Source organism: Schistocerca piceifrons, chromosome 4 (genome assembly GCF_021461385.2).
Source record: "Schistocerca piceifrons isolate TAMUIC-IGC-003096 chromosome 4, iqSchPice1.1, whole genome shotgun sequence".
In the NCBI taxonomy this organism is placed as follows: Eukaryota; Metazoa; Arthropoda; class Insecta; order Orthoptera; family Acrididae; genus Schistocerca; species Schistocerca piceifrons.
In genome coordinates, this window is record NC_060141.1 from 576,099,113 (window position 1) to 576,243,291 (window position 144,179).

A 144,179-nucleotide genomic window follows, 5' to 3' on the forward strand; every position below is an offset into this window, starting at 1 on the left:
TCGCTGTATCCTTTGAATAGAAACCATCTCGACATTTGCCTTTAACGATCTGGGGAAATCCTGGATAACCTAAATCTGCGAGGCCGAATGGAGATTTGAAACACGCTCTTCCTGAATGCGAGTTCAGTGTGTTAGCACTACGTCACCTCGCTTGGTCACACGCAACTAGAAAAAAAATCACGGAAGCAGTTCTTTCGTTACATGCTGCAGCAATAAGTGGTTCTCGCTATGTAAGTCTCAACCGCCATAAACATAGACATCAAAAGAGAAAGAAACAGAAAAAGTAACATTAAAAAATAGCTGTCTCCTAAACGCTGTTAATCTGCTTATAACTTTGACAGTTTTTGTGCACTTTCAGAGAAAGTCCTCCTTATCTACAGTCCGCAAATAGGGGAAAAATGATCCAGGTTAGTCGTAACAAAAGCACGCAAGGATATCAGTATAGCGCAGTCCGAGATGACGACGAGCAATCTCCTGAAGCAATCAGACTTGCTAATTATACTGCCGGCTCTCACGACAGTCGCCCTCGTGCTATTTGTAGGCATGGCGACTGTAAAGCGATGCCGCGTAGCTCACACAATAACAGTCACCCAAGAAATCTCCTTTCTCTTCCCACGCCCACAGCGAGCAGTGGAAAATATTAGTTGCCCTAAAGCACAAATCACAGTAACAACGTTTGAAGACGATAAATAAATAAACTTCAAAGAATGAAAACCAGCACTTCATGTTAATTTCAAACTGATGTCTATTTTATATTTCACCCGTCTAGTTCCATAGGACCAAAGTGAGGAGCAAATCACCATGTTCATGGGATGAGTCAGTACATAAAATTAACATAGAAAAAATTAATAATAGACCAAACAAAATTTACACAAATTCTATTCATACGACAAGCTGATAAGTACATATTAGCACAATCAACATTATAACTCAGGAACTAGTTTTCTTTATCCGCATCTTCGCGACAGCTTAACAGGAATGAGCCACCAGGAAATTTTTTAGTCAAAGCCGATAATTCTTGTGAATAAGCTGACATTGTTAACAACAAACGACATAACATGTGAAAATAAAGCAAATATTGAGAGGCCAATGCCAGATTTTCCAGGCTCCTAAAAAGGGTTCGTCAGGAGGCTCGTTGCGTTACACCACATGTTGCTCGAGCAGCCCGTTTCTGAGTCAAAAACACCCTTTGAGACAGGGGGCAGTTACCCCAAAAAACAATGCCGGATGTCACAAGCAAAGAAGACTAATTTTCGTGTTGGGCTGTCACTTACTACAAATATTGTTCTAATGGCAAATACAGCAGCATTCCGTTTGTTAACAAGATCCTGAACATGAGCTTTCCATGACCTTTACCATCTTTCTGAAACTTAGGAATTAGGATTGTTCAGACTCACTAATCATATGCCCCTTCTGTGTAATCAAAACGTCAGTTTTAGTTGAATTATGTGTTATAAATTGTAAAAACTCAATCTTATTGTGATTTAGAATCAATTTACTTACTACAAATCATGAAATTATGTTTTTAACTGAATTATTTGATACGTTTCCTATGCTGCAGTCAAAATCCTTGACAATCAAGCTAGTGTCATCAGCAAATAGAAATATTTTAGAATCGTCTGTCATATTAAAAAGACGATTCTAAAATATTTCTGTTTGCTGAAGACAGAAATTTGTTCAGAAAGGACGAGGAACAGTGAAAGATGTCCTACAGAATCTCTCCTCAAGTGGGAACGTTTGCAATATTATGTGCAGAGCCCTCCAACCAACTCGGGATTCTGATGATCTGACTCGCCAATTGGACGGAGTTTAGCGCGATATCGCTCAGGAGGACATCCAACAGTTCTTCCAATCAGTGCCAGGCCGAATAACTGCATGCATAAGGGCCAGAAGTGGACCACCGCGTTGTTGACAAACAAATGATTACCATTTCAAAAAAAAACAAATGGATGACTTGTTCAAGACAAGGAGCTTTACAAATAGAGTAAGTTAACGGAAGATGAGCAGGAAAATTACAAATTATTTCCCTTAATAATGTACGGAAAGTACTGATTCAAAATTACGTATTATTATGGAATAAAGGGGGAAGCGCTAAGTCTTCGATAGACACACAAACAAAAGTTACAGAGGTTGTATAGCTTTCGTAATGCATTTCCTTGTTTCTAGTTGTAGGAGAAACATGCACACAAACATACTCACATTCACCCACCTGCACTTGAAGTACTATATCCATAATTTACGTAGTGCCTGGATGGTAACATGATAATAGGGAGACGTATCTGTCTCCACCATTTTGTAAGCAAGAATTATAGCAAAAAATGTGTTTTAAAAATTCTTCCTATTGGCACCAGCCAGAAGCAATGGATTCTTGTAAACCAGGAATTGTTGTTGTTGTTGTTGTGGACTTCAGTCCAGAGACTGGTTTGATGCAGCTCTCCATGCTACCCTATCCTGTGCAAGCTTCTTCATCTCCCAGTACCTAATGCAACCTACATCCCTCTGAATCTGCTTAGTGTACTCATCTCTTGGTCTCCCTCTACGATTTTTACCCTCCACGCTGCCCTCCAGTACTAAACTGGTGATCCCTTGATGCCTCAGAACATGCCCTACCAAATGATCCCTTCTTCTAGTCAAGTTATGCCACAAATTTCTCTTCTCCCCAATTCTGTTCAATACCTCCTCATTAGTTATGTGATCTACCCATCTAATCTTCAGCATTCTTCTGTAGCACCACATTTCGAAAGTTTCTATTCTCTTCTTGTCCAAACTATTTATCGTCCATGTTTCACTTCCATACAAGGCTACACTCCATACAAATACTTTCAGAAATGACTTCCTGACACTGAAATCAATACTCGATGTTAACAAATTTCTCTTCTTCAGAAACGCTTTCCTTGCCATTGCCAGTCTACATTTTATATCCTCTCTACTTCGACCATCATCAGTTATTTTGCTCCCCTAATTCCCTCAGCATCACCCGAGTTAACTCGACTACATTCCACTATCCTCGTTTTGCTTTTTTTTATGTCCATCTTACATCCTCCTTTCAAGACACTGTCCATTCCGTTCAACTGCTCTTCCAAGTCCTTTGCTGTCTCTGACAGAATTACAATGTCTTAAGCGAACCTTTAAAGCCGGCCGCGGTGGTCTTGCGGTTCTAGGCGCTGCAGTCCGGAACCGCGGGACTGCTACGGTCGCAGGTTCGAATCCTGCCTCGGGAATGGATGTGTGTGATGTCCTTAGGTTAGTTAGGTTTAAGTAGTTCTAAGTTCTAGGGGACTGATGACCTAAGATGTTAAGTCCCACAGTGCTCAGAGCCATTTTTTGAACCTTAAAGTTTTTATTTCTTCTCCATGGATTTTAATACCTACTCTGAACTTTTCTTTTGTTTCCTTTACTGTTTGCTCAATATACAGATTGAAAAACATTGGGGATAGGCTACAACCCTGTCTCACTCCCTTCCCAACCACTGCTTCCCTTTCATGCCCCGCGACTCTTATAACTGCAATCTGGTTTCTGTACAAATTGTAAATAGCCTTTCGCTCCCTGCATTTTACCCCTGCCACCTTTAGAGTTTGAAAGAGAGTATTCCAGTCAACATTGTCAAAAGCGTTCTCTAAGTCTACAAATGTTAGAAACGTAGGTTTGCTTTTCTTTAATCTATCTTCTAAGATAAGTCGTAAGGTCAGTATTGCCTCACGTGTTACAATATTTCTACGGAATCCAAACTGATCTTCCCCGAGGTCGGCTTGTACCAGTTTTTCCATTCGTCTGTAAAGAATTCGCGTTAGTATTTTGCAGCCGTGACTTATTAAACTGATAACATGTGTCAACAGGTGCTTTCTTTGGGATTAAATGACAGAAAACTGAAAAATTTTGGTGTCAGTCCAGTGGGCTTAATTCAGTCACATTTGTTACACTGCATACTAATATGGACCAGAGCAACAAATACACAAGTATAAACAGGCCATAAAAGCTTCAGAAGAAATCTGTTAGATGCCTTGGATGGTTGTTACCCAGACAGTCTTGCAAGAGTAATTTCAGTGAATACTGAATACTAACGGGTCCCCACATGTACCTACATGGAAGAACAACGTTTTTAAAAGTAAAAGAAGGGCACAGTTATCACACAAGAGACAAAAATAATTATTATATCAGCATTTCAGGACACAAACTTGCTGATGAAGATGCCACAAGGGTATTACGCTGATTATTCAACAGTCTACCTAAGAGTATGAAGTATGTGGGAGCCCTACCAATCTTCAAAAGAAAACTTTGAGAGTACATTAACACCACAGTTTCCTTCATTGTGGAGAAATATTTGGAGGCGAATCCAAAAGAATTAGAACAACAATTGTAGCTCTAAACCAGTTGGAGTAAGATTTTTGTTTATAGTGTTGATTACAAACTAGCAGATTTTGTATGAAGCTTATATTGTATTAATTTTAAACATACAACTGTAGAACCTTCAAAGTGCTCCAATTTTGACTTACCTTTTTTCACAACTATTTTGATGTATCTGGTTTCACTCTAGACAGTGGTCAGAAGATATGTTATTTGTTTGGAATATGTTCGCCAATCAGTAACAACACAATGAACACATTGCACACTTGAAGGATACCTGTAGGAAACCTTGTCTCACCTCATAAGTCGGAAGATGAATCACTGTTACTTAACTTTTTTCAATTAGACCCTTGTGGTCTTTGAAGTATAGTACTCCTTCTAGACGACACATTTGTGAGTGTGTCACACAGAGCTGGTCTGCAAAGTGATAAACTGATGCACACAGATCAAAAAATTACCATAATAGATTGGAGCATATAGTACAACTGTCAAGTATAGCAGTTTTTCATCAAACATTCGAAAGTCAACTGATACAGCTGGTAATATGTACAATTGATTCAACTGAAAATTATGTTAAAACATTTCAAGGTAACTGAAATGCGGTGATGGGTATGTCACCTTGAAGTATAAAATCCAGACTAAAATTTAAAATAATGCATACAGGGTAGTGCCTTTGTGATACATATATCATGATGATGTGCCTGGCAGATCTGTCTCTACACCACTCACAATTCTTGCTAAAGAAGTTTTTTTGATGTACAAGTATATGGAGTTCCCTCAAGTACTTACAGCAAGCAGAAACATTATTATTTTATAATAAACTTCTCTAAGAAATCAGAGGTGAAGTTGCTGTTGCAATGCAATTTTTATCACAGTATCTGAAGGTCAAAGAAAGTATCAAAGTACTATTGCTGATTTGTCTTAGAATTATTCATGGTAAACAGTATTAAGATGCCTATATTGTCTAGTAACCAAACATAGCACATTCACAAAAATAAACACACAAATAAACATATACATACATAAATTAGATAATTATCCTCAAACGCATAAATAAATAAACATAGTCAAAAAATCAAAGACACTGAATTTTGAGCAAAAATATGATTGTAGTTCTCTGTGCAACAAATTCAAGAAACATTTTCTTGTAAGGAAGCAACAGGTAATATTTAGTGGACTAAACAAAATACAATCAATTACAAATTCAGTGCACATTGTCGAGAGAAGCACAAAGCCAACTGTGATTTTACTGTTTCATTCTCAGTAGATCTGAGGTACCTATTCTATGGTTTAGAAATATCATTTTCGATACTTTTTCACTTGAAAGACGGGATCTTCTGTCTGTTATTGTTTCCTCTGCTTCGAAAACATACGCTCATATGGAACAGAGATGACCATAGTGCAAAGACGTCGTTCCATTATTTCAAACAGCATAGGAAACAACGCATCATTTTCTTTCCACCACAGCAATGGATCTTGTGAGCTGTGTATCAGTGGTATCTTCATAATGTATCAAGCTCGACTATACTTGTAGCACGCACTGTCTCCGCTTTGGGTCGACCCTACTACAGCTTGGTCAAAATATTGCCAGATGTTACCACTGCTAAGGTTCAATGTACTCACCATAACTAGTTGGGCTGTTGGTGGGTTGTGTGAAAACAGTGAGTGGGTTTCTGTCGTATGGCTCAGCACTTGTTAATTATGGCAGATTTTGTTTCTTTCAATCGATGCCCAGTTTTTGGAAATCCACACTCCCTGAAGCGAGGATCCAATGATGTTGCTTCCCAAGCAACTGCTTTATCTGCAGACTTTTGAACGAGGCGGGTGCAGACTCTATCCTCAAGTTTAGCAATTGCTGTATTAATGGCTTCATTGCTGTAATCGGAGTTTTTCAATCTCAGACAATGACCTTGTGAACATTTGCTTAATAAGACTTCTGATAAGGTTACATTTCTTTCGCTGCTAATTTTTGTTTTCAGTTGCTCAAAAGCAGATAGTATTTCACAAGATTTTTCAATAAGTGACCAGTCTTCATTGGACAGTACTGTTTGTGAATCCACACTAAGGATGGCGAGAGCACTTTGTAAAGAGTCCTTGATTTTCAAAAACCTGTCAAACATTTCATACGTGGAATTACATCTCGTATTGCAGTCGTGTTTCGGTGTTAAAATAGAGAAGGGCATTTGCTTCTGAATGTTGTGTAACTTCTCAAGATCCTGAGAACTTCTTTTGAAAAATTCCACTACTGACTTCACTTTTGCCCTTGTGTCTGTAATTGGTTCAAGACTTGCTTGCACAGTTAAATTCTGTGTATGTGCAAATCAAAGTACATGCTACCATATGCACACCATCACTGTCTTCACCATATTAGGTGCATTATCTATAGTGCAAGCTACAATTTTGTTGGTAATGCCCCAAGCTGAAGTCACATTTTGTAATTCGGTGGAATTGAAAACTTGATAATAAATATAGTTTCAGATTGCAGTTTTCATCAATGAAGTGTGCAGTCACTGCAATATAATTCTCATTTTTCACAGACACAGTGTAGATGTAGAATGCAGCTTGAATTGCAGATCTTACTTGCACTAGGGACGTTGTCGAACACTTTAGAGAGTAAACTGTTGGAGAGCGTTTTTGTACTGGAAGGTTGTAACGTTGTTGCTTTATTTTGTGGTGCAGGCGGTGCTGCTAGACAATAGAAGCGGTTTAAAAGCTGTGTGCTGTCTGGGGAAGTTAACCTTGCATTATTGAGCAACTGTTTCACCAGGTATCCAGTCTAGCTTACGAAATTCCCAACCAGACTAACATCAATTATAATCTTTTAATAGTCATACGACAACTGGTGATATATATATATATAAGAGAATTTAAATAAAAAGAAATAAATCAGTTTATATTTGGAAATTTATTTTAACATTGATCATTGAAATTTCAGCATATTAAACTTGATTTCTAACTAAACTGGTGCCTTATTTAGGATTGTGAAAATGTGAGATTGTAATCTTACGGAACATATCAAATATGGAGCCATGATTGGGAGACTGCATACATCACTGCATTCATAAAACAACACACAAAGAACGTTGAAACATATGCAACAGAAAATTAACCACTACCAACCGATTCAATTTTCACCCAAAGAAGTTACGTTCGTAGCACAATCCTGTCCGTCATGTAATTACCACACACTGGTATACTAAATTCATATTAACTCTTTGTGAAATCTTCCCGAAAAGAATAGCTGAGGGCTACTTTGATGATTACACCACATGCTTCACGTGGTCAACTTGGTTTACACAAAGAGTGTAACTCCACAATAATTTTGATAATTAAAATAAATTAGATCGAAAAGCAATTTACAAAAGAAAGACCTCGAACTGGTTACTATCGTCTTACTATTAACCTGATGGGTCAAACAATTGTATAAGCACGTGGTACTGGTTTCACAAAGTACACCCCACGTGGGTTGAACATAAAGAAAAGTTGCTATATTGAAAATTATTGTCAAGACGAGACGTTATAATCTCACGCACATTCGCATTTAAGATTGATGAACTTAGAGTTACTGATCAACACGTGGTTCCACTTTACTCACAAAGTAGTGACAAAGCAACTACCGGAATATATTCTGAACTTCACACGAGAATTACACTGCGCTGCAATTTAAGATAACATTAGATATTTTAGAGCTAAACCTGAAATAAAAGTGATTAAATTTTCAGTTAGGCTGAACTTAAGAAATCCATTGTCCTACGGACGTAGCAGACACGCGCTTAGCCGGAGATCTTACCACTTCAGACGTTCGCCACGGACAGACTGCCCTGGTCCCTTTCTGAGGGTGGCTCACGAATACAAACGGAAGTGGCCAGAGGGGCAGCTTCCTATACCAACATGACAAGAGACGGACAGGACCATACTAAGGATAGAAACCTCTTTGCGTTTAGAAAGTGTAGCTACCTGTTCCGACGTTGGTCCTACTGTTCCCTAGCAGACAGGCTTGTCTGCTACCCTCAAGCATGCAACTAGAAATACATTTGCTCATTCATCCTCTCACACAGAAGGGAAGGGGGATGACAGTATCTTATCATATACAGTATATAAAAGAAAGCGGATGTAGGTTCCGTATGAGACTGTGTGACATGAATTACATATAAACGGTGTTTTAAAGTGTAGTAGTGTGACAGATCGTTCTTGTTTATGTGTAAAAGTAACACGTTCCACTACTCAGTCTCCTCCCAGATAGTCAGAAACGCCACAGTAAATTTAGAAGAGGAATTTATGCCGTAAATGACAACAGATATAAGAAATTAAACATGAAAGGAATCCAACAGAGACCTTTCATAACCCCAACGCTCTGGGAAAAGAGTGTGCAGGGAATTTTCTGGCCATGCTAGGACATTCCCAAGCAGGCTTCTCACACCCTACTTAAACCAGAAGTCTAAAGAAAAGGCAAAAGGTCACCAGCTACTTGCTAAAACACAATAATTTCAACAAATCTTTAAAATCTACTAATTTCAAATAGAAAAAATAACACAATCTGTGACACCTATTTAAAAGATAGTGTAGACCTAATTCGGTCAGCAAGTAAAAACAATGGTTCCTGTGTCATTAATATGAAAACAATTTCTGGTTGTTACCCTTATGGAGTTCACCAGTATTTGCTCATTGCAAGAGCCAACTGATCACAGGAAAATTTATGACTGTTTATTAACAAGCAAAATTTATGAAAATAGCAAAGGTGCCACAGCAATTAAAAAAGAACATGAAATAACATCAGTATTATAAAGCAGAACATTACAATGCACAATCCGCAAAAGCAAAAAAATGATAAGAGAAAAAACATGTTTTACAAAGTGGTTATCGCAAAAAAAATCTATATCTTATAAAACTAATAATTTGTAGAATTAAAATAACTTTGTGGCACTAATTTAATCACTCTACTATATTGCAGTTAGTTAGCAAACAATGAGCACTGTGTCATTATACTGAAACTACAATAATTATGTGATTGTTACCCTTAAGGGGTTCCTCACAATAAATATGCCCCATGCAAAGGCTAATCGATCAAAGTCCAATGAGAATGAATAGCTATCTGACTGATAAACGAAGCAATGCCACTTGAATGAATTTACGAAACAAAATATCACAAATCTAATACATCACACAATTGATAAATAAAACAGTACAATAGTCAACATCTAAAAAAAAACACCAATAAATAAAACACCTGCAAAATACAAGAGTCAAAGTCTAAAAAAAAAAAACAATAAATAGAACACCTGCAAAATACAAGAGTCAGTCTAATAAACACCAATAAATCGAACCCCTGCAAAACACACGAATCAAAGTTTCTGTGACAGAAACACACGTATATGCATTGAACTAAGAACCGTATAATCACTGTTCACTGACACACTCAGTAGTTCCACTGTTCCGAGGCACAATATAAGGGGCAGGGGGGGGGGGGGGTTCGTCGCCGCAGCTGTCAGTAGGGATTTTTGTCCATCTCTTGCGTGCAATCCCGCCGTCTTTGCCCTCTCATGAAGTTTCTCTTGGTGGCCCGTGTCACGTACATCTCGATTTGGTTCCATGTTTGTGTTGTCAAATTCGTGCGGCATCCTCGATTGACACGCCAGCTTGATATTCCTGGGCAAGGATGACACTTAATGGCTCTTCTTTGTGCCACCCTTAGCGACCAGAGAACATCGAACCATGATTTACTGTCGCTTGACAGTGGGCATCTGTCAGGAAATGTTGATAGGCGTCGTTGAAGTCTATCAATTTCTCTGGACAGTGCGTGTCAAAAGGCTCCACGCTCCTTGTGTCGTTACATTCTTGAGTTATCCTCAAATGGCTCGCCGGTTTGATATTCCTGGGCAAGGATGACACTTAATGGCTCTTCTTTGTGCCACCCTTAGCGACCAGAGAACACCGAACCATGACATTGTCGCTTGACAATGGGCTTCTGCCAAGAAATGTTGATAGTTGTCGTTGACGTCTGCAAGTTTCTCTGGACAGTACCTGTCAAAGGGCTCCACGCCCCTTTATCCCCTGTCCTCTGTCGTTTCACCGCGGCCGTCTCGTCATGGTCGTGTGCGTCTGGTGCGTTGCCAGCAGATGGATTTCCGCGCGGTGGACCGCTCGCCCATCTCAGGTCATCGCCTCCAGGACGGCCGCCCATTAGCTCCAGGTGCAAGGGAAAGTGTTTGTCGCGTGCCCTTCTTTTGTTGTCGACCGCGCTCCCGAAGTGGCCCGGTTGACAGCGTGTCCTGCTGGGAAACCCGCCAGTTTACAACTAGCCCTCCTCCTTGCTGCTCCCGCTGTCTCGTAAGAGTTTAGCCGGTTCGCTTTCACGTTCTCAACTTCATTCACAGAAATTCTTCATCATACTTATGTGATTACAAAATGTCATACATAATACCACTTCGTATTGTCTTTCACAATTTTTAAGAACGAAAGTGAGACTTAATTTTTTTTAATAAAAAAAGTTACATGAATCGACAATATAAAAATAAAAGTTAAATGACTTGACAATATAAAAAAATAAAAGTGAAATGACTTGACAGTATAAAAATTAAATTTAAATGAACTGACAATATAATATTTAAATCCACATCACTAATGTGGTTCACTTGCGTTTTAATAAATCAAATGCTACTTATTAATTCACTAAAATGAATAGGATTATGCCTTGTGCAAGTATAGGTCAGGACAGCATAGGGTTCACATGTTATTTACACACACACATGCACACCTGTTGTCTATTCTACAAACTAACTACCCATAAACATGCATTACTCAAAATTTTACTTCAATCCACTACTAGTTAAGCCAACAAGCTACTTCAATGCTATTTCAACACCGTGTATATACCACTACAACATTGTTCTAATTTGTCCTCTTCTTGACGCTCACGGCATACGTCTTGTCACATGATAAACATGGAAAAACGTTCCTTAAACATACAAAGTAGAAAGAACAATGGTTATTTGTAAATCAAAACATTTATACCAGTTCACACACCTGATAAGAGACTCGCAATTATACATTTATCATACTCATATGTTCACACATAAAACAGTAAGACAATTTCATCTAAAATTACATTATCACATGAGTTAATCACGCAGATGACTCTGAGAAGGTAATTTTTTTTTTTACATTTTCTTACCCATTTTGCTCCAATTTCGTTCCTTCTTTAAGTTACCTTTCGCTTTCAAATCAGTTATTTCGCCTGAGGTGGTTATTCTGGATTCATTTCTCATGAATGGCAAAATTGTGGTCTCCTCTATTCTGTAAAACAGTTTCATCTTAACATATTGAGCTTACAACAGACACAAAAGATCCGAATCCTCCTGTAGTTTAAATGACAAATGTTTTGCTTCATCCTTATTATATTAAACCAAGCTTTCCTTCGGTCACATAATCAAAATTATTTAATCTTCCTCTACCTTCAAGAGGGAAATTTCCTCAGTACAAATCATATAGGCTGCAGTGCATCCCGCACCAGCGAAAACAGTAAGCTGTAATGCTCACAGCATCAGCAAAACACATAAACGTCTCTTTTCTAGGACAAGTATTAACGCAGAATAATTTTTCAGGCTCTGGCTCAACATCAATCAAGACTACAGAAAGGATCCATATTTCTGTTCCATTCTCCATTTGCTGAAAAACTGCTCGTATTTGACTACCACAATAATATTTCAGGGCCACGTAAATTACACAAACCACAATTCTTCTTTCACCTTGAAGGGAAACAATATACTGACGAAATCCACAGACAGCACTTTACATACTCAGCTATAAAGAACAAAAAAGACATACATCATCAATATTAACATATCATCGCATATTGGGAAGCCATTGGTTAAACAATCGTATTATCACATCCTGTTTTCAAGATTCCAAACTTACTCATTCCTTTCTCAGAGTTCTCCTATCTTAAAATATTCATACAGTACGCATACTATAGTAAGAGATCCTCATTTATACTGACAGATATAGAATAGTAATAGATAGATAGTAGCACTGAAAGCAGAAAATCGGAAACAAGGCTACTAACAGCTGGGGACCTGGGTTTGCCAGACCCATAATACCCACAGATCGGATATTCCCCTGAGTTTTGCATTAATTCAACACAGATCTTGCTTCCCTCAGGAGCGACTCTTTTCAATTTACACAAAAAAAACATAAACAGCATTTCACTCGTTCACAAAGAAACCTTTTATCTTCACGTTTGAACCAACCTAAATCCTAATTGCACAAGGAAAGAAAAAAAATTAAAAACATCATTTCAATCAATCACATAGAAACATCTTTATCATTATTTTTACCAACATATTATTCAAAATGCATTTATCACAAATGTAAACTAATCAATTGTTTCTCTTCACCGTCCTCTCTACCCCTCACTGTCCTTTCTACTCATTTGCCATGTCGCTCATTTGTTCCGATTGGGTGCCTTCTGCGCTGATCGTTTGTCATTGCCGGTTTTGTTCATTTCCATTTGCTGGATTATGTCTAGGGTTAGCCGGCCGAACTTCAACATCATGAGGTGCTCCGCCTACAGTCCTATTCCCACCGTATTCATCGTAGTATCGATTCTGGTTGCCGTACCTGTAGCGTTCACGATCTTGTCCATGTCCTCGATCATTTCCGTTGTTCCACCTGTGTTCGCGACTGTTACCTCAGTTTCTATACGGCCGGTCCCGATTATTGTTCCGTTCGCGTCGCGACAAGTCACGCCGTTGATTAGTACTACGGCCACGATTGCGTTCGCACTGCTGCGCCCCGTAATAACTTTGTGCCTGATTAGGCGGGCATTCTGCTGTATTGTATTCCAACTCTTGGAGAAGTGTCTTAAACGTTTCCACGTCCTCTTTGCATCGTCCCGCAAGAATGACGTAGCGCAAGTGCATCGGCAATTTGGTGACGCATATCCTAATTAGTTCCGCAGGCCCGTATGGATCGTATAAAAATTGATTTGCCTGCAGCATCTGGTCGAATAGGCGTGCTGGGCTGCCGAAACCACACTGGTTCAAATTTGGCAGCATAATTATGCCATGTTTGACCCTATCTTGTGCTGCTTCCGACCAATAGGCGGACAGAAAGGCTTGTCGAAACTCCCGAGTGGAGTTGCAGTGACGTGCTGCCAACCTCATGCGAATCGCCGGTTCGCCTTCCAAATAGCCACACATATATTCTATCTTATGTGAACTTGCCCAGTCAGGGGGAAGACAGAACTCAAATTGCTCGAGCCATGCTCGTGGATGTATTCCTTTCTGCGAATTTCGAAATATCTCAAACTTTCTCACCGTAAGGAAATGTTTGAAATCAAATCCCTGCATTTCCTACCGGCGAGGCACTTGAATGTTTCTATTTTCCTGATGCCTGCCCCTCAAAATACATTCTTCCCTGTCGTCAAAATCTCCCTCGTGGCCGGAGTCCCTCTCTGCACTGTGCGTACGGCTATTTTTAGTGCTATTGGCGAGTTCAGAATCACACCCCATGTGGCTTTCCAGATGCGCCACGCGTTCTTGTAATTCCCCTGTTACAGCTTTGTGCCGCCTGTTCACTTCGAACTGTCCCTTCTGAAATCTAAGAAGCGAACGCACTTCTTCGATCTCTGCGACCGCTACCTGTGTAGTATTGTTATCGCTTTCCGTCACCTTCATCGTGCCTACGATGTCCGCTAATGCCGCAATCTTATCATGTATTTGTCTGTTGTCCTCCGCCCCAGTCTGCTTCAATTGTTCTACTTGCTGTTCGAGAGCGTGAATCGCTTGACTGTTGTCCACTACTGTGTTGCTAATGGACGCTGGACAATGCGTTTCCGCCTCCTGGACCCTCGAGAGTACCTGCTGGTGTTCTCTTCGGCATTATTCTCTCAGCGCTTGGAAATTCCTAAGTAGCTGTTCTTCGCTCTCTTTCGATTCCGCATCGCAACTTCGCTTGCCCTGTTCTAAGGCTTGCAGACGATCATCGATTTGTTCAAATGTACGGCCTAATTCTTTCATAATATCACTTTTTATTTCACTTGCCAGACTGTTTATTCTTTGTGAGATATCATCGGACACTCTCTGCATCGATTTGTCAACTTTATTTGTCTGCTGGATTAGTTTTTCGTCTATTTGTTCGCCTAGCTCGCGGATCGATTTTTCGGATGATTCTTTTTGTTCTCGGAACGATTTTGCTGCTTTCTGCGTCATTTGTTCGCCTAGCTCTCGGATCGATTTTTTCAGATTTCTCTGCGTTTTCTTTATTTTGTTGCAATAAGGCTTTCATGAGTTCTGCCAAATCAATTTGGTTAGTTGGAGGCAAATTAATTTCTGGCTCTGATGTGAGCGCGTTCGTCCTGTTTTGCATTTCCTCTGAAGTATTCCCCAATGCATTTTCGGAACCGTCTGACGTGTTAGTATTCGAAATCAAATTACCCCCTTGGTCCATGTTGCTTAAGTTGTTGAACCGCCTACTTTTAGCTTGGTTACGTGTCTGTATTCGTTCAATTTATACCCAGTACGCAACACACTAATCACAATAAATGTATCCCACAAAAATTACGACAGTCACACGAAAGATACCCAACCTAGTACGCACTTTTTCACAAGAAAACAAACTTATACCTTGGATCGAAGTCAATGCAATTAACAAGCGAGAAAAACAACACACACATATAAAACACACAAATATAGAAAACAAAACAAGACAAACAACACAACGCCGCTCAACAACGCCGTGAATCTTTTGAAAGTCTGCTCAGAAACAACGCAGAAGTTGTTTGAGCGCTGCAGGGAAAAAAAAATTTAAATTATATAACACTCGCAATCTTACGTTTCAGAGATTCCAGAGTCTAGCGGAATCACAGAACAGGGTCGCCATATGTAACGTTGTTGCTTTATTTTGTGGTGTAAGCGGTGCTGCTAGACAATAAAAGCGGTTTAAAAGCTGTGAGCTGTCTGGGGAAGTTAACCTTGCATTATTGAGCAACTGTTTCACCAGGTATCCAGTCTAGCTTACGAAATTCCCAACCAGACTAACATCAATTTGATATATATATATATATATATATATATATATATATATATATATATATAAGAGAATTTAAATAAAAAGAAATAAATCAGTTTATATTTGGAAATTTATTTTAACATTGATCATTGAAATTTCAGCATATTAAACTTGATTTCTAACTAAACTGGTGCCTTATTTAGGATTGTGAAAATGTGAGATTGTAATCTTACGGAACACATCAAATATGGAGCCATGATTGGGAGACTGCATACAACACTGCATTCATAAAACAACACACAAAGAACGTTGAAACATATGCAACAGAAAATTAACCACTACCAACCGATTCAATTTTCACCCAAAGAAGCTACGTTCGTAGCACAATCCTGTCCGTCATGTAATTACCACACACTGGTATACTAAATTCATATTAACTCTTTGTGAAATCTTCCCGAAAAGAATAGCTGAGGGCTACTTTGATGATTACACCACATGCTTCACGTGGTCAACTTGGTTTACACAAAGAGTGTAACTCCACAATAATTTTGATAATTAAAATAAATTAGATCGAAAAGCAATTTACAAAAGAAAGACCTCGAACTGGTTACTATCGTCTTACTATTAACCTGATGGGTCAAACAATTGTATAAGCACGTGGTACTAGTTTCACAAAGTACACCCCACGTGGGTTGAACATAAAGAAAAGTTGCTATATTGAAAATTATTGTCAAGACGAGACGTTATAATCTCACGCACATTCGCATTTAAGATTGATGAACTTAGAGTTACTGATCAACACGTGGTTCCACTTTACTCACAAAGTAGTGACAAAGCAACTACCGGAATATATTCTGAACTTCACACGAGAATTACACTGCGCTGCAATTTAAGATAACATTAGATATTTTAGAGCTAAACCTGAAATAAAAGTGATTAAATTTTCAGTTAGGCTGAACTTAAGAAATCCATTGTCCTACGGACGTAGCAGACACGCGCTTAGCCGGAGATCTTACCACTTCAGACGTTCGCCACGGACAGACTGCCCTGGTCCCTTTCTGAGGGTGGCTCACGAACACAAACGGAAGTGGCCAGAGGGGCAGCTTCCTATACCAACATGACAAGAGACGGACAGGACCATACTAAGGATAGAAACCACTTTGCTTTTAGAAAGTGTAGCTACCTGTTCCGACGTTGGTCCTACTGTTCCCTAGCAGACAGGCTTGTCTGCTACCCTCAAGCATGCAACTAGAAATACATTTGCTCATTCATCCTCTCACACAGAAGGGAAGGGGGATGACAGTATCTTATCATATACAGTATATAAAAGAAAGCGGATGTAGGTTCCGTATGAGACTGTGTGACATGAATTACATATAAACGGTATTTTAAAGTGTAGTAGTGTGACAGATCGTTCTTGTTTATGTGTAAAAGTAACACGTTCCACTACTCAGTCTCCTCCCAGATAGTCAGAAACGCCACAGTAAATTTAGAAGAGGAATTTATGCCGTAAATGACAACAGATTTAAGAAATTAAACATGAAAGGAATCCAACAGAGACCTTTCAAGGTACATAGTTTCACTTAATAAATAAGTCATTTTTATAAACACTACACTCTCAGCTACATTAAACTGAAAATATTCTTTGACAACAAGTCTTAAAATCTGTTCGTCTGTTTTGGCTCGTTTGGATGAAGATACTGGTCTTGATGCAAATCCTGTAATCTTTGTTTGTCTACCACATTCACCCAGAACTGAACTGGTAGAAGTGCTGGGTATTCCGAGCATAGATTGTTCATCTTGACGCACAGGCACTGAAATGGCAGATTCCTGAACACTTCTGTGGAAGTTGAACTGGCTTCTTCACTGCCCAGATTCATGAAAATTGGTTTCGAGCTATTTTTACTTACATTAACTGTTGGATGCTTATGTCAAACAGTCTGTTTAAGCAAGAGGTGGAACTACTTATAAACGACAACACTGCCGAGCACAAATTACACTTAAATTTCTCAAGAGTTATCTTCAAGAAACACTCCCACACTGAACCTCGTAACGCCATACCTGAAGACAGAGAACCAACACTAACGAAACTGGAGGCTGGAACAAATTGCACTAACAACAGATACGCTACTGGGAGCCCCCCCCCCCCCCCCATTCCGTTAGTATTAGTAATACACCAACGAGGAATCATGAATGCTAATTTCCATGCATACAAAAGGAATTATTGTGGATAATAGGCATATTCACAATAGAGTCACAAATAACGCCACGTAATTCCAATAAATAACAAAATATGAGAGGAAAATGTTTGTCCCCCCATTTTGTTTGGAACCACCAATACATACTCATCATCTTTCCCAGCCTTCACGTTGACCGTTGCACCACCAGCGAGCCACCAACCGGAGTACTTGCAATTACACTTCCATCCATTTTACCTATATTTCTCAGAACTGTCACTCCACGCCTTTTTTAAATCATTTTCTAAGATGATTACCGTCTATGAACAAAGCTGCGTGTGATGCAATAGATGTGTAATTTAACCAAATATTTTTCACACTTTTGTTATTTTTAATGTGAATAGTGTGCGTTATTTTACTGTTTGTCACCGTTTATAAAGCCGATATTACGCCATTTCGGAATAGGGCAGTCACTTAGAAACGAATCTTTGCTGTCGGTAATCTTAAGCTTCATGAAGTTGTGTGTCAAAAAGATTTCAACACTCTTGAAACTGTTTCATGAAGTGTGCCGAGCTCGAATCACGTCCGAGACAAAGGAGAATGAAACATCACTGTTTCGATACACACAGTCTGCTCCAGGAACACGTGGACTGAAACGCAGATACAGTGGTCAAGTGTAGAAACAATTAAAGAAATCACCGGGTCCATCGCCTTATCCAGTTGAAAGCTGCCATCACGATTAATAAAAAAAAAAAAAAGTGGAAATGAGCGATTGCCGTCATTGGGCGGGAGGCCTCTTACGGGGCAGGTCCGGCCGCCCTGGCGCTGGTCTTATTACATTCGACGCCACATGGGCGACCTGCGCTCCGGATGGGGATGATATGATGAAGAAGACAGCACAACACCCAATCCCTGAGCGGAGAAAATCCCCAACCCAGCCGGGAAACGAACCTATGCCCGTAGGACGGCAATCCGTCACGCTGACCACTCAGCTATCGGGGCGGACACGATTAAGAAGATCTTGCGCTAAACGTGTTTCCACCGATTCGTTAATAATTGAATCCGAGAAGGATCTCGTAGAGCCAAAGATTTTTGTGGCACAGTAATCCATCGAACATCCTGTGGAGATAAAATGCTCGGCTATGGCTGGCTTACTGGACTGAGACCGAAATGTGAGTGTGGCGATCGTGCCCTGTGCATCTTTGACACACTTGCGCGTTATCTGAAAAACATAGACTTTGCCACACTGGCAAGGTATTCTACAGATTCGAGCCTTCCGCAATCCCAGCTCGTCCTTCGCCGAACCGAAAAGAGCACAAGTCTATGTGGGTGAGCGAAAGGTTACTTTGACATGATGTTTCCTTAAGATTCTGCCTAATTTCGACGACATATTGCTGAAGTACGGGAGGAGGGCCCTGGTCTTGAAACGCTCCTTCTCCTCTTGATCTTCTTCATTAAAACTGAGCTGTTGTGATGTGGGGAATATCCGTTATCTGTGAACACCGATTGTGGATATTCCAGCTCTTTTGGAAGGGTGTCTCCATCAGACACAACATGCACCCGGTGCATCAAAGTTCGGTGGGCGCACACAGTTTGTGATTGGGGGGGGGGGGGGGGGGGGAGGGGCTGCTACACGCCTGTAAAAGTGTGGACTTACCGTAAACGGAATGCCCCAATAATCCATCCACTTCCGACTGGCCAAGACGTCCTGAAATGGCAGATAGCTGCCCTTCTACACTTCCATAGTAAATTTGATATTATCGTCGATGGAATTCAGATACTGCAAGACGGGTGACAGTTCTTCTTCACCGCGGGGCCACACTACAATTTTTTTTCTTTTTGGGTCGTTAGTCTTCTGGCTGGTTTGATGCCGCCCGCCAGAATTCCTCTCCTGTGCTAACCTCTTCATCTCAGAGTAGCACTTGCAACCTACGTCCTCTATTATTTGCTGGATGTATTCCAATCTCTGTCTTCCTCTACAGTTTTCGCCCTCTACAGCTCCCTCTAGTACCATGGAAGTCATTCCCTCATGTCTTAACAGATGTCCTATCATCCTGCCCTTCTCGTTATTAGTGTTTTCCACATATTCCTTTCCTCTCCTATTCTGCACAGAACCTCTTCATTCCTTACCTTGTCAGTCTACCTAATTTTCAACATTCGTCTATAGCACCACATCTCAAATGCTTTGATTCTCTTCTGTTCCGGTTTTCTCACAGTCCATGTTTCACTACCATACAATCCTGTACTCCAGACGTATATTCTCAGAAATTTCTTCCTCAAGTCAAGGCCGATATATGATATTAGCAGACTTCTCTTGGCCAGGAATGCCCTTTTTACCATTGCTAGTCTGCTTTTGATGTCCTTCTTGCTCAGTCCGTTACTCGTTATTTCACTTTCTGGGTAGCAGAATTCCTTAACTTCATCTACTTCGTGTCCATCGAACCTAATATTATGTTTCTCGCTGTTCTCAATTGTACTACTTTTCATTACCTTCGTCTTTCTTCTATTTACTCTCAATCGATAATCTGTGCTCATTAGACTGTTCATTCCGGTCAACAAAACACGTAATTCTTCTTCACTTTCACTCAGGATAGCAATGTCATCACGAATCTTATCATCGTTATTCTTTCACCTTGAATTTTAATTCCAATCCTGAACCTTTCTTTTACTTTTATCATTGCTTTCTCGATCTACAGGTTAAACAGTAGGGGCGAAAGACTACATCCTTCTCTTACACTATTTTTAATACGAGCACTTCGTTATTGTTCCTCCACTCTTATTATTCCCTCTTGGTTGTTGTACATATTGTATATCACCCGTCTCTCCCTATAGCTTACCCCTATTTTTATCAGAGTTTCGAACATCTTGCACCGTTTTACATTGTCGAACACTTTTTCCAGGTCGACAAATCCTATGAACGTGTCTTGATTTTTCTTTAGTCTTGCTTCCATTATTAACCACAACGTCAGAATTGTCTCTCTCGTTGTAAGACGTCGTGGTCTCCTGACCTTAATTGCTTACATACTCCGCCCTCACAATCATATTCCGCACATCAAGACGCTTCATTCGAGCCCAAACTCGATAAGATAAAGTTAATGTTGTATGAATTCATGTAAGCGATATGCAAATAACAAGTAAGCGCACCGTGGTTGAAATAATCGAGGTTGGCGTACACACACGCATTCCAGACACAACGCTCACAGCAGCTTTTAGTTCGGAAGAGCAACCGCACTCCAGCCCCGTGTTCAGCTTAAAAGCAAATTCCGCTACATTGTGTGGGAGCGCCCAGCCTACGCATTCTTTACAAATATAGCACGCAGTTTCAGAGATTTTCACAGGGAGACAGCAAACGCCAAACGCCAATGCTACAGATTTCCGGATTGGTCGCCTTAAACGAAACGTCATTCTCCCGTTTTAGAAGAGCAATGCTGATTGGCAGACGATATTTCTGATGCCTTGAGCTGAAGGAGTAATGGAAGAGACTGAAAGATATACCCCTTCACGTCTGGCGTGGGGAGGGGCGTTCCGTTGTCGCTCTTGGAGCGAGAACACGTAACAACAGCGTGTGCGCTCGTACGTGTACTCAAAGAGTGAGGAACAAGTCTCTCCTCAGTACTTCACTGGGAGAGCACCTCTGTCGAGAGCGAATCGAAGTGCGACTCTATATTGAGTCGCGATTAAGCGTTGTTCACTTTGTTGGCCCCCACACTTATTGTGAGGTGTAAATGGACAGAGTTACAGTTACACGCCTGCGAGTGAATTTTTGAGTGGCATCGCGGTGGACTGGTTATCTGACCATTGTACCACGCCAATAGTTACACTAGGGGCAAATAGGAGTCCTTGACTTCATCATTGAGTAGGGAGAGTTTGATTTGGCGAAGGTCAATCCAGATAGAACGAGAATTACCTTATTTGTCAGCAGTGAGCGGCACAGACAGCAGTCCTCGCAGCTTACGGTATTGTGCGCTACAGCTCTTGCGAGCCCCATATTTCCTCCACAACAGTACACTTCAATGCATTTCACACGCAACAGCCTCGACTGTACCTAGTAACATTCTAACGGAAAATTATTCAAATTGAGTAGGCGCGGCTCTCAGCCATTCCGCCAAGTCAATAACAATCTTAAACTTTGTATAGAAATTTCATTAGCGTATCTTATCCTTAAGAGGTAACTTCACATTCCGAAAAGAACCCGGAAATAACGTGTTCGGTTCATAATTAAATGTGCCATTGTGATTTTCTCAGAATTTTTGCAAAATAAATAACAATTTTCGTTAGTTTCATGTTTTTCTTACACTAACTAGCACTACTCCAGTACCCAAGTATCCCACTAGTTACGTAAGAAATTTTGTGAATTTTTGTGTCATTTCCTTACAGCGGAGGACTCCAGAAGATATTTATTGCTGAAAGTTTTTCAGGCATTTCTCTTTAGAACGTTAGGAGCGTCTGTCTGACTTCTGTAGTAGTGTGGGGGTGGAAATTGCATCTTGCAGGAGCCTCAGGGAAAAGGGTACATCTCAGATTAATCCGTTGCGCAAAATGACAGAATAGTACCCACACGCTCACATCGTGGCTTTACCTCTCCTAAAGCCAAACTGATCGTCATCTAGCGCATCCTCAATTTTCTTTTCCATTTTTCTGTAAATTATTCTTGTCAGCAACTTAGATGGATGAACTGTTAAGCTGATTGTGCGGTAATTCTCGCACTTGTCAGCTCTTGCCGTCTTCGGAATGGTGTGGATGATGCTTTTCCGAAAGTCAGATGGTATGTCGCCAGACTCATACATTCTACACACCAACGTGAATAGGCATTTTGTTGCCACTTCCCCAACGATTTTAGAAATTCTGATAGAATGTTATCCATCCCTTCGCCTTATTTGATCTCAATTCCTCCAAAGGTCTTTTAAATTCTTATTCTAATACCGGGTCCCCTATCTCTTCTAAATCGACTCCTGTTTTTCCTTCTATCACATCATACAAATCTTCCCCCTCGTAGAGGCTTTCAATGTATTCTTTCCACCTATCCGCTATCTTGTTTGCACTTAACAGTGGAATTCCCGTTGCACTCTTAATGTTATCACTCTTACTTTTAATGGCACCGAAGGTTGTTTTTACTTTCCTGTATGCTGAGTCTGTCCTTCCGACAATCATTTCTTTTTCGATGTCTTCACATTTTTCCTGCAGCCATTTCGTCTTAGCTTCCCTGCACTCCCTATTTATTTCATTCCTCAGCGACTTGTATTTCTGTATTCCTGAGTCTCCTGGAACATTTTTGTACTTCCTCCTTTCATCGATCAATTGAAGTATCTCTTCTGTTACCCATGGTTTCTTCGCAGTTACCTTCTTTGTACCTATGTTTTCCTTCCCAACTTCTGTTATCTCCCTTTTTAGGGATGGCCATACCTCTTCAACTGTACTGCCTACTGAGCTATTCCTTATTGCTGTATTTATAGCGTTAGACAACTTCAAGCGTATCTCTTCACTCCTTAGTACTTCCGTTTCCCACTTCTTTGTGTATTGTTTCTCCCTGACTAATATCTTAAACTTCGGTCTACTCTTCATCACTACTAAGTTGTGATCTGAGTCTATATCTGCTCCTGGGTACGCCTTAAATCCAGTATCTGATTTTGGAATCTCTGTCTGACCATGATGTAATCTAACTGAAATCTTCCTGTATCACCCGGCCTTGTCCAAGTATACCTTTTCCTCCTGTGATTCTTGAAAAGAGTATACCCTATTACTAGCTGAAGTTATTACAGAATTCAATGAATCTTTCTCCTCTCTCATTCTTTGTCCCAAGCCCATATACTCCTGTAACCCTTTCTTCTACACATAGCCCTACAACTACATTCCAGTCCATCATGACTATTCGATTTTCATCTCCCTTTACATACTGCATTACCCTTTGAATATACTCATGCACTTTCTCTATCTCGTCATCTCCAGTTTGCGACGTCGGTATGTATACCTGAACTATCGTTGCGGCGTTGGTTTGCTGTCGATTCTAATAAGAATAACCGTATCACTGAACTGTTCACAATAACACACTCTCTGCCCTACCTTCTTATTCATAACGAATCCTACTTCCGTTATACCATTTTGTGCTGCTGTTGATAATACCCTACACTTACCTGACCAGAAATGCTTGTCTTGGTTCAAATGGCTCTGAGCACTATGGGACTTAACATCTGTGGTCATCAGTCCCCTAGAACTTAGAACTACTTAAACCTAACTAACCTAAGGACATCACATACATCCATGCCCGAGGCAGGATTCGAACCTGCGACCGTAGCAGTCGCGCGGTTCCGGACTGAGTGCCTAGAACCGCTAGACCACCATGGCCGGCAATGCTTGTCTTATTTCCACTTTTTTTCACTGACCCCTACTATATCCAGATTGAGCCTTTGCATTTCCCTTTCCAGATTTTCTAATTTCCCTACCACGTTCAAGCTTCAGACATTCCACTCCCCGACTCGTAGAATTTTATTATTTCGTTGATTATTCAATTTTTTTTTCATGGTCACCTCCCCCTTGGCAGTCCCCTCCCGGAGATCCGAATCTGGGACTGTTCCGGAATCTTTTGCCAGTGGAGAGATCATCATGTCACTTCTTCAATTACAGGCCATATGTCCTGTGGATACACGTTACATGTCTTTAATGCAGTGTTTTCCATTGCCTTCTGCATCCTCATGCCGTTAATCTTTGTTGATTCTTCCGCCTACAGGGGCAGTTTCCCACCCCTAGGATAAGAGAGTACCCTGAACCTCTATCCGCTCCTCCGCCCTCTTTGACAAGGCCGTTGGCAGAATAAGGCTGACTTCTTATGCCGGAAGTCTTCGGCCGCTAATACTGATTATTAATCAAAATTTAAGCAGCGTCGGGATTCGAACCCGAAGACGTTTCGATTATGATTCAAAGACGCTACCCCAATACCACGATTAGGTATGAACTGCAGATCGCCAGAAAACTTTCAGTTTAAGTTCTGCCGACTCAAGTGCCCTCCTATCGAAGTCTTCACGGAATACTCTTTACGCCTCGAAAGTTTCAAGAATCACAATGTTAGTTCATAATTAACAAACAAGGCATTTTCTATCGGAGTTTCTGAGACCTTGCAATACACAGGCTGAAGTACTGTTTTCGATCAGCGCTGAGGTAGACGCATTGAAAATTTATTAAGAAGGAAAGGAAATTTGCATTCCTGAGTTTAGAGCCGATGGCTGGTTTCTTTGCTGTTGTTCTTACAAAGGGGAACAGCAGTTCTTAAACTCCGCTTTGTCAGGAAATCTGTCGGTAAACGGCAGCTGAGCCGGCGATTGAAATTGACTCAAATGGAGAGCGCAGGGAGGGCCGCGTCGGCGGACTCCACACGTTATCGCGCGGCTCTTGCTGCAGTCCACTTTTGTGCATTTCACAGTGGGCCACAGTACCTGCGTCCGCTCGCCTCATTTTCTACTTTGAAATCTCGACCAAAGCGATATTGCTTGATGTGGGACAAAATTTCGTGTTATTTGCGTGAGAGAAGTCCGGTAGAAGTCGTTTTAGGATTTACGGGCAATTCGAGGAATCTTTTTGGCTTATGTCACCGGAATACGCAGATCATTTGGATACCACTTACCGCGTTCTGGAATGACCTTACCATAAGCGTTCAGGAAGGAAAGCACTGAATTTCTTATCAAATATTTGTCAGAGGAGTTCGTAGTGAACATTTCGGACACAAAGGTCGTGATTACTTGCAATTTCGTGCTGCCCACTTTAGACACGCTAACTTAACGAAATTTACTCCAATACGTCTCTTACTTCGAGAGTATTTCATAAATGACCTAAATTCTTCTTCAATCACCATTGTCAGATACTTACTGCCTTCACGAACCATTTCAGGTGTGTGCCTTTTATATCTTGCACTTGTGTTATTGAGACACGGGCGAAATCAACACTATCGTTCTATTGCTAAATGGGATAGTGTGGCGTTAGTAACAGACGATAAATTCCCATAAGATAATCTGTAATTTACAACCTTTTTGTGAGAAAACTGATAATGTATGACCCAAGACAGATATGAAGATCGATCGTATTACACCTACAATGACAGCCGATATAAGAAAAATTTTCCCATTGTAGTACACTGTTTACACAGGGTGATTCACCTGTCCGTACTGCTATCTTTTTGTGCAATCCGCAATGTTATATCCAGCCTTCTTAAAATGCACACGAGATTTTCATATTCCCGACCTTGGCACGCGCAAACTATTGATTCTACAGAAAAAAGATCAAACGAACCTTTTTGTAGGAAATTTTGTGGTGTCACTGCCAGACACCACACTTGCTAGGTGGTAGCCTTTAAATCGGCCGCGGTCCGTTAGTATACGTCGGACCCGCGTGTCGCCACTATCAGTGATTGCAGACCGAGCGCCGCCACACGGCAGGTCTAGTCTAGAGAGACTCCCTAGCACTCGCCCCAGTTGTACAGCCGACTTTGCTAGCGATGTTTCACTGACTACATGCGCTCTCATTTGCAGAGACGACAGTTTGGCATAGCCTTCAGCTACGTCATATGCTACGACCTAGCAAGGCGCCATATTCAGTTACTAACAGATAATATCGTAAATCATGTACCGTCAAGAGCGACGTTCATCATTAATGGATTAAAGTTAAGTATCAAACTACTTACGTCCGCTTTCTGAATTCTAACTCCTTGTCATGTTCCAGATCTCACGTCAGTATAGTTCTTCCCTCCTCACGCCAGCCTGCGTGAGCTAAAACGCTTGCATTTCGGCCTCCTCTAGTAACACGGTGTGGATCTTGAGCCAATACAACAAATTTAATGTAGTTAAATTTTGCACCGGGATGAGCTTTCGTTAGAGGCAGTAGTTTTCGAGTTATTGAAGAAAAACGTACAAAAGTGACCTTCAAACGTAACCCTTTTCCCACTCTCGGCTCCCCCCGCACCTCCACCCACCCGGTCAGGATTTTTTGTACGTTGATCATGACAGTCTGTCTTACCGCTGTACAAATATCTGCGACTGCGCAAATTATTTCCCACATTTTGGTCTTCCTCGACAGTTCTTATTACGCCACCGGCTTAGTCAAGCACTTGCAAATTGTAAAATTGACGTTTGTCTAAATTTTACCTAACAGTTTTCTGAATTTTTACTGCATAAAATAGACAACTTCGTCGTCGTATTCGTCAGGCCCTCTGAGTACGAATCTGCCGTGCTCATAAAGGGTTAAGTTCGCATCGAATTCAGAACGTAATTAGTTTTTGTGTAAGGTTTACAAAAGTAATTTTTCGTCCATTACCCACACAGGCAGGTTCAAATTAATAAATTAACGAAGTATCCGACTGTGCTGGAGGCGTATTAGCACAGTCAGCAGAGACCAACCGAGGTCCAATATCGGGAATAGTTCGTATAGTCGGAAATTTTTGCGCAGTGGTAGGAGGGAGTGCCCGAACAACATATTAGAAATCCTGACTGGTGAGGAATGAGCGTAGGGTGGAAGTGCATTTGAAGGTCATTTTTGTACGTTTTTCTTGAATAACTAGAAAACCGTGGCCTCCACTGAAAACGTTCCCAGTACGAAATTTAACTAATCATACAATGTAGGCTTTCACGGTCAGCGTCTTCTTCAGTTAAAATTTCCGGGCCAGACGTGGTAGAGGTACAAAACTGCTTCCTAACGTTTCGTCTCCAATTGTGGGAGACACCTTCCTAGATAAAGCAGTTACTGCCACTATGGCTTGAGGGCTGTCGCTTTTATAGAGTACATAGAGGGCACCACGATACGTGATGCCGACTGTATGACTATCTCTGGATGGCGTTGTCATTCACGACTAAAAATAATCGATGCTCATTCTGTTGGCGCAAAGTCGACATTCATATTTTATCTAACTTCAAATCTCCTTCTTTCCTATTAAAATGATAATGGTGTTTATGAATCTCAATTGCTTTTCTATACATGGTTGCATGATAATGCGATGTCGTTGTTAAAACGATCGTCTCACTGAAGTTTACTTCACGATTCCCATCTGGCCGGCCGAAGTGGCCAAGCGGTTCTAGGCGCTGCAGTCTGGAACCGCGCGACCGCTACGGTCGCAGGTTCGAATTCTGCCTCGGGCATGGACGTGTGTGTTGTCCTTGGGTTAGTTAAGTTTAAGTAGTTCTAAGTTCTAGGGGATTGATGACCACAGAAGTTAAGTCCCATAGAGCTCAGAGCCATTTGAACCATTTTTGATTCCCATCTCGAAAAACATGACCTGCTCCGGGCGATTTTTCGGTATGTCCCAGTCGACAGTTCCTTCTGTGTTCGGCTATGCGAGTGTTGACACTTTTTTTCGTAGATGCAATACACACTTGTCGGCAACTGCACAGAACATTTTATACTACAGTTGGTAGCCATGGGGTACCATACATCTTTAGACCCACCAAGGAGATTAATAAATATTTAAGAACGGCAAAAGATTCAGTGAGATGAGCTTTATAACTCAGACATCGTATTAGCATGCATTCATGTATAGAGACGCAATTGTTTGTGGGTCAGTTAGTAAATATGATATTGGTACCACAAGACTGTCCTAGTCTGCAGTCCGCCCCGATAGCTAAGTGGGAGGTCAGCGTGATGGATTGCCGTCCTACGGACCCGGGTCCGATTCCAGGCTGGGTCGGAGATTTTCTTCGCTCAGGAACTGGGTGTTGTGTTGTCTTCATCATCATTTCATCCCCATCCGGAGCGCAGGTCGCCCAATGTGGCGTTGAATGAAGTAAGACCTGCACCAAAGCGGCCGTACCTGCCCCGCAAGGGGCCTCCCGGCCAATGACGCCAAACGCTCATTTCCATTTTCCTAGTCTGCAGAGGAACGTATTATCCGTGGAGGATGATCTGTTACGATGTTGCTATACTTGATCGCGTTCAATGTTCCGCCTTTGATAACGGCCCTGTGAGCTGATGTTTCACTATCCTACACCACACGTTTACACTCCATGGACACTGACGTTGCATCTAACAGTGCCAACGGGGATTGTCAATAGACCAATAGTGCGTGTTTCGGCGGTTTATCTGGCCATGATTGGTAAATGTGGCTGCAACAAGATACATGGTACATCTGGAGTATCCTGTCTTAATGCCAACGTACAGAAGTTAACAAGATCTCAAAATAGTTTCTATGCAGGTCTTCATGGAGATAGATGTGATGGGGATGGATCCTGCTCGATGTAGAATGCGTAGGACACTTGCCTGACTCATGCCACTTTTGTGCTGTTGCCTTGGAGTTGTAAAGGAACTTAATATTTTTTTCTTATTGATAAATAGATAGATAGTTATTCGACTCTCATACCAAAGATTAATGTGAAAAGTATTTAATACTGATGGACAAAAGAAGCTTTACGCTCTTCGTTTATTAATTTTACCATAGTATTAGTGACCTTTCATTGTTCTTCTGTCCTGGTGCTAAGACTTGTTGCGTAATTTTAAAGTAAAATGGTGTTATACAATGAAAGCAATTCTTGGTCAATATGATTTTCTGATTTACTATACCACGAATCCCAGCTCCTGTAACTCTGGGAGAATATTATTAGTATAATTTCATATGGAGAATTTAGATGGAGGTGACGATATTCACGACGGCGCTGTTCAACAATAGAGGTACGTGAATGTGTTCATCTCTTTCCCATCGTGGCCGTCAATGTCAATTTCGGTGTATTTGCCGCGACATTAAGAACCTGCAGTCTTTCTTTTCATTTAATTTGGAAGTCCGATAATTTTCCTTCTTAGATGAATAAGTGCAATTTAATCGCAATTCTTTTTATCTAGGCCACGGGGAATTTTAGAACGTACGTGCCTCTATCACGATCGTACGTTCGCGTAAAACTGAGTGTGTACCGGCGGAACTATGTTTATGACCCATTTCCTTTACGGTATTAATTCTTATTTTGAACCACTCACCCGCGAATGTACGTGCCCTCTTATTTTGTGGAGTCAGTCGGGCGTATTCTGTAACAACGTTACTTGTAATATCCATTGGCTTAGTTTCCACAACTGACCTTTGCCTGTGTCGCAACGACCACCATAACAATTCTCATTTCAAAATTACGACACCGGATGACTAAGCTTCCAACAATTTAACAGGGCGATTACAGAGCTAAGGTGCGAATCAATTGCAACAGCAGCGAGACTATTAATTTCCCCCTCCTCTGCCGGCCGCGGTGGCCGAGCGGTTCTACGCGCTTCAGTCCGGAACCGCGCGACTGCTACGGTCGCAGGTTCGAATCCTGCCTCGGGCATGGATGTGTCTGATGCCCTTAGGTTAGACCGCAGATGTTAAGCCTCATAGTGCTCAGAGCGATTTGAACCATTTTGAGCCTCCTCCTCTGTCGTCACTTGTTTCTCTCTGTTAAATTGTATAGTTGTTACACTACCACTTTCAAGGAGCTGAAGAAGTTGATAAATAACTGCTGAGATGGATGACGTTTATTGAGATATCTTGCCGCATGCACCGTGCAAGAGCGAACTGCATGCTTCTTCCAGCCGGCCAGAGTGGACGAGCGGTTCTAGGCGCTTCAGTCTGGAACGGCGAGACCGCTACGGTCGCAGGTTCGAATCCTGCCTCGGGCATGGATGTGTGTGATGTCATTAGGTTGTATTGTATTGTATTGTATGTTAACTGGGGACCTAGAAACGACGAAGAGGCTCTGTCCCCGCCGCAGCCGCAGTGGTCCACAACCCTACGACGACTACCGCAGTCCACTTCACCCCCCGCCGCCCCACACCGAACACCGAACCCAGTGTTATTGTGCGGTCCGGCCCTCGGTGGACCCCCCCCCCCCCCTCCCTCCCCGGGGGAACGTCTCACACCAGACGAGTGTAACCCTTATGTTTGCGTGGTACAGTAATTGTGGTGTACACGTACGTGGAGAACTTGTTTGCGCAGCAATCGTCGACATAGTGTAACTGAGGCGGAATAAGGGGAACCAGCCCGCATTCGCCAAGGCAGATGGAAAACCGCCTAAAAACCATCCCCAGACTGGCCGGTTCACCAGACCTCGACACAAATCCGCCGGGCGGATTCGTGCCGGGGACCAAGCGCTCCTTCCCGCCCGGAATGTCCATCGGTTAGTTAGGTTTAAGTAGTTCTGAGTTCTAGGGGACTGATGACCTCAGATGTTAAGCCCCTTAGTGCTCAGAGCCATTTGAACCATTTGCGTCTTACACTCTCCATACTCGATGAGCATGTCTGCTTTTTCTGCATTGGTAAATCCCATCGTCCACTCACGACCTACTGGTTGGACTGTCAAGCACTAACTGACTAGCAGGTCGCAATGGATTCACGAGACACACAAGCACTCTTAAGCAAACATACACATGTGCCGGTGTGGAAACTTTTCAAAATACGATATCTCGTAAACAACTCACACGAGAAACCTGCAACAAAGACCACTGACATATAATTTAACTTACTTTTAGTTTGTTAATGTCAATAGGTATTGTTCAATTTAATACGCACAAAAAATACACTTTCCAAGTATTATTACAATCTGCTGATTTTTTTTTTTGGGGGGGGGGGGGCTAAACAGCCCCTGATTACCAATCCATTTTACAGTATTTGAAATGTTGGAGACGTCGCCACTAAGTAGGACATGCCCACGATCAGTTTTAGTGGACCCACCCCAGCAGAAGCCGTGTGAACCGTTCAGACTGCCCACATGGTACGTGTTTCCGGGCGGCTGCGCCTCCTACGTACCTAAGCGCCATGGCGCTGGTTCCGCTAATCGCGCCTCATTATGCCGATGAACGTTCGCCCGCAAACTGCTCATTAGCCAAAACGGCAAGGGATGTGTGCCGACGCTGTTGCTGGCTCATTTCCCATAATGATCGCGGTCTTCCGCTGCGCCGCCGCCACCGCAGCAGACGCAGACGTTGACGACATTGAGGCACCGCCCTTCGTACAGCTCTGCTCCTACCCCGTCTCGAGAAGACACCGACACCGCGATACCGTGCTGGCGGGGAAGTAATAGAGTGACAGTCGTTACAGATTTGTCATGTCTACAGTTAACGAGTTACTGTCTGTTCATCAGTCTCTGGCCTGCTCTGTCAGGGACAGATCATATACCAGATTTATTTTCTCACAAAAAATAAAAAAATTGACTACAGTCAAGCAAGATTTTAAATGGCCATAGCACAAAACGAACTAATTTTACATTTTAACAAAATTCTTTGCATTATGTTACCTCACTATTAGGTCTAATGAAAGTAAAGCAGTCCTTTTTTTTTACCTTGCTGTATGTCATTCAAGGAAAATGTACGAAAGTGACCTTCAGACGCATTTTTCTTGAATAACTCCAAAACTGTGGCCTCCAGCGAAAACGCATCCCAGTACAAAGTTTAACTACATTAAATTTCCTACAAGAATGTCAGGTTAATTTTTTCTGCGAGTAGCGAGCAAGAGAATATGAATATCTCATGCGTGCTTTTTCAAGGCACTGCAGGTTCCATAAAACCAACAGGTAGGGGCAGCTGAATCACGCTTTATAGATTAGGAACAGCGGAGGGCCTATAGCAATTCCTCAGGGAACGCCGGATGTCATTTCTGTTTTACTCGGTGACTTTCCGACGAATACCACGACAGGAAATCGCTAATCTAGTTGCATAACTGAGATGACAATCCATAGGCGCCCTATTTGTTAGAAGTTTCTTGTGAGGAAACATGTAGAAATATGGAATCAGTTTGAGATCCCTTGTCAATAGCAGTTATTACTTTGTGCGAATAAAGAGCTAGTTGTTTTTCAGGAAACTGTCTCAATGTATGTTGACTATGTGTCAATTGGCCATTTTCTTCGAGGTATTTCATCAAGTTAGAACACATTATATGTTCCAAAGTTCTGCTGCAAACTGGCGTCAGTGATATGTATCTGTAATTCATCGGATTACTCCTATTTCCTTTCTCGAGTACTGATGTGACCTGGACAGGAAGACTTGCCTTTATTAAGTGATTTAAGCTCGTTCATTATACTAGGGATGTCTACTTCTAAGTTACTTAACTTGGCAGTTGTTCTTGATTCGAATTCGGAAACAGTTACTTTGTCTTCTCTGGTGAAGGCATTTCGGGAAATTGTGTTTAATAACTCCGCTTTACTGGTGCTATCATCGGTATTATTACCATTCGTATCATTTGCAGTGCGGGTATTGATTGTGTCTTGACGCTGATGCAATTTAAGTACGACCAGGATCTCTTTGGATTTTCTGCCAGATTTCATTAAAAACTAATTGCAGGTAAGGGATATGCCGTATTGAGATTCATCCCCAGGAAGTGTAGTCCTCTCACGAAGGAGGTAGCTTACAAAACCTTCGTTCGACTGAATATTGAAACCTAACACAGTGATCATAACTTTCATATTTCGCCTTCTATTCTAAATAAGTCCTTTTGTGTTAAAGAAAATCTGAAAAATACGAAAAGGAAATCAATAATGCTACCCCAGTCTTGGTATCGATTCTTTTGTTCTGCTATTAATATCGATAGCAAATATAATATAAGATATTCGAAAGTAATTACTTATGATGACTCCGTAGCTTCCTTAAAACCGTATTTGGGAGTCCAATTGCAGTAAGGTGAGTAAACGTCCCGTATTGGCCGTAAGGTCTGTTCTTTTGAGTCTCTGTCCCGTCTTGTTTTAAGGTAGAACGGGACGCCAAAATGTCCCTTTTTTGTGGCAATGACTTATCTGCGTAATGGGTCATTAACTATAGCTCTCAAGAATTCAAATGTCCTGTTTTCCATCACTTTGATGAAAAATTTAAAGATACTAACAACTAACAAAAGAAAGTGCTGTTTATACTGTGGGGCTACAATAAATACACATCTGAAACGGTGTGGTGACTTTGCTGGAAAAGTACAGTTGCGGACGAGAGTTGGACTGTGACTACCTGTGCTATAAGCTGACAGATCGTGATCACTTGTGTCTGATGTGAATGCTGCCACCAATATCGAAAACTGTAAAAGCATATGCTTCAGCGTCAGTCAAAACAAATTCATTACAGTTGTGACTTTGATAGAAGACTGAACTGTGTTCTATTTTTGTAAAATAAAAATATAAAGTGAACTTTTGTTAACTGCGGGCGCTAAAACACTTCAAATTGATAATGCGCCACTTCCGAAAAGAATGTGGTTTTTGACAGTGAGCCCTACTTTCTTCACAACCAAGCATCAACTTTTCACACTGCAGTTCAAAAAGTGGAGAGTGAAACAATTATAGTTGTTGAAGTAATTTCTATGTAAAATTATTTAAAATCTAATTTAGTCTCCAAGCGTGAAGATCGTTTCATAACATCAGCTGTCAGATTAATTCATGTTAGATTGGAAAATGACGGTTTATCACCATATATTGCAAAATTTGAAAAGTGTGTCCATATACTTTATCATAGTACAGCTGAATATTGAAGTAAGTGACTTCAACCCATTGAGAATTTGTGGGACTGCAGCTGGGTAACACTTCAAGGCAGGAGTATCCCAACGAAAGGATAAACAAAAAAACTGACTGCTTCATTCGTGAATTGGCTTCTAATGATCTTTAGGATGAGCATGTGTACATTAAACAATATATATCACCGAAAATATCAGAAAAATGGAAACATCATCTAGCGATAGTTGCGCAGAAATTATTTCACATTGTAATATTTACTGTGCCTTATACCAACTTTCTTAAAATAGTATAATTTCTTGTTTTTTTACCTGAACTCTGCCAGAGAACGAGTCTTTCCTCATATGAATGGTTTGCGTGCGAATGGCAAGAACGTTTTTTCAGTACGAACTTTAATCACACACGCGCAGATTTTTACAAAGTGTTGTGTAGTAATGTGGACTTACTAAAGAAGATCCATTCATCAGAAAAATGTCAATGAGAGCTGAATCCTGCACTAATAATTCTACCCGATTGTTTGCGTGAAGTGAATTCAGAGGTATGTCTAGGTTACACGTTACTTATTTATTTATTATTAGTTTCGAAGCCTTCGTATTTATGACGAAACAATTTTACGCGTTTTCTTTTGTCCCTTGTTTCATTGAGAAAAATTTTCTTTTTCCAGACATATGATCACCCTAAACAGCAGACAGGAACAAACTCGCCAACATGCCCTGAAAGAAAGTTCGCGTCTTGTCCTCGAATAGACCACTTTCCACATATTGTGGCAGTTTCTGTCTATGACAACTATAAAATATAATAAACAAAGTGAAAAATTATAAAATGAGTGAAATGTAACTCATGTTAGGTGTTTTACGATCGCTTACCTACGATTGTTGTTGTAGCGTCGTTTAAGTTACTTATTATTTTCCACATTCGGTACGTCAGGAGTGTGTATTTCAAATGTCACTTTTCACAGATACTTGTAGAGCTTTTATCCACGCTCTCTTTGATCTTCTAGTTCGTCCTTGCCTACCGAGGCCTCCTAATTTTTTTCTGTTGTCCATTTCCGTCCTTTTTTCTTCTGAGATGACTATCGCGTTTTCATACAACTGTATTTCTTCTTATACGACTGTGTTGTGTGCATAGGATAATGTTTACGCACGTGAGTGAGCACTCGTCACGAGCGACTCTAACTTTTCCAGATTCCACTTCTAGGCAAACTTTTTCAGTGACTACGTTAGCTTCGACCAGAACCCTCGGGAAAGGCGTTCCGACACCTACCAGGGATTTTTTTTTAACTCAGTGAAACCAGTCGGCACCGGGAACTTAAAGCAGGACACGTCTATTAAATGGTGACGTAACTATATTTTGTCGCTGCGCTGGCACCAGTGAACGTGACAATGGCGACGTATTATAGTGACGTACGTGTTCAGATCTGTTGCGTATTTATGGTAATGAACATGCACTTAGATCATCCAGTTGAAACACAACTCAATCAGTAGAAGGTAGATGGCATTTAAAACGTCTACTAAACATCTAACACTGTGTCCCATGTCAACTCTTCGGGAAGACGTAATTGCCGGCGACTCCGATGGGCTAGGAATATCTCCATCGTTATTCATCCCCAAATGTAATATTAATTAATAGTGGTCTATAGGCGCCCGAAAAAATTTTTCACAGAGGGGAGGGGGGGAGGGGTAAGACTCGACAATATCCATTTTTTGTATAAATTGCTTGATCACTTTTGAGAGGTGTCATGCCGTAAGAACTAAATTTTGTAGCTAACACAAAAAATTTATTATATTCCAAAGGGTTGATGGTTATCTACTCAGTATTTATGTTTGTTACAGATGAATTACTTTGACACTTAAAAGGTAAACATGACTTGTGATTACGTTCGAAGTAAACCTTTTTACGGTTCCGTGCCTCCATCTGTAAAAACAGAACCCTTGTAGTATCACTTCGTTGTCCATCTCTCTATCTGTTTGTCAGACTGTTAAGAATCATTTTTCTCAGGAACTGGCAGAAGTATGAGGTTTAAATTTATATCACGGCATATAAAGATCTATGGTCCCTTCTTGGTGTAAAAATTGTAAGCTTTTAAGTCACTTAAATCAGAAGATACGGCCATTTACGTCACATATTTTGGTACGCGAAAACTCACTCACCAAAACCTGTGGGTGTTTCTCGATGACGTAGGATCATGAAATTAGGGAAGAAGAAAAGTTTTACAGTATAAGGAAAAAACCCAAAAATTAATTTGTAATTATATAACACGAGAAAATATTTTTTGTTATTTTTTATCCGTCTGTGAGTCTTTTAAGAACCATTTTTCTCTGCATCAGGTTGTCGTATCAAGCTCAAATTTATGTGACATACTAAAGTTTATGGTCCCTTGGAGATGTTAAAGATTTAATCTTCTAATATAATGCAATCAAAATATTCTGTCATTAATGTCACATATTTTGATATTCGCAAACTCATTCATGAAAACTTATAAAGGAACTTTCCGTTGACCTAGAATCATGAAATTCGGCAAGAAGCAAGGACTCACAGAACATGCAACGTAAAAAGTCTGAAACTTATTAAACTATAATTATATCACAACAAAAATAATCTTTTGCCATACGGAGATACATTGCTTTCATCGTTCGTCAAAATCGTAATAGACGAACATTACTGCATGCAAATCATAAAATGTAAGCTGTAGTCCTGGTTAATAAAGTAAATAAAAATGTTCCAATCAATATTCTCCCTCTACGTACATAAACAATATCCTGCTCACTTCTTTTAGTATGTCCGGGTTAGTCTGAGGAACTACAGTAGAGATTTTGATACAGCCTTGGAATTCCCGGGACTTATATCTGGCCAGTATCGATATCGATAACAGGCAAAACCGGTTGAGATTCTCGATTCCCAAGATGGATGAACTATATGTAATTAAGTTTGTACGGAACCCTTAGTGCGCGTGTACGATTAAAATGAGTATGAATGTCACACATTTTTAAGTTACAATCTAAAATTAAATACTTTTACGATTATATTTGCCATGTATCCGACAAAATAATCAATAATAATCAGTAATAATCTGGAAAACAATATCAGTTTTGTCAGAAAATATGATTGTCTTGGGCGGTTATGTTGTTCACATAGCTGGACATGTCTGGAATTAATGTTAATCTGTTCTATAATTATGGAACATGTTTTATGATCACGTATTAAGAGCTTTTTAACGAATGAAAATCTCTTCTAAATGAATCGACATGGAATCTTACGAAACTGTGCCCGCTCTGTTCGTTCTTCAGATCCAGAGCATCGAAGATAAAGTCGCCCAGGTTGATGCCGTGTTCCCTGTACAGTCATATAATATACAAACTAAGCGCTCACCGAATATCAGGACAGACTTCTGATTGGACTCAGGGACTTCTAACAGACAAGACTCAACACGAAATTTTTAACAGAACGGAGCTGACTGACGTAAAAGTAACTCGGGGATATCCGAGAGAATGTAGTAGAGCCGTCACTGATCGCGGTGGAAACTTCGTGAGGCTGTTTTCAATAGGGAAAAAAAACTGTTGCGAAATTCAGCACTGCACAAATACAAAACCGTTACATCCCGACAATCTACATCTGCACTAATTTTTCCGAGTTTTAGTCATAATCTCAGCTAGATGCAACGCGTGGAACTTCATTGATGTTGGTAATGGCGCAGGCTTTTGGTGCTCTGGGGTGCTTCGTCGTACCAGCTGCAGCATCTTTGCCATACAGTTATCCTTTCCTTCTACATTCGCTTCTTCCTCTTTCATTCTATCCTGTGAATGTGAAAGTATAGGCCATTGCCGAGTGTAGATACAGCACTATATTGGAAAAAAAATCATATCGCCATGTTGTTACGATTAAGTAAACAATCACTTATTCGATAGTGAAGGATGTGTTAGCATATTACACCGTATTATAAAGGCAGTCGGGTTCAAAAATTACTAAAAACAAACATAAATCAGACTTATTTCTCGAAGCCATGCTGACATCGAGAAAAACTACTTTCTTTAAGCAAACATTGCCACCTATTGAGAAACGAAAGCAAGTGATGCACAGAAAGGGCGTAGTGTAAAGTACATGCTACAGCCAGGCACAGTAAATGTAGTCCATTCCCTCAGATAGAAAAAAATAAACGTTGGATGTGACATATATGCTACAAAATGCTACACAAGGACTGAGGATGTTAAGGAAATGTGATTCATTTGCGAAGGAAATGGCTTACAAGCACTCGTCCGGCCCACTTTTGAATACTGCTTGTCAGCAGTTTTGGAGCCGAGGTTTGATTAATAGAAGATATTGTTACCATGCGGTGTCACATTTTATCTTTTTAATGTGACTTTCATACTGATTTTCTGAGTAGATTTAGTTAGCTCTTCTTTTCGTCTGGGAGGATGTGTTGCTGATCCTGGCATTTACCCAGTTGCCGAGAGAAACCTCCCTACAACCTCAGAAATGATCTCTCAGCTCTGGTCTTGTTTGTATCCTGTTTTAGGTAAATTTCTTCATCTTGTGTGTTATTCTGTGTTTCATCCTATTTTGTACTTTGCTAATTATTTCTAGTTATTTACGTCACCTTTTGTTTCATTTTCAAGTAGGTGTTTTGTATTGTCCTCGCCTACGTCTACGTCTGTGGCATTTATCGTGGCTGTAGTCTTTCATGCAGGTTTTGATGATTTTGTGATAAGGATATTTAGCTTTAGGGTACCTAAATTTTGTATATTGCCACTCGAGTGGTTTAATTATGACTGTCTTTCTGTGGCATCTAGTGTCTCCCATTTTCGCTGTTAATTCCAGTCATTTTGTCATATTCTAAGACGGGACAGAGAAATGTTTTTTAGGTGTACACAATCGTGACTTTATTTGCCCTTTTATTCTGTATCTTAGCATTCGAAGCAGATTTAGTCTTTGGTGTGCTGATTCCAAGACACATGGTTGTCTAAGATGACCGCCAGGTATTTCGTAGTGTCTTTTGCAGTGACTTTCTGACATAGTTTTTGCTTAGCGCCTTCTGGTTTCTGTATCATATTTCGTGATATTTCGTGTTCAAACATTGTTAACTGCGTTTCAGCTGCACTAGGCTCAACTTCCCATTAGCTGAATTATTGTTCAAGTTCGTTCAAGTAATCCTGAGTCTGCTTGTTGGTTTCATGTGCCACTGATGCGTCGCACCAATAAGGCATGTTCTTAGTGTAAAGTGTTAGTCGTCATCCCACTTATTTGGGTGTGGAACGTTTGACATGTAAAGGCTATAAAGCATGATAAGCCTATGTGGTACCCCTCGTTCTAATATGAATGGTTTAAATCCGGCCTCATTAAAGACTCTTCTGGAGGGGCGGTTGTCTACTATATTCGACAATAGTGTTGTAAGTTGTGATGGAACGTCTACTTTAAGTACTTTGTAATACTGTCCCTCATCCCCCATATTGTCGAACCCTCTTTCTCTGCTTGAACACAGTGCAGAATCGCCGTCCTGAATGTTGAGACCTCCAATGACACTGCTACATAACTGCACAATGGGGTCGATAGCGGAGCGGTGCTTTCAGAAATCCGCTTGGCAGTCTGGCATGATGTTAGTTTTTCGGCGAATGTAATGAACCTGTTGTTGATGATTGTCTCAAAGTATTTCCCTATAACAGGGAGCAGGGCGAAGGGCTGATATTATCGTGGGCCATTAGGTGGCTGGTTATGATAGCATTACAATTTTAGCCTGCTTCCATTGTGCTGTGACTTTGCTTAATGTCATGGCTGCGTTGTATAGTGTTTCAACGCTTGTGATCATTTTTTCTTGGGTTCTAGGTGGACTGGGTTTCGATTTATACTGTCTGTTCAAATGGCTCTGAGCACTATGGGACTTAACATCTGTGGTCATCAGTCCCCTAGAACTTAGAACTACTTAAACCTAACTAACCTAAGGACATCACACACATCCATGCCCGAGGCAGGATTCGAACCTGCGACCGTAGCAGTCCCTCGGTTCCGGACTGAACGCCTAGAACCGCTAGACCACCGCGGCCGGCTATACTGTCTTTTCCTGGTGCACTTTTCTTCTCTTTCAGTATGGCTTGTACTGTTTCTGCATTTGTTATTTGAGCTACAAGAGCTGATGCCGTTCCTGTGGAAGTGACAATTGTCCGTTGGATTATTTTAAGTTCTTGTTACAAATATGCTATCCATCTCCAATGTCAAACACTACAAAAGAGGTGTTTTGCATCAGGGAGAGGTTTGTTGTTGAAATTCCAAGAGACTATGTTCCAAGAAGAGATGAGCAACATATTACTTCCTTCACTATGCATACTGCGAAGTGACCACGACGGGGGAATCAGAGGAACTGGCGTTCATACGGAGGCTTACTGAGACTTCTCTCTATGCATTATTCACGATAGGGCAGAAAGGGGGGAATTTCCGGTATGCTGGCCCGATGTGGTCGAAAGCTCGCCAGAACGCGTGGACCAAGAGGACAGTCGCTAGGCGGCTCTCATATTTGCGAGCGTTGCTGTCGCCACTTCAGCGCTAGAAGCGGGACATGCCCCACACGCCAGCCTATAGGCGCCCGAGGCCGTTCTATGAAGCTCTCAGTGAAGGGACCTGGTCTTCAGCGTTACACAAGCGTGACAGATACTGGTGAAGCCCTGCAGCATAGCAAAATTAACTGGCACTGCCAGGTGTATACTAGCCGACCAACCGGCAACGCAGGGAAGCCGTACTGCACACTAGAGGCAAACAAACACAACCAAAACCCTTACACAGCAACCGATTTATGACCAATCGACCACTTATATGACAATCTTGGCATGTAACAGTTACAGACGCTGCAGCTGGCCCAAGAGTCTTCGCAGGTGTCCACCTAAGGAGTACCTCTCCTTGAAAGGACTGGCATTCTTTATGACGACCTATGATAACGGTAGCGACCATTGCGCGATATTCAAAACTAACAACCACCCTACCCTTGCATAATCTTTCCAGAACGCAAGAAAACCGCTACTGCTCCTACTACTCGACCGGACTATCGCAGTTTTTTTTCCCCCTTGGGTCTTGCCTTGGTATTCGCTCCCCCCCCCCCTCCCACCCCCTTCTGCCCTTGAAACCGCTACCCTTCGTTCGCTTTTCATCCACTACCTTCTCGATGCAACCGTGTTAGTGCGTAGTCCTACCCAGATGCGCGGATAATATCACGGTCCCATGCCCCGTAAAAGTCCTCGAGTAGGAACTAACAAATTCGGAGGTGACAGTAGATCTTTTGAGATGGTCACAGTGTCGGTGTGGGCGTGGAGGGGTTCCACCCTTTTTTAAAAAAACTGGACTACAGTGTACCGACTACGCTCTCGTTTGTTCATTATACGCAGCGTTGTTCGGTTCTTGATACTGCTACGTCTAAGGCTCCCGATTTGGTTTCCACTCCGGACTTGTCATTCTGTCGTGTTGTCTTATCCTTCGCCCATTGCTGTTGTTGCCTTTCTTGCTTTTCGACGACTCACTATCGACACCCTCGATCGGTCACCCGTGACACAATTCCGGTTACTATAGAAATGGTGGTGATTCCAAACGTGTAAGGTGGATTGTGGAGTACAGAAGTAGATGTATTTCGGAAATGCAACTCTCCGAGGGGAAGAGGACGCCCAGACAAATAGTGAGAGGGAATCGCAAGTGTATTTGTTCTAATGAAGCATAGGTCTTAGAGGAGCGATTAAAGGCTGCCAGACTGCTGTCTGGTGCTGAGTATTTAATGCTACCAGCTGGGGGAGAAACAAACTAAGGGACCAGGATGTGTTCGCTGGACAGCCGTAGTATCACGGACGGTAGAGATTAGTCGTGGGGCAAGATAAAGGAAGGAATATTAGGGTTCAATGTCCCATTGACACTGAGGTCATTAGAGAAGGAAGAAAAACTCGAAATGTTTCAAGGATGTGGATGGACATCGACCGTCTCCTTTCAAGGAACCATCTAGGCATTTGCCTGAATCGAAATCATGGAAAACCTAAATCAATATGTCCTGACCCGGATTTGAACCACTGGCCTCTCGAATGCGAGTCCAGTGTGGTAACCACTGCACCACATAGCTCGGTCTGGAACAAGAGTCGGATCGGAAGAACTTATACCACTTTTATACGAACTACTTAGTCTCAGTCGAGTGCTCTTGGTAAGTGAGTCTACTGCAGCGCACTTAGCGTATTATGAATATTGCTGTATTCATTCTCGCCTTTTACTTGTGGTCGGTTTTGTTTACACAACAGCAACAAAATTGTGTGTGTTCTGAGAGCTGTCTGCTGTATAGGATGACGGTAAAATTGTGGTTATGAAGGACTACCCTTTTTCGAAAAAATCAAAATGTAGTTACCGAGTGATGATAATGTTTATGAACGACCAAAGCAAAATTTCTAGTCAGTTTCCTCATACGGATAATTCCCCAAATTCTTCAGAAAGGAAAAAAATAGAAAAAATTTCCTCCAAACATTTCTACGCAATTAAATTTATTTCCTCGAGAAAATATATGCTTACAAACAAATCATCAGTATTTAGAACGCAGTAAATAGCGAAATAACATCTTAATTTATTTTTCTCTATCAATAGGTCTGACTTATTCACTGCTGAAACAATTTTTGTTAAACAATGATTATTTTTACACTTTTTTGTTTGTTTGTTTGTTTATGCATAGTGTACATTTTTCTTTGTACAGGCATTATAAAACGTCATTACCCTTTTGCTTTCAGATATTCCGCCTCTTGTGTGGGAAAACAGTATTAGTAAAAATGTCAGCCTCCCAGGAAATGTTTACAATGCGTCACGAAACAAAGGAAACTACGAAAAAAAGACGATACAAAACACGAAATCCTTTACTAAAAGCACTGAACTCGGCGAAAATATGTTAACTTCTTGTGTTAACAGACGAGACGTGACAGTCCCCTTTTACTCATGCATAACCTGCAAGCATACTTAACATTTTAGAGCTCCACACTCGGCACAGTCAACTGACCATCGACGTCACCGATCCACTCGCGGCATAGTTTTTGACTGATTTACACGCGCACTCACAACGAGAGGCCTATTTTAACCAGATAGTTACTCGTCTAAAACAGAAGTTCGAGGCAGTTTTTCGAGAAAGGCTCAATTCGCCAAAGGACTGAAGAATCAAATAAACGAGCATTAACGTCGAGCACCTTTTTGTAACCTGAATCTTTATGCAGATGATGCAGTTATCAATCAAGCCATCTGTGTAGATATATTCTGTCAAGTCTCGATAATCCTGGTGCAAGGATTGGCAAATTCTCTAAAATTTACAGACATGTAAAACTGTATACTTCAGAAACCGCAGAAAAGTTACATCCGACAGCTGCAATATCAATGACTCACAACTGGAAGCAGTCAACACACGCAAATACCTGCGTGTAACAGTCTGTGAGGGCACGGAATGGAACCATCACCTTTCAGTTGTGGGTTCACTGGTTGGAGAATGCAATCAACCTGCAAAAAAGACTACTTACAAAACATTTGTGTGTCCTATCGGGGAGTATTACTTAAGCATTGGGAACCAATGCTACACAGGACTAACAGTGATTACTAAACACATTCGATTAAGGACAACACGAATGGACACATTTGTCCGACTCACATGAGAATGTCGCTGAAAAGCGGAAAAACTTGAAGTGGCAAGAACCTGAATACAGGCACCCACGAAAACCTAATTACAAAAATTGAAAAACCTGTATTAAGGGAGAATTCTTGGAATATATTACAACTTCCTCATTAGTTACATCACTCACAGAGTTATTCTTCACGTGAAAGGTAACCGAATGGAATTGAGAGAGTTCACTTCGATAGAAAGGAAACAGCAATAAACCTAAAAAGTGCATTAGGCGCACAATACTCATTAATGAAAACAATTTCAACAGCAACAGCAAAAACAATCTCCAATTTTACAAAACGGTTAAAACAAATAATGTCGGTTGCGTGCTTTATATCGATGTACGCTGCCCCTATACACATTACAAAATCCCTAGACTATCCAAAACAAAACATTATAAATAATTTTAAATTTTGCATTGTTTATTAAAAACTGAACAACGTATAATGACCTAAAAATGAAGATCGTCGCACAAAAGATTCACTCCATGCATGAAAATCTTTACAACAAACTGCACACGACAACCAACGTACCAATTCACCAACCATCCACATATTATATCTGATATGTCTCGTCCCAACGGAAATATCACACAGAAATGCAACACACACATCATTAAAAAATTTTATTGTAAACAAAGAATATGTCACACCGATAATGCCACTGGCGCTATTGTAACACAATCAGTAACTTCCAAGGAAACAAACTTGGGTCTTCTTGAACTGAGTGAACAACAACAAAAACATTGCGGTATATTAATAATTTTTACTTATGGACCGTCTGACAGCAACTGAATAAAACACAAACAAAATAGCATATAAGCCTGGGCAAATCCTTCAATCACACCTAAGCCAGCCAGCTACCAAGAGAGACAAATTCCAACAATCAGGAATATATAAACTTGAATGTCTAAGTTGTGATGCAGTATACATAGGAATGCAGGAATTTTCAAACAAGATACAAAGAACATATCAGATGTTGGAAGTATGAAACAAACCATTCCACATTTGCAGAGCTTTTAAAACACTACAACCATCATCCTACAAACATGGAACAAGAAATGAAAATAATGAGAATAAGCAACCATGACAAACATCTTATACAAATGCAAGAAAACTTCCACATCCAGAAAGCCATAGCAGAAAACAAACATGTGATAAATGGACAAACACACATCAGCACAGGCTCCCTACTACACTTAGTAAAGGAAATGATAACATAAAAAAAATAATAAAAAAAAAGAAAACTCTTCCCCACATCATCTGGAGACACAGACATACACACACACACACACACACACACACAGACAGCAATATATAAACACCAAAATACACACACACACAGCACAAAAAATATATACCACACAAAACACACACACACACACACACACACACACACACACACATACACATACACAAACGCACACACAAATGCATACACGAACAGACCACAGATACTTCAATAGTTACACTCATAAGTTTGGCAATAACATTCGATCTTTGGCAAAAACATTTGACAGTCAGCAACAGAAACCAAAACATTGCTTTAAAACAAGCGTTCAGTGCATAGTGTTGTGGAATGGGGAAAAAACCGCAAATTGGCGTTCGTACGAAGAAGAACAACACCAAAAATGCAACAGGAGCGTAATATGTAGGAAATTGTCTACGCAACCTGTAAGTACAGTTCAAAACATTACTACTTAATAGGAAATACCAACCACCAGAACTGTTTATAACCTATAGATACAATGACAAAAACGTAAATAAAATAGCTAACATATGTACATATTCCAGGCCACTGATGATGCCTTGCAGAAAATAAAGGCGAAACGCGTATGGCACTAAAATTGTGTTTTATTCAGTTGCTGTCAGACGGTCCATACGTAAAAATTATTAATATACTGTAATATTACACGCAACTGAGGAAGACAGGACTATAAAAGTTGAAGATGTCAACAACAAAAACAGTTTCAGAATTCCACACAGTTAAAGTTTATAAGATTGATCAAATTAAATTCTGAAGTGTAATGTAAAGTTACTTGAACAATGTTAAGTTCTGAGGTAGGAACCAAAAGTTTAAGTCCTGGCCTCTTAGACAGACGTTAGAGTACAAAAAATGTAATGGGATCACAACAACGGCAATTTTTTGGCGACGCACTTGACTGTCCTGACAAGAGGACCAGAGAAAATGTGTAAGGCTACGCAAATATTGCCAGCACTGAGTCCGGCGTTGTCAAGGCGGTGAAGAAGTAGAGTATATCCAGGCATCCTAGCACACCACCATTACATTGACGAAGTGCGGTCCCTCGGTGATGTGCAGACTGGATAGCGTCTGCGTTGTAGTGAATGATGTCCTGGTGAAGTCTTTTTGGGGCTGCTCGCTGCCCTAGAACTCACTTCTGGAGCCGGTGTTAGAGCCTAAATACACTGTAGGAGAAAAGTTAGTACCACCTTTTAGAAGTTTCCAATTCACTCAAGATTTATTCCTGCAAAAGCGCATATGGAATACGCGAAATGGTTGCATTTGCAGATCAGTAGCACAAGCGATTCTGAAGTACCAGGTATAGACACACGCTGAAATATCAATATTAGCAGGTGGTGTAGCCTCCATAGGCGGCGGCAATATAGACGTTGTTTCTGGCATCCAATCGATCTTACAGATGGCGATGCATTATGCCACGCCTGCTCCACCTGTTCACGTAGTTCTGTAAGAACTTTTGGTTGATGAGTCATTTCTTGTCCCGTCATATCCCACACATGCTCGACTGGAGAAAATTTTGGAATCATGCTGGTCATGGATGTTGCTACACATCTTGCAGGGCACGTTGAATTTCACGGCAGTGTGTGGGTGAGTATATGAGAACATATCACCTTCCTGTTGCAAAAACGCCAAAAGAACGGATCTAACAACGTTCTCCATCTATCATGCGCTGGTTAGCGTCCACTCCAGAAACACGAAAGCTGAACGAGAGTTGTAGCTTGTCCCATACCAGACCTTAAGGCTTGCGGCGGGGCCATTGTGTCTTCGACGAATGCACCCTCCGAGACAGCACTCACCATGTCTACGTCGTACGCACAAACGACCATCACTAGCATGTAGGAAGAATGTGCTTTCATTGCTGAAGCCCACGGCGCGCCGTTCCATCTTTCAAGTGATTCTCTGACGTCACCATTCGAGCCGTGCACATCGATGTTGTGGCGTGAGTGGGAGATGGGCTAGAGATGTGTGTGTGTCCATAGTTCCACTGTTAATAACCAGTTCGAAACAGCTTGTGTTGATAGGGCTCACAGGCCCTCTTATCTGTGCTATGGTAGCTGTAGAATCTGCCCTGCACTCGATAGTGACCCACACGTTTTTAATCAGGATAAGATTAGGCAAATTTGTTGGCTGAGACATCAACATTAGCTCACTATCAAGTTCCTCAAACCACTGTAGCGTGATTCTGGCCTTGTCATACAGACTGTTATACTACTGGATCGCTATCGGAAAATCCATTCAGACACATAAGGATGTAGATGGTCCGCAATAATGTCCACATAGTCCACAGCTGTGATGGTCCTTTGATTACTTCCACAGGTCCCATGAAAGTTCGGGTGAATGTCTCCCATAGAACAATACTGCTCCCACAGATCTGAGTCCATGGCGTGTTTCGTGTATTGAGCAGTGCTTCACCTGGATAGCTGATTATCCAGACACAACGATCGACCTGATGTTCCAAGAGACATGGTTCATCCTACCAGATGACACATTTCCATTGATCTTTGGTCCAATCTCGATTATCCCACACCCATTGCAACTGTGACTGACGATGTTGCGAGGTCAATATCGGAATAGGTAGGGGTCGTTTGCTGTGGCAGCCCATGTTCAACATTGTGCGCTAAACGGTGTGTTCTGAAGCACTGCTGCTTGCTCCAGCACTGCGTTATGTCGTCATATCTACCACAGATCGCCACCTATCCTGCTTTAAAGAGCTCTACTTTCTTTGATCAGACATGGATGAACAACATCAATTTCACCTAATCATGGCTTCACTGTCCTTCAACCACTTACCACAGATGCTCACTACATTAGCGAATAATATTAAAGGATTCCTAGCCCCACTGAAATCCATGTGTGATAACGTAAATAACATAACTCAATCATAATTTGGTCCTACATAAGGATTATCTAAAGATTCTCCTTAGTTCGTTCACTGGACACTCGTATGACAGCAGGAAACTTTTGCGACTTGCACTTAGTCGTATAGACTGAGTACCAACAGAAAGAATTTGCAGTTTAGTCTAAATGGAATGTTTACCTCCATTTCACTAAACCTATAGTAAACACAATCTTTTGAGTGAAATATATATGACTCTTTGTTTGGTCTTACTATCTTCTCCCTCAAAGTAGGCTCATCGTTCCTCGACCACACTCACCAGTCCTGGGTCCAATATTTTGTCGATCGTTACCCTTGCGAGAGGCCTTAGAGCCAGTGCAGTCACTGCATGAATATTAGTAGTAGAACTAGGCCAGTTCTGAATTGTTGTCAGATTTCCTCTCTCCCCATTCCCCATGACAGTATCAAGGACATCGGGTATTTTTGTCAAATTGCCACCCCCGCCCTTATGACTGCTGTGTGTCCAAAAACACAACATTTAAAATACTCCATTTGTGCTATATAGATTTTCCCCACTCCTGTGATGTCACTGTCAAAGTAAGGTGGTCATCTAAGTGTAAAGGCGCGGGAAATTAAAAAATTAATAGTGCTATTTGTGTGAAATTCAAAAAAATCGAAGATGGTGACACAATATGGAGCACAGGGAAATATGTCTACAACTGTATGCTGTCATAATCGAAGGTGGTGATCCAAGATGGAAGACCTGTGAATAAGGGCGTAGCCGCAATGTTCGTCAACTTTTCCACCCCTGTGACATCAGATTCCAATGTTATGGACTTGAAGGATGCAGGGCTGCAGAGTTACCCGTTCCATTGTGTTAACGTCGTTTAAAATATGAATCACTTACCCTAAGTTTAAAATGTAGCTATCCCAGCTGTCCAAAGTTTAAAAGGTTTCCTTTCAGACATCACGGTTTAAATAATTTCCCATCTCACATCACAGTTTAATCGATTCTCACGCTAAATTTCGAACCCAAGAGCTGACTTGCCCTAAGTTATCGAACTATGTGGAATAGTACATGAACGTTTATGTCTTCACATAAACAAATACCACACCACAGGTGGCTACCAAACTGACACAAAAAGCTGTGTCCAATCACTCAACTGTACTGATGTCACCACCAGAAGGTTAGAGCCTCAGGCACAGAGTCTCATTCACCCGGGAGTCACAGCCTGTGACAGCTCTGTGTATTGGGGCAGAGAAAGCCTACTGTCGACTCGAGCACCTAATGCGAAGTTCAAGATGATAATTCTGATTCTCAGCACTAGTATGCTTTTTGCAAAGGTGTTGCACTCACCGCTACAAACCATTTGACAGCACCTTCGCTTTGACCAGAGTTAAAATGTCGAGGAAATTTTAAAATGCAAGCAGCACACATATGCTTTATCTCATGCAAAAAAATCGTAGGAAATTAAAATGACCAGTAACTCACAAATAAATTCTCCAGGGAAATTCAAAAATTCACGGATATACATGCATTCTCTTGTAAGGGTTCGTGCATTAGTTGTGGAGCCAAAAAAGATTCAAGTACGATGTTTTAAAATTCACCATAAAGAATTAGTATGTGGTATGAACTGCAGCTACTGAACAACCTGTCTGGTGCATAGACAACCATCCCAGTTTCTCCAAAATCGTCTCAAATTATAAACACCAAACAAGTATCAAGCACAGTTTGAGCATGTCATCCTTATATGATGTGACAAGCAGATCTTAACCGTCAAAAAATGCAGCAGATGCATGGCACAGAAACAACATCATGTTATGGGAGTAATGGTCACTATTCTAGTAGAGCAGTACATTTTGGAATGAAAATTAACAGCAGCTGTAAACGTTACACCCTAGTGCCTCCTAGGGAAGGGGAGACGAACAATGCAGACGAGAGTGCCAGAAAGGCCTGTTCCGTCTACACATGCGGTTGAATTCTTTAGCAATTTATCAATTCGGCATGGGGCGCCACCTCATCCTGTCAGCAGTTGGCGGTAATTCCAAGTGTTGCACCACATGAGCTCATCGTGGGGGTCACCCAACGCATTACACACACACACACACACACACACACACATACACACACACACAAAATACACACATAGCAATGTGATGACAATACTCACAATCTCTCTAGACGTTGTGTTATTACTTATGCAGTTGGCAACACTCCCTGAAAATGTATAGTAGCTATGACCCTTGTAAAATTTTACACCACTACAGGAATGTAACAGCTTTTTAATGTTTTTGTAATGATAATTTTCGGAAAATGACTAAAATGTAACGATGAAGACAACAATTTCTACGTCTACTGCAATGTAAATACAGTTTCATGGGCTTTGTAAAGAGACTATAGGACGAAAGGAAGACATCAAAGCTATTTAGAGGTCTGAGATAATCGGACAAAAAGAAGTCATCGAAGCAACTCAGAGGCACGTGTATTTTCATTTTGCGAAATATTATTGTAAAAGTTTACAGAACATACAGTTACAACAGGCAGCAGAATGATTTACAACCACAATCGTATATCCCACCTAAAGACCTCAAACACACGAAAAATCAGGACTCGTACACACTCGTTGTCCCTCACTAAAGTATCGTTACTTGATTTTTTGATACTTTTCCACACAAAGTGTGCCGCAAGTTCCACTTGCACCCATACCACAGATATGCATCCACAAAAATTCCATATGCTGATGCGCTCTCTATGCTTGTCAGATTCACTTCTCCTCTTGGGTTTGCCCACAACGTCAAAGTGGAAGTAGGTCACATGTGCTATGTCTGCAATCCAAAATGGTCACTATGTTTAACATCCAAGATGGTGGTCCTATGATATCACAATCCAAGACGCCAATCCAGGATGTCATTGATGGCAATTTAAGATGATGGACCTGGGGATTCGAGGCAGCCCATAATACTTCGTCCAATTTTTGGGGCACTGTAGTTGCTTATCCCCTACCACTCCCCTGCACCATCCACTCATAAGGTGAACTTGGTAGACAAGGTCAGTACACTTTAGTGAAAGTTTGATCATGAATCATATGCATTACAGGATGGATTCTACGTATATATTTTTTTCAAATTCGAGATACATGGTTATTGTCAGAATCATTCTTGTCTTTTGTAGCATAGAATCGTCACTGCCATGTATACTGATAGGTTACTCAGCAACCATTACTTTTTTCAAGAACTGACAGTAAATCTCATATGTTTTCAGTTTTCAGTATAAAAGATGAAGTGCTCTGGCCAATGGTCTCAGTTCTCATCCCTCCTCCTAGCACAGTTGTTGTCTAACTATGGCCTGCATTGGATTTTTAATTTCTCACGATTTTTGTGCAATTTTATAAATAGAGTAACTTGCGAATGAGCAAACAGGAATGGGGGAGGAAACCCAGCAACAATGTGTAGTGTCAAAATTGATGTCATAATGGGAGGGGAGAAAATTCTGGCAACAGTGCAGCCTGTGCTTGAACTAGCCTGGACCTACTGGTGGTATACCTGTAGACTTCCTGACGGTGTACACTTGTAGTCGCCCCTGTATTGGCAGCAACACTTCAAGTCTACACAGTACTTGTTGATGCTCCGTCTCAAAGTACCATAGACCTGCTTCAGTAGGTGATGTCCTAATGGAGTGTCAACCATTCCTCCTGGACGAAATGTGGTTAAAAAGACGAAAGTCTAACAAAGATTCCCAAACTAAGGCTAGCAAGACCCAACTACACTACCACTATATTATGAACTACCAACCAAGATTTGGTGCTGCCTAAGTAGGAGCCAAACAGGCCATGCCAGAACTAGGGATAAGATACACCTTAGGTGATCGAGAGCCATTAATGTGACCACAGTGTAGACCACAGACCTCACTTTCCACAATGCTTCAAGAGACGATACTAATAGATATGTAATGACACCCTGGAAGCTAATGCTCGGCTGTTAAATGGATCTCTAATACTGATGTAGATTTGTGAAAGTCATATGTTGCATCTAAGTTATCACTTTTACTCTAGAATTTGTCGTCACTAATTTTTTGTAGAATTTTGTAGCTTGTATTGTTTTGTAGATATTGTGGTTTTTGTTTATTTGGTAGACTTTGTGGTTTGTAGCTTTCCTAGAAATTGTGAGTAGTGAGTTTTTGTAGAATTTGTGCTTATTAATTCTTTGGATAGAATCTGTAGTTTGTAATTTTTGTAAAAATTCTGAGCCGGCCTGAGTGGCCGAGCGGTTGTAGGCGCTACAGTCTGGAGCCGCGCGACCGCTACGGTCGCAGGTTCGAATCCTGCCTCGGGCATGGATGTGTGTGTTGTCATTAGGTTAGTTAGTTTTAAGTAGTTCTAGGTTCTAGGGGACTAATGACCTCAGCAGTTAAGTCCCATAGTGCTCAGAGCCATTTGAACCATTTTTTTTTAAATTCTGAGTTACAATTTTGTAGACTTTGCATTTAGTAATTCGTTTCTCATTAACAAAATATGTAATGTGAACTTGTCAGTCATAGTAGGCCATATGACGAAGTCCTCAGTCCATTCAGCTCAGCATCAACAGCAGTTTCACCTCACGCCACAGAGCTCTCTCCTCGAACTGCCGATTTGTTACATGCTCGAAACGTCTGCTGAAAACTCTTTTCCACTTTTCCACAACTGTAAAACAACACTTTGTATTTCATTTCTCTCTCCACTGGTCGTTCTCGGACGACTAATATCAGTCCCGGCTGGCGAGGAGCTTTGTCAATATAATATTTATTTTGTCTTGAATGTAAATTTACACAGGATGACCGGTATCTAAAAGAGACAGAAAGAAGCATTGTAAGTGAACATTCTAGTTACTTCAAACACGTACTGTTCATAAAAATTTGTGGAGACATACTACTGAAACCTCGTTACAAGGAGTAACACGTCAAACGCGATGTAAGAACGTACTACGTCATTAAAACTGCTGTGCGTTCTGTGATGCTACTTTTTTAAAGCAGAAACAAACGTCCATCTAACAGAAGCCTATCCGGTAGAGGGTGCAGAGGCGTGTTAGTACGTACTTCAGTTTGTAACATTAAAGAAAATAAAAATAACATACAAAAAAGAATGTTAAAAACTAGCTGAAGACGATAGAAGAAACAACTACTGAATCATCATAAAATAGGAGGAATAACTGAGGAGGTAGATGACATATTGTAAATGAGCAGGATGGCATTTGATATTGACAGCATAATTAAAGAGGTGTATCAGTGAACTGAGAAATTACTTCAGAAAATAAAATATAAAAGATTTAAGATGCAAGATGAAAAACGCAGGGGAAGCTTTGGAGTGTCAACGAGTTCTTTTTCATTAAAAGGTACCGAGTTTCAGTGCAATGACCATCGTTAGTGCCCTTCTTAAAATCCAAAGGGCTCAAAAGCATAATATCAACGTAAAAGATATGGAAGCATTACGAAATGTCAGAGATCTGTCGATACTGCTACGACTACGATTTTAAATTATTACTGGCGTCTATAATTTGGGACCCACATTCTACGTCTTTGACTGTAACAACTGTAACTGTAGTTACAACAGTTGGCACATTGCTGATTATTTTTTCTAATTTCTATGGTGCTAATAAGGATTTCATACGTTCTGCAAAGGTTTGTGCGCATTGTACAGTACTGTAAGATTGCCTATGAGTATTACATTAACTAATGTGTGTGGAAGAGTCTTCCCATTGACTTCGTAAGGCACCACGGAGATTAGATTAGATTACATTCAGTTTTAGTTCCATAAATCCAAATATGAGATGATTCTCGTGGATGTTGAACAAGTCAGAAAGTATAACATAAAATGTTTGAAGCCGGCCGCGGTGGTCTAGCGTACACCATAATTACTCTACCACGGCCGGCCGGTGTGGCCGAGCGGTTCTAGGCGCTCAGTCCGGAACCGCGCAACTGCTACGGTCGCAGGTTCGAATCCTGCCTCGGGCATGGATGTGTGTGATGTCCTTAGGTTAGTTAGGTTTAAGTAGTTCTAAGTTGTAGAGGACTGATGACCACAGATGTTAAGACCCATAGTGCTCAGAGCCATTTGAACCATTTTGAAATGTTTGAATATATTGCTCACTACCCTGTTCATTTGCGAGGAGAGTGTCAAAATACACTCCTGGAAATTGAAATAAGAACACCGTGAATTCATTGTCCCAGGAAGGGGAAACTTTATTGACACATTCCTGGGGTCAGATACATCACATGATCACACCGACAGAACCACAGGCACATAGACACAGGCAACAGAGCATGCACAATGTCGGCACTAGTACAGTGTATATCCACCTTTCGCAGCAATGCAGGCTGCTATTCTCCCATGGAGACGATCGTAGAGATGCTGGATGTAGTCCTGTGGAACGGCTTGCCATGCCATTTCCACCTGGCGCCTCAGTTGGACCAGCGTTCGTGCTGGACGTGCAGACCGCGTGAGACGACGCTTCATCCAGTCCCAAACATGCTCAATGGGGGACAGATCCGGAGATCTTGCTGGCCAGGGTGGTTGACTTACACCTTCTAGAGCACGTTGGGTGGCACGGGATACATGCGGACGTGCATTGTCCTGTTGGAACAGCAAGTTCCCTTGCCGGTCTAGGAATGGTAGAACGATGGGTTCGATGACGGTTTGGATGTACCGTGCACTATTCAGTGTCCCCTCGACGATCACCAGTGGTGTACGGCCAGTGTAGGAGATCGCTCCCCACACCATGATGCCGGGTGTTGGCCCTGTGTGCCTCGGTCGTATGCAGTCCTGATTGTGGCGCTCACCTGCACGGCGCCAAACACGCTTACGACCATCATTGGCACCAAGGCAGAAGCGACTCTCATCGCTGAAGACGACACGTCTCCATTCGTCCCTCCATTCACGCCTGTCGCGACACCACTGGAGGCGGGCTGCACAATGTTGGGGCGTGAGCGGAAGACGGCCTAACGGTGTGCGGGACCGTAGCCCAGCTTCATGGAGACGGTTGCGAATGGTCCTCGCCGATACCCCAGGAGCAACAGTGTCCCTAATTTGCTGGGAAGTGGCGGTGCGGTCCCCTACGGCACTGCGTAGGATCCTACGGTCTTGGCGTGCATCCGTGCGTCGCTGCGGTCCGGTCCCAGGTCGACGGGCACGTGCACCTTCCGCCGACCACTGGCGACGACATCGATGTACTGTGGAGACCTCACGCCCCACGTGTTGAGCAATTCGGCGGTACGTCCACCCGGCCTCCCGCATGCCCACTATTCGCCCTCGCTCAAAGTCCGTCAACTGCACATGCGGTTCACGTCCACGCTGTCGCGGCATGCTACCAGTGTTAAAGACTGCGATGGAGCTCCGTATGCCACGGCAAACTGGTTGACACTGACGGCGGCGGTGCACAAATGCTGCGCAGCTAGCGCCATTCGACGGCCAACACCGCGGTTCCTGGTGTGTCCGCTGTGCCGTGCGTGTGATCATTGCTTGTGCAGTCCTCTCGCAGTGTCCGGATCAAGTATGGTGGGTCTGACACACCGGTGTCAATGTGTTCTTTTTTCCATTTCCAGGAGTGTAGGTGAATACATTACAGTTAAGTGGAACTACTAATATTTACAGAATTAATACACTGTCAGAGTGAAACATAGTAAAGCATTTTTAATAAATTTATCATACACAAAATACCTAATCTTGACTGTTGTGACAAAGTGTTCTCAAATCTGAAATCTAAGGCCATTCTTACTTAAGTTGGTCTAATAGTCTCTGTTAAGATATTTTTCTATAGGGTTGCCTGACAAAAAGCCTTTCAGATTCTGTTTAAACTGAAATTAAGTTTTTAATGGTCGCTGGCAATTAATTGAAAATTTGTGTTCCTGAACATTGGACCCCTTTTTGGACCAAGGTAAGTGATTTTAGGTCTTTATGTAGATTGTTCTTATTCCTAATATTGAAACTATCTATTGAGCTACTAGTTGGAAACAGAGATATATTACTTGCAACAAATATCATGAAGGAATAAACACACGGAGAAGCAGTGGTTAGACTAGAAAGTTCCTTGAACAGGTTTCTATGTGATGTTACTGAAAATACAGCACAAATGGGTCTTATCACTCGCTTTTGCACACTAGAAACTGTTTCTCAGTTTGATGAGTTACCTCACAATTCTATCCTGTATGACGTAACAGAATGAAAATAAACAAAGTATGCATGTTTTTTTTTAAATATTAATATCTGCTACATCTGTCATCATTCTCAGTACAAATACAGACTTATTTAGGCACATCAACAATTCTGCGGTATTCCCTTCCGAATTGAATTCATCATCAAGTGGTAATCCCATAAATTTAACACTGTCATCCTCTTCGATCTGCATGACTTCATATGCTATACACATGCTGGAAGAAATCTCTTATAGATTCTGAACTGCATATATAGGGTTTTTCAAAGTTTAATTATTATATACTAGCTTTAAATCATTCATTAATATCAGTGAAAATTTGATTAGAGCCCTTTCTAAATCTGTACTTACTACTTATTGCAATCTTTGTATCATCTATAAAAAAAAGAACCTTACCACCTGCAGTGGAACAGATGAAAGGTCATTATTACACAAAAGGAAAAACAACGGATCCGAGATGAAACCTTGAGGAACACCACATGTTAATTCCCAATAAGATGACGACTGACTACTTACTGCACAGGTATTATACAACAACACTCTTTGTTTCCTGTTAGTTAGGTAAGACTTCAACTATTTCACAGCACTGCCAGTGACTACATAATATTCTAATATACTTAAGAGAATGCTGTGATTCACACACTCAAATGCCTTTGACAGGACACACAAAATGCCAGTAGTCTCTAATTTGTTATATAACGAAATAAGTACATTCTCATTCTATGTGTAAATAGTTATCTCTGTGTGCATTGGAACTCTTGTTGTTGTTGTTGTGGTCTTCAGTCCTGAGACTGGTTTGATGCAGCTCTCCATGCTACTCTATCCTGTGCAAGCTTCTTCGTCTCCCAGTAACTACTGCAACCTACATCCTTCTGAATCTGCTTAGTGTATTCATCTCTTGGTCTCCCTCTACGATTTTTACCCTCCACGCCGCCCTCCAATACTAAATTGGTGATCCCTTGATGCCTCAGAACATGTCCTACCAACCGATCCCTTAAGGAATGCAAACTGTGACTTGGACAATATATTATTTGCAGTTGGATGCTTAAGATATTTTGATATATTTTCAGATATTTTTGAAAAAGCTGGCAAAAATGAAATTGATCGATTGATGGTATCTCTTTATCCCCCTTCTTTTAAAGAGGCTTAACTTCAGCGGCTGAAAGCAAGGGGAAACTACGGCCGTAATTTTTCCCGAGGGCATGCAGCTTTACTGTATGGTTAAATGATGATGGCATCCTCTTGGGTAAAATATTCCGGAGGTAAAATAGTCCCCCATTCGGATCTCCGGGCGGGGACTACTCAGGAGGATGTCATTATCAGGAGAAAGAAAACTGGCGTTTTACGGATCGGAGCGTGGAATGTCAGATCCCTTAATAGAGCAGGTAGGTTAGAAAATTTAACAAGGGAAATGGATAGGTTAAAGTTAGATATAGTGGGAATTAGTGAAGTTCGGTGGCGGGAGGAACAAGACTTCTGGTCAGGCGACTACAGGGTTATAAACACAAAATCAAATAGGGGTAATGCAGTGAGGCGTTACTTTCGTTTTGCCTCAGGTTACAGTAGGAAGTAATTATTTTTTTCTATACCGAGATATAAGTTTTTCTTTGATTGCTAGCAGCTTCAATACTTCGCTGGGTGAAAGGAATATTTGACGCATTTGTTTATTTCTTTTCATCATTTCACAAAGAGGTCACACGCCGTTTATATGTATACTCCTTGTTCCATCCTGTATGAGTGTGCATGGGTATGAATGGAAGTCAAATGTAGCGGGAGCATGGACCAGAGGGAACAGTTTAAGGAAATAGCAGTCATTGTCAACATTACAAGAATAACGGCAGGTAGGCCAGAGCAGCAAGCAAAGATGAACACAGGCACGAGTGTAGGTTACAAAATTGGTGCGGGGGTGAGATGAGTCTCCCCACCACCGCGTTTGAATAGGAACGTTGGTCGGATTTTGGCACGTGGAGAGCACTGTGGGGCCAGCCATGAGACGGGCCGGACGCGGGAGCACAGCAGCTCGCAGATTTGGTGAGATAGAAATGAGGTAATATGGCTAAAATTCACGACAGGGTATGCTCATAGCACGCATTCAACATACCTTCATCGGTACAGGTTACGGTTTTAATTTATTTGCAATAGTTTTCTCTGAAATGTGTTTGTGAAATTTTGCTTTGTGGTAATGAGCATGCAACAGGAACCATCAGTTCATGTAGCTATTTCCCCAGTTACAAGCTTCACTTTTATCTCAATGAGTGCAGATTGCGTATCGGATTGTAGATCGAGAAATTTCTGTCTCGAAATTTAATTATTTTTGATACTTTCTTTGTGAGTTCAGTTCGCACTTCATTTTGGCGCCGATAGTACATCATTTTGCCCAGAATCTTTTCTCTGATAGAGGTTATCTACCTTCAGCAGTGGCCTACCTTAAATTTCTAGTGGTGTAATCCATGCATGAGGATAAGTGAGTCTTAAAGAATGAATGACGATTTTCCCGCTAAAGACGGTGTGGCCCATTTATGAATTTTTTGTTTTATTATGAAATTATGTGTCATATATTTTTTGTGTTATTATGTAATTATGTATCATATATGAAATTATTCGTGTAGCCTTTTCGTTTTGTCATTGTCCTACCCATGAGAGGTAACGCTGAAGTTTTGTAACTAAAGAAAAATTTTAATGTGTCGGCTTCTAAAATTTTCATCAAAGTAGAAAATAAATCTATTAAATGAGAGTCAGCATTTCAGTTAACAAATAGTCCCCCAGTCACCTGACACATGAAATGGGTAGGATGTATCTTATTCAGTCCGATTTTCTAAAGTTAATGAAAGACAGAAATAATCTGAAATGTGAATTTAGATAGGCTACCAGCTGCTATAGGACGGCTTTGAGCTCAACCACCCAAGAACGTGTTATCTTAGAGAAACTCGCACCAGTTTCCATTGCGCATATTTCAAAAATAATTAATTTGTTTATCAAGTTAACAAATAAGGGTCACAATATAGACACCATTTCTTATGGACCTGGTATATTAGCAGCCAGGACTCAAAGTCGGGTACAATTCTCTAAGGTAACGCGGGGAGATGGTCACACAGGTTCAATATAAACTAAAAATATACAAAGAACCAGCATACAGCAACGAACAGTCACATAGAAGCAGGAGTAGGTTTAATAATGAATAGGAAAATAGGAATGCGGGTAAGCTACTACAAACAGCATAGTGAACGCATTATTGTGGCCAAGATAGATACGAAGCCCACGCCTACCACAGTAGTACAAGTTTATATGCCAACTAGCTCTTCAGATCACGAAGAAATTGAAGAAATGTATGATGAAATAAAAGTAATTATTCAGATAGTGAAGGGTGACGAAAATTTAATAGTCATTGGTGACTGGAATTCGGTAGTAGAAAAGGGAGAGAAGGAAACGTAGTAGGTGAATATGGATTGGGGCTAAGAAATGAAAGAGGAAGCCGCCTGGCAGAATTTTGCACAGAGCACAACTTAATCATAGCTAACACTTGGTTCAAGAATCATAAAAGAAGGCTGTATACATGGAAGAAGCCTGGAGATACAGACAGGTTTCAGATATATTATATAATGGTAAGACAGAGATTTAGGAACCAGGTTTTAAATTGTAAGACATTTCCAGGGGCAGATGTGGACTCTGACCACAATCTATTGGTTATGACCTGTAGATTAAAACTGAAGAAACTGCAAAAAGGTGGGAATTTAAGGAGATGGGACCTGGATAAACTAAAAGAACCAGAGGTTGTACAGAGATTCAGGGAGAGCATAAGGGAGCAATTGACAGGAATGGGGGAAATAAATACAGTAGAAGAAGAATGGGTAGCTTTGAGGGATGAAGTAGTGAAGGCAGCAGAGGATCATTGAATTTAATTGATGAAAGGAGAAAATATAAAAATGCAGTAAATGAAGCAGGCAAAAAGAAATACAAACGACTCAAAAATGAGATCGACAGGAAGTGCAAAATGGCTAAGCAGGGATGGCTAGAGGACGAATGTAGGGATGTAGAAGCTTATCTCACTAGGGGTAAGATAGATACTGCCTACAAGAAAATTAAAGAGACCTTTGGAGGTAAGAGAACCACTTGCATGAACATCAAGAGCTCATATGGAAACCCAGTTCTAAGCAAAGAAGGGAGAGCAGAAAGGTGGAAGGAGTTTATAGAGGGTCTATACAAGGACGATGTACTTGAGGACAATATTATGGAAATGGAAGAGGATGTAGATGAAGATGAAATGGGAGATACGATACTGCGTGAAGAGTTTGACAGAGCACTGAAAGACCTGAGTCGAAACAAGTGCCCCGGAGTAGACAAGATTCCATTAGAACTACTGACGGCCTTGGGAGAGCCGGTCCTGACAAAACTCTACCATCTTGTGAGCAAGATGTATGAGACAGGCGAAATACCCTCAGACTTCAAGAAGAATATAATAATTCCAATCCCAAAGAAGCAGGTGTTGACAGATGTGAAAATTACCGAACTATCAGTTTAATAAGTCACAGCTGCAAAATATTAACGCTAATTCTTTACAGACGAATGGAAAAACTGGTAGAAGCCGACCTCGGGGAAGATCAGTTTGGATTCCGTAGAAATATTGGAACACGTGAGGCAATACTGACCCTACGACTTATCTTAGAAGCTAGATTAAGGAAGGGCAAACCTACGTTTCTAGCATTTGTAGACTTAGAGAAAGCTTTGACAATGTTGACTGGAATACTCTCTTTCAAATTCTGAAGGTGGCAGGGGTAAAATACAGGGAGCGAAAGGCTATTTACAATTTGTACAGAAACCAGATGGCAGTTATAAGAGTCGAGGGACATGAAAGGGAAGCAGTGGTTGGGAAGGGAGTGAGACAGGGTTGTAGTCTCTCTCCGATGTTATTCAATCTGTATATTGAGCAAGCATTGCAAGCATTGAAGGAAACAAAAGAAAAATTCGGAGTAGGTATTAAAATCCATGGAGAAGAAATAAAAACTTTGAGGTTCGCCGATGACATTGTAATTCTGTCAGAGACTGCAAAGGAGTTGGAATAGCAGTTGAACGGAATGGATAGTGTCTTGAAAGGATGATATAAGATGAACATCAACAAAAGCAAAACGAGGATAATGGAATGTAGTCGAATTAAGTCGGGTGATGCTGAGGGAATTAGATTAGGAAATGAGACACTCAAAGTAGTAAAGGAGTTTTACTATTTGGGGAGCAAAATAACTGATGATGCTCGAAGTAGAGAGGATATAAAATGTGGACTGACAATGACAAGGAAAGCGTTTCGGAAGAAGAGAAATTTGTTAACATCGAGTATAGATTTAAGTGTCAGGAAGTCATTTTTGAAAGTATTTGTATGGAGTGTAGCCATGTATGGAAGTGAAACATGGACGATAAATAGTTTGGACAAGAAGAGAATAGAAGATTTTAAAATGTGGTGCTACAGAAGAATGCTGAAGATTAGATGGGTAGATCACATAACTAATGAAGAAGTATTGAATAGGATTGGGGAGAAGAGAGGTTTGTGGCACAACTTGACCAGAAGAAGGGATCGGTTGGTAGGACATGTTCTGAGACATCAAGGGATCACCAATTTAGTATTGGAGGGCAGCGTGGAGGGTAAAAATCGTAGAGGGAGACCAAGAGAAGAATTCACTAAGCAGATTCAGAAGGATGTAGGTTGCAGTAGGTACTGGGAGATGAAGAAGCTTTAACAGGATAGAGTAGCATGGAGAGCTGCATCAAACCAGTCTCAGGACTGAAGACCACAACAACAAACAACTTCAGCATATTTTATCCAGTCTGGAAATGTTTTTACTGGTGAGAGATTGATTACACAAATAACTTGAAATGTAGCTTGACTCACATGAGCACTCTTTGATTAACTTTATTGACATGTTATTACAACCACTAGGATACAAATATTTTAAGGATTTTGTGAAAGATGCTACTTCTTTGGGAAACGTTAGCGTCATTTCCATTTTACTAAAGTTATTTGTGAAGACTGGTCACACATACTCCATTGCACTGTTTACAGAAACTGATAACGCTAAACTGTCAGTAATAGAAACAAAGTACTTGTTTAAGAGGTTTACAACACTACATGCACTTGTTACCAATGCCTGATTTATTTTTAGAGCTATCTGCTCCTCTTCCTTTTTGGCCCCATCTGTCTGTGTCTTCACTATATTTCGCATAGTTTTTATTTTGTTGTCTGAGGTAATTGTCTTTTTCTCATAATAAAGGTGCTTAGATTTCTGGATTACTTGCTTCGATATTTTGCAGTATTCCTTGTAATGCATTGCAATCCTAAAATCGGAGCTGCTCCTAGATATGTGTAGTTGATACAGTTTCCTTTTTGTCCCACATGATACCTTTATTCCTTGTGTAATCCATAATTTATTTCTAGACTTCCGTTTGATTTGAGTTACTTGTAGGGAAAACAATTTTCAAAAGAGGAAATTAGTTTATTAATGAATGCTTTGCATTTTCCATTTGAGAAAAAAGTGTTGTAAACATCTATCAAGTTCATGTCTTTGAACAATCTCTGAAAATTCTCTATTTTTACTGATTTATTACCCTCCTATACTCAGATTTAATAGATTTTTTTATCCTGACAAGTTTCAATTATTAACACAAGATGCTGCATGTCATGATCAGATAACACATTTACTATTGGTTTTCTGATATGACTTTTTTCTACATTTGTCTACAAAGATATTATCAATAAGCAGTCTCAGAGAATTTACATATCCTAGTTGCAAAGTTCGTAGTAGGCATCAGACTGAATAAATCCTCGTTAAAATCACTGGAAACCACTATTTCCTGCCTTTTTACTGTGAGATGGGAGCTTCCATATGTTTTGTGAAGTTTCTTGAAGGTATTCTATATATTTCTTACATATTTCTTACTATTATAAAGGACTTATTATTAAATACTACTTCTGTTGCACAAGCTTCTAAGTGCTGCTCTGAGCAAAATTTATTAATATCAATATTCTGTATATCAAAACAGTTTCTGACAGCTAACTTGAACCCTGTAACGTTTAACATATCTATACTAGTGGTCACATGATGTTCAGTGAGGCAGATTATATCGAATGGTTTGCTCAACTCTAGTTCCTGCACACAAATAAATAACTCATTAAACTTACCCCTTATTCCTCAGATATTATCATGCAATGTGGTTAAGTGATTTTGTGCACTGTCTGTATCACAACTGGATGAATAAGTTTTTAAATATCTCCACTTTCAGTCAAAGGTTGTTTGCATGAATTGTGTACATTAAAATCTGCTTTGTGGCTGCCTATTTTATCAATGTGATTGTCATTTTCAGCCTATCTCTGACTATATTTTGTGTCTGCCCTCCTTACCTTAAAAAACTGCTGTTCTGTCACATGTAACCACTGGTACTTTACCACTTGTGATAGTGCCCCCCATAAGTTATTTGCTGTTGTCCCAGAAAGTTTTCCCTTCCCTTAGAGTCAACAGGATCCTCACCGATATGAGACCCCATAACTGATCCAAGCAGCCATTCCACCTTTAAGTTAACTCTCCTAAGAGAAGAGTTTAAATGAGTACGGTCATTGCGCCTCAGAACAGATTCAAGCCCAACAGCAGTTTGTCTTGTTGCTGAAACTGTCTTTACAAGGTCATTCTCAACTGAATAAACAGGGTCCTTGTCTATGCTGTTGCCCACCGCACCCACTTAACATGATAACATAAACAACAACTAGTCCAAAATTTGTCCCTATGTAATGTTTTCTTTTTCTGAAAAATTCGCAAATAAATGTGAAACCTTCAATTGATGGCTTACAATAGGTATTAGTTTACTTATTTATCATATAATATCTCTTTAATTAATTGTTAGTATACATTTATCTTTAAGTGAAGTCTGAATGTACATGATCTGTCAACCAAAGATTCGTGGAGCTTAAGGCTTTTTGATGCTTAATGCCAGCAGTTCACTAGTGCCCTCAGTAGACACTGGCATAATGTGACAAGTACTTATTATGTATTAACACTGCAAACAGTGGTTGTGACGTACTGACGGCAGCATCCATTTTTACCTACGCAGATCTTTGACATTTCTGACATGCTACCATATCTCTTACGATGTTATTTTGTTAAAGAACTCTTAGGATTTTGAATAAGAGTTCTGATATTGTCAACGTACCATAATCAGCACTCTGCCGATATCTGTATCTTTCACTGTAAGAGTAAGATGATTGGTAAATCCTAAAATTAACTGGTGAAACCTAAGACTTACCATCATGGTTTAGTAAATTTCCGAAATTTCTTATTATATGTATAGATTTCGAACTTTGACCAGGAGACGTTGGGAAATCTTAGGATGTACCCATACCAACTGGTAAAACCATAGTCATTAAAAAAATCAGCTTAGCTATTTATTGAAATAGTATTTATTTATTGTAAATTTATGTATTTTAAACATTCTTGCATTCCAATGTGATTATAATGAGCAATAATAATGAGCAATACTCCATATTAGTGAAAAATATTGTGAAAAATGTTACCCTGTGAACAATAATTTGTGTTACAACAAGACTGACTATTGTGGCATTTAGAATTACGTAATATGGGAGACGATTTACACAAGCATTTTTCAGTTGACACTTTTTTAAGCAATTGCACTTTTTGAACCCTTGTAAAACCAATAAAAGATTGTTTGGCAACTTCTTCCCATAGACTAATTTCTTCTCTTGCTACTTCTAAAATCTACTTGATAAAATTTTCCTTGCACAATGTAAATTGGTTCCTAGTGTACAATGACTTCAGTGTACCAACTTTGGTACCAAGTTGATCAAATTCGTTATCCTGAATATTTATCAGTACTGCTATTATAAATTTTGCGTCAATTTTTGCCCCGTATACATTCGGTCTTCTGTCGAACTGAAGGTTTTGGAATTTTGTTGCATGAGGCTGCTTTCATTTTCTTTGCCTGCAATTCAAGGCCTTCTAGGGCAGCTTCTCAGACCCGTTTCACTTTATTAACACTTTTGGAAGTTGTCAGCGTCTCGTCACAACCATCAGCTGGTGCCGGTGTCTCATTGTTAACTGTCATCAAATCCTGTGTCTCTGGTACTTCCTCACCTGCTGCAGCCGCAATTTCTACCTCCGTTCCTTCTGTTCCAGTACTGGGTTCACTGGCATCAATTCCTTGGCTGTCATTTTCAATTTCCTGTGAGTCAGTTTAAGTGGTGTATAGCTTTGTTTCCAGGTCTTCTTCAGTGTTTGTATTTTTTTTTTAAATCACATGGAACAACTGAGGTCGTAATGCCCATTTTCATTGGAACCCCAAACATGGCTTCATATGGTGAACATCTGATCCCTCCATGATAAGCTCTATTATTCATTGCTTGCACAAACCTCAGCCCTTCAGACGATTTTGAAGTTTCATTTGTTTCCATCCAATTTGATAACATATTCTCGATATCTTGACTTACTCACTCGACTGATACCTGAGACTGGCTGTGCCTCGGCTTCCCGTGGACTATCTTTATATTTCTCCACAACCAACATGAACTTTGAATGACTTGGCTACAAAACCACTATCAGAATGAGGGATACTTGGGGTACGAAAGGTGGTAAAAATGTCCAAAAGATGATATGCTACTTCATCAGCCCTTTTCGAAGTTAGTGCGCGGAGGATAACAAATTTTGTTAAATGGTCTTGGTATACAAGTATTAACTTCGTCTTACCGTCTGGGTTTGCCTGCCTGTCGATTAAGTAAATTTGATATCGTGAATTCATTTTACTGTGTATGATAGGTTTCACTACAACACTCCTTTTCAATGTTTTTTACTTTCTCCGACATGGTTCACAGTATCTCAAATAAGTAACGATTGATTCAATAGTCACATTCTTGTGCTTACGATTCAGATCCACATCATCCGTGTTCGGCCGCCATGGCCTATAGCAACGTGGGGCTCATGCAGTACGTTAAACAGTTCATCAAAACGAATATAATAACGAATTTCTTCTTTTCCAGCAGACGCCAATGCTATGAGTTTATCTTCATCTCTGATGTTGAGAACATCATACCGCTTCAAACGTCTGTAGTGAACAGGTTTTTTATTGCAAAAGATTCTTGTATTTTCACTTCACTTAACAGAATATTATATTGCTCAGCAGCTACATAAAAATTGTTGTCATTCTTCTTACTCAATGATTCGCCACTAAAACGAGTCGCACGATGTTCGACACTGACTGAAACTACTAGCGGTGAGCAGACTGAGAACTCATAATTGCCAATAAGGAAACTTATCTGAACACAAAATTGGCAACAATGAAACTTGTATGAACTTGCACGACGGAGGCAGGAGCCTTCGATCCAGCTTTTACCAGTTTACATTGGTAAATCCTAAGATTATGAATGTCTCTTGGTGAAAGTTCGAAATCTATGCATATAATGAGAAATTTCGGCCTTTTACCACACAACGTTGGTAAACCTTATGTTTCACCGTTTAATTCTAGGATTTGCCAATTATCTTACATTTCCAGTGACATATATAAAATTGAACTATTTCTTAAATAAGAAATAAAAAAGATAAATACGCGTATAATACTTTTGGCAGGAAGGTGCGTATAACACATCCTAACACATCTAGCCGAGAGTTCCCTTCCGGGGTGTTCAGCTGCAGCGAACAAGTATTTTTAATGACACCTCATTCAGTGTCAAGCGGAGGAAACGTCCGACCCGGTCGGGACTCGAACCGTGGGCATACTGACCGGAAGTCAGTAACACTAACCACAAGACCACCAGCTGCTGACAACGAAGTAAAAGTACTCCAACTTACTGGTACTGCCGGCCGGAGTGGCCGAGCGGTTCTAGGCGCTTCAGTCTGGAACCGCGTGGCCGCTACGGTGGCAGGTTCGAATCCTGCCTCGGGCATGGATGTCTGTGATGTCCTTAGGTTAATTAGGTTTAAGTAGTTCTAAGTTCTAGGGGACTGATGACATCAGATGTTAAGTCCCATAGTGCTCAGAGCCATTTCAACCATTTACTGGTACTGCACAAACATTATCCTGTATTTGTAATTGTGTTTTCTTGCGAGAAACGTTGCCTGAATCCATCAATGACACATCTACATATATACTCCACTAGCCGCCTCACGGTGTGTGGTGGAGGGTACTTCTTGCATCGTTATCACGTCCCCATTTTCCTGTTTCAGTCGCGAACGATTCGCAGGAAATTTGGAAATTTGTGGTACGTTCTTATGGGACCAAACTTCCGAGGTCATCGGTCCCTAAGCATACACACTACTTAATCTAACTTAACTAAGGAGAAGACACACACCCATGCCAGAGGAAGGACTCGAACCTTCGCCGGGGGAAGCCGCGTGAACCGTGACAAGACGCCTCCCACAGAGAGGCTATCCCGTGCGGCTGATTCTCAGGAAGAACGATAGCTGGTAAGCCTACGCGTGGGCTCGAATCTCTCTGATTTTATCTTTAAGGCCTTTTCGCGAGGCGTAGGCCTACGTAGGAGGAAACGATATGTTAGTTGACAGTTCTAGAAATGTATGCTCTCAGAACGTCAAGACGCAGTGATGCAGAACGCCTCTCCTGTACTGTCTGCCACTGGAGTTGGCTGAGCATCTCGCTAACTAAATGAACCTGTTACGAAACGCGTTCCTCTTCTTTGGATCTTCTCTATTTACTCCATCAACGATATCTGGTACGGATCCCAGACTGACGAGCAATATTAGAGTACTGTTCGAATGAGTGTTTTATAAGGTACCTCCTTTATTGACGGACTATATTTACTGACTGTTCCTCCAATTAATTTCAGTCTGGCATCTGCCATAACCGCGATTAATTTGATGTGGGCGTTCAACATTAAATCACTCCGTACACAGTCTCGTGGATGTTTTACGGGAGTAACTGCTTCCAGTGATTGATCAATCGTGCAATCATACAATTCTGTCTATGTATACGCAATATGTTGCATTTGTTTACGTTGAGGGTCAGTTGCCACTCGTACCAAGCGTCAATCCTGTTCAGATTTTCCTTCATTCCGATGGTGAATGGAGATGTTTGTATGGGCGCACGACATACTGCATCCCACTACAATTTTCTTGCGTTGCAACTTCTCTGTATACAGTCTGATTCAAAAGTAAGTGTACACCACGTTTCTAATGTATGGATCAAAATAAGAGTAAAATGTTAAATATTGTCTGAGACTGCTTATTTCAGAGTCGTGATGCATAATGTCTCTTGTGGTAGTCATTACATTATGGGCCAGTACAGGCTTTTGGCGTATCGTTTTCTCCTGCGTATCGACTAATGTTACTTATTCGAAGGTGTCCTGCAAGTTTCAATCGGGAGGCAAGAGGGCATCTCAAAGCTGCTTACCGCTATAAGTGAACAGACCGTGCAGGGTCAGTTGCTTGGCCCGCCAAGTCTACGGATCATAAACCCTGATCTCAGGGATCTCGTGTATGGAATTACAATTGAGAAAGTAGCACAACCACAGCAGAAAATTGAAAATAGCTGCGCAGAAGGGGATGAACGGAGCTCGCAAAACTTCGAGAGCGGTAAGGAGTCGAACAGGTCACTGTCTTCGTCTACAAGGACATCATTCTGAACATATATGAAGATGGTATCTGTTCTTTCGGACATGTCCGAAAGAATAGACACCATCTTCATATAGTTAAGGCTAATCGGCCATTGGCTTTCTTCTTCTGGATGCACGCGCATTGCCCGAACTCTTGCGGGACTCGGTAAGATGGTCTGCCGCGAGTAATGAGTGTAATTGGCAGGGGCACAACGAATGTAGTGTGTAGACGTTAAGTTGGGAATGTGAGTCTGATGGGGAGCGTGCAGGGGATAAATCCCTGCAGTCGCACTATCCTCTGTGCCTTCGGTGGCTCAGATGGACCGATCTGCAATTAAAAAAAACTGAGTAAAGGAATCAACGATCAACTTGACATCCGCCCAGACCAAATGCAACGAACAATACCGAACAAAATGAAAAAAAACGGTGGATAGAGCGTCTGCCATGTAAGCAGGGAATCCCGTGTTCGAGTCCCGGACGGGGCACAGATTTTCAACGCCTGTTGACAGGTTAGGGTCTTGATTTAATTATCATTTCATTTTTAACATGTCCTGGGGTAAACGTACAGTAGTCTACGTAGATAAGTTCAATTACCAGTCCCTTCGTCTCGTTGCTTTCTGAGAAGTGTTAATTATGAATCAGTTATGTGTTGTTTGTGTTGCACTTGAGATCCCTACTCTATAGCATAACTCTGAAATAAATCAATTTCAGACAAAATTTTATTTAACGTTTTACGCTTATTTTTATGCTTACATTACACCCACGAACTGTGTACAGACACTTTTGAATCACCCTGTACAACTACATCAACCGCGGAAAGTCTCATGGAACTTCCGACGTCATCTGCTAGATCATTTACATATTTTTTTTGGAAGGAAGTTGTCCTATAAAAGTCCCTTGCGGCACACCCGAAGTTGGTTTTACGTCCGAAGACTTCTCTGGGCTGAGAATGACGTGCTGTGTTCTTAAAATTTGTATTTGTGGAGATCTACAACCTCCAGATGCTTAATAAATGTAACATGGTCCGCAGTAGACTGTAATACGATGTTTACTTAATCGTGTGATTAGCTAATTTCGACTAAGCATCATTGTCAAGCACATTAGTACCATCCGTATTTCATGTCATTTTTAAATCACTCTTAATTACAAATAGGAAGGCTACTTTCCGTCATTTTACGGAAGGATCCACGTTACAGTGACACGTTTTGAGATCGTATTCTCAACTTCGCTCTATGTAGAACCACATGATACTTCATCTGTATCTCGATAAATATTAGGTCTACATAAACTCCCTTATGTGGGTCTCCTTAGAGCACGGAGTCTGTGTGTGTAGTATGGACCACTTCAGTCCAAGGGCCTGGGAGGTGTTCTCACACATACATAGATACACTCAGCTTTATATACAGTATGTACTAGCTTTCTCCCTGTGGCTTTGCCTGAAGACATGTATGTTCTCCCCTCTCTCTTTCTCTGTCCATCTCCTCTACCATCATTCTCTCTCCATTTTCCTTCTCCCCCTCCTTCTTTGTACATCCCTTCTTCTCCCCTCTCTCCATGCACATTCCTTCCTGCCATCCCTCTCCCTATCAGTCGCCACCTGCTCTCTCTCTCTCTCTCTCTCTCTCTCTCTCTCTCTCTCTCTCTCCCTCTATCCATCTAAATCTTCCCCCAGGCATTGCCGTCTGCAAGTGTAGCCCCTGCAGAGAGGTCGACAAGGCAGGCTGCTACTACTCCCACAACATGCCTCACATGCATCACAGTCTATATGCCAAGGGATTGGAAACCCTTATTTTCCCAAGACATGTAGACTGTGGGCCAATACTGCTCCAACAAAACACACCTGTTGTACTGGGCAGCCTACACAACCAGGACAGGAAAACTGTTTCCTGCTCCTGATATGTAGGCTGCCCTCCAAAGCTCATGGATAAGACGAGTCAATAGTATTCACACATAAGAACCCTGTCATACAGGACAGGCTTAAAAAATAAGCATATTAGAACTAGAGTGTTATTAACCCCCTGATTGGTCCTCTAAGGGCAAGGAGTTGGTGGGTCAAATTTCATTCACTCCATTCCATGGACCTAGGTGGAATTCTTACACATTCACACGTACACTCAGCTTTACATGCACTATGTGATGAAAAGTATCCGGAAACCTGGCTGAAAATGACTTACAAGTTCGTGGCGCCCTCCAGCGGTAATGATGGAATTCAGTATGGTGTTGACCCACCCTTAGTCTTGATGACAGCATCCACTCGCACAGACATGCGTTCAGCCAGCCACTGGAAGGTTTCTTGGGGAATGGCAGCCCATTCTTCACGGAGTGCTGCACTGAGAAGAGGTATCGATGTCGGTCGGTGTGGGCTGGCATGACGTCGGCGTTCCAAAACATCCCAAAGGTGTTCTGTAGCATTCAGGTCAGGACTCTGTGCAGGCCAGTCCAATACAGGGATATTATTGTCGTGTAACCACTCCGCTACAGACCGTGAATTATGGACACGTTGTTAAAAGATGCAATCACCATTCCCAGTAGTGGGAAGCAATAAGGTGCTTAAAACATCAATGTAGGCCTTTGCTGTGATGGTGCCATGCAAAACAATAAGGGACGCAAACCCCCTCCATGAAAAATACGACCACACCATTACACCACCGACTCCGAATTTTACTCTTGGCACCACACGCGTTGGCAGATGACGTTCACCGGGCATTCGCCATACCTACACCCTGCCACTGGATCGCCACATTGTGTACTGTGATTCGTCACTACACACGACGTTTTTCCACTGTTCAATCGTCCAATGTTTACGCTCCTTACACCAAGCGAGGCGTCGTTTGGCATTTACTGGCTTATGAACAGCCGCTCGACAATGAAAGACAAGTTTTCTCACCTCCTACCTGTCATAGTACTTGCAGTGGACGCAGTTTGGAATTCCTGCGGATAGATTTCTGCCTATTACGCATTACGACCCACTTCAACTGTCGGCAGTCTCTGGCAGTCAACAGAAAAAGTTGGCCTGTACGTTTTTCTGCTGTATGTGTTCCTCGATGTTTCCACTTCACTATCACATTGGAGACAGTGGATCTAGGGACGTTTATGAGGATGGCAGTCTCGCGTACAGACGTATGGCAACTGGCACCCAATCACCTGACCGTATTCGAAGTCTGTGAGTTCCGTGGAGTGCCCCACTCTGCTCTCTCACGATGTCTAATGACTAGGCCTACTGAGGTCGCCGATATCGAGCACCTGGCAGTAGGTGGCAGCACAATGCACCTAATATGAAAAACGTGTGTTTCTGGGGCTGTCTGGACACTTTTGATGACATATTGTATAATACAACCACATACGGCCCAAAGGGACCTAACATGCAGCCTGCCCTGCATAGAAGGTCGATAATGCTGTTCGATACTATCCCCACACAACACACCTGTCGTGCAGGGCAGCATAAATATCGAGGGCTGAAGAACCGTTTCTTGATCCTGAGATGTAGGCTGCCCTGCAAGAAGGGCATTAAAGCAGGTCAATTCTATTCTCACATAACACACCTGTTTGCAGAGTATGTACACTGCTGGCCAGGAAGAAGATGCTGTGATATGCAAATTATTAGCTTTTCAGAGCATTCACACAAGGTTGGCGCCGGTGGCGACACCTACAACGTGCTGACATGAGGAAAGTTTCCAACCGATTTCTCATACACAAACAGCAGTTGACCGGCGTTGCCTGGTGAAACGTTGTTGTAATGCCTCGTGTAAGGAGGAAAAATGCGTACCATCACGTTTCCGACTTCGATAAAGGTCGGATTGTAGCCTATCGCGATTGCGATTTATCGTATCGCGACAGTGCTGGATCCCAACGATCTCGTATCAGTAGCAGTCGAGATGACAGGCATCTTACCCGCATGGCTGTAACGGATCGTGCAGTCACGTCTCGATCCCTGAGTCAACAGATGGGGACACTTGCAAGACAACAACCATCTGCACGAACAGTTCGACGACGTTTGCAGCAGCATGGACTATCAGCTCCGGGACCATGGCTGCGGTTACCCTTGACGCTGCATCACAGACAGGAGCGCCTGCGATGGTGTACGACGAACCTGGGTGCACGAATGGAAAAACGTCATTTTTTCGGATGAATCCAGGTTCTGCTTACAGCATCATGATGGTCGCATCCGTATTTGGTGACATCGCGTTGAACGCACATTGGAAGCATGTATTCGTCATCGCCATACTGGTGTATCATCCGGCGTGATGGTATGGGGTGCCATTGGTTACACGTCTCGGTCACCTCTTGTTCGCATTGACGGCACTTTGAACAGTGGACGTTACATTTCAGATGTGTTACGACCCGTGGTTCTACCCTGCATTCGATCTCTGTGAAACCCTACATTTCAGCAGGATGATGCACGACCGCATGTTGCAGGTCCTGTAAGGGCCTTTCTGGATACAGAAAATGTTCGACTGCTGTCCTGGCCACCACATTCTCCAGATCTCTCACCAATCGAAAACGTCTGGTCAATGGTGGCCGAGCAACTGGCTCGTCACAATACGCCAGTCACTACTCTTGATTAACTGTGGTATCTTGTTGAAGCTGCATCGGCAGCTGTACCTCTACACGCCATCCGAGCTCTGTTTGACTCAATGCCCAGGCGTATCAAAGCCGTTATTAAGGCCAGAGGTGGTTGTTTTGGGTACTGATATCTCAGGATCTATACACCCAAATTGCGTGAAAATGTAATCACATGTCAGTTCTAGTATAATATATTTGTCCAATCAATACCCGTTTATCATCTGCATTTCTTCTTGGTGTAGCAATTTTAATGGCTATTAGTGTATATTAACTAGCATTTTCTTTGCAGTTTCACCCACTTATGTAGGCTAGTCAATACACATATCAAACATACCTCCTCCTGCCCCTCTCTGTGTCCACCTCTTCCTCCTTCTGTGCCGGTCTTTGTGGCAGAGCGGTTCTAGGCGCTTCGGCCCGGAGCCGCGCGACTGCTACGGTCGCAGGTTCGAATCCTGCCTCGGGTATGGATGTGTGTGATGTCCTTAGGTTAGTTAGGTTTAAGTAGTTCTAAGTTCTAGGGGACTGATGTCCTCAGATGTTAAGTCCCACAGTGCTCAGAGCCATTTGAACCATTTGAACCTCCTTCTGTCTGTGTCTCATCCTCCCACCTCTGCCTACCTCCTCCTCCTGACTGTCTCTGCCTCTTCATCTCCTCCTCCGTCTCTCTTTGTCCATTTCCCCCATCCCCTATCTTTACATCTTCCTCCCCCTCCTCTGAGCATATCCTCCTAGACCTCACTCTTTCCACCTCCCCCTCATCCTCTCCAACCAGTACACTGCTGCTCTCTACTTCCCATCTGCCCCACAAATTTCTCCCTCCTCCCCTTTCTCTGGCCATTCCTCCTCCCCCTCACTCTTGCTCCTCCTCTATTCATCTTGACCTGTCCCCAGCCATGCTCGTCAGCACTTGTAGCTCCTGCAATACAGTTCACTAAAAAAGGCTGATACCACTCCCACAACATGCCTGTCATGCAATGCAGGCTACACATAACGGGTTTGAAAATTATTTATTTGGTCCTGACGCATAGACCGCCATGCAAAGCAGGTTTATGAATCAGGCCAGTTCTACTCCAGTACCGTATGTCTGTCATGGAAGGTAACCTACATGCAGAACCTGGAAACCTGTTTCTTGATCCTGACATGTAGTCTACCCTACAAAGCAGGTTGTATGGCAGCCCAATAATTACAGTAACATATATGCTGTTATGCGTTGGAAGAGTTTCCGGTACAGAAAATGAATCACTAAAGCTGGGACTGCAGTCGAAAAATACATCTGCTGCCAGAGAGTAATGATGATTACGCAGAATACTCCTGTGCAACTGAGCCGACACTTCGATAGAGGACAGCTTTATGCTGTTGTAATTGCGATGGTAGCCAAAACGTTTTTAAGTTTGGATAAAGGAAACTTTTCAAAAACATTTTAGCTGTATTTGGTTCTGGTGCAAAATAATAGTTTATTCGGAAAGCTAAGCGGAAGATACATTAGCCGAACCATTATTGTTGGTGAAACGCCTGCGTAATTGTGCGTTCGAAAATGACTTTAAAGAAACTTACTGGTTACCGAAAATCGTCACTAATTCAGAATTCGCGGTAAATCGGACCGGTTTTTTATCGCATAGTGGAACGCTGCCGTACGCTATCTGACACAATGCGCGCCGAGATCATCTAATGCAAAGTGTAGAACGCATCCCTACCCTTGCCATTCACTTCGCCCGTGCTAACTTACACACACACGCATACACATACACACACACACACACACACACACACACACACACACACACACACACACACACACACACACACACACACGAATTAATGGAAAAAAATGTAGTTTCACACGTTGAGAACGCTCTAAACCTGCACGAAAACGAACGAACACTGAAATACTGCGCAAAGTGGGAAACACACATAATTTCAATTATATTTACAAAGGTGAAGTGTAAAAAACCAAAATGCAGCGCAAAAAATACTGCAAAATGACAAAAACTGCCAAGTGTATATGTGAAACCAAGTCTTTCGACATCAACCGCTGCTAGCAGGGAGGGAAGAAGCAATGGTTTCGAGAATATGTAGAGAAACACCGTAAGTAACTTGCACTCCAAGTTTACAAACAAAATGTTGTTTTTTATGTAAAACAACCAAAAATGTACGAACATTTCCAGTTTGCAGAATAACTACAGAAGATGTTTTGTAAATAAAAGCGAAACGCATTTGCTGTAAAATTCTGGTTAGTTAAATTACAGTAAGCTCAAGACGGAAAAAATAATAACAACTGACAAATCGTTACGTTTGGAAGATGACGTGCAAACCTGGCTACAATCGAAGCCGGTGCTTCTGCTTATTACGACCGAGTTAGGGATTCCCAAGTCGACTTTTTACATTTGGGAAAAAAACGCAATAAAACTTCGGCCTTGGTAATAAAACAAGTCGAATTAGGTGGGAGATGGATACAACTGAAACAAAACAGACCGTCGTTGATGTTATTGTGTACGTACACCTGGCAGAAACAACAACGGCCTGTCGGAGTTTCTGAAAGAGGTGTCGAACTAGAGACTGCAGTGGAAAGATTTGTAGTTAAATGATGCTGAACAGGGTTTATGGCTAGTATTGGATGACTGTGCAGACTATCTTTAACAGAAAAGTGTGTGGGGAACGTTTAATTTGGGACGTTGCAAGTTTGGATACTTTTGTAAAGAATTAAAGACTGTTATACAAGAGGAAAATTTGTCTTCGCCACAGATATAAAATACAGATGAAACTTGCTTGTTTCAGAAGACCAACCTAGCAACGTAGAGGCTAACAGGAAACGTTAGTTCAAAATCTGGACGTAATGTGAGTAAGAAACGAATCACTGATCTTTTCTGTGCTAAAGCATAATGTTAGAGTTCGTGTAGTTTTTAAGCTATAGATATGCCGGAGGCTACACTCGTAACTAACTGACAAACCCGGCATTACGCAGGTGTTAATTCTGCAAATTTTCTATTAGAACCGAAAACAAAAAACAAACTCTATAGTCTATAAAAAATTCCATTTCCATGTATTCCTGAAAACACTTTTTAAATTATGAAACAGTCGTACAAAGAAATATACATAATCTACAAATGTACCAGTACAGTATCCAAATTAAGAAACATGATCCAGAATAGTTTCTGAACGCTGGGCTCAGCTGCTTCGCGTCTCTACAACGCAATTTTACATACTTCTCTGTGGCTACATATTTTCGTAGCTCTATATATATATAGCTTTCGTTGGCACTTCGCAAGTGAAAAGCTGTCAAAAGCGCTGCCGCGTGTCAGGGATTTCCTTGGTTTGACTCGACTGTACGAGTGTTGCCAGTAAAGGATAAATGTATTAAAACTTCATACATGATGTGGCATATTTACACGTATCTCGGTGTTTATGATGCCAATCTCTTGAGCTATGTGGCATATGGATACCAAGTTCGGCTGAAACCGGTCCAGTGGTTTAGCAGGAGGTGTGGAACATACACATAGGCATACACACATTTTTATAATATGTGTCGATTATAGCATCAGAGAAATATTTTAGTTATTCGGGCTTTCAGTAATTCAAACTGTTATTCAAGCTTTTTAACCAGTGTCATTCCAATTTCTTAATGAATTTTAGGATTTTCGAAGATGCGGGCGGCCTACGATACCACAGAGGACAGATAAATGTGGTTCCACCGTGATGACGATAAGAAGCCGGGTGTACCAGCATGCCAACCGGTAACTGTCGGACCGCCTATTAGAGCGGCAGCTGCTGCGGATAAAGGGGAGGGGTGCTCGTTATGCGTCAATTTAGCGTCCGTTGGAAGTGTCCTCTCGTACCACGCGTAGCGTTCGAATCACACGAAACGCGGACCGTTGGGCGTAACGGCGCGGCATGATTTAGCAGCGTCCGGCAAAGCCCTCGCTCCGCAGGTCTCATCCGGGAGGAACAGCGGCGGCGGCGGCGGCACGCGTCCTCGCGAGGCGGCCGCCGACCGACCCAATGAGGCGAGGGCCCGAGTTCCGCCCACCAATAGCCGCACGCGATGCCTTACCGCCGACTGCGCGCGCACGCCACGGGCGCTTCAATTGGCTGGTGGTAAGCCACGCCTCCCGCGGCCCAGTACCCGACTGCCGACGAGCTATAGCCGGTCAGACGCCGTCGGAGCCGCGGCGCGAGCGGATGGTGCCCGAGGCACTGAGTCGCCGCTCAGCGTCCGCGGGCATGCCGCGCGGCTTCCTGGTACGCAGGCACGACCACGGCCAGCTGCAGCCGCAGAGGCCGTCGGCCATGGATGACGTCGCCGTGTACGGCTTCTCGCCGCTCAGTTCGTTGGTGGAGCGGCTCGGCTTCGAGCACCGGCCGCCGCCCTACTACCTGGCCGCCTACTCGGAGCCGCTGGTCGTGACGCCGACGCCGCTCGACCTCTCGCTCAAGCCGGCGCCGACGCCAATCACGCCGCCGTCCACGCCGTCGCCTAGCTCGCCAGTGCGCAAGAGGCTACACTCGGACGACGCGCCGAAACAGCAGCAGTCGACGCCGAGCAAGGCCAAGACCGCGCCGGCTACGCCGAAGAAGACTAAGGCGGTGCGCCGGCTCACCTTCGACGAGGACAAGACGTCGCCCGTGTCGGGCACCATCATCCGCGAGCTGCGCGACGACGAGGCGCCGTTGGTGGTGCGCAAGGGCGACATCGACCCCGCCTTCAACGTGGTCGAGATCACCGAGGAGGCCAAGGCGGAGCTGGCCAAGATCGAGAACCGCATCGGCGACTACATCTGCCGGCTGTGCCGCGAGATGTACGAAGACGCGTTCGGGCTGGCACAGCACCGCTGCTCGCGCATCGTGCACGTCGAGTACCGCTGTCCCGAGTGCGACAAGGTGTTCAATTGCCCCGCCAACCTGGCGTCGCACCGCCGCTGGCACAAGCCGCGGCCGGCGGGCGGCGCCCTCGACCTGGTGGTCAAGAAGCCGGCGCCCGGCCCCGCCTCCTCGGAGGACGCCGGTGAGGACGGGGGCGACGTCTTCCCGTGCCCCGCTTGCCAGAAGCGCTTCCGCCGCCAGGCCTACCTGCGCAAACACCTCGCCACGCACGAGCAGACGGCGTCCGCCCCCGCGCCACCTCCGCCCCCGCCGCCGGCCGCTTCGGCCTTCGGCGAGCCCGCCACGTCGCCTCTGCCGCCCCCGCCGCCTCCGCCGCCGCCGGCGGCCGCCTCGCCCCCGGCGGCCTCGGGGGCGGGCTTCCTGCTGCCGCCGCCGCCGCCGCTGCCGCTGCCTCCGCCTCCGCAGCCGCCCCCGTTCGCGGTCAACTGACAGCCGCTGTTGCTGGCGGCCGCCTGGCCGTACCGCCAGCACCCGCCGCCCCCGCGACCCGTGCCGCTGCCGCCGCCGCCGCCCTTCTGGAGGCTGCACATGATGTAGGTGAGCCACCGCGTCTTCCTCATGCGGCCGTGTCGCAACGAACTCTGCTTCAGATGACCCCGAACTCTGCCTTGCTCGCAACCGATCTAGTCATGCACCTTCTAGTCTTATCTCATAGTCTTTTACGCGAAAAGAATTTATCCCGAAATCTTTATTTCTATAACTTATCCTCAGCTGTGTTTCTTCTAGTCATTAGATACCTTTTACGTTAGTAAGCGCACTGAAAACATTAACTGTTTGATATCTCATGTTTCCTAGACTTGACAGATTCATGGTGTCCTTTCGGGTGTTCAGTCAAGTTGTTGATTCCATTGTGTGCATAAAATTGAATACGCGAAAGGTAACCATTTATACGCAAACTGTGGATGTACGAAATTCGTTTCTAACACCCTTACAAAGTCGTTCACCAACTTTCTGTCACCCTTCATGACGATAGTCATTGTTGCAATGTCTCTGTAAACCGAAACTGCTTCACAAATCCAGAACATCCACATTTTGTTTTCTGCCAAGCAGAATCTGTTAAGGTAATAATTTTTTCTCTAGTCAACAAACTCAGCGACATTCGTAACCGGTCTAGTCACGCATGTTCTAGTCTTATCCATATGGTCTTATGTACTAATAGAATATATCCTGCGAACTTTGTTCCTACGGCTCATACTTGCTATATTATATTCTAGTCATTAGATGCCTATTATTTTAGTCAGTAGGCCCAATGTTTAATTATTAACATTACTATGATCAATAAAAGCGCAAACTGTGGATGTACGAAACCTGTATGTAATACCATCATAATCTCGTTCACCAGCTTCCTATCGCCTTTCATGACGATAATTATTATTGAAATTACTCTGAAAACCAATCACTGTTTCACAAACTCTAGAACATCCACATTTTGTGTCCAGTCACGCAGAATTTGCTAATATAGTAACTTTGTCTCTAGTCAACAAACTTAGTATCATGGAGCTTCCAAACCTAGCCTATGTTTTGTATTAATCTAGTCACTTTACGAACTTCATTCTAGTCATTGTAGCCAAAAGTGTAACAGTCACTTTCATATCTAGTCAGTAAGGTTAGCTCCAGGGCTGCCGAAAATGCTTCTTGTCTCATTATAGTTTGCGCTGGACTTTAGCCATCTTCCATAATGTAATCAGAACAGCCACTAGTGAAAACTGTCATGTTTTACTTCTAGTCAGTGAGACCAACTTCAAGACCTGCTCGAGTCATTTCCCATCAGTTCTCACTTTCCGCTGTATTTAACTACATAGTCGTATTACATATTTCGATCTAGTCAGTACCATAATAATATTGTTACTCGTGTCATTGACGAAGGATCAAGAATGCAGGAAATATTTCCAACCCTGTCTTTCTCTTAGTTTTTACTGTCCTTTGTTCTAGTCATTCAGTGTATTTCTTTCTAGTCAGTAATACCAGCAGTAACGTCAGTTACTCAGGAACTGTATAATGATCTCAGTGTGAATCAGTGGAACATCTGTCTTGACACCTGTCCATTCTGTTTGGTCGAATAGTTTCTAGTCCCTTCTAGTCATTTAGAAGCATAACACCCGTTAAATGTGTATATCTATATATGATAAAAGAACTGCAAATGTTACTCTACTAAAAACGCATATTTTTCTAGGTGAACTTTATAATGTGCATTACTTTCATTCTAGTCATTTTTTGTTTGTTATTTTAGGAAACACAGAGCTCCATCCATGCTCTAAAACTGCTACTTTGCCAAATGTCTTTCACAATAGAAATAAGTATATGTCTTAGCTTCAGTAACAAATTTATTGTACCTAATGTTATCCACTGGTAATCTTAACGTAGTCTTAAACTAAGCATTCTGATTCTGGAAGCAACGTATCGATGCTCCCGAATCGTCATAAAATTAGAATGCCTCACACGATCCAAATAGGTTAGCTCTAAAAGTCTCTTTACAACCGTAATCCACTGTGAAGCAAAACTATGTTATCTGTCCTTCAGTTCTAGTCATTTACGAAGTTCCACACTAAGCAGTCAATGTTTGGTTTCAGTATCTAGTCGTGTCGTGCAATCTGTGTGGTTATCTAGTCGCGCTACCGTCTATTTTGACCCATAACGCTGATCTCATCTCGGTACAAAGGTTTTTCTGTTTGTGTTAGAAGTAAAACATCAGTATTTATTATTTTAAAGCTAATGGTGGAGGAAATTAATACGTAAAATGTAACCTATCCGGAAGTCACTGCGCATAACTTCGTTACTATTAGCTGTTCATTCATCGCTAAGTGCAATATTGATTATTAGGGATAGTTTGCAACTAGTATTTCAGAGAAAACTACGCTGTTCGTTCAGGTGAAAACACCGTTAATACGTTGTCTTGCAGTTCCTTCTCCTATTAGCACGAAATGTTAGACGTATCCATTTCCAACCGGTCGATGAAAATATCTGTAATATTTTCAGCGTGCCGTCAAAAAGTGCATCACATATCTCCGCCAGTGTAAATTCCATAGGTACCCTGAACGAAAATTGACGGTGTTATCGCTGCTCTATCTGTCTCTGAAAATACAGAACTTGTTAATTAATCAGTATTTTTCTTCGTCAGTTGTAGAACACGGTGGCGAAAACGAAATTCAAAGTGTGCAATAGTCTCTCGGTCCTAAGTACTTAAGTCGAATTACGTTAGAGTCGATGCAGACCAGTTTTATTTATAATGTGACGCGTTTTCATTACTTTATAGCTGTTTTATTTTTCTTATATTATGTTATCATTGTTTTGACTCTTTTATAATTTGTTATACCATTATCATTTCAGATTATATGCATGATGGAATCGACTTTAGGCACGGCAGGGTCGATTACAATTGCCATAGACAGATCAGAATTATTTTTATAATTTTGCAGTTGTTAGGTCATTTTGTTCAGTTTATTTATAGTTTTATAAATTCGCTTGACGTTTATTTTTCGTACGATAGACCGGGGACAGTGCAATTTCTGTTAAAGTCTCTTTTTTTTTTTTTGCTTATAAAACATAAAAGTGTCATTAATTTTTGCGTAGAAAACTATTGAACAAACATCATCGGTAACGAATTATGTCTACAGTAAATTTCGGAAGAAATAGGGGCTATGAATGGAATGACAGGAGCGTTGTGTAACGGGCAGGTCAGGAAACAGCAGCTAAGAGTAAACTTACAATACATTATTTTCGATCTGCGTTAATTCCTGATTGTTTCATAGTCAGCTCTCATGTTATTCTAGTGAAACCGAATAAGTCATTACCAGAGAGCTTCAGTTTTATACCAGTGGGAGTTTCGGGCAATGAACTACGTAGTATAGAAAGATAAGGCCACGAATAAATCAGGTCATATCTTCAGAGTTTTCCAAATAGAGGTATCCAATATGGAGACTTTGTCATTGCCTATAAAGACGTGTTTCACGAGATCAGTAACTCGAGACTTGATGTGACATGTATAGTTAAATCTCCACAAACAGTCAGTAATCACATCGTCTTAATTATCAGTAAAACTGCTGTCTAAATTTTGATTGGCAACGCGAGGCAGGGTGCAGGGGTCCGATCTCGCTTCCTTTTGCTTCGACCGGACGTCGAAGAAACTTTCTCCTAGGGCGGGACGTAAGTGTTTGTAAATAGAACGCGTGTCCGTGGACGTATATTTTTAGCCGCGAGTACGGAATCATCTCCCGGAAATCTTGAACGCGATGGATTCGGGCTGCCGCGTCGTTTGTCAGCGGCGCGAGGAAAGAGCCGCCCACGCGTGCGCTTTCCGAAAGGGACGTCGGCCAGTAGAGCGCAGAGCTTCTATTGTAAATACTTTCGCGAGCGCCGAGTGCGGTACGGCGGGCCTGTGGTGAGGACGGGTGGCGGTCTCTGCTTTCAGGATGGAAATTAGTGCGACACGCGAGGGGGGTGCGGCACGGGGGTTGCTGCGAGCATGAGTCAGGGTGCGTGGCCAGGTGGTGGCAGGGATGAAGGGTGCAGGGGTCCCTCCCCACTGACACACTGCCGCGCACAGAACCAATTCCCGCGATACACACGAACCGCTAGCCTCAATTACTCTCCCATTAAAAACGTCCTCGCTATCGACAGTCACCTGTGTCGAGTGTTGGCGACATACCGGGGATCGTTGTTCCGTCTCCCCTACAGACATGCAAGGATTGGTAATAAAATTCTGGAGTAGTGGAAGCAAATGGAAACATCTTAAAATGCCGCAACTGTATTACGTACCTACAAAATCACCATTGAGGTTTAAACATTTATCGCCATCTCGTCACGAGCTGATCACTGCCCTCTGCGTAGTACTCTTCTGCCTTACAATTTGGAATATGCCGAGCGTAGAACTTGCTTGGTAGTTGTTTGGTCACGATTTCATGCAAAATACTCCGAAAAATCTGCAGAACATCCCCCGACTGTTGAGATGGCGTGAAACACCCTTTTTCACCTTTTTTTATCAGTTTTATGTACTAGTTTGTTGCTGGCCATAGACGGACGGACACTTACGTCATCGTCGTGACAATCACCTTTGCAGTCTTAAGCGACTGACGTCATTCACCTTCAACACGTTCAGTCATTGTCATCTGTACGCGTACAGCGCATAATCAGCGATAAATGTCGAAAGATTTTAGTTTTTTGGCCTCTTTCTTTCCTGGTCATCAGTCTTCTGACTGGTTCGATGCGGTTCACCATGACTTCTCCTCTACTAACCTCTACATCTCAGAGTGATACCTACGCCTAAAGTCCTCGCTTATTTGTTAGATATATTCCAATCACTGTCTTCCGCTAGTTTTTACCCTTCACAACTCCCTCTAGTACCACGGAATCTATTCCCTGATCCCTTAACTGAAATGTTATCGTCTTATCCCTTCTTCTGCTCACTGTTTTCGAAATACGACTTTCCCCGCTAAATCTACGGACAACCTCGTTTCTTATCTTACTAGTCCACCGAATTTTCAGCAACCTTCCGTAACACCACATCTCAAACGCTTCGATTAGTTTTTTCCTGTGATTCAGCAGTCCGTGATTCAATTCCATACAATGCTGTACTCCAGCCATGCATTCTCAGAAACTTTTTCCATGTTCTACGCCATACTATCGTGTTGCTACCACCTTCGTCAGCGCAGAGAAATTCGTAGATCCCTCTTTGAGAGATACTCTTCATAAAACCCTTCCGCTTTCTGTTGAGCGCTACCTAATCCGCTCAAATAAGTAGCATGGAATATAGAACAGCCAAGGCAAATACACTGCAAAGATGTATCGTAGAGCCAATCAAGAGCTTCCACAAACGGGCACTTTGCTCAAGATGCGTCCCCAGAATTACGTCCTGAAGGCGCAAATCCCATCCGAGAATGGAACAGGATAGAAACCACCAAGCAGTCCTTCTTCCAGTCAGAGACTGATCCAGCAGAAATTTCACGACACAATTAACAGCAAACAGTTAGTTCCCCGAGTAAGTGGTCACTATTGGAACCGATGATCTTGCTAATCTGTCTTCCGTAAAATACCTCTAATAACAGTCAGCAAATATTCTGCACTATGTGCAAACGTGAAACTAACGAAGTCCCTATTCGAGGACAGTTGGGTCGGATGATATTGTACAAGTTCTTCATCTTGAGCTGCCATGTCCTCATCGTCACACACTATTCAGCCAAGTCAAAAATTCTACCCTAAAATTAATAATGTTCTAAATCTGTTTGTTTTCGCTGTCCGCCTTTCGTTATCTTCAAAACAGTCAACACTAATCGACCTTTTGTCGTATTTTCCACTTCGGTATTGTAAAGCTTGAGCCTACCATTAGTGACTACGAGTCAAAGTACTTGAGGAGCAACCAGCACAAGCAGAAGAGCTAAGTTTTATTTCAATAGCTTGTTTTCCGTTTTCGCTACAATACGCACGAGAATCGTGTTTTTGGCGAGCTTAGGCGCTCACTGCAGGTACCAGCACAGCTTAGTAGAGTTTCTGAAAGCATCAGCGTAAGTTATGCATCTCTGTCTTCTGTCTTCACTGTCTTTGGTGGACTGTTGTCAGACATCCCGGACATTCTCATTTCGCTTAGCCATTTGCTCTTGATGTCTTTGTCTTCTGCCGTTCACGAAACATACGATTTCGATTATGCTTTCTCGGCATTCCTTCAATTATGTACCTTAGAACCCTCATAAAACGCGGAAAAGTCTGTTGTGTAGAAGCAACAAGTATGACAAACTCGTCTTATTCAGCATTCGAACACCGTTCAACTGACGCCATCTGCAGTTTTCGAAGAAACTGGTTCCGGTACGTTCGGTAGATATCTGGAACGCACTTTTGCTTATGTCACGGGAATGGGAAGATGTATCCACTGTCATTTTATCCCAGCGCAGTTGGTCATTCTTTTTTCGGCAAGCCTGGCAGAAAATCGCAATTCAGTCATTTGATGATCGCTCGGACAATACGACATTATTAATGGAAACACTCAATTAAGTTCGCTAGAATCTAGATTTCGAGTTCATTTACAGAAGCATAATTTCCAGGAATGAGGAATTGATATGTTTTTGAGATCAGCACATTCTTTCCAGCTCCACTACTCCAGAACTCTTACAGTTATTTGAGTAATCATTTGGATCTTAGAATTTGCGTATCATAAAAGCGCCTACAAATCACTGGGGAAGCATTACGATATACGCACGAATAAAACTAAAAGTTTCATTGATGCTGATTGGAAAATTTATCTAAATAGGAATACACTCTGCCACAGTGCGACGGAGTAACACAAATGCACAACGTAGTGGTAAGCAATAGAAGAAATTATTTTTTCCCCTGTACAATCGTTGGGACAATTGTGACAAATTTTTTGATGAAACTACCTGTATATTTTTCGAGTTCAGTTACGCACAAAACTTAAGTACTGTTACGTGTCGGTAATACAAATGATGCAGTCTTACCAAGTGCAGCGCCACTTGCAGCGTGAGTGGGGGCGTGCGGATAGAAAACAGAGAGTTTCCATGCTGTACAGTGAGGCGACTGTTATCTTACACTCCTAGCTCGAGTGAAGCGATATTTTGTGTTCTCACTTGGAATAGCAGGAGCGTATTTCCATAATTTAACTGGCCAGTGGGAATGTGTCTAGACAGCAGAGAAATACTACCCGATTCCGTTGCGATCTCAGCTCCAGTCGCGTTCTGCTCATAACAGAGACCGCCCGCCCCTTGTCCTTTACCGTGATAAGGCTCCGAGCACTTTCTGCAACGTTATAACGTACAAATTACTGTTAAGTTTTGTTTTAAATAAATTGCGTAAGTAAGATGTAATATTAGCCAACTCCATTCGGAGTAACTTTGGTTTAGATAATTCAGTATATCAGTATAATAATGTTGTGTAATTGTCTTGAAGTTCTGCATAAATGATGATTTCATGTTTCTTGTAAGTTTTTGCCCTCCATTTATTCCAATAATTATTTGCTTGAACAGGATACCTTATGAAACATATCTGCTTCGAATTAGTGTGTATTTATCGTATTTTTATCTCAGTTAACTACATAGTATTTAGAAGAGCAATATTATAATTTTCGTTTACTGTCTTGAATAGATAATTATATATATAGTGCAACAGTCCATTTCCAAAAGTGAACTATAAGGAATATCGTTATGTGAACTTTTGAGCAGTCTGTGGACACGGTGGTAATTTATCGAAACGATTATTCCATTCCATAAAATTTTATATGTGACATTCTCCGTCGGGGAAGTGTTAAAATAGAAAACTATTATATGTGTATGTAATTATTAGATTAACTTAAAGAACAATATATGAATGTTGATTTTGAATTTAGCGCGTGTCTGACGAGTATTATACTTGTTGGACGCGACGGTGTAATAAACTGTTAAGCCGAACGACAGGGTAATTGACACGTGCGTCCGAAACGGACGCTGTTAGTGAGTAGCCGCTGGTATAGATATAGATATAGCCGCCGCAGGGCGCCCCGTAGCGGTGTGAGTGAGTGAGTGGCTGAGTGAATGCGAGGCGACCCCTTCTGCCTGGCGCTGGCGGCTGTTTATTTTCACGGTGCGTGACGTCAGCGCTGTGTCACTTGCGGCTGGCGCCTGCAGAGCGGCTGCACGGCACGACAGTGGTGTCGTTTGGGCGTAGTCCCGCAGGCGCGCGTCAAAACTCGCGCTTATTACAGCGTAGTCAGCCTACAGGGGCTGCGTACTTCACTGCACGCATTTTCACGAAAGGGAAATGTCTGTTTACTCTGCCACTAATCCAAGAGGCTAAATTGTTTGACACTGCACCGATTTCCTGATACACTTTTCGATTGCCGTCTGACAGATTCCGGATAATGAGGGACCATTCACATACCCTCTAAAGAAAAGCAAATCGACAATTTAAAAATATGAACCTAGAAATTCGAATGGCTTCAGAAAGAACATATAAAGGCAGTTAATAATATAGACTTCTATCTCTTCCACCATAATATTATTAAAAGGTGTGATGTTTTATATCGTTCTGATCGCTCCTTAGAGTTTCATGTATGTTACATAAATTGCATGTTTTATACTCCGTCTATTCATATCCTTATCTTTATATATCTCACAAATCTTAAGCATATTGTCGTTTCACCTCTCTCAAATCTCTAACACTGGCAAATTTACGATGATCTCAGCCCTAATCGTATTCTGCTCACAGTAGAGACCTCATCTTGTATCTTTTGTAAATAAGACAGTTTTAGCTTCCATTTAATGTACAAATTATCTGTAAGTTATTTTTAATGAATCTGGAATAGAAGAGGTTGTCTAAAAAACTGTGAGCTACTGCTGGAATGAACCATGTTCTTTCTGGCAGTACAGCAATACTTCTTTCAGAAGCTTTGATGCGCCCAACGGTTGTTTTAGTACCCAGCGCGCCAGTTTTCATATTTCAGCAATTTATATGCGATATTTTTGGCATGTCTCTAATATTTCTTCTCACCCGTCCCGCAAAATCAGCTGTTCCTCGACTCATATTTTCCTGGTATTTTGAAAGACCTCTGGACTCGTTACCTTTTGACTATTTTCATTAAGCTGTGGGTTCTGAACACACGTACTCTCAGTTTACGGAAACAGTCAACATCAAATTGTTTTCTGAGAATACAACTTGAAATTACTTCACGCATTTTAACTTGTTATTTATTTGCACGTTCCCCACCAACATTGAGAAGAAAATCGCACCGAGCCATACCGTTTTTATTCATTCACACTTTTGAAGTCTTACAGCACACTTTGTTGGGCGTTTCACGTCTCATCGCTCGTAACAGTCTTCTAAGACACGCATTTATACTCTTTCGCACACTCGTGTCGTTATTTAATTTGGAATCCCTCATTCTAACCCCCGCTTTCCATGTATTTGTTTTACGTAACTGACAAACGTGGCTGTGTGTTGGAAATAATTAAACAGAATTAGGGTCTTATTTTATAACAGAGTCGAAAACAGTAATTAAGCCAACGGTTTTTTTTGTTTCTGGAATTAACTCCTGTCCTCTGAGGTGGTATGAGCAATTAAATGTTACCACAGATACCCTTATTTACTGTTCTGCCTGCTCCTAGAAAAATGTGCATTGGAATCTGTCTTTCGTGCCCTTTTTGCGCTCGACAACAGTGTACCGACTCACCTCGATTGTCGTACAACGCGAAGTTAAATATTCGCTCTACAGCAGAGATTTGTTTCTATTCTAAACCAATGAAATAAAAAGGGCTGAATCGAAGTGACACTACCAGGATAGTCATCATTCGTGGCAACAAACGATTCAAAACAGTTTCTCAAGGTAGCAAGGGCACATTTTTCCTTTGATAGTCGGAAACCATTGTACTAGTAAGCTGAACTTCGTTCTTCATAATTCTTGTACTTAGGAAGTATTATTAAGCTGAGGAAAATTCTCTGAGCCGTGAACAAATATTCGCGCATTATAGAAATAGGAACCTACTTTTAAGATATGAAATTAAAGACAAGCGTACGTGATCGTAATTACCGATTGAATCGCACATTCTTGTAATAAGTTTGTCTCTACTCAGTTTGTTACTAGATGAAATATTTGAATATTATGACGCTGTAAGATATAGACTACGTGTAAAAATTATGGAGCTGTAGTGGTCGGCTTGGGCATATCGTTGAGCAAAGGTTTAGTGGATGAAGACTCGCTAATTCCAACAAGAGTCCATAACGGAGTATTTTCTTTTTCACAGATGAGTCATACGATCCCAATAGTAATTGGGCGCTGTAGCAAAATCGACACACACTCTACTATGTGAGTCGCTGCTCCTGTAAGAAACGTGTCAAGAAACATATGAAACAACGTAGAAATTGGTTCACTATTGGGTTCATAAGATAAGAGTTAATTAAGGTGTACAGAGTTCCACGTCTTACAGACCCGTTTCACGACAGGGCTACTGAAAGTCAGTCCTAGTGGGACGGGAATGAACCTTTTCAAAAGGGCAGGTGTAAGAACAGAGGCGAAACTGAGGTTAGACAGTTTCGCAGTGACTTCGCGTCATTGTTTCCTGGTGACTAATGATTGTGAGTTATCACGTCCAGCTGCTATCTGTGGCACCACGGACGGCTCTATGCTACTCAAACACTACTCTTATGTCCTCCAGAACATTTCGTGTTTTCTGTTTCCATCATCAGCTTCTAACGTGACAGCAAATAAAACGAGATGGCTGTTAATTTTGAGAGAATAACACCTCGGATACAGTTCAGCGTAGGAATAATTGCGAATATAAATTTGCGATGTTTAACTTTCTCCTGTTACTGAATACTTGTTTCTTGCATCGACATTTTAACCAGTTGATAAAAATAGGTTTCGTGTTGTGTTGAAGTGTGAGTGCAGATACACTGAATTTTCACCGAGGGACACGACGAACATTCAGTAGCAGAGGAAATAAAAACACAGTAAGTTCAAAGTTACGGTTATTCTTACATCAATAACGTCCGAAACGTCATCGTTGTTGTGTTAACAGCCGTCTCTTGTCGTTTAACGCTACGTGAATAATTGAAGCCGATGTCAGCCGAAAACGCGTATTCTGCTCCTTCAAAATAGTTTACTTCTGGGATACGGCAGACGTAGCAGAAGCAATGAATATATTTGTTCACTTTCGGGTTACTCGTCGCCGCGGCTCAGAAGCATTTTACAGACAGCTTTTCTTGTCATGACTGTTACTGAATTAACTTTTTTCCTGATCACAATTTTGGTTATTTTGCCATGTTGAAGTAACAGCTCACTGCTAAGTGCTTCAATGAATTACTGTTAACAGAACACTGCCCTTGTGTCGACCGTGTGTACATACTTGATATCACGTTGGTGTTTTGTGGTCTTCAGTTTGAAGACTGGTAGGGCCTATGATGCAGCTCTGCGCGCTGATTTATCCTCTGCAAGCCTCTTCATCTACGCATAGCTAGTGCAGCCTAGCAACTGCATTAATTCCTTGGTCTCTCTCTACAATTTGTAACCCCCCACCCGTACTTCATCCAATACCAAATTCGTGATTCCTTGATGCCTTAGCATCTGTTCTATCAACAGATCCAAGCTTTTAGTCAAGTTGTACCTTAACTTTTTTTTATTTTCCCCAATTCACTTGTGTACCTCCTCATTGGCTATTAGATCTAGCCATCTAATTTCTTCTGCAGGACTACATTACAAAACCGTTTGTTCTCTTCTTGACTGAACTGCTAACCATCCACGTTTCACTTCTGTACACGGCTGTACTCCATACAAATACTTTGAGAAAGATTTCCTGGCACATTTATATGTTATTTCAAGAAATTTCTCCATTTCAGAGCGCTTTTCTTGGTACTAACAGCCTGTATTTTATGTCCTATGTGTTTCGGCCAAGATAAATTATTTCGCTGCCCAAATAGCGAAACTGTCAACTACTTTTAGTGTCTCATTTCATCATGTAATTCCCTCAGCATCGCTTGAATTGGACTACAATCCATTACCGTTGTTTTACTTTCGTCAATGATCGTCTTACAGTCGTGTGCGAAAAAATCTCGTCATCTGCAGAAAATGATGTAGCACTTTATATAATAATTCTTATCGAATTCACATAAATTTGATCCAAATGCTTCATACGCAGTGATAAAAGGAGTGTGGTATTTACAGGAATGCGATAACTGTTATTACAGCAAGGGCTACGTCATTTTATATTGATGACAAGGAATTCTGTTTTCTTATGTATATGACGTGAAGACGATCAACTGTTAACAGTAATGAATATGCATGGACACCTGAAAGTGAGCTGTTAGAACACAGGAAATGTATTCACAACTTCCAACATGAACCACCGTCGGCTGTATACAGGAATAACGACAATGAAAACTTGTACCTGACCGGGACTCGAACCCGGATTTCCTGCTTTACGCGAACGGTCGCCTTAACCGCTTTGGCTTCCCGTGCACGAATCACGGTTAGGACCGAACTTCCATATGTAGTCGGCCATGTGTTACAACCTGGTATTGGCGAATAAATACGAAATAGCAGTGGTAGTGTTATTAAAAAGTAAGCCGCAATGTTCCCTCGGACATGCATGTATTCCAAAGCAACTCTGCATGGTACTTCTTATTAACCCAGGCATTTCGTATTGATTAGCAGTGGTACAATAGCTGAAATCGCGATCGTAATGAATAAGTTCAGTAGCATTCCAGATGGAAGCATGTTGGCGTTTCTAAATATACAGTGAGTGCTGAATAGACCAACGGCGCAGAGAAAGATTCGTGGAGGGGTCACAGCACTCAGTGCCCCACTCCGGCCGACGTGCGTGACGCCGTGAAGAGCTGAGCGGAGTAATTCGGAGGCGGCCGGCAGCGGCGCGTGAATCAGTGGACGTCCCGCGCTCTGTGCGGATCGCCGGCGGCGTCGGCGTCGGCGGCGCCGCGACGGCGGGCGCCGGTTCGCGTGCGGCGCCTGCCTCCGCCCCCGCCGCCCCCGCTCCTGCCTCCGCCGCCGCCGCCCTCGCGGCCGCGTGCCACGCTGACCGCCAAATTGAGTCTCCCCTCCCGCACCGCTAAATCACAACGGTGGGGTGTGCGGGAACTGCGAACCCCGCGCGCTTCCGACTCGCCCGCTCGCGCCTTGTTGAGTATTCTTTGCTGGGTTCAACAAGTGATACTGCGAAGCGAGGCGCGAAGGAGAGATTCGGCTGCACGTGCTACAGCGACTTATTCGTGCGAGGGTATAAATAAAGCAGGCAGCGAAGAGCAACTTGTTCTGATCACCTCAGCGCCTCCACATCGAAATTTACGGTTCGCAGCCGTTTGCTCACTGGAATAGAACGTCTCTGTCGCTTAAAGCTGAGTGCTGGGCAGGGAAAAGAACCCGGACCTTTGCCTCCCTTGGGCTACATCTTACCGTACAAAGAGTGTGAACGCACCTCTCATCCCTAACCAGCCCACTGGAAAATATGATAGAAACACTGGCAAGATAGAACTTTTAAGTCCCGACATTTTCTCATCCCTTAGACGCTAAAAAATCGTGTGTGGAACTCAAGGTTCTTCGTTCGAGACCATGACAATCAGTCATAAACTTTCGATAGGCATGGACGTACGTAATAGTCTTTTCGCTTCCACAGCGATGAAAGAGACGGAGTCGTGAGCTGCTGCACTTTACACCGAGGAAAATAAATACTTTCAGGAAACGTATTCGTAATTGCGAATGTGAACCACAATCTGCTGTGTATTTGAATGACGACAATGAAAATTTGTGCCGGACCGGGGCTCCCGCTTTACGCGAGCTGTCGTCTTAACCACTTCTGCTATCCCTGCACGAATCACGGCCAGACCCAAAATTCCGTACAACACAGCCACTGCTATTTCGTATTGCAAGGGAGTGGCACAGTAGCTGAAATCGCCATTGTAGGTAAATATTTTCATTGGCGTTCCAGATGGAAACATGTTGGCTTCTGCTATCCGTGCATCAATCACGGCCATACCAAAACTTCTGTATGTCGTCCATGTGTCACAGCCTGCACTGGTACGTTACGTATATTTCCGGACAGGGAGTACATATTTATTGGGCGCCCAGGGCCTGGTATTGGTTAATAAATACGAAATAGCAGTGCCTACGTTATTAAGAAATATGATGCAACGTTCCCTCGGACATGCCTGAATGTCCGAAGAAACACTGCATCGTACACAGGCGCTGCTGTTTTGTATTATGTTTTTTATCTCCATAATGCAGTATTTATTGTTGTTCTCTAATTGTAATCGTCTCAAAGCTTCAGAGATTCCTCCTCGAACTCGCAATGCCGATATGGAAGTGTTTCATCAGTCCAGGTGTACCATAGTCGTTGACGGACAGTTTCTGCCTAATATTCATGTAATATACTTGCGGAAGTATAAACACCGATCCATCGTCATGTGGCTGAGAATGAATCCACGTAGCTTTCATATCGATTGTATTAGCGTAAAACAATGATTACAGCTATTTAGGCGTAATAATTAATAAAAAAGGGAATAAATTGTGCTGATTTTCCGTACTGAAAAATACTGGAGATAGTAGGCCTATATCCTGCCTTTCCTCCAATCAGTGAAGTACGTTATTCAGTCTTTTAGTTACAGACTTTCTTCTAGACCTGGCACTTTTCTCCTACACCATGCCACTCAAAGGGAAAGAGCCACGTTAAACGCCAAGAAAACTTCAGATGTAACAGACCTTTTGATCAGTTTCGTGCCACTTAAATACCTGTACCACCAGTACACCCCATCGCATTTGAACTACCAAGACGTAGACACGCGAGTGTGGTACCAGAGTAGTTCCAATATGCACTGCATAATTACGAACCACATGCACTGGGCATAAACCGGTTGCTATAGATGGCCTTATGTTGTGTATACTGCCGCTAAATGGTAAGTGATCACATCCAATGAAGAGCAGACCTTTCTAATGGCCGCTGGCCTTCCTCAATCTGCAGTCTGAGAAAAATGCTTTTAGATTGACCCCATTGAGCCCATTCCAAAATTTACCTTCGCTAAACCCACAATATGCCGAAATGATCATCTTTTGATGTGTTTCTTTGCTGTTTACTTGGGTCTATAGACGTTCATTATTTCAGAAACAACAACATAATCCACCTGCTCTTTTATTATGTTTATTTTCGAGTGATTATTCAACAGTAGCTCGGCAGTATATATTCTGAGCTACTAAGAGGACTTCGTCCTCACGTACAACCACATTTACATATTTCACTTCTTCAGTACAACAATGAAGATAATGTGAAATGTGTTCGACACTCTACCTAATGACCCTGTATTGACTCACTTCGTGTTAACACTTGCAAATGGCACACCCGCCGTAATCGCAAATGTGAAATAAATAAATTAGGTAAACAGTCCAGATGCAGCAAGTTGTCGTTCCTTAGGACGTGGAAAGCAATTTTATGCAGTTCGTGTTCTATAGAACATTACACAGCAATGAGACAGCTGTTTATCTGCGTTGACAAAGGCTCGAAGCTGACGAGTCCGCACTGTTCCCAGGTTAGAAAGGCTGTTTCTAAAAATCATTATAACTTTGCCATACTGATCCATGTCATGAGCGCAGAAGAGAGATATCCATGCACAACTTACTCTGCTGTTGCTTTGGTCTTCAGTCCGATACAGCTCTCCACTCTAGTCTATCCTGTGCAGTCTTATTCATCTCTGCATAACTACTGATACTTAAATCGATGTGAGCCGCTTGCTGTACTCGATCGTTGGTCTTCCTGTACAGTTTCTACCCGGCATATTTCTCTCCATTATCAAATTAACTTTTACTTGATGTCTCCGGATGTGTCGTACCAACCGATCTCTGGTTTTAGTCACGTTGTGCCGTAAATTCATTTTTTTTTTCAATTCGTTTCAGTAGTTCCTCGTTAATAAGAGTACGATCTACCCTTCTAATCTCCAGCGTTCTCCCGTTGTACGACATACTCTACACTGCGAATAACATGTACGAAGCCTACACTATGGATCGCTCCAAAGTCCGTTTACAAGCCACAAATGACTTACACTACACAGCGTCGTCGGCAAGTAACCTACGGCCTGTGCAGGGACATTTAGCGAGTTATTTCGGGGACTTCGCACATTTTATTCGCAAATATTTAGGGCCAAACCAGATGGTCGAAGGTGGCCCGGACGCAGCTAATCCTCGACATGAGACCGGGCCAAACGCGGTGTGTGCCGAGGCCTCGGCCGAAATGTGGGCCAGATAGCGACCCGCTGATCGATCAAGCACTCGGGACGCACGCCGGACGCACCCGCGCCGAGTGTTAAGTGGGCGTGCCGATGCCCATGCCAATGCCGCCTGCTTCTATCGCAGCCTGAGCTTCGCGCGTTCCCACTGTACAGAACAGCTGACTTTCCCACTAATTTGTGACATTTATTTCAGTGCCTTGACTAATTGATAAGGACAACGAGCAATACCAATATCAGAGACGGAACGAGGCCGGTATGTTCCCTAAGTTACGGTTCAAAACTAGACGCCTTTGAGTGAATCGAATATTAAAATTGCACTGGCGGGTGGTAGAATCGCAGCATAAGCTAGAATTATAAAGCTTCGCTTCATCCAGAGCCTACGCATTTTTCCTTTTCCTGAGAGCGAGCCCCACTCCAATCCCCTTTGTCCATGGTTATTAGCGCTCTAGACTGAGGGACTATTACGAACAATAAGCGAACCAGACAGCTTGGCATCTTCTGTTAAAATTTCCCTGCCAGTAAGTCGTCATCACGGCATAAAACTATTCACAAACGTTTTGTTTCTGTCTGCGGGGGACACCTTCAGAGATGAAATACTGGAAACTGCATGTAATAAGGAAAGCTCATGGAGAGGAAATTCCGTACAGATTCCCTCTGAGCTTATATGCAGTTGGTAATGTTCAACCTCTGAAGATATTCTTCCAGAGGCGTGTTCGAAACTTTAGTGAATGTTTTCATGCCTTGGCAACGGCTTCTCAGCCCCAGAAGTTTTGGCAGAAGTAAACAACGACAGTGAAAACCTTTGTCGTTTTAACTTAACATCTTATATTGCTGCTCGTAGGATATAATCATTCTCGAAAGTCTAGGAGGCACCGAAAACCATTTAATCTCCAGAACCTGCCGGGTTTCCGACGCTACCACCTCGCCTGAGACTGGTAAGCCCATCTTCTGCATGAAATAACGAGTCTGCCACCACAAATTTCAGCGTGCCAACGCTATTACCCGGGAAGAGCAGGCTGCTGCAGTAGACCAGTTAGAACCTGCCAGTCGGGAATTTCGTCGGCAACCTTTGGCGGCAGGCTCTGCTTCGTCCTTCCGAAGGAATTACGTCGAGAGCCGCTCAGAAATTACCGGGTAAGCCGCCTTCGCAGCAAGATTGGCGCGGCGCGGCGCCTCGGCGTTCTTGAGGAGAACGAGGAGGTTAGCGGCCACAGGGCGCAGCGCGGAATGCGGCGGTAAGCGGCTTTGAGCTGCGGCCAGGCGCCGGTTCCCACGACCCCCGCAGGCTTCGCAGAATCTCTGCCAGCGCGACCCCCCCCCCCCCCCCCCCCCCCCCCCCCCCCCACACACACACACATACGCAATAAAAGTCCGCCGCACACACAAATAAACCCTGCTTCGTGCGTTGTTGGAATTCTCATATAGCCGAGCGTTCAATACAGGCACTACTTTACTTCGCTCGGCATTTTTAAAGGTTGCTTTTGCAAATACGAAACGTGAAATACTGAAATTCGAAAAGTATTCCCAGGTGCGCATACATATTCTTAGAATCGAACAGAAAGACTCGACATACCGTCTGACAACGAAAAAAAATACTGACTTGATAAAAGATTTTTATAGTGCTGAACCATAGACATACAGTATGTTTTGAAAGAATACACCGCAATTACACTGTATATTACTGTATTTTTCTTCTGCACGATCTAGTTTTCGGCTTTTACGCCATTTTCAAGTACAATGTTCTTAGATCATTAACAAGTCATATCTGGTAAAATCAGCCCATGCGCGTAAATACAAGTCTTATGTTTACCGTCTTTGGGCTGACTTTACCAGATATGACGTCTTAATGGTCCAATAACATTGTATTTGACAATGGCGTAAAAACTGAAATCTAGACTGCACAGAAGAAAAATATGGTAATATACAGTCAAATTGTGGTGTCTTCTTCTTCTTCTTCTTTCGATTTCGGCCATCTTTGGACCACGTTCAACAATTCACTTGCCCGGCTTTTTGATCTTTTTTTCTCTCTTCCCAATATTTCCTCATCATTTTCGAGTGGTTCCTCCTCCGCTCTTCCGACCATTTCCTGTTATTATTCTTTAGTTTCGTTTCTTCTGGAAAACACTTAATTTCGTTCACTATTTGTCTAAACTTTTCCCTGTCCCTGATTGACTCACGGGTGACATTAACATAGGCCAAATCCTTTTTCACCATCTGTATCCATTTATTGTTGGTTTTTTCGTTCCTGTTACTATGTTCAAACACTTTTCTTGTTAGTCTGTTTCCATCCATCCTCGACAGGTGACCATAAAACGTTAGTCTGCGTTTACGCATTGCCTCACTCACTTTCTCAATAGTTTTGTATATTTCCTTATTACTCTTTAGCTTGTACTCTTCTCCAATCTTTCTCGGTCCTAATATTTTTCTCAAAATTTTCCTTTCTTTCTTTTCCATGTTTTCTATTTCCCCCTTTTTGTTAAGAGTTAGGCACTCCGATGCATACAGGCATTCTGGTCTAATGACAGTTTTATAATGTCTTAATTTAGCTTGAATCGAAATGTTTTTTTTGTTATATGTCTTTGGTTTTTTGAAAAGCAAATTCCATTTTCCTTGCTCTCGCCTGGTTTGCACTCTTGTCTAAACCATTCACTTGAATTATTTCACCTAAATACTTAAATTTTTCTACTCTCTTAATATTGCCGTATTTAGTAATAAGATTTTTCTTGTTATTTCTATGATTAGACATATACACGGTTTTTTCAAATGAAATCTGCAGTCCAGCTCTGGCCGAAACTTCTTGTAGTTTCTCCAGGTAGTTCTGAGCTATTTCTTCGTTTTCTGTAACTATTGCCAGATCGTCTGCAAAAGCTAAACAGTCCACTTCTATTTTTTCTTTTTTTGTTCCAATTCTGATGTCATTCTTGGTGCCTTTGAGTTCTTCTTTCCATATTCTCAATATCTTTTCCAGTACGCAGTTGAAGAGGATTGGGGATAAACCATCACCTTGTCTAACACCTGTTTTAATTTCGAACTTCCTTGAAACTTCACCCATAAATTTAACTTTGGCCTTACTGTTTGTTAGCGTCTGTTTGATAATTTGAATTGTTTTCTTATCGACCCCAAATTCTTCCAATACTTTCAGTAATGTTTCTCTATCTACCGAGTCGTATGCTTTTTTGAAATCTACAAATACTATTGCAAATCTCTGGCCTCTTGAGATTCTGTAACGAATTAGTGTTTTCAGGTTAAATATTTGTTCAACACAGGATCTACCTTGTCTAAAACCTGCTTGATATTCACCTATTTTTTTATCCAGAACTGGCTCCACGATTTGAAGTAATTTCCTTGACAAAATTTTGTATCCTACTGGTAGTAGCGAGATCCCTCTATAATTATTAACATTCATCTTATCCCCCTTTTTGTGTAGTGGGTGTATCAGGGCACACTGCCAGTCTTCAGGAATTCTTTCTTCGTCCCAGATCTTCTTAAACATATGTTCCAAAACTTGTGGGAGGTTGGTATCCATTATTTTTAGGATTTCTGGTACTATGGAGTCTTCACCTGGGGCTTTGGTGTATTCTTTCAAAAAAAAAAAAAGAAAAAGAAAAAAAAGACGTAATGTTGTGTTTTTCTTCGATTCCAGCTAGTGAAAATCGCGCATCGTTCTCCACAGGGCGTTTAGCAACCAGCCCGCGTGTTTTCGCGTTTGAATCAGTCAGAAAATCTGTTTAAACAACACACGCAGCACCTAAAAGACAGCTACAGTGCCATCTCTTCGTAAATAGGCAACCACTCATTTTAGTTTTACAAAACATACCCCACGAATTTTTCTCAAAAATCATATCGCGCTAATGACTTTTACCTTTACAATTATGGGCTACTTCCTTTTTACTTTGTCCTTTACTTTTTGATACCATTTCATTTGTACAGCGGAACGAATGAGGGTTGGGCTGTTCTCTTCTCTTTAACCAAAGATCATACTTCATGGAAAGCGATCACTAATTAGAGTTATTTTTGCTGAACGATGTTTCTACGATTAATATCCGTACATGATACTGAAAAATTTGTATCTTATTCTTTACGATCTCTTACCAGTGTCTCGTTCCAAGAAATTTATATTAACATTCTTGCTGGAGAACAATTGATTGCGTCGGATTTCACTGACTCTCTTTCCCTTCATAAAATTTAAAATACAAACACAACTCTCCCAGAAGCAATTGAATACACCACATCTCTATAAAAAATATGGAAGTATAAAAAAACTGAATACGTTGGATTCAACAGTCATCTTCAACATTTGCTGCTGTCAGTAACGCAGTTAAGAGGAAACCCATTACAGATTATTTGCTTCGTTTTCTTTATTACGACCAAAGAGTTTCATCTCGTTACACAGATAAAACGTCCGTGATAACGTAGTTTCACTTGTATTTCTCTTCCACGCCCGTCCTGCTGTCACAAGATCAGTTACATGGCTATTGTCAGTCTTTTCTTCAACTATAACCATTCTCTTTGTGTGGGACAGTTACTGCACACTTCGCGAAGAAACGAGTGCTGTAAATTCCGTTAAACATTGCATAATATGAGTTAAACTGACGACATCTGTGTTAACACTAACAGGTTATGTTCTTATATAGGCGCACAACGGATCATTTTCTTCAAGCGTGATACGTTTAGAATAATGTTAGACCTATGACGCAATATTTTCAACTGTGAAGATTTCTTGTAGCTTACACATAGTTTTATCAGTCCTTCTGCCTCTTCTTCACTATAGCAAAGCTAAATATCCAAATTCTGAAGCCTAGGCATTGTTAGGAGACAATAAAAGCCTCGTAATTTGTTGCGCTTCATTGACTTAATGTTTCTGGCATAAATAAACAAAAACTTCATGTTAACATAGCGAATATTGATTGATGTTATGCGGTATGTAATTCGAGGAAAAAGTGTATCAATACCATATCAAAGAAAACCTCTTCCCGTACTGCGAGCTGTTTTTCCTTTCAATTGTGGTTGTACTTCAGGTCTGCTTCCTAGCCTAAGTCGTTGATGTTGTAATAAAAATAGTAGTAATCAGCGTAATACTTAGAACAGTATAATAAAGTAGGCGGTGGCAAAGTTACGTTCTTGTTAAATTTTGAGTCCCTTATTTTTATATCTTGTCGTTAATAAGTTTTCAACGACACACAGGTAATTGACCAACATTGAGGCAAAAATTTAATCATATTCACGTGGGTAAAGTCAATGCGCGTGATGATAAGTAACCAGCATTCTGACAGCTGTTGATGATTAATTGCTATAACGCGTTTTCTACGTGTCAACTGCACCAGCTAATGCCGATAAATGGCGAATGAAGTCCTAGTTGAGACTGGCAGCTGCAGCGTTGCGTTTAGGGAAGGTGTCGCATCGGTGTGGATGAGTGCGTAACTGAGTGTGACTGAGTGCGTGAGCCATTCCTTAAGCAGCCGCGATCGGCGCGAACGAGTGTCCTCTAGTCAAACCGTAGTGAACCACAGACGTGCACGAGGTGGCTCATCTCAGAGCTGAAGCTAGTCCAGTGCCAAACTGACCGTCAGTTGCACCAGTCGAACCTGATGAAAGGGTCTTCCTCACCTAGTCTGATCTCTGTCTGTGGGTTAGTCAGTAGTTATAAGCAGGCTAAGCTTAATTTTCTAGTCTAATAGGAAATAATTGTAGTTGACCGTAACTCCTGTACTTTTTTCAGAGTGAATTGTTTCTCGTCGTCTGAAAATGACGCCCTTGTTACTGCGTAGTTATGCTCTTGTTGATGTCAAATTGGCTCACATAAAGTTACATACTCGTTGTCTGTAAATAACTGTACTGTAATATTTTTCACTTTATGTGGGCTGCATTTCTGGATATATGTGTAATTAAATGTCAATATGTGTAAAATGAATAAAATATTAAATGTAAATATGTGTTTCTGTGACAAGATTGTGATCTTGAGCAACAATCAATGTAAATGAATTTGAAACAAATAAAGAATGTTCTTCCAATATATTTTACATTTAATCTTTATTCTGAAATCGTAGATTCATCTGTCGGAACACTAATGTTACGTATTTAATCTACTGCTGAAACGTCCTGGCAGATGATATAATTTGTCAAACTGGTACTTGAACCCACCCTACACACTACTCTTTATGAACGAAGCTACCCGAGTACATCTCACAGCAGTACCAAAATTTCAATAACATACAATTTCTCTCATACTGTCCAAAGTCTAACTTAAGGTTTGCTAGGCGTGTCACAGGCTGAGAACTGTTTCCAAAGTAAAAATTTCGTTCTTCAGCAGAGTGGTAAGTAATGAAACTTGCTGCCTTAAATCTTCATCATGTTCGATACCATGATGGTGCCCTACGACTATGATGTAATCTAGAACAGTAAGAAGGACAGCACTGATTATAGATGCACTGTCAGTTGAAATCCAGGCTTACAGCGTCATAAAAAAGACAGATGACATTACGAACGACGCTGTTGTGCTTTCTGTCCTGACTTAAATCTTGTTTGGGATCTTATTCGTGGGCTTTCTTGTTATACTAGCAGTCGGCTCATAGATTATGGTTAAGCCATTATCTGCGTTATAGCAGAGACCCTATGTGGTGTTTGGAAGCGTAAGAGGTAACATGTTACATTGAAGCACGTATCGAGTCCAGGGCTGTGGTTGGCTATTCCAATTGGTTAAAAGCAAGCTAAACAAAAGGCAACGGTTGGTGTTCAAGATGCAATCCGGCACACATTTTAACACACTTTAATGTTACTTTGCTGCAGTGTGACTTGTTATAGTCACTTTCTATTACACATAATCAAATTACCAAACAAAATAAAATATGAATGTGTAACACAAACGAAAATCCAACCATCTTATATAGACCTGCAAGACGTAGCATGAAAAACACACTTTTCTTATTAAGTGACGTATTAATATCAATATTTAGTTTCTACAGGACGCTTTCGGCATTAGGCACCCAAGAATGAAATTTATGTTCTTACCAGGCAAGCAACGACATTTCGCAACCTAATCCTACTGCCACACCCAACAAAAAGATAAACATCGCACGTGTGGCAAATGTGATAAGACAAAATAACGCATAATTATTAGATGGGCACCTCATGATGGCAACATGCTGAAAAATTCGCTTCGTGCCAAAATAAATATTGATATTAAAAAGTGTAATATAGCCGAATCAAACTGGGGAAAAAGAAATTTGTGGCAGAACTAGAGTAAAAGAAGGGATCGGTTAACAGAACAAATCCTGAGACATAAGTGAATCATGAGCTTGGTAACGGTAGGAAGCGTGGGGGGAGAGTAAAAATTGTTGAGGCTTCACTTAGGCAAGCAGGCTTACATGCATTTAGGATACAAAGGTTAAACGGAGACGAAGAGGCTTTGCACAATACAGACAAGCGTGGAGAGGTGTCTGAAACCAAACTTCGGACTGAAGAACACAACAACAACATTAAACCATACATATCATCTTCCAAAGTAAACTGTTTTTATTCAGTGTACACTACGAAAATATTAGCTCGACTGATTTATATTATGAGTTTTTCTACAAACTCATCCGCAAGTAACAACCAACAGTCTTTACGACATAGTATAAACTAGGGGTATAGATTTAGTAAACTTCTCAGTTATAACACAGTAAAAAAAATACCACTGAATCGGAAATGACACTGTTTCAGTGCTACACACACTAATACACAGTGCTTTTTTTAGTCGTCAGTCTCTAGTTTAGCATGATATCACCCTCCCCCCCACCACCACCACCATCTATCCTGCAATAATCCTATCATCTTCAGGTAGGTATCCTTAAAACTTTCTATGGTAAAGAAAGATAAACGAAACAGCGTTTAATTTCTACTTCTGAGTAGTACGTGTTGAATGACAGGCTCGATCAAAAACAAAAGTTTTCAGTTTCTAAATTAAGAATTATTTGCATGTTATGACTAATGAAACTAAGGTACACATAAGACAAAAGTAGGGTACAGAAAAGTTAAAAGACATAACCATTTCGGATTTTCCAGCGAAGTAATTTTAAAGCTCTTCTACTGAAGATAATAGCAGGGAAGCTCATTAAAAAGATGCACTTTTACGGTAAACGTATTCCCTGGAAGTTACAGAAAGTTAGTTTAGGTAAGTCAGTCAAATTTATAAAAGACATACGACAAGGGTCAGAGGAAATGAGAAAATACTGCATGAATTTTGATGAATAAAGCCGAAAGAGCTGACTAACGGATGTTCATTGGTTTCCATAAAGCGAAAAAGATTTAATCCATGCCTTCTGTAAAGTAATTGGGTACATTGGAAAGCATATAGTATACGAGTCGTCCATTCAGTACGTTCCAAGATATCGTGAGAGAGGTTTTACTGCCTTCATCTGCTCTCACACACACTGTCCGTGTCAATTACTAAACACAATATTCGACGATGGGACATACGCAGCCCAAGAACAGCATCGGGCAAAAACATCGCTGCAGCAAGCAACCATCCCAAACGCAGGTAAGATTTTATAGTTTTAATATCCGTCCAGTAATACAGACCACACGTACAGTTTTTCACAATTTCTGATAACAAAAACAAATGTAGTTTTACAATGCCCAAGACGCTGTTCTTGTTGGGAACGTTAGGAAACTGAAGTATCTACGTCTGCTTTCATACTAATCAGCTCATTGGAAGAATATATGTATATTTTTAAATTATCATTTGAGAAGGTCCCTTATGGCCAGTGCTCTTTTATTGATGACTAATAACAGAATTCACTCAAATTAACACATAGTAACTTTTTTATCTCATATATTGGCGTTTTAACGTAATCTGATAACAGATTATAACTACACCTTTTTTTCTTACTTTGCTACACGTTTTACCTGATAACAGATCACAACCATATGTCATCGCAACGAGCGGCAAATGCAACACCAGCTCCCTCTACTGGCCCATTCAGTACCGACTGGCCATCGTATCACTCTCTTCAGATGGCGTCGTTAGGATGCGGTATGGAGATTCAGTATACCTCTGTCCCGATTACTGTCAGTTTTCCAGACCTTGGAGCGTCTACGCCTCACTCAGGTAGTTTCTCAGTTGGCATTAAGAGGCTGACCGCATCCATTCGAGTCCTATCAACAACGAAAAATCACCAGCGGTAGTGAAGACTGAACAAGGGTACTGCGCTTAGCACTCTGACGCGCTGACCACTTAACTACGGAAGCGGACGGCAGATAAAATACTTCTAGATTACTGAAGGTAAAAAAAGGTAAAGAATAGCACAGATGCACTAATTTCTACTGAAGTGGCACTGCGACATTCTGTCCTCATTATGCGGTGCCTTCAAAAAGGAGAATAAGAGTGAGAGGCAGTCCGTCGCATGATATAGAAGTTACAATTTATTAAGACGTTAATTAATGTAAGAATGTAGTATCTCGCGGCGATGTTCTTAGGTGAACGATTCACGGAATTATTGCCGCGTCAGGTTTGTACGTAATCTCGAGATTTCAACGATTTACTCTGTCATCATCATCAGGAGTTATCAGCGAGTCCCGTGGCGCTTCGTTTGTGTTAAGAACTGCATTATGCAAAACATAACTGTATCAGTATATTTTATTAGACGATCAATTTCGATCTAGGATTAGATCGTCATCGGACCCAAAAATCACCTCAGCTATGCATTGCCATTAGTGACAGAACAATGTCCATCTGATAACTGTAATTCTAGTTAGGCAAATCATGGCTGAGATTCGACGATGGTGTGATCCTAGAAAAAAACGATCGTCTCTAAAAAAAATTATACTGATGCAGCTGTGTATTGCATAATTCAGTTCTTAAAATTCATTAAAGCTTTTCAACACCACCTCCATAAAATAAGCACTTTAGTTAGTTGGTAAATTAAAATTGTTGGTTCACAGCTCTTACAAACTTCACACTACAGTGTATAGGACCACCCCTCCACGTTGTCTAAAATCACGTAAAAGAGTCCGTAACGATTTTATAGCAGTCGTCAGAGGACAGTGCAATTTTAGCTGATATCGTTGTTAGTTATATGCAGAATAACCACTATGAAAGTGTAGTTGGTGTCATCTTCCCCACAAGTATATGAAGGCAGGATCATCACAGGGCTATTCTTTCACCTTCCCTTTCCTCCCAACCCCCTCAAATGTTAACATATTTCTCTGCACCAGAGACATATAAGGAAGCCCTGACGGTGAACTTATTTTGGAATGTCGTTAACTTATGGGACAGCTACTAGATGACAATCAAGTACTAAATGTTCAAATGTGTGTGAAATATTATGGGAATTAATTGCTAAGGTTGTCAGTCCCTAAGCTTACACACTACTTAACCTAAATTATCCTAAGGACAAATACACACACCCATGCCTGAGGGAGGACTCGAACCTCCGCCGGTGTCAGCCACACAGTCCATGACTGCAGCGCCTGATATCGCTTAGCTAATCCCGCGCGGCGACAATAAAGTACCACACAGTCGGCTGTGCCACCCCAAACCTATATTTACAGCTACATCTGTGGGACCAAACTGCTGAGGTCATCGGTCCCTAGGCTTACACACTATTTAATCTAACTTAAACTAACTTACGCTAAGGACAACACACACACCCAAGCCCGAGGGAGGACTCGAACCTCCGACGGAGGCAGCCGCAGCTACATCTGCATCCATACTTTGCAAACCATTGAGATGGCAGAGGGCACTTCGCTTTATATAAGTTATTTGGTCTTCTTCTCGTTCCATTCACGTGTGCATCGCGGGAAGAATGTTTAAGTGCACCAGTGAGCACTGTAATTAATCTAATCTTATCTTCACAATCCTTGCCGGATAGATACGTAGAGGGTTGCAACATATTCCAAGAGTTACTCTTCCATTTAAAGCTGATTCTTGAAACTTTGTAAGTAGGCTTTCTCAGAATGGTTTTCGTCCATGTGATGCCAAATATTTATTTATTTATTTATTTATTTATTTTTTTAGGGTCTCCGTGACACTCTATTACGGGTCAAACAAACCTGTGATCATTCATGTTGTACTCTTCGTATACCTCCCATATCCTCTGTTAGTTACATTTAGCGTAGGTTACCACACTTCAGTAATTGCACGAGCATTTTTTAATCAATCCCCTTTGATTGCATTTCCTTAGCATTATACCAATGAACCGAAGCGTGACACCTGCTTTTCTTACGACTGAGCCATGTGATCCTTCTACTTCATATCCCAACACGTTGTTACACCGAGATATATGTGAGCTTAACGATTCCAATTGTGACTCGTCGGTGCTTAGCCATAGCATAATATTGGTCCAAATGGCTCTGAGCACTATGGGACTTAACTTCTGAGGTCATCAGTCCCCTAGAACTTAGAACTACTTAAACCTAACTAACCAAAGGACATCACACACATCCATGCCCGAGGCAGGATTCGAATCTGCGACCGTATCAGCAGCGCGGTTCCAGACTGTAGCGCCTAGAACCGCTCGGCCACTCCGGACGGCATAGCAAAATATATTTTTTGCAAAACTTTACATTTCTGAATTTTTAAAACAAGTTTCCAATCTTTGCACCACTTTTGTATCTTATGAAGGCGTGATTGAATATCCGTGCAGCTTTTTTCAGGTAGTGCTTCATTCCAGGTAATCACGTCATCTGAGAAAAGTTTGAGGTAACTTTGGTAATGGTCTAAACGATCTATGATACACAAAATAAACTAGCTCCAACACACTTCCCTGCGGCGCAACTGATGTAATTTCTACACCTGTCCATGAATCTGCATACAAGATCGCATGTTGCGTCCTCCCTACCAATAGATCCTCAATCCATTCACAAACTTCGCTTGATACCCCAGACTATAGTATTTCCTATAAAAGCATTTCCTATAGAAGCATAAGTGTCTCACAGAGTCAAATGACTTTCGGAGGAAAAGAAATACTGCATCTGCTGCAGTGCTTTGATCCATGGCTATCAGGATGTCATATGAGAAAACCGAAAGCTGAATGTCGCATGACCGATGTTCACGGTGTCCGTGCTGACTGACATGCAGGTCATTCTGTTCGAGATAGCTCGTGGGCCAGCAACACTGTAAGACTGGTCGCTGACGATGCAGCCGAGTATGGGAAAGTACTGTCGTTCTCCGTCGCCCAATACGCGCGTGGAATAGCAAACAAAACTGATAATAGTGGCACGCTTATCATTCACTATAGAGTGGCTTGCGAAGTAATTATTTGGATGTAGATCTCAATCTCTTTTTTCAACGATTTGATAATATTTTCTGTAAAGTACTCGCCATCCGTGCTCCGCGTTTGAGATTGAGGACTTCCTTAGCTGTGTGAAGCAGTAGGAACCGTCGCCGTGCGTGGGCGGGCATTATCTTGCTGAAATGTAGGCCCAGGATGGATAGCCACGAAGGGCAAAAAAATGGGACGTAGAATATCGTCGACGTGCCACTGTGCTGTAAGGGTACCGCGGATGACAACCAAAGGGGATCTGCCACGAAAGGAAACGGAACCCTAGACCATCACTCCTGGTCGTCGGGCCCCATGGCGGTGACAGTCAGATTGGTACACACCACTGTCCAGAGCGTCTCCAAGCACATCTTTGGCCTGGAATCTCATTGACTGGAGGAGGTCTTCGGTAATAAGTCATGCTTCGAATTTAGCCCCTATGATCAGCGAGGAAGTGTCTCGAGACTCCCTGGAGGGTGGTGGGATACCGTCTGACAGTCGCCCGCCATAAGGCCCGCCCGACAGCCGGGAGTGAGGGTCTGGGGTGTCATTTCATTTCATAGCAGGACCCCCTTTGGTTGTCATTCGCGGCATCCTTATAGCACAGCGGTACGTCGACGACATTAGCGTTCGCCGTTCGCCAAACCCTACCTTGTCCAGTAAGGTCGTCAAATCTCGTCGTGGGAAGATGTGGTTCATCTGTAAAGATGACCGCTTATAAAACACTAATACGACCTATTCTTGAGTAGTGCTCGAGCGTTTGGGATCCCTATTAGGTCGGATTGAGGGAGGACATAGAAGCAATTCAGAGGCTGGCTGCTACATTTGTTACTGGTAGGTTTGATCATCACGCGAGTGTTACGGAAATGCTTCAGGAGCTCGGGTGGGAGTCTCTGGAAGAAAGGAGGCGTTCTTTTCGTGAATCGCTACTGAGGAAATTTAGAGAACCACTATTTGAGGCTGACTGCAGTACAATTTCACTGCCGCCAACTTATATTTCGCGGAAAGGCCACAAAGATAAGATAAGAGAGATTAGGGCTCGTATAGAGGCATATAGGCAGTCATTTTTCCCTCGTTCTGTTTGGGAGTGGAACAGTGAGAGAATATGCTAGTTGTGGTACGAGGTACCCTCCGCCACGCACCGTATGGTGGATGGCGGAGTATGTATGTAGATGTAGAAATCTCTCCCCAAACGAGAATGTTGGGAACGTCATGGGCAATGTTCTCCAACCAGCTCGGGATTTTAACCATCTAAAGCGCCAATTGGACTAAATTTGTCTCTATACCCCTCAGGAGGAGATCCAACAACACTCAGTCAATGCCAAGCCGAATAGCTGCTTGCATAAGGGCCTGAGATGGACTAATGTCTTACTGACTTGCTCAATCTGTGCTTTCTCTTGAAAGAACCATCCATTTTTTTCCTAAATTGTAGTCATTTTTTTTTTTTTTAGACTGTGTTTGAGGCGAAGACGAAACCGTGGAGAGATGCCGACTTAGTGGGATAATTAATACATAGTACGGAATGCTTGTGTGAATAAAGCTATCAAAGAGTATTGATTTTAATAATTGTACTCGCGATTTGGCAGTAACACCTCATCCATGTTGGGCCACTGACTTCGAAGGCATACGCGTTATAGCAGTGTCGACAAAGTGAACCCTGAATCTCCGAACTCTTCCCAAACGGACAGTTGCCCCAGTTTCAAGTTGCCGTTCAAGGTATCCACTTCATCGATATCTAACACCTCCCCACAAGCTTTTGAGGCTCTTTTTAAATGCATTAAGCTAAGCTGGTGACCATTTAGCGTTTCTTTCTCTAGAAAACGAAAAACTTATGGCACTCTTAACGTTTAATGTCAGTAGTCCAAGAAAATGCGAATAAGTGTCTGTATCCGAACATGCAGTATCGCAGATGGATATGGAAACGATAACACATTTTTGTTTACATAGACGTTGGTCATATTCCATAGGCGTTGGTGTGTATGTGTGTGTGTCGTCTGTTTCTTTTCCCTCTTTCGCTCTCTAAAATCCCCGTCTAGCATGTAGATTTAGGTTTTCCATAATTTCCCTGAATCGCTCCAGGCAAATTGTCTGGATGGTTGGATGGTTCCTTTGGCAAGGGCACGGCCTGTTTCCGTCCCCATCCTTTCGTAATGTAGGCTTGTGATCTTTCTCTAATGACCACTCTCGACGGTACGTTACACTCTAATCTCTCTCTCTCTCTCTCTCTCTCTCTCTCTCTCCCTCTCTCTCTGTGCGTGTGTGTGTGTGTGTGTGTGTGTGTGTGTGTGTGTGTGCGGGTGGTTCTTGCTTTGCCAAAAGCAGTTAACTAGATTTTTTTAGTTTCTTTTGTATATACCTTCAGTCTCTACTCATCTCCATCTTCTCTAGAGTTGAGGGGTTCGACGCTGTGTGATATTTTGAAGTGAAGTGGAATTTGCTTCAGTGTTTGGTAGCTGTTATCAGTAATCATACAGTTCTGCCCATACAACAGACGAAGCGACTTCTTCGATTTAAGTGTTCCTCGATTTAAGTGTTCTTTTATTTGCTCTCGTTGAGGCAAACTATTTATGAATCAATGCGGCTTCTAAAGGAACTTCTTTGTTTTTGGCTCATCAGAAGACCCAGAATCACTTCTCTTCTTCAGCATGTATTCGTGGGGGTACGACCAAAACTTTTCATTTCGTTCGGGTTTGCGTTTGTTGTTTCCAGATTGTTATTATTTTTGAGGGACTGTAAACAGTCATTCCGTTTCACGCTATCCTTATAATAAGCGGAAATAATCTACGAAAAACAAAGAAATGCACGATAATACGAGAGCAAATCAGAAAATCTTTGCCCCTATTTTTTAGCCAAATTACGACTGGGACGCGCTTTTCATCTTAGCATTACACAGAAAGCAGCAGGGCCATAATATCAAACATATACAGCTTGCAGAATGAGATTGTCACTCTGCAGCGGAGTATGCGCTGATGTGAAACTTCCTGGCAGATTAAAATTGTGTGTCGGAGTAAAGCTGTGAGGAGGGGGCGTGAGTTGTGCTTGGGTAGCTCAGTTGGTAGAGTACTTGCCTACGAAAGGCAAAGGTCCCGAGTTCGAGTCTCGGTCCGGCACACAGTTTTAATCTGCCAGGAAGTTTCAAATACAGCTTGTGTTAAACAATTTTATTTACCTTACGCAATTTAATACAACAAAACTGCTTGGAGTTTAACAACCTCACCACAATTACAATAAAACTTTTGTCAAGCCCCTGTGAACATTTACTTAACCAATGTATAAGGCATTAATTAAAGTTGCTTCTGGCACAAACATTTAATAAAACCAAAACTTGGCAAACTCAAAACCGGCAAGACTAGGCTATACAGTGACTTCCATTTGCAATAACATTTCATACCAAAGGAATAATTAAATATTACAAAAGCCAAGGAATAAAAGGGTAACTTCAAAAATCTTAACGCTCCCTACTGAACGCAGCCGGTTCCCAACTTCTGCCTAAAGAATAATCAAGTAGGTGCCAGTACAGATAAACACTAATTAAATAACAAACAGTTAATCAAAGAGACCCTTGACTTCTAAAGATTGCTCGGTAACATACACGCATAAAACCTTGCTTTACAAAAATTTAAGCCTTTACAACTCACACACAAAGTACAAATAACAACATCCTGAATGATAAAAAAGAACAGTTAACCAAGCGGAGGCTTAATGATTCTGATCGGGCACTAATGACGAAGATCGAAGTCATACTTCAAGCCCAAAGTACATTCGCCAGAGTGGCGGAGGAACGGGCTACCAAGCTTAACGACCTGACGGAGCCACAAACAAAGAGCGAAGTAATACTTAGCTTAAAGACGTGACTGAGGAAGAGAGCCTCCACATGGAGCCAGTCAGACGAATTACAATTCCCCTTTCAACGGCCACGTCGTCAAGCCCCGAAGCCACGCCCCACCGTATCGGACGAATGCACTGCGCTCCACGTAACTGAAACATAAATCAGCTACAATGGCACACTCGCATTTACACGTTCATACTACACAAGACATAAAACTGTGTAGATCCTTGTATTTACAAAGCACGGTTAGCATCACCATAAACATACAATCACTAAATAATGAGCAGCTCACCAATGTTGCTTACATATATCTACTGATCCTTTATCAAGTAGAAAGAAACCAAGGTGGAATGCCTAAGGCTCTTTATCATGGCATGTGTGACTTAACTTGCCATGGCATACTCGTGACCAAGCTCACATTGTAGACAACGTTGATTAACGTTGAATAAAATGTTCTCGGGTTTCCAACCGCGTCAATTGCTTAAAACTACACGAGCTTTCGGCCAAGCACTCCTCGGCCATTGTCAAGTGGTATGACTGCCAGTGGGCTGTTGGTGCGCCCTTATATGCGCTAGCTGCCAGCTGTGACGTCACTGGTTCCCGTGACATTGCCATATCTGGGCATGTTTTGAGTCGGCGTTCGATGGAATTTTCCATGAAGAGGTTTCCAACAGCTGGAGCCAACGGCCTACCCATTGCTACGCCGTCTGTCTGATCGTTATAATGGCCGTTGTACACGAAATAGGAGGACTTAAGAGGATATTGCCATAGATACTGCGCCATTGAAGCCGAAGTGTTTCTTTGGATACGTTGACGACACGTTCGTCATTTTCCCACACGAATGCGAGAAACTAGACGAGTTTTTGGAACACCTCAATGGCATCAACAGTAATACCCAGTTCACCATGGAGGTGGAAAAAGATAATGCATTGCACTTCCTATACGTCCTTGTCCACCGTAAAAGAAATGGGTGCCTTGGCCACAGCGTCTACAGAAAACCCATCCACACAGACCTGTACCTGCACGCCACCGGCCATCATCATCCAGCACAGAAGCGCAGAGTATTACAAACATTGGTGCATCGTGCAAGAATAATATCAGACGACGATAACCTGCCCCTTGAACTGAGCCACATACGCAAGGTTTTCAGAAATAACCGCTACAGCGCCCATCAAGTGAAAGAAGTGATTTCTGGGAAATATCAGAATAAGACCACCGACGAAGAGCAGGAAATGAAACTTGCTTTGCTGCCATTCTGTGGCTCTGTGTCGGGCAAGATAAGCCGCCTGTTGAAAAGACACAAGATCAAATCAATCTTCAGGCCTCGAACGAAAATCCATCAATTACTGAGACCAGTTAAAGACGCAGAAGATCTCAGAACACCTGGAGTCTACGAAATACCTCGTGAGTGTGGCCAGAAGTACATCGGACAAACAGTACGCACTGTGGAACAACGCAGGAAAGAACATGAGAGGTTTTATCGTCTACGCTATCCAGAGTTAGCTGAGGATGCGTTAGAAAATGGTTACCACATAAAATTTGATGATACCTCTGTCGTGGCTCGCACTAACGGCTTCTGGGACAGTTTAATAAAGGAAGCTATTGAAATAAAAATTACCGCAAACACCCTGAATAGAGACGGTGGCTTACAGCTCAGCGCTGCGTGGGATCCAGTGATAGCGCGGTTGAAGAGGGCACATCGAACGCCGACTCAAAACATGCCCAGATATGGCAATGTCACGGGCACCAGTGACGTCACAGCCTTCAGCTAGCGTATATAAGGGCGCACCAACAGCCCACTGGCAGTCAAACCACTTGACAATGGCCAAGGAGTGCTTGGTCGAAAGCTCGTGTAGTTTTAAGCAATTGACGCGGTTGGAAACCCGAGAACATTTTATTCAGTGTTATCGCCGCGAGACTCTGCATTCATACATAACGTTGATTAACCATTAACATATAGGCCTATAACTAAGCCCACAGTTGCACCTGCTTTAAGGGGGGTAGGACGTCAAACGGGCCGACTTGGAGCAGGAGAGGCACCACAGGACATTTTAATTTCCACTGTCTATACTTTTACAAATAAATTCATAAAACTTTGTCAGCATGACCAGGAAGGATTCAGAAGTCACACTCCTAGCAGTGGAAGTTCGAAAACATAACGAAGTGATTTTTGTTACATGTGAAATTTCATCATTTCTTTCACTTACTAATGTCAGTATTTGTTGCTATAGGTACACTTTTCTTCGTAAGTAAGAGAGATTCTTCGATGAGTTTTGCACAGCTTACAAACCATACTTAAAGGTGTATGAAACTCTAGAATTTTACAAATCTATTAAAAACTGTGATAAACATTGAGGTAATTAGCTACAAAATTTGTGTTTTTTCTAAACATGAAGTTTAAAATGCAACAGCTCATTCGTTTTTTCATAAATTAAATAAATTCTAGAGTTTCATACACCTGTAAGTATGGTATGTATGCTGTGCAAAATTCATCGAAGAATCTCTCTAATTTATGAAGAAAAGTGTACCTATAGAAACAAACGCAGCCATTAGTAAGTGGAAAAATGATGAAATTTCGCACGTAAAAAAAATTATTTTGTTATGTTTTCGAACTTCCACCTCAATGTGTGTCAATCCTGAATCGTTCCTGGTGATACTGACAAAGTTTTATGAACTTATTTGTAAAAGTATAGATACTGGAAATTAAAATGTCGTGTGATGCCTCTCCTGCTCCAAGTAGACCCTTTTGACGTCCTACCCCCGTTAATCGAACACACACCATATGAGAGGCGTACGGTTAATCCAGGCGACACTCCGGCAAGCTCTTCTTCTCAACGTTCACTGTGTGGTGAGCACAGTCGCCGTCGTCTCCAGCCGCAGCACCCACATGTCACACGCGCAATGAGCATGTGCACCAAGTAAGGGCCAACCTCTCGACCCCGTAGTACCTCGCGACCGACCGACCACACAGTCCCCGCTACCTCGAAGCTGCAGACTTAAGTAGCCGGACCCACAATGGACAACGGACTCACGGCCGCCCAAAGAAAACTCGAAAGCAAAGATGACACCAGCGGGACAGAAGTACTGGCACCAGCGTCGCTGTGTATCAAAGGATGAAAATGTGAAGTCAACATATCCATTCCCAGCGTTGCACCTTTCTTGATTCGTGCCGGCCTTATCTGCCGGTAGTTCCGTCGCATGCCGCTGCTGTGGCTTGTTGAAGATGGCGGTTGTGCTTCACTCGCCCCCTGCGTTAGAGCGCGGGGCGAACGCCCATCAAGATCTACAGGGAAATGCAGCCCGTATATGGGGAAAACTGTCTCGCTTTGAGAACTGTGAGGTGGTGGTGGTGGTACGAGATCGAAAAAGGCCGTGAAGTCTTATACGACAAAGACCTGTCAGTGAGGCCGCGTTCGTGGCTGAGTGATGACAACATTTCCGTCATGAATGCAGTGGTGAAAGCATTTCACATAAATTTCCTCAGCATGTTATAGTCTTAGGTGGAGATTTCAATTTACCAGATATAGACTGGGACACTCAGATGTTTAGGACGGGTGGTAGGGACAGAGCATCGAGTGACATTATACTGAGTGCACATCCGAAAATTACCTCGAGCAATTAAACAGAGAACCGACTCGTGTAGATAACATCTTGGACCTACTGATAACAAACAGACCCGAAATTTTCGACTCTTTGAGTGCAGAACAGGGAACCAGTGATCATAAGGCCGTTGCAGCATCCCTGAATATGGAAGTTAATAGGAATATAAAAAAGGGGAGGAAGGTTTATCTGTTTAGCAAGAGTAATAGAAGGCAGATTTCAGACTACCTAACAGATCAAAACGAAAATTTCTGTTCCGACACTGACAATGTTGAGTGTTTATGGAAAAAGTTCAAGGCAATCGTAAAATGCGCTTTAGACAGGTATGTGCCGAGTAAAATTGTGAGGGACGGGAAAAACCCACCGTGGTACAACAACAAAGTTAGGAAACTACTGCGAAAGCAAAGAGAGCTCCACTCCAAGTTTAAACGCAGCCAAAACCTCTCAGACAAACAGAAGCTAAACGATGTCAAAGTTAGCGTAAGGAGGGCTATGCGTGAAGCGTTCAGTGAATTCGAAAGTAAAAATCTATGTACCGACTTGACAGAAAATCCTAGGAAGTTCTGGTCTTACGTTAAATCAGTAAGTGGCTCGAAACAGCATATCCAGACACTCCGGGATGATGATGGCATTGAAACAGAGGATGACACGCGTAAAGCTGAAATACTAAACATCTTTTTCCAAAGCTGTTTCACAGAGGAAGACCGCACTGCAGTTCCTTCTCTAAATCCTCGCACAAACGAAAAAATGGCTGACATCGAAATAAGTGTCCAAGGAATAGAAAAGCAACTGGAATCACTCAATAGAGGAAAGTCCACTGGACCTGACGGGATACCAATTCGATTCTACACAGAGTACGCGAAAGAACTTGCCCCCCTTCTAACAGCCGTGTACCGCAAGTCTCTAGAGGAACGGAGGGTTCCAAATGATTGGAAAAGAGCACAGGTAGTCCCAGTCTTCAGGAAGGGTCGTCGAGCAGATGTGCAAAACTATAGACCTATATCTCTGACGTCGGTCTGTTGTAGAATTTTAGAACATGTTTTTTGCTCGAGTATCATGTCGTTTTTGGAAACCCAGAATCTACTATGTAGGAATCAACATGGATTCCGGAAACAGCGATCGTGTGAGACCCAACTCGCTTTATTTGTTCATGAGACCCAGAAAATATTAGATACAGGCTCCCAGGTAGATGCTATTTTTCTTGACTTCCGGAAGGCGTTCGATACAGTTCCGCACTGTCGCCTGATAAACAAAGTAAGAGCCTACGGAATATCAGACCAGCTGTGTGGCTGGATTGAAGAGTTTTTAGCAAACAGAACACAGCATGTTGTTATCAATGGAGAGACGTCTACAGACGTTAAAGTAACCTCTGGCGTGCCACAGGGGAGTGTTATGGGACCATTGCTTTTCACAATATATATAAATGACCTAGTAGATAGTGTCGGAAGTTCCATGCGGCTTTTCGCGGATGATGCTGTAGTATACAGAGAAGTTGCAGCATTAGAAAATTGTAGCGAAATGCAGGAAGATCTGCAGCGGATAGGCACTTGGTGCAGGGAGTGGCAACTGACCCTTAACATAGACAAATGTAATGTATTGCAAATACATAGAAAGAAGGATCCTTTATTGTATGATTATTTGATAGCGGAACAAACACTGGTAGCAGTTACTTCTGTAAAATATCTGGGAGTATGCGTGCGGAACGATTTGAAGTGGAATGATCATATAAAATTAATTGTTGGTAAGGCAGGTACCAGGTTGAGATTCATTGGGAGAGTGCTTAGAAAATGTAGTCTATCAACAAAGGAGGTGGCTTACAAAACACTCGTTCGACCTATACTTGAGTATTGCTCATCAGTGTGGGATCCGTACCAGATCGGTTTGACGGAGGAGATAGAGAAGATCCAAAGAAGAGCGGCGCGTTTCGTCACAGGGTTATTTGGTAACCGTGATAGCGTTACGGAGATGTTTAATAAACTCAAGTGGCAGACTCTGCAAGAGAGGCGCTCTGCATGGCGGTGTAGATTGCTCGCCAGGTTTCGAGAGGGTGCGTTTCTGGATGAGGTATCGAATATATTGCTTCCCCCTACTTATACCTCCCGAGGAGATCACGAATGTAAAATTGGAGAGATTAGAGCGCGCACGGAGGCTTTCAGACAGTCGTTGTTCCCGCGAACCATACGCGACTGGAACAGGAAAGGGAGGTAATGACAGTGGCACGTAAAGTGCCCTCCGCCACACACCGTTGGGTGGCTTGCGGAGTATAAATGTAGTAGTAGATGTAGACACATCAGTGTGTGCTATGGCGACCATTTCCCAGGAGCTTGGCTTAGCATAATGGGAGTGGCTTACGACATCGTTCACGGGTTCTTAGGGTACCGGAAGGTTTCACGTCGGTGAGCGCATAAACAGTTGGATGACATGATGAAAGGGAAGTGAGTGGCGTCTACAGATCACCTGGAACGGTACTCCAAGGACGGTGAAGATTTCCTGAACCGCATTCTTATTGACAATGAAATGTGGATACTGCATTTCACGCCGGAACCCAAGCAGCAGAGCATAGTGTGTAAACATCTAGCTTCGCCTGTGACAAAAAAATTCCGTTCAGCGCCATCTGTTCGGAATGTGATATTAACAGCCTTCTGGGATAGCCGCTCCCGCTGGATTTCATGCCACAAGGTGCAACCATCAATGCCGAAGTTATTGTTCCACTGTGTCACGTCTGAGGACTGCCATCAGGCGAAAGCGTCGAGGAATTCTTGATGTGGACAACGTGATCCTTCCCCACGCGAATGCGAGACCACATGTGGCAATCAGAACTGCCGGAAAGTTCCGGGCATTTCACTGGGAGATTCTGAACCATCTATCGTATAGTCGAGACCTCGCCCCTGGTGATTTCCACGTTTTCGGACCGCTGAAGAAGTTCCTGGCAGGTCAGCTACTCACAAGAAACGATGAAGCCAAGACAGCAGTCCGACGGTAGTTCCATAGTCAGACGGACAAGTTCTACCGCAGGGGCATCTCAAATTTAGCGCTGTGATGGCATAAATCTGTGATCCGGTGTGGGGACTAAGTGGAAAAATAATATAATGGTGAAAGGTACGTAGAACAGGATGTATATTTGTGATTACCTGTGTGTACCTTATTTTGGCAAATAAAAAATAGAGGCAAAGACTTTCTGATTTTCAAATTCCACGTTTTCATCTTCGTTTAAACTGCTACCACAAAGACAAATTTGGGCCCGTGCGAAAGGCAGAGTCTTTTAAAGAGTGAGATGTAGTACAATAAAGGCCCAACAGAACCGCAGAAAGGCGAACGGCTGTCGCACTTGTGTCCCCGTCTGGGATGGGAACACTCCTGCGACCGCGTACGGTCAACTGTGGCCCGCGCGAACGAGCCAGAGGAATGCGTGGCTATGCACCGCTTGCATGCACCTCTATCCTCTATGTGCAGCGATTGCTTGTACATAGTGCGCACAGAATGTTACACGCGTCAAAATTCACCTTTACGTCCTTCCATGCTTGGGGAGTGGTGGGGGTTACACCCTTTGAACGTAAATGGCAAGGCGTTAGCTGTCTTAGATGCGATGTACCGTATTCTCTACTTGCAGAGGGTAGCGCACACATAATGCATTTTCAGTGTACACGGTCTTTTCGTGTAAAAAGATTTCAGAGGCAGACTTTCCAGTGTGTTCTAGTAGCCACCTTCAGCTCTCATTTATCGACGTACTCATGTAGAGTGTTTTCACACTAGAGAGGGACGTACGCCTTTATCAGGTCTGATCGAATCGGCGCGCCTCTTTAACAACCAGTGGTAATGGTGCATTGGCCAGTCTGAGTCTCGACTATAAGCGGTTGCGCCAGCCGCTGTGGCCGAGCGGTTCTAGGCGCTTCAGTCTGGAACCGCGCGACCGCTACGGCCGCAGGTTCGAATACTGCCTCGGGAATGGATGTGTGTGATGTCCTTAGGTTAGTTAGGATTAAGTAGTTCTAAGTTCTAGGGGACTGGTAACCTTAGATGTTAAGTCCCATAGTGCTCAGCTCCATATAAGCGGTTTCTCACATCCATTTAGTTAACCTCTGGCTCATTCTCATCCTCATCGTAATAGAACAACATGATTTTTTGCTTCAGATGTTACTATTAGCGCACAAATTGGAATAGCCCTGGGTTTGAGCAAATTTATGAACTGTCGTCAAAAGCTGGAACTAACTGGATGAACTTGGTATATAGTCATTTAAGAAAATCAGTCAGTAGCACTTAGACAGTTATCAACAAAACTGGAGGGAAGTACTATCCCTCTTATCAATCGCTCTCGGCCGGCCGAAGTGGCCGTGTGGTTAAAGGCGCTGCAGTCTGGAACCGCAAGACCGCTACGGTCGCAGGTTCGAATCCTGCCTCGGGCATGGATGTTTGTGATGTCCTTAGGTTAGTTAGGTTTAACTAGTTCTAAGTTCTCGGGGACTAATGACCTCAGCAGTTGAGTCCCATAGTGCTCAGAGCCATTTGAACCATTTTTGAACCATCAATCGCTCTCCACACAATTTGTTGTATATGTAGTTGCACTTCTAACGTATCATAAAATGTAGTATGCCATGGTAGCAACCACGTAATTCTATTAACGCTTCACGTATTACAACTAGGTACATCGATGAGACGAAACATGATCACCATTATGACCATTTTTTGATGGCGTTCCCAATAGAATACTAAAGATTTTTTCCCATATAATAAGCCCAATCTTATCTTAAATATGGAAAGCATCAGTAAGCAAAGGAATTTTTTCAGAGAGACTGAAATATGCGGTTGTTAAAACCCTCTGTAAGAGAGATGTCGATATCTACCGATCTGTTACACTTCTGATAGCATTTTCCAAAATCTTTGCGAATGTGTTGTCAACAGTAATATACTCAGCAAATCACAGTTAGGGTTTCAGAAGAGATGCTCAACTGAGAATTCCATATACATGTTCTCTCACATTACAAGTATTAAATAATAAAATAGCGCCCGTTGGTATTTTCTGCGTCCCACCTAAGGCATCTGATGTGTGAAACACATTATTCTCCCAGATAAATTGAAGTTTTGTGGGATTGATGGTATAGCCAACCAGTGTCATATCCAAACAAAAGAAATCAAAAAGTCGTACTTAGTAGTTCAATCAACATTGTCTCGGGATGTAATTCCGGCTAAAGTGAAATCACGTATGAGATTCTCCAAAGCTCAATCTTAGGTCCAGTCTTGTTCCCCATATATGTAAACGATCTTCCCCGTTTAACATACAATCCAAGAATGCATACAGAAACAGAAGAAGTGCTAAACACTGTTCTTTAAAGTATCATTGACTGGTTTTTTGTGAAGGGTATCAACCTCAATTTTAAAAAGACACAACATATTCAGTTTGCACATCTCGTGTTACTACACAAATAAGTGTAACACTTGAGGAAATGTAAATAGGATGGAAACTTCAAAATTCTTAGATGTCCGTATTTGTGAGAATTTAAACTGAGAAAATACATTTTTGAACTTCTAAAACATCTTAGTTCAGCCAAACTTGCTCTTCGAATCATTATAAATCTTGGGGAGAAATAAATCAGTAAGGTGGCATATTTTACATATTTTCGTACAATAATGTCACATGGCGTAACGTTCTGGGCTAATTCATCTTTAAGAAAGAAATACTTCGTTCTTCAGAAACACGCTATAGTAGTAATATGTAGTGCTCTCCCGGTCATCTTGTAGACATCTTTTTTAGGGAGTTGGGCATTCTTACTACTGCTTCACAGTATATTTATTCCCTTGTGAAGATTTCTGAAAATAATCAACTACAGCTCAAGAGGAACAAAGATGTACCGGTACATAATTATGACACCAGAAGGAAAAATGGGATTCATTACTCTACATTAAGGATATCTTTAGCACAAAGAGAGGTGCACAATGATGCAACAAAAATTTCTGATCACTTACCCAGTGATATAAAATTTCTGACTCACAGTAAAGTAAAATCTGAAAACAATGGCCGCGCCGGATTAGCCGAGCGGTCTTAGGCACTGCAGTCATGGATTGTGCGGCTGGTCCCGGCGGAGGTTCTAGTCCTCCCTCGGGCATGGGTGTGTGTGTTTGTCCTTAGGATAATTTAGGTTAAGTAGTGTGTAAGCTTAGGGACTGATGACCTTAGCAGTTAAGTCCCATAAGATTTCACACACATTTGAACATTTTTTTTTAAACAATGTGAAAAATTTTCTCCTTGACAACTCCTGCTCTATAGAAGAATTTTTATTGTTGTAATATCTAATAGGGTGGTAGGAATTACTAATTATATCCATATATAATTACCAAGGTTGTAAATGTTCAGCATGTAGCCATATTAAAAATTAATTCGCCTCTCCAAGCAACAAACGGTACCTCGTCGTATCAGCTATATGGGAACGGATTTGGAAAATCAACTACAGCAGAAGTGCCAGACTTTTATAGCTTTTTCGTTAGCCCTTGACGAAACCACAGATGTCACAGACGTTGCTCAGCTCGCAGTATTTGTGAGGGGCATTAATGCGGAACGACAGGTTTTCGAGGAGCTGCTAGAGGTGATACAGGTGGAGTACTTAACCACAGGTCACGACGTATTTAAGGCTGTCTGTGAGTCTGTAGAAAACATGTGCTTGGCGTGGGACAGGCTCAGTCCAGTGGCAACAGACGATGCACAGCAAATGGTTGGGAGCCAGTGAGGTTTCGTGACTAGTCTCAAGGGAAAAAATCAAAACCGAATGTCGGGAAGAAATGTCAAGCATACACTGTTTTGTGCAGCAAGAAGCGCTTTTTTTCTGAAAGTGTGAAATTTGCCGACGTGATGAAGGTCGTGGTGAAGTGCGTAAATTTTGTAAGGCGCCAGGGTGTCAACCGCCGCCAGTTCAAAGGTTTTTTCCACGACCTGGAAGCCTATGGCAATATTCCTTATCAGTGCATGGTAAGGTGGCTTAGTAGAGACAAAGTTCTCGGTGTATTTTTCGCAATTCGGAACAAACTCCATTGTTTATGGAAATGAAAGGAGAGACGCAACCGTCACTCAGTGACGAGACGTGGGTAGCAGACCTGGCCTGCCTAACTGGCGTCACAAGATACTTAAACTACTTAAATACGTCACTTACGGAAGGGCTCTATTAATCGTAAAACGACTCGTTCCACTTCGCTACGATTAGTAGTGCAAAAAGATTCATAGAACATGAAACTAACTAACCACCGCCCACCACGACACTAATACTGCCTGGTGGCACTGCGGACTCGTGATACGATAAGGAAGTATAGAAGTGGAGCAGAGAGGAATGGGAAATCGTCCTAACAGCGACAGGGGCCGTAAGTGGGGAAATTCTCTGACATAAGCTACTTTGTCAAATGGCAGATTGTTGTGGTCAGGTGCCAGGTAACGAGTATACTGTTGTGGCATCAGACGCCAAATGTGGCATGAAGACACCATTTGTAGTAGATGGTTGCCAGCAGGTGACGTATTAAAACTCGGCGAGAACTTTCCAAATGATTTATTTGCTTCCACTACAGTGCTCTGTTCACCTCGGTCTGCGTCACACGGCCCCACAATGCTGAGGAAGCGCCCCAGCGGCCTGCGCAATGCAACACTGTGTTGTGCAGGCCTTGTACGCCAGCGGAGTGCATCGTCGTCAGGATGCCGCGGTCGACTCGGTGGTCTGCGCCCCTGCCGACTCAGCCCCGCTCAGTGTGAGCTGTAGGCGGCCAGCTGCGTCCTTCTCCTCGCCGGCGTGGCTGAAATCGCGGCTACGAACAAGCACCCGCTATCCGGCATCTGTATCTGCGGCCCTCGCTTCGCGAAGTCTCCAGCGTGTGTCGGGAGCCTAGACGTCTGCCCCCGGTAGTGAGCCGAGGAGTGGCCCACCGTGGCTGGGTGCGGACCCTGTGTCAGTCTCAGAGGGTCGAACCAATGACCCGCCATCGACTGGGACACTGGCGCCCCATCTGTTGCTGCATGTAGCCCGACGGTGTTACACGCCCCGCCGTCCGGGAGAGCTGCCACACTTGAATCCCGGCGTTGGCCTCAGAGGGTCGAACCAGTGACCCGCCATGGACTGGAATGCTGGCGCCCCATCTGCTCTGCGTGTAGCCGGGGTGGTGCAACATGCCCCACCGCCCAGGAGAACTATCACACTTCAATGACTCTCATTAGAAAACAACACCTATTTATAGTAGGCTGTGCGCCTCCGTTTTGCCAAGCGCGCCTGTTCGCGTCACATACACGTAACTGTTAGGTTGGCCAGTGGCCCCCATCTGCCTGCGGCTTGCGCCATGGAAACTGCTGTGTGCACCTTCTCCGGCAGTTCTACGCCCCTGTGGCCTGTATTTGCCTTCGCAACTGCTTGTATGTGTAACTTACTGCAATCCGGCCCACACCTGGCTGTAACTAGTGCTCTGAATATCGCACAAAACTGACTTTCCCTATCCTAAACGGTGGTGCCGCTACAATTCCGAAAACGGTGAAGCTGCTGTCGAGAGCATCTATGGTAATTGGTTGAAGGACAGTGGAACCACGAGAAGGTGACAGTGTATTGGACGTCCACGCTTCATAGTATAATGTGGAGGTGCCCGCATAATAAAGCAAAATAGGCGGTTATCTGTGACAGATTTGATGCTGGAGTGCAATGGTGGTGCAAGCACAGGTGTTTCGGAGTACACCATTCAGGGCAGTAGATGACCCCTAGGTGTTCCCATATCATCGTCAGTTAAGATTGCAGTGTTCATTGGACTATCACGATTGGACTGTGGATTAACGTATACGTGTCGCCTGAGTGAATGAAACATTTTCCTTGTTACGGCATGTCGATGGTCGTGTGGAATACGCCGTCATACAGACAAACTGCTGCTCGACGCATGCACCGAGCCACATAGGCAGGCCACTAGGGCAGTATTAACCTGTGGAGTAGAGTCTCCTGGGTTTCCACAGGACCTGTGGTAGCAATAGAAGACATCATTACATCTGTGGACTACGTGAACAAAGCGGAACACCTGCACGTCCACTGGCTTGACGTCTTTTCAGACAGCGATGGCATCTTCCAGCAGGATAACTGTTCGTGTCTCAAGGTCAAATGGTTCAAATGGCTCTAAGCACTATGGGACTTAACATCAGAGGTCATCAGTCCCCTAGACTTAGAACTACTTAAACCTAAGTAACCTAAGGACATCACATACATCCATGCCCAAGGCAGGATTCGAACCTGCGACCATAGCAGCAGCGCGGTTCCGGACTGAAACGGTCTCAAGGTCAGAATAGTGGTTAGAGGAGTCTGACAGTAAACTCACGTTAATGACTTGACTGCCAGATTCGCCTGGTATAAACCTGGTAGAACACTTTTGGGATGCTGTCGGACGCCAGGTAGTGCCCGCAAACCACGTGCTCGTATTTAACTGGAATTGCACGATTCGTGTGTAGCCACCTGGTGCCATGTAACTCTGGAAACTTACCAAAAACATGTCGCATCTACGTCATGCAGTATCGCTGCTGTGTTACTTTCCAAAGATGGACTACAATTAGGCAGGCCGTTATAATAATTTGGCTCATCAGTTTGTGTAACTCAGGCTCTGTTAGATGGTGATCAGTTTTGCTTTAGGAAAGGTAAAGGCACCAGAGAGGCAATTCTGTCGTTGTGGTTGACAATCGAAGCAGAACGTTCATAGGATTTGAAGACCCGGGAAAGGGTTCGATGATGTCAAATGGTGCAAGACGTTCGAAATCCTTAGAAAAATAGTGGTAAGCTATAGAAAAAGAAGAGTTATGTACAATATGTACAAAAACTAAGACGGAACAATAAGACAGGCAGATCAAGAACGATGTGCTAGGATTAAAAAGGATGTAAGTCAGGGATGTAACCTTTCACCGCTACTGTTCAATTTATGCATTGAAGAATGAAAGAAAGAGTCAAGAGTTGGACTGAAGTTCGAGGTGAAAGGATGTCAATGATAAGACATGCTGAAGACATTACTGAACCTCAGTAAAAGTGTAGAAGAATTACAAGATCTGTTGAATGAAATGAATAATCTACTGAGCACACAATATGGACTGACAGTAAATCGAAGAAAAAAAGTAATGAGGAGTAGCAGAAATGAGGACAGCGAGAAATGTAACCTCATAATTGGGGATCTCGAAGTAGACGAAGTTAAGCAATTCTACTACCTAGGTGGCAAAATAACCCATGATGGACGGAGCAAGGAGGATATAAAAGGCAGACTACCACTGAAAAAAGGGCATTCCTGGCCAAGAGAAGTCTACTGGTTTCAAGCACAGGCCGTAATTTAAAGAAGGAATTAGTGAGGATGCACGTTCGGAGCACAACGCTGTATGGTAGTGAAACATGGACTGTGGGAAAACGGGAGCTGAAGAGAATCTAGCATTCCAGGTCTGGTGCTACAGACGAAAGTTGAAAATTAAGTGGACTGAGGAATGAGGAGTTTCTCTGTAGAATGGGCGATGAAAGGAATACATGGAAACCAATGACAAGAAGAAGGGATAGTATGACAGTAGACGTGTTGAACCTATACGCGATACTAAATATTAAATCGTGCGACGACATTCAGCGCAAAACAAAATAAAAAGAAAATTGTAAAACTCTGAAAAAGCATGTGCAATTAACTGTCAGAACGGTAATTTGTAATGAATCGAAATGATAACGAAGCGCCGGCCGGTGTGGCCGAGCAGTTCTAGGCTCTTCAGTCTGGAACCGCGCGACTTCTGTGGTCACAGGCTCGAATCCTGCCTCGAGCATGGATGTGTGTGATGTCCTTAGGTTAGTTAGGTTTAAGTAGTTCTAAGTTCTAGGGAACTGATGACTTCAGATGTTAAGTCCCATAGTGCTCAGAGCCATTTGAACCATTTGATAACAAAGCAAAAGACTCGTAAGATAACTGTATAGAATCTATGTAGCAACGCAATTGTTCTTTTACTCGCTGGTCCAAGAAAATAAAAAGAGCAGCGTTCTTACACTCACTCTCTGTTCTAGCCTTGAAGAAAACGCACGCTACGGCGGCCATCTCAGATTGTATTTTAAATAATATATGATAATTTATGCTGATTGTGCATTTTTCTTTCATGTGCATAGTGACCTTCATGCAGAAGTAAAAATATTATTTGTAAGGTTTTCAGTACGCTACATAAATAACAAGAATGGCCGAACACTCGACCATTCTTGGCAGACATCCTGCGCAGGAATAATTTCAATATAATTTCATTGCGTTCCGTCATCAACAGGCGCTTTAAAAGACTCGCATCGTAGTTAGTAAAGAAAAGAAAGTGCATCAAATAATTTATTTCGTATTAAAGTAAAAAATAAGAACATTCAGCTCAGTACAGGCATTGGCCGCTTCTCGGCAAAATTAAGATTATTCCGTTTAAAAAAGGAAATACTTTCTTTAAGTCAAAATTTTCTTTTTATTAAATTTCGCTACGGCAACGATATCCTGCAGCAATATTTTAATGTGATAACACGAAATATAGTAACTGAAATTACGTTTACGTTTTTGTCTCTATGAACGCTCCACGTAAACATCAATTTTAACAGATTCTAAAAAGCGCCTCACGCAATCCTGTATCAACCAGGCGGTGAGTCGCGAGCTGTTAAATAATTAGAGCTCAGAGAATTATTTTATGCAAGTATATTAGATTCCAGTCCCCAATATTATTATCATTTTTTCTTGTGTCCGCTCCAGCAAATAAGTGCTCTATTCACGCTCCTGCCGGGCGTAGATATCAATAAAGTTAGGCTTAAAGTTTTTCTCACACTCGCTTCGTCACATTCGTTGAGGACACCGTAAGTATACTTGAGATGGTGTCCGGACCTGGGCGGTAGCGGTACACTGTTAAGACGCCAGAGAATAACTTCCATGGTACTAGAGGGAACTGTAGAGGGTAAAAACTGTAGAGGGAGACAGAGATTGGAATTCATTTTGAGCTACCCTCAGATGAAGAGGTTGGCGTACACTGTTAAGACACCAGAGAATAACTCCCATGGTACTAGAGGCCACTGTAGTGGGTAAAAACTGTAGAGGAAGACAGAGATTGGAATTCAGTTGCAATAATTGATGAATTAGGTTACAATTGCTACCCTCAGACGAAGAGGGTGGCACGCGAGGGAAATTCGTAGTAAGCCGTATCAAACAAGTCAGAAGACTGATGATTAAAAAAAAAGTATGTAACACTAAATGATCAACCACATGTATGAATTGTCGCTCACGTTACGTAAGTCATTTAAGGAAAACAAACCAAATCGTGATCACAAGTTGTTTGGTATAGTGCTGGAAAACAGTGTACAACGGCTCAGACTTTTGTTGGCCGTGCGTGCGATGTCCGAGAACTCCATACGTACGCAGGCGTAGTTTTAATGCTGCCTCAGCGGTCAGTTAAAGAGTTTGTTTCTCTGATGCGTGACTGTGAAGTTTCCTGCCGGCCTCTCCAGAACTTCATACAAATACTGGAAGAGGGGCGGCGACAGGTAATAGAAACACAGTAACGCCTCCCAAATCCAGCGTAAGCGCTTTTGTTTTGCTGTTAGGTTCCCACGGAGTTTCGAACTCCTACGTCCTACGAAGGCATCAACACTAAGTTGAGTTTGCCCACTTCGTATTCTGGACTCGTATAGCAACAGCAACTAGTTTGATCTTGCAAATGGCTGTGTTTTTACTAAGCTCAATTCATTATTATCATGATCATCATCAAAATTGTCATCGTTTTCGTTGAGGAAACATAAGGCCTTGCGGAGGTAGTATCATTCACTGACTCAGACCAGCTGTGCTGATTGCTTGTAACTGCTTTAGTTCATTCACTGACTACACTTTGCAGTCTGGATTCTTAAGCCTACCTCCCAAATTTCTTCCCTGGAGTTTTCGTTCGATGATATTCTTTAAAAATTTAGTATGCCGAATTAGTTGTCCAATTACTTTCATTTTTCTAGATGGCGTCTTTTTTCTCGTTAATTTCCCTCAGTAACTTTCTCACAGTTCTTTTCTTTCTGGGAATTCTTGTGACTTTTCTTTATATCCTTATCTTGGCAAAACTTTGCAGACATCTGGAACCAGTTACAAGATCTGAACAATATATTGAATGTACATATGTGATACTGAAATGAGGGCAAGAGATATACATATTACAGCAAACCATAAAGTTTGTTATTCTATATGCTGAACACAGTTTTTTAACAAAATACGCTAAAATGGAATACAATTTGGCAACGGCTGATGGTGACTACATAAGATGGTGGAACCAGTGACGGAATTGCGTTCGATAAAGTCAAAAAGACATTAGAGCTCCCACAAGACTACTTGGTCCATGCACAGAAACACATTCTCGTTCTCAGCGCTGGACGAGTCCACGCCTCTGTTTCGAAGGGGCGGCCGCTTCAGTTGCCAGTCAAAAATGGTTCAAATGGCTCGGAGCACTATCGGACTTGACATCTGTGGTCATCAGTCCCCTAGAACTTAGAACTACTTAAACCTAACTAACCTAAGGACATCACACACATCCATGCCCGAGGCAGGATTCGAACCTGCGACCGTAGCAGTTGCGCGGTTCCGGACTGGGCGCCTAGAACCGCGAGGCCACCGCGGCCGGCAGTTGCCAGTCGCCTGCTGAGCTGTGGGCTTCGTCCTTAACGAGCGAAAGATTTTCTGCCCGCCCCGGCTACACTTCGGGAATGGAGACGTGCACATGCCAGTTTCACTGCGACCTTTTTCAAACGATTTTTAAAAAATCGTTAAAAAATCGATTCACACGTATCTCATACCATCATTCGTTAGTGTCATGATGAACTGCCTATCATTTCGTTAACGGTCATAGTTATTGTAATACTTCTATGGGATGAACCAGAACGACTTGCTTATTTAGAAATTCAATTTTTTAAAAAGTAATGCAGTATTGGAGGGCAGCGTAGAGGGTAAAAATCGTAGAGGGAGACCAAGAGATGAATACACTAAGCAGATTCAGAAGGATGTAGGTTGCAGTAGGTACTGGGAGATGAAGAAGTTTGCACAGGATAGAGTAGCATGGAGAGCTGCATCAAACCAGTCTCAGGACTGAAGACCACAACAACAACATGCAGATATGTATTTAATCCTCTGAACAGCGTCAAATACAATATTTAAATTTTATGTTTACACAGTTTGTAAGACGTCAGGTAGATGGTGTCCATTATTCTCAACACGCTGTGTTATTTGAACTCGGAAGTTTCTTTCAACTCTTTCTTGTGTACCGACGGATATGTTGGCGACGGTTTGAGGAATGTTGTTCCTGAGGTGAGCCAGGCTCCTAGGACGATCGTTGTAAACAAGTGATTTTAGATAGCCCTATAACTATAAGGAACTTTCGCAGGGGCTAAATCAGACGACTGAGCTGGTCAGTGCAGATCTCCCCTCGGGAATATGAGGCGTCCTGGTGAGTGTAGCCACAGAACAGTTGTTGACACAAGCGCTGTGTGTGCCTTGGTACTATCCAGCTGGAAGGATACATCTCCCACATTCATCTCGGTTAGTGTTGGCAGGTAAAACTCCTGAATCATGTGGACATAGTGGTCAGAAGTCACCGACCAGTATGACTGTTCGTTTCCTTCAAAAAACCGTGGACCAATTATTCCAACTCGCAGTAGTGCTCACCAAACAGCTACATATGTTTAATGTAGAGAACGTTGATGAAGTCGTCTGCACTCTTTCATATTTTTAAATGTAAGTGGTTAGTTGTTTATGCAATTATTATTACAATTATTTCTGAATATTTCTTTAGTCACTGTGCGTTTTCTTTTATACCCATTAGACTTCTATTGCCGTTAGTTACATTACCCAAGTTTACGTCATTCTTTTATTCGCTTTACAGTTGTATTTCCTATCTTAATCTTTACTTTTAATATCTCATCGAATGAACAGAGAAAACAGAAAATTACGCTACGTCATGTGTCCAATGAAGTGATGATTTCAACTTTAATGTCGTAGTGAATGACACAGGCGAGCATCGTAAGTGGAGGCCGAGTGATCTTCGATGAAGGTTGTCTCCATTCTCATTAGCGCTGTGAGGGAATTACGAACTTTCCTCGGGTTGAGAAATCGACCCTGAATGCAAACTAGTCTCATTGAAGCCAATGGCAGGAGAGTGTGGAAGGCAAAGAGGAATCTCCATATTAAAGATACTCAAGGACATAACGGGCTCTACAGCTGGTAATAAATGGGCAGAAGACAAGCATGTGGAATAAAGCAGAGGGATCTAAGCGTGTGGGAACATCGTTAAGAGTTTGGATTTGCGTCCCGGCACAGGACTCTAGTGAATATTTTTACTTTTCGTGAGCATTGTGCCATCTCAGTCATCCTACAGCTCCTCAAGGAGCGTTATTTTATACATGAGGCTATTTTAACAGAGTTCTTTCAAGTAAAAATGACAATATTTTTCCGTTAACAGTAAACATAAAGCAGAAAAAAATTATTTACACATCTTATGACTTGAGACTTTCATTATAAACTTACCTCCAGCAATCACAGCAGCCTAAAAATTCAATGGAAGTAAAAGAAATATATACACAGAGACGGACGGGAACAAAAAAAGTTGGACAGAAGGCTACTGCATTCAGTAACTCTAGTGACAACCTGCCGCAGGTCTGCACATTGAACGTCACATTGCTTATGTGGAATACCTCATAGACCCGCATTCTTATTCGATCAAGCGATCCAATAATTACATTTTATAGGACCTACAAAAAACTTACGGAACCACAAAAGATTGATAACTGCCCATTCCGTAGCGTTTCAACATAGATTTTTTGTACTTAAAAGGTAAGCATGATTTCATTTGTATATCTAACTGATATGTATCTATATTAATAGTATGAATAAGGATACCACATTATTAACTTAATGATCAGCAGTAAAAGCCATTGACTGATACTTTTCAAGGCGAATAAGCACAAAACAAACTTTTAAAAAACGGTTATCCACCTTTAATGCCTTGTATTACTCTTTGCATATTTAGAAAATATTTTTATGATTATGTCAATGCATGTATTGTGCACCATTTTTATATCTTTTGTTGTTTTAATGTTGACTGGCATAATTAAAGTTGAACAAACGTGTTTTTAAACATGTTATTGCATAAAGTGGAACCCAGGTCCAAAAAGCTACTTCATCAGTGCGAAAACTTCCCAAAACACACTTGTATTGATTTATGGAACCGTTTCTTAATAGTCTATGAAAGAATCAAGAAGGTCTCGTATCAGGTTGTTGTGCAGCCACGCCATGCCGAATATTTTACTCTATTACTGCATATTGCGCTGTTTCAACTTTTTGAGTTCTGAAGAGGATATGTTTTCGAGCTCGAAGTCTCACATCACATACATTGAGGTGACAAAAGACATGAATACCTCCAGATATCGCGTCGGACCTCCTTCTGCCCGGTGTAATGCACCAACTCGACGTGACATGGACTCAACAAGTCCCCAGGAGAAGTATTGAGCCCTACTGCATCTGTAGCCATCCATAATTGCGAAAATGTTGGCGGTGCAGGATTTTTTTTACGAACTAACCTCTCGATTATGGCCCACAAATGTTACATGGGATTCATGTCGGGCGATGTGAATGGCCAGATCATTCTCGCGAATTGTCCAGAACGTGGTTCAAACAAATCGTGAACAATTGTGGCCCGATGACATGGCGCATTGTCAACCATAAAAGTTCCATCGTTGTTTGGGAATATAAAGTCGATAAATGGTAGCAGAAAATCTCCAACTAGCCGAACGCAGCCATTTCCAGACAATGATCGGTTCAGTTGGACCAGAGGACCCAGTCCATTGCATGTAAACACAGCCCACACCATTCACCATTATGGACCCACCACCATTTTCACAGTTGTTGACAACTTGGGCCCATGGCTTCATGGGGATTGCGCCACACTCTAACACTACTATCATCTCTTACCAACTAAAGTCGGCACTCACCTGACCAGGCCACGGTTTTCCAGTCGTCTAGGGTCAAACCGATATTGTCACGAGCCCGGGGGATGCGCTGCAGGCGATGTCGTACTGTTAGAAAAGGCACTCGCGTCGTTCGTCTGCTGCTACATTCCATTGACGCCAAATTTCGCCGCACTGTCCTAACAGATACGTTCGTCGTACGTCCCACAGTCATTTCTGCGATTATTTCACGCAGCGTTGCTTGTCTATTAGCACTGACAACTCCACGCGAATACTGCTGCTCTCGGTCGTGAAGGCCTCGGCCACTGTGTTGTCCGTGGTAAGAGGTAATGACTGAAAATTGGTATTTTCGGCACGTTCTTGACAATGTGAATCTTGGAATACTGAATTATTGATTTCCGAAATGAGATATCCCATGCGTCTAGCTCCAGCTACCAATCCGCGTTCACAAGTCTGCTAATTCCCGGTATGCGGCCAAAATCACGTCGGAAACCTTTTCACATGACTCACCTGAGTACAAATTACAACTCCGCCACAGCACTGCACTTTTATTCCTTGTGTACTCGATAGTACCGCCATCTGTACACGTACATATCTCTAGCCCACGACTATTCTCACCTCAGTATATTTTTCTTTTTCATTCTTCTAGCGTAGAAAATGGCATGCTTCCCAACGGAATGATATATTTGGGCCTTTAGACGAAGCACAGGTGAAAACATTAAGATAGTCACCTTATTCATCATTACTGTAATCATTGAGTGTAGTCCAACAAGCAACCAGAGTTCTTGTTTGTGCATGGACAAAATGTTAATTACTATAGTGTGTAAAATGGGAGGATGGCCAGGCATACGACACTGCTTGATACAACAGCTATATTTATGTTGCGCTGGTAAGGGAGGAGAGGAGTGTCTGGAGAACTGGCGACGGACTTTGAGCCTCTAGGTATTAGACTGGTCCATTTCCGCAGCTCGATAAGAGTTTGTACGAGGAAGCAACAGAGAAAAGATGGAGGAATTGTCTCCGCAAAATCCACATTCGCCTTGACTATAGGACTAAGCAAAATTGTCACGATGTTAAGGAAACTTCGTTATTTCCCGTGAGCAGCATGACAATCAAGCAAATCTATGTTGCCTAGGGACTGCTGAAGTCATAGTATTTCCCACATCGCCCAAAAACTTAATGACAGAGCAGGCTACACCTATGGTTTCTTACAGTTATAGATAGTAGCTTATAGAAATGTATGAGAATTTGTGAATTTTGCAATGAGTAAGAAGTTCCAGAGGCAGACAAATGCCCTATCTTGCACTCCTCCGCCCGCCCGCTTTCCATTGAGAACATCTATGTGATGGATCCTAACTACGAGGGCACCCGTTTAATGCTGTTGAGGACACGGAGAAAATTCGCAGGCCTACATCCGGCAGTCCCTAGGCCTGAGTTTTCTGGGTTGCTACTTGTTGCGCAATAACATAAACCCTCTGTCAACTTGATCTGAGCAATATGATAGGTTCGAAAGTTACATTTATGTACCAGTAATAAGCGGTTGTATGATGCATTCTGCGTAGAGAGGAACGGAGAATGCTTGATCTACATCTACATGGATACTCTACAAATCACATTGAAGTGCCTGGCAATCTGGTATAGCGCACGGAAAGAACGAACACCTATATCTTTCCGTACGAACTCTGATTTCCGTTACTTTATCATGATGATAGTTTCTTCCTGTGTAGGTCGGCGTCAACAAAATATTTTCGCTTTCGGAGGAGAAAGTTGGTGACAGGAATTTTTTGAGAAGATTCCTCCGCAACGAGAAACGCCTTTGTTTTAATGATGTCCATCCCAAAATCTGCATTATTTCAGTGGCACTCTCTACCCTACTTCGCGACAGTACAAAATGTGCTGCCCTTCTTTGAAATTTTTCGATGTACTCCATCAATCCTATCTCATAAGGATCCCACACCGCGCAGCAATATTCTAAAGGAGGACTGACAAGCGTAGCGTACGCAGTCTCTTTAGTACGTCTGTTACAGTTTCTAAGTGTCCTGCCAATAAAACGCAGTCTTTGGTTTGCCGTCCCCACAACATTTTCTATGTGTAGCTTCCAATTTAAGTTGTTCGTAATTGTTATTCCTAGGTATTTAGTTGAATTTACGGCCTTTAGATTTGACTGATTTATCGTGTAAGCGAAGTTTAACGGAGTCCTTTTGGCACTCATGCGGATGACCTCACACTTTTCGTTATTTAGTGTCAACTACCAATTTTCGCACCATACAGATATCTTTTCTCAGTCGTTTTGCAATCTGTTTGTTCTTCTGATAATTCTACCAGTCGATAATCGACAGCATCATCTGCAAACAACATCTGCTCAGATTGTCTCCCAAATCGTTTGTATTAATAACGAAAGCAAAGGCTCCTTAACTCTACCTTTGGCAAAGCCAGAAATCACTTCTACTTCACTCGATGACTTTCCGTCAATTAGCACGAACTGTGTAAGTAGGCTGTTTATGTTTTTATGTTGTTGACGCCACGTAGCGCTCTCTATTAAAATCGCTGACTCCGCTGTGTGCAGTCTGTGGCTGGTTCATTGTTAGATCATTCGCTAGTGTAGTGTTGGGCAGTTGGATGTGAACAGCGCGTATCGTTGGGCTGTTGGAGGTGAGGCGCCAGTGATTCATGAAGGGTTTAGGGATATTCTTTTGTAGGGATTATTAAAAGTCAAACTGCGTTTCGCTAAAATATTGTGTGTCAATGTAGAAATGATCAGAATAAGTAAAGAGAAAACAGTCTTAGTACGTTCCGTTTTACTCTGGTGTTTGAAAATCAAGTAACGAAGAAGTTTTACCAGCTCAGTCATTCTTTACATTCAAAGAGGAAGTTTCAATTGTGACCTCTCTGACAGGAAATCACGAATCCAGTCACATAACCGAGACGATATTCCATAAGCATGCAATTTTAGTACAAGCCGCTTATATGGTACAGTGCCAAAAGCCTTCCGGAAATCCAGAAATACGGAATCCGTTTTAAATCCCTTGTCAATAGCACTCAACACTTCGTGCGAGTAAATAGCTAGTTGTGTTTCACAAGAATGATGTTTTCTAAATCCGTGTTGACTGAGTGTCAATGGACCGTTTCCTTCGAGTTAATTCAAAATGTTCGAACACAATATATTCTTCAAAATGCTGCTGCATATCGACGTTAATGAGATGAGCCTGTAATTTAGTGTATTACTCCTTTCTTGCTTTGCGGCTTCGCCAGCGTGTCGTCTGCCTCTCGCGGGTGAGAACACATCTGGCCACCCTATCTGCTACTGATTTTCGTTATAAATAAATATATGCTCGAATTACTAACTCTGACACTTGTCAACATATTGCTCGCCGGATTTATTATGTGCCACCCATAATAAATACTACGGTAAGTAAGAATCATCACAATATTTAAATAAATGTAGCAATCGTCGCTCAATGTTCTACACACACCCCGAAGCGCACGATGTCAGACGCAGCAGAATGACTATTCATGCTACAATTCTATGCATACGCGCAATATTCCCTGTTAATTCTATATAGTATGGGGCCCACATTTTTAGCTATGTTCTAGGATGAAATTCGAAAAGTATTTTCTAAAGAATCTCCTCATAGACTGTCTACATCTTTCAAGTATTCTATCAGTGAAGTAGGTCTGAAACCTGCCTCACCCACAAAGGAACTGATGTGTCATTCTGTTTCATATCCCTCATTCCCACAAGTTCACACCCACCCCGCCGTAAGTCGTTCTCATTCACTCAGTCAGCTCAACTCATTGTCATTACCTGTTTGTGTCTCTCTCTCTCACTATCTCCTCTCTCTCAGCCACAGTCTCCCTCGTTCTATCCTTCTATTACTGACTTCTCTCACTGTCACTTCTCCCTCTTGCTCTATCTTACTGCTACTGTGAATATATTCGCAAGCCAAAATTTTTGGGAAAAATTTAAAGGTTCCGAGGAAAGTAGAATGAGGCAGCTCCCACCCCTCTTTCCCCTTTTTTTATATGTTCCGATAGGAGCATTTTTCCTCTGCTTTCCTTCTCCAGCCACAGCAGGGCATATCACTCATATGAAAAGAACTTGTAAAATTTTGGTAGTTTACTTATGTCAAATTGAACTATCGCAAAAGAAATTTTACACTTAATGCCGTGTTTTACATGCACTAAAATTCTGCGTGTGCTTCAGTACTACAACGTGGGATTCTCAGAATCCTTCCATGAAAACGTAGCATCTTACAACATATTTCTCCGTGGTATATCACTTTATAAAATAACTTTTCGTCTCACACCTGATTTTACGTGCGTATTTTATGAGTACGGGTAGAGTAACTTAGAACCTCTGTATCCCGAAAAAGGATAAAGATATCAAAAAACTTTTCATGGTCGTTCGGGAACGATATCTTAGGAGTATACCGTAAAAATTATACCCATTTGCTGTGAACAGCCGGCTTGTAATCTGCAGCTAGCTTTTCGTACCAAAAAACCGTGTTTATGGGTGTTTCTCGATAACTGAAAAAACCTTTTGAAAACGAGATGATGGCATTCAAGATACATTCCTAGAGACCACGATGTTACAATCTGAGCAATTCCATGTGGTTATTTATTATCGAGATTTCGTCTCACACTGCATTCCACGTGCGTATTTTACGTGCACATTAAGGTAAATTTGAACTTCTATATCTCTGAAACGGATAAATAAATCAGGAAAATTTTCAAACCAGTTCTAGGTCGGGATTTCAGGAACTTATTGCAAAAATTTCAGCCATTTGATGTGCATAGGTGTCTTGGAATCCGTGGGTCGGTTTTTGTGCGAAAACTGGTAAAATAAACTTTTTTGGAGTTTTCTAAGGAACCGCCTATGAGCTAATGGTACCTCCATAACCTTCTTAAAGCCCACTACAGACCACATAAAAAAAAACCGACAATTTATCGCATTTGCCTAAGCAGGAGGAATTGTGTAATATTCGTACTTTGACCCTGTGCAGTAGGGTAGTGACACTAAGACGATCCTTCTGATGTGTATACAAATGGTCCCCAGCCCAAGGGCTATCCAAACCGCTTGGCCCAGCCTTTCTGTCACCAACAGAGCCCGAAATATGAGCGCCGAAAGAAATCCGTTTTCCTGCTAGACGTTTTCGAATGTATTAGGTAACCCACGATGCCGCATCCGTACCGATGCTTTTGTTTTGATGACGAGTATTTTTAGAATCAAATCATTCTTTCGATACGTACTCAATATCGAAAGAAAAGTACTTGTATCGAATCGATTTCACACTGATACCCGAGTAGTGAGTGACCTACCGTTTGCTTGCTCTACGTCTACAGTTTCTCTTCCCACGCTGCCCCTCGTCTGCAGGGCCTTGTTAATCCGTTCGTTGGGCACATTTTTTGTCACGATTTGCAATTGTGCATTGTGTGCTCCTTGTCAAAAGTTTCTCAGCTTTTCTTTTATCATGACGTTGCCGAAACCTAAATTATTGATATATTTTACTAAAATAAATGACACCATGGTAAAGGGCTAGGACGTTCTACTGAGACAGCTGAAGACAAGGTAGCTACTCTATTGGATTCAAGATTTAAAAACCTGCATTTTAAAAATCCAGCAGCATGCGGACGAGCCATAAAACATTCGGAAGTGTGGTTTATGAGCAACAAAACAGCCCAAGGATACTTCGTCTACAGTAACACAGGAACACCACTTTGGAAACATTATAAACAGCTAGAATCCGACTGTAAAAATAAAAACGCAAACACACCGAAACGAAGAGGTATCGCCGGCTGCTGTGGCGCTTCTGTCCGGAACCGCGCTGCTCATACGGTCGCAGGTTCGAATCCTGCCTCGGGCATGGATGTGTGTGTTGCCCTTAGGTTCGTTAGGTTTAAGTAGTTCTAAGTCTAGGGGACTGATGACCTCAGGTGTTAAGTCCCATAGTGCTTAGAGCCATTTTGAAGAGGTATCTCTTTATTTGTCAGTTCCTGTAATACCTTTAAAAACAAACCCATATACAGTTTTTCCGTGTGCTCACAAATATGTCCAAGAATATATATTTTTTTTAATTTTCGAAAGCTGGTGCAGTTATGACTTAGAACAGAAATAAATTGTCTCCCAAATATTTATAGCAATTGCCCTTTTTGGGAAACCTTCTAAAAGGTGACTCTTTTGTTTAATTCCTGTCATTAATGAGGAAATAAAAGTATTTAATGTGGTTTATCAGACTACATAAAATAAACAACCAAGTTAAATATCATAGTTATTCAGAATTATTTCATTTGCACAAAAAATTAAAGAAAGCATCGATATGAGCAGGTATCGACGTTTTTGGAGTACCCTTATGAGTAGTACCGCAGGACGACTTGAATACTACTCATCTGAGAAGCTATCGATTCTTTGACGGTGTCGGGACATCCTTTGCTGTGCGAGCCAACGATGTTGAGAGGGCAAGTTCCACGTCGCCACGTAGAGCCTGTCCTTTGTTCGTCTTTAGCATTAATTATTGTTAGCTGTTTTCTCCTGTTTCACTGGAATATTTTTGTAAGAAAAGAATAGCGACATATTAATTAGTTCTGTCGCAGCGCAGTAGAATTATGTATTATTAATATCTATCTATGACTCTTTCTCTCTTTGGTGTAAATAAGTGTTTCGTTGTTATGAAAGCAAGAGGAGCGTTCTATTTATTTAAATTGGAGATACACCGAATATTATGGTGCCAAAAGCCCATTGATCCCAATGCTTCGGTTTCCCGAGGATTTGAGTTCAACTTCTATAGGTTCGAGAGCGACACTCGCCGAAATCCTCACTCTGCAATCTGTGTTGTTCCAGAGCATGATTCAGGTAGCCCGGACGCTTCTGAGCTGACGTAACGACCGAATCTGCAGTTGATTTATAGACTTCTCTCACAGCAGCTCACACCTTTTGGATCAAATCAGTACAGACAGAAAGCTTCCTCCCAGAAATCACAGCATTAATGGAGAATCTACCACTGCCCTATGGTTCAAAAATCAAAAATGTAAATCCATACTTACATTAAGGCCTACTGTGGCTAGAAGGTCGTCTGAAAAACTCAGAATTGACTACAGACGAGAATCATCCCTTCATCCTGGAAGGAAAGTATCATTTCACAAATATATTGATCATGTATACGCATATTCGCTTCTATTAGGTTGATGCATAAATTCGTAGTGTTGTTGTATTACATATTCGTATTCCGGTTGCTATGGGTTTATTTATCAACTGTCATTTTTTATTTGTAGTTCGTTGTTGCCATTTGAAATTACATATTGTCGTTTTGTCATTTGGAGATACTGAGTGGAGCTGTGGAAGCTAGAAAATGGAGTGCCAAGTGGAGAAATCGCAACATTTCTGACAGGTTCTTCCGATTGAGACAAATGGAGGGGTAACAGCAGCGGAGGCAGCCGAAACATTTGCGCCGTGCGTGAGGATGGAAATGGAAATGAGCGTTTGGCGTCATTAGCCGGGAGGCCCCTTGCGGGGCAAGACGGGCCGCCTTGGTGCAGGTCTTGTTACATTCGACGTCACATTGGGCGACCTGTGCGCCGGATGGGGATGAAATGATGATGAAGACAACACAACACTCAGTCCCTGAGCGAGAAAATCTCCGACCCAGCCGGGATTCGAACCCGAGCCCGTACGACGGCAATACATCACGCTGACCACTCAGCTATGGGGGCGGACTGCGTGGGGATAATGCCATTGGACAAAGCACGGCGAGAAAATGGTTTTACACTTTCTCGTTTTAAGGAGGATCCTTTTGACATTAATTGGTTCAAATGGCTCTGAGCACTATGGGACTCAACTGCTGTGGTCATAAGTCCCCTAGAGCTTAGAACTACTTAAACCTAACTAACCTAAGGACAGCACACAACACCCAGCCATCACGAGGCAGAGAAAATCCCTGACCCCGCCGGGAATCGAACCCGGGAACCCGGGCGTGGGAAGCGAGAACGCTACCGCACTACCACGAGATGCGGGCTTGACATTAATTACTCACCTCCTTCAGGAAGATCGTCGGGGTTTGATGAAGATCGTTTAAACTTATTAATCCACAGTGATTCATGTCAGTGTACTCGAGAACTGGCAAATGTGATGAACTGTGATGATTTCATCATCGTGCGACATTTGCATGCAAAGGGGAGGGTTCGAAGATAGGGTGTATGGGTACCGCAAGCTCTAAGCCAAAATCATTCGTCATCAATTGGCTCGTGAATAACCCACTTCCTGCGGATACAGTAACGCCCAAAGCCTTTTGAAGTCTCCGGAGTCGAGTTCGCGGGGCATTTATTGACTACCTAGTGATACATCCACCATGAGATTGTTACTGCTGCGACTGCAGATAAATTCTTGTTGTTCATGCAAAGATTTGCTAGCGAAAGTGACAAGCCTAAGACCTTTCAGACAGTTTACAGGAATCTCGTAACTTTTGACAGTCCGTACATCTGATCGAAGCAAGGAGTGCATCGCGCAAAAAAGTATCACCTGGAAGTTAATCGCTCCAAGTGCGGCTTGGTGGGAAGGCCGGAGGGAGAGAATGGTTTGTTCAGTAAAACAGTGCCTTCGTATGGCACAAGGGCGTAGCAGCCTGGACGAGGGAAGATTTCAAACTGTTCTTGTAAGCATCGACGCCGCACTCACCTCGACACCTGTATCACATAGTAATGGCGAAGTACACAAACCAACACACTTCCTGGCAGATGGAAGGCATAGTACTTTACTGAGAGGAGTCGAGACCTTGAAACGTCCCCTTAGAAAAATTATAAATGACAGTGCTTGAACTGACACACAATATTTTTAGCGCAACGCAATCTGACTTTCAAAAATCCCTACAAAAGAATGGCCCTGACTAACAATAACCTATACCTTTCATGTATCACTTACCTCACAAAAATCTTCGTTACTCAAACTACTGCAATACAGCGTGCGCCAATACTGCCAGCTGAATAAAAGATTCTAACTACTGAAGGTACTAACTACTGATAGGCATAGTTAGCAAATTAAAGATTTTGATAGGCAACAAACAATGTATTTACCTTAATAGTGTTCAAAAGTCATTATATCAGTTCATGATATCCAGTATTACAAATTTACTCTTTCTGGCGGACACACGTCCAGATCGTCTGCTCTTAAAATTCTGCCATCACTCTCCCCACATCCACCCCTGCTGGCGGCTCACCTCCAACTGCGCAACGCTACGTGCTGTTAACAGCCAACTGCCAAACACTACAATAGCAAATTCCAACAATGCAAACCAGCCACAGAATGCACACAGCACAGTCAGTGATTTTCATATAGAGCGCTACGTGGCGTTACCAATATAAAAACCTAAATAGCCTACTTACAACCTCAAAATCAACTGACCTAGTAAAAGAATTAAAGTTCCAGAAGAAATTAACAGAAGACTTCTGGAATCGTTGGAGAAAAGGCTGCTTACTGCTGCTCGGTAGCTTTCACAAAGTTCAGAATGTCGGTAGAAGCCAGAAGATTGGAACTGATGACATCGTCCTTGTCCAAGAAAACGTCTTGTCGCGATATATGTGGAAAAGGGCGAGGGTATAGGACTGCAAAATTGGTTCAAATGGTTCAAATGGCTCTGAGCACTATGGGACTTAACATCTGCGGTCATCAGTCCCTTAGAACTTAGAACTACCTAAACCTAACTAACCTAAGGACATCACACACATCCATGCCCGAGGCAGGATTCGAACCTGCGACCGTAGCAGTCCCGCGTTTCCGGACTGAGCGCCTGAACCGCTAGACCACCGCGGCCGGGACTGCAAAATTGCCAGGAAGGAGTTAGTCAAACTGTTATTCTCACTACCCCAGAGCGAAGAGTGATTACCAGGCCAATCAAATTGGTTGTACCGTTGGAGGTTGTCCGGTGTGGGGAGGATGTCGTAGCGCAGTAAAATTATGTGTTATAATACCTTTGTATGGCTCTTTTTTCCCTTTGATATAAATAATTGTTCTTGTTGTTGTGAAAGCAAGAGACATATCTTACTTATTTAACTTGGAGCTACATATTTCTTTTTTTAAAGAAAACCTGGACAGTATTTTATGATGGTGATGAAGAAGAAGTTGTAACTCATTTTTTCCGAGCTACCTTCCTGTTCAAAAAAATTCTCATTAAACCTGCTATTTGAAAAAAAAATTAGAGAGAGAACCATTATAGCTCGTCTGTTCTCGTTCCATAGTTCTCGGTTCCCACGTCGCGCTTCTCAGTAGTCGCACCTTGGTCCTCGTTTCCTGGTTCTTGGCTCCTGACTTCGCTTCTTGCTTGCGGCTTCGCGGTTCTCGTCTGTATAGTCGTTTCAGCTGACTAAAATAAATCAAAGTTTTCAGTCTTGAGATTTGTATTTCTAAGACTTTGTGCCTGCCATTTTTTGTTGTGGCAAGTTCACAGATTTTTTCACTTGTTAAATAAATTACAATAGTGAATTGAAATAGCTATTAAAATATACAGCATATTTGCAACATAAAATAGCTGCATAGAAGTACAAAACGTCTCGTGGTCGCCAGAACACATCGACTGCTCGTCCCCACCCCCCATCCCCTCTCCCCACCCCCCCCCCAGTTCCTAACGGTTCCAGCTACAGCCAGAGGAACGCTCACAGGTAACAGCTACTATCAACCATGGCTCAAGGAAAGCTCGCAACTTCTTTGCCACCGACTGTGGGTGCAGACACAGAACCAGACTAGCTACAGTGTTACTTTGAATCTACCGGCGCGACTGTTAAAAATAGCTAAGAAGAATTCCAACAACTATTGCTATGTTGATACAAGGAGAAACACAGGAAAAAACATGCATTCGAATCCACAAAATAATGGTTATGTCTCCGATGAGATCAATCTGTTGCGTATTTATAGTATGTGAGAGCTCATTCGGGACGTCGGTCCGTTAATAGCCGACATGTTTCAACCGAAAAGACCAGGAGAGGGACTTTCAGTGTGAGCTAGTATCTAGAAGGCGTCCCCCCGCACCGTCACAAGGCCCTCTGCCGAACATGAAGAGAAACAGTCAGCCGCAGCAGTGGCCGATGCGTGGCAACAATACCATGGCTTGCGCTGTACCGCAGACGACCTTTGGGCAGCAAAATGACGGCACAGCAACTAACTACACAATTTGGCGAAGTACCCACACAGTGCAACTAGCTAAAATTACTCCATGTAATGAATTAAGTCACACTACGCCGTCGGAAATCACCAACCCATTGTAGTTAAGCCTCAAGTTATGGACCTCTCTGGGAGTGGGGGGCAAAGCAAAACTACGAACATGTTCCATAAGGTTTGACAAACAAAGGTGACATCAAGGATGATCTGTATCAGCATCAGCTAGACACAACAAATAATAGGCAGGAAGAACAAGTTATCATTAAGGTAAATATGTCGTGTGGCTAGGGCCTCCCGGTGCGTAGACCGTTCGCCTGGTGCAAGTCTTTCGAGTTGACGCCACGTCGGCGACTTGCATGTCGATGGGGATGAAATGATGAGGATAAGGACAACACAGCACCCAGTCCCTGAGCGGGGAAAATCTCCGACCCAGCTCGGAATCGAAACCGGGCCGTTAGGTATGACATTCCGTCGTACTGACCACTCAGCTACCAGGGGGGGCGGGGGGGGGGGGAACTTGAGGTGAAAATATTTAATATTGACACACAGTTAAGTTTAGATACAGGTTCAACTACCAGCCTAATCTCAAATGCATTTTTCTGTGAACTGAAGTAGAGAGGCAAATTTCGAACATTTCCTATCCAAAATTGCAAGGTGCAAACTGCTACAGGCGGTAAGACTAAATTGGTTAAACATCAGGCACTTATTCCATCACAAAATGAACATTTTACAGCGAAGTGCAATTTTCTTATAATTGACAAACTTATAGTTAATTGTCTTATTGCAATGGACACGTTTAGAACATACAAAACACAGATTGACATAGATAATGGTAAATGCCACTTTTATGTAAAGGATCAGATTTTTTCTATTGATTTAGTCAAAACACCTGATGAAAGTAACAAAAACAAACCAGAGTCAAATGTAATTGTACAATATTCCTTTCCAACCGTATATTTCACAAACAAATTTGGTACCGAAAAAGAAGAAAACACTGAGGTTAGTTACGAAATGGTAGAGCATAAACTAAGTGAATCACAGATACTAAATGATATGCAATGACGAGAACTTTCTAAGTTGTTATTTAAGTATGCAAATGTTTTCACTAAGCAGCCAGGAGTAATCAAAGACTATGAATATAAATTTGAAGTCCATTCGCATGAAACATTTTGTGTAATGTCATATCCTATTCCATGGGCAAAACGAGAGGCAGAGGGAATTATACAACCTTCATTTTCACCCTGTTGTAGTTATATTACCAGTAAGTAAACCAGATGGGTCTGTAAGATTAGTTCTCGATGCTAGAGGTATCAATAAGATTTTAGTCCATTACACTTAAGACCAGACAACTTGGACGAACAGCTTCTAAAGTTTTACAATACAAAATATTTCAGTATAATCGATCTTAAGTCTTCTTACTGGCAAATAAAGCTCCACGAAGAAAGTCGAAAATACACAGCATTTGTTTGTGGTGGTAGAAGTTACGAAATCCGTGTTCTACCTTTTGTACTGAACATTGGTGCAGGCGTGTTTATATCTTCACTGCACAAGGTTTCAGGACCATAACTGTTTAGCAAAGTAACTGTTTATGTAGACGACATGCTAATAGCCACACCCACTTGGTTAGAACATATCAGGCTGATTGAACGAATACTTCAACGATTTTCAGATTATGGAGTAACAGCCAATTTAAAAAAGTCTATTTTTTTAGGGAGAAAGTCAAATTTTTAAGATATGTTGTGTCACTCTAAAGTATATTACCTGATCCGAAAAAACGTGATGCCATACACAACTGTAGAACTCCAAGGAATAAAAAACAACTGAAAGCTTTTTTTAGGACTACCAT

The 144,179-nt window shown here is 42.2% G+C and overlaps 1 protein-coding gene across 1 annotated transcript; it reads left to right on the forward strand.

Annotated features, from left to right (window-relative positions):
* Positions 1–31,387: 31,387 nt before the first annotated feature.
* Positions 31,388–100,322, forward strand: LOC124796014 (insulinoma-associated protein 1a-like). Its single transcript, XM_047260097.1, has 4 exons — positions 31,388–31,527; positions 76,933–78,116; positions 84,290–84,381; positions 100,299–100,322. Exons 1-4 carry the CDS (start codon positions 31,388–31,390, stop codon positions 100,320–100,322), a joined length of 1,440 nt encoding a protein of 479 aa, XP_047116053.1.
* Positions 100,323–144,179: the final 43,857 nt, after the last annotated feature.

Bases quoted from the DNA above. Each gene is read 5' to 3' on its own strand.
- LOC124796014 (XM_047260097.1), top strand. From the start codon at position 31,388: ATGATCGCGGTCTTCCGCTGCGCCGCCGCCACCGCAGCAGACGCAGAC. The intron at 31,528-76,932 runs GTAATAGAGTGA...CTCGCTCCGCAG, and splicing joins GATACCGTGCTGGCGGGGAA to GTCTCATCCGGGAGGAACAG. The intron at 84,382-100,298 runs GTAAGTTATGCA...TACTTTTTTCAG, and splicing joins GAGTTTCTGAAAGCATCAGC to AGTGAATTGTTTCTCGTCGT.